General features: G+C 33.2%; 1 protein-coding gene across 1 annotated transcript; it reads right to left on the bottom strand.

The window, feature by feature from the left end:
- Positions 1-59,471: 59,471 nt before the first annotated feature.
- Positions 59,472-118,467, bottom strand: LOC127724965 (uncharacterized). The gene is made up of 25 exons (XM_052231965.1): positions 118,383-118,467; positions 115,092-115,580; positions 107,869-108,044; positions 100,397-100,540; positions 98,845-99,014; positions 97,921-98,107; positions 96,204-96,325; positions 93,736-93,844; positions 93,125-93,322; positions 91,485-91,532; positions 90,087-90,272; positions 89,445-89,603; positions 86,946-87,152; positions 81,426-81,532; positions 76,964-77,093; positions 73,951-74,141; positions 72,953-73,046; positions 70,356-70,566; positions 68,939-69,114; positions 68,575-68,727; positions 67,672-67,820; positions 65,644-65,792; positions 64,690-64,787; positions 61,837-61,975; positions 59,472-59,720 (listed from the first exon to the last, which is right to left on the bottom strand). Exons 1-25 carry the CDS (start codon positions 118,438-118,440, stop codon positions 59,641-59,643), a joined length of 3,930 nt encoding a protein of 1,309 aa, XP_052087925.1. The 5' UTR covers positions 118,441-118,467; the 3' UTR covers positions 59,472-59,640.
- Positions 118,468-123,927: the final 5,460 nt, after the last annotated feature.

A 123,927-nucleotide genomic window follows, 5' to 3' on the forward strand; every position in this document is an offset into this window, starting at 1 on the left:
GAACTTTTAAATGATGTTGAACATTATGTTAACACGAGAATATATACCTTTCAGCGAAACAGTCGAGACACTACTTTAGCTCGGCAAATATATGGGTACAGTATTTATCAATGTATCAAAGTCAGGTTATTTATGAAACGTTCGAGTATACGGGGTCAAAATTTGGATACCTCCTTTTACTCGCAAATATGAGTCATAAAATCCGAAAAGAAAGCTTAAACTTCGTTATTGGGATAAACAATAAAATTGAGAATGGAAATGGGGAATGTGTCAAAGAGACAACAACCCGACCAAAGAGCAGAAAACAGCCCAAGGCATGCACTAATGGGTCTTCAACTCAGCGAGAAAATCCCGCACCCAGAGGCGGGCTTCAGCTGGCCCCTTAAACAAACATGTGTACTAGTTCAGTGAAAAATTGTTATTCGGAGTCGAAAGGTTGGTAAACGAGTTATTTATCCGTCTTATCTAATTAATCAATATAGGAACTGCTACTCGAGTGTAATTTTCTAGAAGATATTGCAGGATTACTTGTTCCTAACAGAATAATATTTTTGCCATATAGCGATCTGATTCTGTTATTACACACTATTGATACAGGTTGTTTTCATTTGCCAATTGTAGACTGATTCTTTACCGGACGTCTGCTGTCCATACAAAGCATGATAGGTTGAAAGTGATATATATAGAGGTTGAAAGTGATATATATAGAGGTTGAAAGTGATATATATAGAGGTTGAAAGTGATATATATATATAAGCGTTTTAACCCATTTAAAAAAAAAAATAACTTGATATCAAATTTTTTTTTAACTTAACAAAAGTTTAAAGATTTGAAAACCTTAAGATTACATGTATTACGCACAGATAAATTTGGTATTTAAAGTAGCTCTATATTGTCAACAAAAACTGATGTCCATCCTAAGGGAAGCAACTCTAAATATGGATCTCTAATTACAGGGCTAATTACAGAATTAGCACTATATATTATATAGACTTTTTCAGCATAGGTTGACACTAGTTTTTACAGCTCATCATTTATTTTAGATCACGCAGAAAGAAATTTAAGTAACAACATTAAAATGTACTTTTGTCCCTTTTTCCTGCTCTGTGGTAAAATGGAAATTGCTATGCTTAAGGTAATGTTAAGCTTTTCGACCCCTGTCGTCCTGTTATCTGTAGAAATCACCACACAAAAAATGCCTGCACGTGCTTGTTACCATGCATATAGTACATTATTGTGCTAATCGGACTTCAAAACCCTAGTAAAAAGAAGTTAAGTTTTTAACTGGGATGCTTAGTCTTCAGAAACCGAAATTGAACAAAGTGAAGTTATTATAGTTAACATATATGTTTTCGTGCCTTAGTTGTCAAATAAAATGTAACAGAAACAATAGTTAACAAATACAATTGTATTTATAGAATAAGAGTCGTGCACAGTTCAGTTATATCTGTATCCGTATAGAAATAATCGTGCCAAAGAACTATAAAATTATTATTAATCTGACCTTTCAGAGTCAGAAGTTTCACTGTTGCTGGAGAAAACTTAGTAACAAACAAAACAAAGAGTGAATGTTGATGTTTGTGTTGTCTATTGTCAAGACAATAACTGTATAATTGATTACTATATAGGTTTCTAATTAGTATATAACATATGTTGTAGAAATAGATTTCTCTATTATGTTTAAATTATTTATCAAAAATGCTATCTGATTACGTGAATATGTGAGAAACAAATAACACACAAAGTTCTCCATTACTATGTCGTCCTGTCAACGTACATTTGTTCCGCCTAACAGAAGTTCCACTGGAAACTTTGTTATAAACAATGTCATAATATCTGTTCCTGTTGGAACAAATATTCTATACCATTTATTCCGTTAGGAACATTTACTGTAATATTTATTCCAGTGGAAATAATATTCCAGAATATTGTTTCCATTTGGAACTTATATTATGAAGGAACTTCTATTCCGTGACAGTCCTTGCCATGCTCACCAACTTATAGAAAGGTATATCTTTTATTCGAAAAATTCGTAACAGAAGTTATTTTGTTGTTTGTTATTATATACGATTTTTAAAAAAAGTCGACAGTGAAGAAGTCATAACGTTTGCGTTGGTTTCCTCAGTTTCTAACTATAATTTCTTCATTGTCATTGACAGTGGCAACCAGTCTGTACATCTTTTACATTCTTATCGCTATTTAAGTATAGTACCACGCGAAATCCAAATTTTGTGAAACACTTCATGAAAGGCTACAAATGTTTATTTTTGGTAATAAGTTGCAATATGTGTGTAGATGAAAGGAATGATTAATAGTTTACTGTCTTACAAAGGACAGAAATTGGCATATATTTTACAATCGATTCTATCGGATATTATTGGAGTCAGTATCTCCCTCAAAATCAGCTTTATAATGCAAATCTATTATTAATTTCAACATCATTTAATATCCTAAATAAGATATCAAATAATTTCATGTGAAGGCTTTCCACCCACGAATCACATTTTGCATGATTCTCATATCAAATTGAGAATGGAAATGGGGAATATGTCAAAGAGACAACAACCCAACCAAAGAGCAGACAACACCGAAGGCCACCAATGGGTCTTCAATGCAGCGAGAAAATCCTGCACCCGGAGGTGGTCCTCAGATGGCCCCTAAATAAAATTGTGTACTAGTTCAATGAAAATGGACGTCACACTTAACTCCAAAACATATAAATGAACTAAAATTAAAAAACATACAAGACTAACAAAGGCCAGAGGCTCCTGACTTGGGACAGGCGCAAAAATGCGGCGGGGTTAAACATGTTTTGTGAGATCTCAACCCTCCCCCTATACCTCTAGCCAATGTAGAATAAAGAAACATATAGCGATACGCACAGTAAAATTCAGTTTAAAAGAAGTCCGAGTCCGATGTCAGAATAGGTAACAAAAGAAACTAAGCAAAATGACAATGATACATAAATGAACAAAGGACTACTAGCATATAGAATGGTACTGTATACAATGATACATAAATGAACAAAGGACTACTAGCATATAGAATGGTACTGTATACAATGATACATAAATGAACAAAGGACTACTAGCATATAGAATGGTACTGTATACAATGATACATAAATGAACAAAGGACTACTAGCATATAGAATGGTACTGTATACAATGATACATAAATGAACAAAGGACTACTAACATATAGAATGGTACTGTATACAATGATACATAAATGAACAAAGGACTATACTAGCATTTAGAATGGTACTGTATATACTAACATAACATTAATGTTTTTTTCTCCAATTATTACTCATTTTCAATTATTTACCAGTATTACCATGCTTTTCTTTTTGTTTTTATGTTCTTTTTTCAAACTTCTGATATTAAATACTACTGTTCAATTACAAGTCAGGTGTCGGAGTTCAGCTCATCTACTGATTGGAAATTTAATTGAGATAATAAAATATAAAGCAGTAACCTTACTCTTATCATAATGATAGATTAACAACTAATATATAGACATGATGAGTACAAACAAGATACTGTTTCAAAGGATTTTATATATATCGCGAAAGGAGAAGATATAATTTACTTCCGTGTAAATCATTAGATGCAGTTTGGAGCTCGCACCTGCCGTTGTAAATTATACTTGAACCGTATCAGTATTGAAAGAGTACAACAATACGCAAATTTTACAATATTCGAAGACTTAGACAAAAAAGATGTGCTGAAGATTTTTTTTTTATAAAAAATATCAATTCCTTTTCAAGCCTTTTATACTATTCATTAGTATGATTAATTAGTATTAGCAAAGTCGTCTATTCAAGCGGATTTTATGAATACCAGTTTGTTAACGTGCAACTTGAACTTTCGACGGCTGGAAAATTGACAGTGCACGTGCATCAGATATAATGCACGAGCGTTCAAAATTTTATGCATCAGTTATACTTCACGCTTGACATTAAACAATGTAAAAAATAATTTATAAAGACTAAAAGCGTGCACATTTTAAATCTTCCAACTGCTGGAATTAAGAACTGAAATTACAGAGAATAAAACAGTATTCACGTGCATTTCAATTATTTTACATATGACCTCGAGTGATTCAGACAGATGTGTACCGATTTTGACCAAAGCTAACACAATGCTCATTCCGGGAGCACCCCGATTATAAGACAAATCAAAACGTCTCCTATTTCGAGATGTGAATTAATACAACCAGTAATTGTTTATACTTCAGTTATAGGTAAAGATAGGTCGAAGGTTATTCCATTTCTTTACCCACCTATCTATTGATCTATCTATTATAGAAGAGAAGAAAACCCCGCAGAAATGTCATTAAATTTAATGTTCGATATCAATTTTTATTTCGACTTATGATAATTCAAATTTAATGATGACAACCCATTACACAAGAAATAAAACTTCCTCCATTTTAGAGATTTATGTCTTTGATAAATGTAATTAAAATATATTCTGTCAGTCAACCTGACACAAATAGCAGGTAAAATGTGACAAATCAAGACATTGTTTGTTTTTCATGGAGATTTTGAAATTCTACAGTCTACGTTTAAATGTATTTATGACCCATGCTACATTAAGACTCAGTCTACGTTTAAATATGACCCATGTTACATTAAGACTCGCCCTTAGTTTAGTATCAACAACTGAAATAAATTTTACCATTGAAATTGAGAACTCGACATTCAAAATAGCAGGTATAAAAAAGAAGGATTAATAACAAAAATAAAGTTACATCAATAGAATTGAGAATGGAAATTGGGAATGTGTCAAAGAGACACAACCCGACCAAAGAGCAGAAAACAGTTCACGTATATATAAACACTACAAAATAAAAATAATAGAAGAAGTATATTTCCATATATTAACGTTTATTTGTTCCACCTTAAAGACATTTCTCTTAAAACTTTGTTATTAACATGTAGTTTCTTTTGTACACCCTGTCCCTCATGCACTATGTTCAGTTAACTGCGAACTTCGAAATCAGCGTCCATGGCAAACCCTAATTTAGCGTACTAGTATATTTTAAAAAAGTTGTCTCAATAAAACATGTGTACTCAGGATCTAAACTGGTTTTAGTTTCTGCATGGTAGGTCTGATAAACCTTCTTTTTGTTCTTTCAAACTGGTTCCGAAGCAGTATGAAACCAAAACTGGGTTTACATTTGTTTCTTGAAAACATATAGATTAAAATTTCAACCTTTTAAACTTATCAAACCTCCTCGTTGGTTTTACGCCACTTTCATCTACCGTAACTATATCATGGCGACCAGTTTTTATCGATGGAAGCAGCCGGGTCTTCTTTAATAAAAGGCCCTTAACAAATAATTCACGTTAATCCCTTTTTACATGAAATATAGCGCTTTGATTGCTTCTTCATTTTTGTTATTTGTCTGAAACAGTATTAGCTTTGAATAATTTATCAGATGTTTAACCTAGATTAATTAGGGAGTTTTAAGGACATCTAAATATAGACATTTCACATCTCTATATTTATATCAGTATATTACATAACCATTTATAAATTACTTTTTTAAAAATAGAGTTGACGCAATTTTTGAACTTCTCGAATAAATATTAGTAAAATATTTTTTTAAATAATAATAATAACATTGTTTGGATATTACACGTATATGTGTGAGCAAATAAAGTTACTTTACAAAAAAGCCATAGTATAACTTTTGATGGACATGGCCATCATGTTCGCAACGCTATAAGTCCAATATCCTGCAATTTAAAAAAAAACAAAAAAACAAACAAAAACACAAAAACATATTCTGAAGTGGAGTCTAACCAAAGCATATGCTGCTTTTTGGTAATATATTATACGTTCACAACAGATTGCCTTTTAGGTAACTTATGCTTTGTTCACATCAGTTCATTACATATTGCCTTTTCATGTCAATTATTCTACGTTTAACACAAATTGTCATTTTAGATAAATTATAGCACGTTCATCAAGATTTTATAGCACGTTTTTTATTATCAATATTTGACTTTATATGTGACTTTCTTCTGAAAACTTTTTTACTAGTGCGAGGAATTTGATAAGACGCCCTTTTTCTCGCTCTGTTTCAAGGCTACTTACATGTCCGAAATCATTTATCAGATTGATATTGACTGCTGTAGAAAACGACGGATTTATACAAATATTGTTTATTTTTAAAACCTCGAAATATGTTTTAAATAAGAATTTTATTAATCTAATCAAGAACCCATAAAGGGCATCATTTACAACAATATTAAGCACAATATGATTGGAAAAAAGAAAAACTATATCCTAATATAATACTATCATATATTGGACAGGATCAGAGCCTAACACATCATGTGTCTTACATAACATTAACAATAATTGCATAATAATTTTATATATTTTGTATCCACCTGGATCTTATTTCTAAACACTTAATTATATAATTGCCTAGGCACATAAGAGTTGGTAAATGCTCATTTGTGAACAGCCAGAAATATTTTTTATCCTTGGGTAATTCTTTAAAATTATTACAAAAACTGTTTACTTTATCCCATAATAATTTTCTCTGTTCGTTATATAAAGGACAACTTACTGTGAAATGGGTCTCATCTTCAATAGAATTTGATCCATGTGATAGGCAGTGATGACATAGACGCTGACTTCTCTCTATGTATTTTTTACTATACCTATCTTTCTCAATTTTAAGATCATGTGCACTTATTCTCAATTTACATATAGCTCTTCTTATATTAAAATCTTTAATTGATAAATAAGCCTCCTTTACGAAGTCAGTCTTGAGGTTGAAATAATTTTCTAATTTACTATTACCTTGTGATAAGGTATCAGATCTTTTGACCCCCCAAAATGTTTTAAAACTGTTACAAAGTTTACATTTTACAAATTTAATTAATCTATTGAGCTTTGTATTCAAATTTTGTATATCAAGTGATTGAAGGACATATCTCATAGATGAATACCAACAATTAATGTTTCCTGCATCTAAAATTTTATTACAAACATAAGCATCATAAAGTAACCCATCGTCCAATTTGTTATAATATAAATATAAAAGATGTGTTTACCCTTTCTATTTTTAGACTATACAATACAACATGTCAGGACATGTAGGTGTCTATCAAAATAACTTTGATGTAATATGTCATGTGTTTTGATTAAAATAAAATATAGGTCACACAACCATTTATAAAAAAAATCTGAAAAAATAATAGATATGGATCTCACAAGTACAGAGTCATTACAACATAAAAATGTCTACTATGTAAATGTATCAAATGTCAATGAAAAAGGAAATATTTAATTATCCCCAGAAAAGGTTTTATCTTCCCTATAATACACATATATGTATGTATGAATATATTTTTATTGTGGTATATTGTACTATAACTAAAGGTCATTTCTCTTTTTATTTTCTTAACTTCAGATAGGTAATAATTAATAGTCTGTATCACCTTTGATCTAATTTGCTCAGTTTTATTCGATACAATTTAAAGATTAAATTCAAAACCTTTTGTTAATTTAAACTGTTATTAATTTTTCGTCTGCAAGCTGACGGAACTGAACTATTCATAGAGATTTCCATGCACATTATTCTCGAGTCATTATCATCCACGACATTCTGATAATTATTTGAATAAGATAAAACTGTGGCATTACTGTCATACATCCGTCCATCTGCTAAATACGAACATTAAGTTTTGATATTGTTCCTTCTCAAACGTTTAATGACATATGGCAGTCAAATTTGGTATGGATGTGTAATGTAGTTTGACCCGTTATCTTTAATTACGATCTCTATATTATCGTCTTATTGCGAGTCTCAATGTGTGACAATTAGGGAACAAAACCGTCCACGACGTGTGGTAATTACCATGCAACACATGGACAAATACAGTAATGGTTCATATATTCTACCATTACTAAATGTACCAAGAAAGATAACTCTAATAACATTTGTCATAACTTTTCAGATCTCTCAAATGAGACAAATTTGTTTAGTTATTTACTAATGAAAATTTGTCTGTCCTAAAATATTTAGGGAAATATGGTTTTAAATGCCTAGATGTTAGACGAAACGTAAATTTAAAGACGTAATAACGATGATTATTGTAACGATCTATGGTTCTGGTCCTACTTGGAATAAAAATATACATGATTTATATAAGACGAAGAAATATATGTAGCTTTATAACTATATGAACATTAATACTTCATTTCAATGTAAAAAAAAATTTTGTAACAAATCATAGTGTATTGTTTTGTGTGTATAAATGTCATACTGCCCATCAAGTGCCCTTAATTGGAACACTACATATTCTTATTTTCTTAATAACATTTTACTGCACTCGGCAAATGGTTTCTCTTCAGTGTTCGAGACTAAAACTTTGATTGATTGTTGGTGTTTTAACGCCACGTTTAAGCGCCACATTTGGGCTATTTCGTGGCGGTCAGTTTTTATTGGTGGAGGAAGCCGGAGTGCCCGGAGAAAACCAACGACCTTCGATAGGAAAACTGACAATCCTAGTCAATTAAGATTGGAGTCGAGTGCAACCGCACGAGCGGGGTTCGAACTCACAACCTCAGTGTTGACTGGCTAGTGATTACTGTAGTAGAACTAATTAGACCACTTGGCCACCGAGGCCCCCCTAAAACTTTGAAGAGTTGATATAACCAGTTTAGCTATACCCGGACAAGGAATCAGAAAATTTCACCATAGTTACATGAGAAATTGTAAACGATTAAATTCTGTTGTTAGATTTGATCGTAAATGTCTAAATGTTTTACATACGATATGAAGAAGAAGAAGAAGAAGAAGAAGAAGAAGAAGAAGAAGAAGAAGCTTTATTTCCATCAAATGGGCTCACAAGGGGCATAATATAATATCATTATAATATTATTTTTACAAATGGCTACTTCCGTGAACATATTGAAAATGTGATATATACATATTTACAGATATGAAAAAAAAATCACCTTTCAATGCATAAGAGAAGAAGATACAGTGTGTGGTCCTGTTCTAATGTTTTCATCAGATGTATCAATAATTGTAATGACATTTCCAAACTTACTTACTCTAATTAAACCTCTGATTTATAGCCTCATTACGACTAACCAATCATTTTACATTTTAATTACCCTTGGTCATGCGTACTGACACCTTTACGACTCGGTCATTACGGCCATAATTAGACGGACCATTAACACGCTACAGACATTAACTGTATCAGCAGGAATAGGTCTATGGACGCTATGCTTCATTTCTGTTGACAGTTGTGGTATATGGTTAGTGGTAATTACACGTGGCGTTCTGGAAACTGTCATTGATAATACACTGGCTATTTTATGATTTAAATCGATTGTGTCACAATTAATGCTGGACGATGAAGAAGTGGTGTTTTAACTTTGCTGATACAAAACTGAAAATAGAATTGAAGCCACTGAACGTTGCATATATACATTATATTTTTTTCAAATTTTACTTTATCTTTATTAAGATTATTGTTTATGTTTCGTTTATAAGTTTTTTAGTTCTATCATTTTATAAGTTTTCAAATAAGTAAAACTTACATCATGGCTGATATGACATGTAGAAAAATCCGTCTGTTCGGAACAAATTTTAACTTAAGTAGTTTTATGCATATCAGCCCTGACTCCTAGACTAATTGGTTGACTATAGTAAAGAAATATGCTCATCTGAACTTCTCCCGTCCGAATGCTCGTAGACTAATTCGTTGACTATAGTATAGAAATATGCTCACCTGAATTTCTCCTGTCTGATGTAACAGATTCAAAACACTCCCCAGAGGTGGATATTTTTGGAAGGGGGGGGGCTCCCTTCTGGAGCTTCATATATGATACATGCATAGATTTTTTACAACTATCTCTCCAAATGTTGGTGTGTGATGGCCCCCCTTTTTCAAAATCATGGATCCGCACCTGCTTCCGAAACATTGTCAAGCGCGTTTTTAATCTTAAGTTATACAAAACTATACTGATAAAAAAAATCAGATGTTGCTAAACAACGCTGAAATGATTAGGTCTTTATTGCATTTTTTAAAATAACATGACCAAAGTAATTGCGAAATTCGTCAAAAAACAGTCAAAATCTCGTAACTAAATCTCTTAACTAAACATCCTGCCTCAACTATTCAGATATGAATTAAAGAATTTTTCGAAGACAACTGTCAGAATATTAGGCAAATCAAAAGACCACAAGCCTTAAAAATAAATGATTATATGGGTAATGGAGGTTGATAACCAATACACGATACAGTGGATGAAATATTTTTAAGTTAGTTTCCACACAAGAACGCATACCATTTCTAAACTATTAAACAAGGGATTGTAATGAAACTGTATGGTTTTGCATCTAAGGTCAGAAAATTCATGCAGGTTACGAATCCACGTTGATTACATGAACTGTACAGCCTTTCTGGAGCCACGCTTTTCTCCCGGTTTCTAAAGCTAACCAAATAAATTGTATATTCTCCTACACTATACGAATATTGTATACTTCTTAATAGATTCCAAATGTTTGTCTCTTTTGTAAATATGTTCACGGAAGTAGCCATTATATCTATGGAACAACTTATTATTATTATTATTAATTTTATTATTATTTTTATCATTATTATTATTATTATAATTATTATTAAAATGGTTATATTTATTGTTATTTTGGTGTATCTTTTTCGTTTTTTGGGGTTTCTGTACCTATCTTGTGAGGCACCGTACGAAGAATAGCACTTACAAACCATTAAGTTGAAAGATGAGTAAATAAAATTGGGAAACAATAAACTTAACGTCTCTCCTAAGAAACAAGGTACTTGTAACACTTGTCCTTTATAAGACAGGTCAACGGGGAAAGTCAAGATCTGCCAGTGGTCGCTTTGATATTTTCTTTACAATAGAAACAGTATATATTAAACACAAATGGTTATAAAATAAGGTTTATAGTCACGAAAATAATTATTTTTCTCAGACATAAAGGTCCACTTCATTTACATAGACATTGTAAATTTCATATGTCCAGTTGAAAAGAAGGACATGGGATAATTTTCTATAACGATTTTATTAGTATTTCCAATTTAAAATTGAGTATTTTTAATATAACGACTGAATATACAATGTTAAGAATTATTTCCAGACATGGTTTATGGGTTGTTCTATGCAGTTGTGATCAGAGATGTAAAGAAAGTAGTGTTAATGGACATGCCTTTAACGGAATACATAATAACTCATTGTATTGTGCAGAAAATATATTGAAACTTTTTCACAATAAAACTTTTAATGAAAATCATGTCTAGTAAACATGGTGCGAAATAATCACTTTAAGGTATTTCAAGTACATCTTTGAAATAAAGGCAAATGAAATATTCAATTAATTCTATGAATTAATTATTATGGTTGAATGGCCTTGGCATTAGCACATACTCAGTCTTATAAAACTATTTTCCCCATGTTCTCTGAATATGTGGAATGATTTGGATAGCTATACTCAAACCATGCCGTCTCTGTCCTACATAAAAATAAGTTGAATAAGGAAATCAAGAAACCTCCCGGTCACCATACTATAGGTAACCTTATTATAAATGTCTATCGGTAGCTTCGTAATGAAGTAAATAACCTTAACAATCAAACTTTTCAGTCCATTCTATCTGTGAAATCGCAATATGCTTGTGGGAACAACATTGTAATTTTCACTCTTTTTATTAGAGGGCAGATACAACTTTTCCATAAGCTAAGGAAATATCACAATCTCCTTTTTATTGAAACAGTCCTGTTTGGCTCAATGAACTTGTCTCCAGAGGATGATATAGACATAACTGCTGCTGTTTCTCGATATATTGATAGTACTAAAAGATTTTACTAGTATTTGTTATCAAATGTTTATATGTACATGCATATATACAACCCCTAACAGGAGGGATTGTGCCTGATATTCATATGACGAAGACATAATCTTTCAATCAGTTTAATTGAGGTCTGGAGCTGGCATGTCAGTAACTGCTAGTAGTCTGTTGTTATTTATGTATTATTGTCATTTTGTTTATTTTCTTTTGTTTCCTATTCTGACATCGGACTCGGACTTCTCTTAAACTGAGTTTTACTGTGCGTACTTTGTACGTTTGTTTTTTCTACATTGGCTAGAGGTATAGGGGGAGGGTTGAAATCTCAAAAACATGTTTAACCCGCCGCATTTTTGCGCCTGTCCCAAGTCAGGAGCCTCTGGCCTTTGTTAGTCTTGTATCATTTTTAATTTTAGTTTCTTGTGTATAATTTGGAGTTTATTATGACGTCCATTATCACTGAACTAGTATACATATTTGTTTAGAGGCCAGCTGAAGGACGCCTCCGGGTGCGGGAGTTTCTCGCTGCATTGAAGACCCATTGGTGGCCTTCGGCTGCTGTCCGCTCTATGGTCGGGTTGTTGTCTCTTTGACACATTCCCCATTTCCATTCTCAATTTTATTTATTTGTTGATTGTTATCAGAGCACTTGTGCTAAGTTATTTTGACGAAAATACTGACCAACGCTTCTTTGCACCATTTTGGTATTTTTTCCTTTCTCGTTCTTTTCGTTTCCTTTCTATTTTCCTTTTTTTTTATTGTTGCTTGCTTTACACTTGGACGTAAATTCCTTTAAATTTTAATATAAATATAATATTGCTATCCTGAATATACAAAATATTTATTTTATAGTTGTGGTGGGTGAAATAACCTACTTATCATTTATTCTGTTTTTTTTCATTAACCATATATATCTGGTATATTAAAATTACTCACCACATTATAGATGCATTAAGTTTTTATTATTATTCAACTATTTAATATTATCCTCATCATGTATGTAAATGTTTTGAGTCTTGAATAATTGAAATATCTAGAAGTTAATCTGAATCCATAATTGGTGGATAGACCAATGCTTTGTAAACTATTTGTACATATGATGTCTTGTCTATATATTCCATCTTGTTTTTTGAAAGGATGTATTTAGGCTTTGTTTGTTATCCAACCCCTTTGATAATTACTATCAATAAACAAATTGTGTGTTTTTATTCAGAAAACTTTTATTCTCACATGTTTTTTTTTATATAATTATCCTTTGGAATCACTTGTAATATGATGGAAGTATCATGCCTGACAAGAGCCCATGATTGGTTCATAAAAAATTCTAATGTCTAAATGTTTAATTCACTAAACAGAATTTAGAATGGAAACAGGAAATGTGTCAAAAAGACAACAACCCGACCAAAGGAGCAGAAAACAGCCGAAGGTCATAACGGGTCTTCAACGCAGCGAGAAAATCCCGCACCAGAAGGCAGGCTTCAGCTGGCCCCTAAACAATAATGTATACTAATTTCAGCGAAATGGACGCCACACTTATGTCATAGTGCTGAATTTGGGAAAATTGTGCATCTTTATTTGGAACTATTTAAAAGTATTTTTCTTAATTCGACAATTTCTGGATTTTCACTGATAAACTTCTTGGTCACAAATAGCCTTTACTCTCAAATCGTACTTTCTTGTTTATTACCTGTTGATACTGATTGTAATGTTTTTTGTTATTTAATGTTATTCAGGGTTATATCTGGTCTATATACCAGCTTTGATAAGTGTTTGGTATTACTATAAATTTTCACTTCTTTGTACTATGAACATCAAAATTATTCATTTTGTAAAAATATTTCCTTTCTCTATTTGAACTGTACACGTATACCTAACAACAAAATTATTTTTATTTACCTGTGTTAAAAGTAATTGCAAATGGCTGATATTTTAAGTATATTGTTTTTCTTAAATTGTTAAACATTTCACAGCGGTATAAAATGCTACTTTAATTATTCTTCCCTTAGTTTATTTTTTTTTGTATTTGCATTGTATCATAGATCAAATTTATTTGTTCAGTGATGTACACTGTTGTTAATATGTCTTCTGATTGAGTTAAGCCATTTCAATTGATATGTTATAGTGTGTTTTTTCTATGTTGTGATGTTACACTATTGTTTCAGATAAGGGTGAAGGTTTGGTACCATTAAAACCTTTAAACCCGCTGCAATTGTTTGCACCTGTCCTAAGTCAGGAGTCTGATGTTCAGTAGTTGTCGTTTGTTGATGTGGTTCATAAGTGTTTCTCGTTTCTCGTTTTTTTATATAGATTAGACCGTTGGTTTTCCCGTTTGAATGGTTTTACACTAGTAATTTTTTGGGCCCTTTATAGATTGCTGTTCGGTGTGAGCCAAGACTCCTGTTGAAGACCGTACTTTGACCTATAATGGTTTACTTTTATAAATTTTGACTTGGATGGAGAGTTGTCTCATTGGCACTCATACCACTTCTTCTTATATCTATTTACTCTATGTTCAACAAATTGTTATTTTATCGAAATCATTTGATTTGCATTATTTGTCTGTCATTTTAATTGTAATCACTTTCAAATTGGATAAGAATCCTTTTAAAACGTTTTATTACATATAACCTAATTATAAGCTTTTTTATTGTCAAATTATTTCTATTCATTATGTAAGAATTATTTAGTACAAACATATATATGTCTTTCATCTAGCAAAATTCTTGATTTAAATATGTTTTCTGAAGTTTTGACTTCAGTGAGAGTCAGGCAGTCGTACTGACAACATCCGCCCAATATGCAAAATTACATAAGTTCCATCCTGAAATCATTAAATTGTTAACTATATATATATATATATATACTGCATAAGACTTGTATCTAACTCTACCAGTAGAGTTAAAGCGAGTATTCTCAGGCAAGTGACTAGGTCTAAGCTATTGTCTATCGTTGTCATTCGATCGCCAACCTCTGCAACCGTTCGTGTTGCATCTCGTTATCATTCCAGTAGGCAGTCTCCTGGTTACACTAAACTCCGGAACATACAAATGAACAAAAATAAAAAAAAAAAAAAAAAAAATAAAAAAACAGACAAGGCTGACAAAGGCTAGAGGTTCCTGACAGGCGCAAAAAATTTGGCGGGGTTATACATGTTTTGTGAGATCTCAACCATCCCCCTATACCTCTAGCCAATATGGAATAAACAAACACACAACAATGCGCACATTAAAACTCAATTTGAAAGAAGTCCGTGTCCGATGTTAAAATAGGCAACAGTAGAAATTAAGCATAATGACAACGATCAACATAAATTAACAAAGCTAAAAAAATCCAGCTAAGGGGTTATATCGAAGAATTTAAATAATGAATACAGATTCAAACGAAATATTATTTCAAAATTCCGCTTTTATTAATATTTGAAACAAAAATAATCGAATTTTAATTCTTTGTCTAAATCGTAGCTAATGCCCCTTTAAAGAAGATCTTTATTCATATCAATTCGTTTCTTGTAATAGCATTACCCCTTTTAGGATGAATCAGGCCAAGTTTGATAAAAAAAGACCCCGTGGCTTATGGCACAGTTGGACTATAAAACAAAGCATTTATATAATTTGCATTTGGTATTAGGCATTGAATAATGTGAATAAATCCCCAAAAAATGTGACTTCTGTTTATACACCACCATTGTATGTAATCAAACTTGAGACAGATGTCTCCATACCACGTGCTCTATACATGGAATTTTTATCTAAATATATTAATATGAGGTAGGTTAACACCTTTTGATGAGATAACATCTATAATATCTCTGGAAGGTATTACAACCTCCGATGATATGTGCTGTATCAATCGTTTTATCTGCATAAATGTCCCATAATTTGGCTTGTAGCAAATGTGATCAGCTGTGATTTATTAACATTCATTTATTTAATTAATTTTTTGTTTTTCATCAATGTATAATTATATGATACTTTTGGCGTTTTTAAAATTAGATTAAATGATAAAAACAATATTCAACTTTCAAAGTGAGAGTCAGATCCAGTTTCAAGATAGTCAAAATCATAATTGTCAGAAGCACAAAAAATGATGAATTACAATTCAAAAAAAGAAAATGATAATGCGGTTTTCATTGTATTTTTGTTTTGTCTTTTTACAACTTTCAGTGCAAGTTATTGTGGTTTTATAAAAGAAATATAAAAGTGAGTGTAGTTTGGTTAACGTCCGATGGCAGATATTTCATGCACTATCAGGACGAGCAATATATATTTACCATTGTTATATCGGATTTATAGAAATATAATTTAGTGATTTTCAATATAGTTGTTTTACATTTGTCATTTCGGGGCCTTTTATAGCTGACTATGTGATATGGGTTTTGCTCATTGTTGAAGGCCGTACGGTGACCTATAGCTGTTATCTTCGTTGTCAATTGATCTGTGGTGGAGAGTTGTCTCATTGACAATTATACCACATCTTCTTATTTATAAACACAAATATGGAAAAATACTATTTAATCAATAATAATTAAGCCGAAATATTTGTCTGTACGATTTATTTTATATTTTCTACATTTGTATCGTTACACAAATCTCTCTCTCTCTCTCTCTCTCTCTCTCTCTCTCTCTCTCTCTCTCTCGGAGTTCTCTACCTTGTGTATTCCGATGATTATCTAATCTAATGTAAAATTTGATTTATGTTTCACCAACATGTTCATATACCTTTATGAATATCCAGTATCCTACATTGCAATTTCATATTCCTTTAAATATATCCTGTATCCTACATTACAATTTCATATAACCTTTATATATATCCTGTATCCTACATTGCAATTTCATATTCCTTTAAATATATCCTGTATCCTACATTACAATTTCATATACCTTTATAAATATCCAGTATCCTACATTGCAATTTCATATTCCTTTAAATATATCCTGTATCCTACATTACAATTTCATATAACCTTTATATATATCCTGTATCCTACATTGCAATTTCACATACCTTTATAAATATCCAGTATCCTACATTACAATTTCATATACCTTTATAAATATCCAGTATCCTACATTGCAATTTCATATACCTTTAAATATATCCTGTATCCTACATTACAATTTCATATAACCTTTATATATATCCTATATCCTACATTGCAATTTCACATACCTTTATAAATATCCAGTATCCTACATTACAATTTCATATACCTTTATAAATATCCTGTATCCTACATTGCAATTTCATATACCTTTATAAATATCCGGTATTCTACATTACAATTGCATATACCTTTATATATATCCAGTATCCTACATTGCAATTTTATATACCTTTGTGCCTCATGTGGAGCAGAATCTGCTTACCCTTCCGGAGCACCTGAGATCACCCCCAGTTTTTGGTGGGGTTCGTGTTGCTTAGTCTTCTTTAGTTTTCTATGTTGTGTCATCTGTACTATTATTTGTCTGTTTGTCTTTTTATTTTTGGCAATGGCGTTGTCAGTTTGTTTTCGATCTACGAGTTTGACTGTCCCTCTGGTATCTCTCGTCCCTCTTTTGTAAATATCCATTTTCTATAAAAATGAGTAGCGATATTAAAGTATGTCATTTAAAACCAAAAGAAAAAGCAATATTGACCATAAATATCAAAATATAATAAAACATTTTTTCCGAACATGCTTTTTCAAGATTGTATGTCATCCACAGTTGACCGGACAATGGATGGAGTATTAATGGACATTCCTTTAATTACAGTGTTATTAAAGGAATGTCCATTATTATACGTTACAGCGGATTGAATACATTATATAAACTTACTGCATTATTCACAATGAGAGCCGTGATCAGTAAATGTGACCTCTTTATACACAAGTATAAATAAACCATAGATGTTTGAAATACCTGCACTAATTGGCTGATCAGTGAACACCGTCTTAACGAAACCTTAATTTTAGCAACAACAACAACAAAAAATGGATCAAGAAATCTATCTTACCCCATGGTAACACATAAAGTTCAAAACTAAACGAAATCATCTGCAGACACAACAAGTAATTTGCAATTGTATTTAAACATACTTAATCTGATAGTAAATGACTTCCAAATACTTTTAAGTCTTGATTAAAAAATCCAAGTATTTTTTTACTATTCCATTGGGCAGTACGATACTATAGCAGTGTAGCTGATATTTTACTATTCCATTGGGCAGTACGATACTATAGCAGTGTAGCTGATATTTTACTATTTCATTGGGCAGTACGATACTATAGCAGTGTAGATGATATTTTACTATTCCATTGGGCCGTACGATACTATAGCAGTGTAGCTGATATTTTACTATTCCATTGGGCAGTACGATACTATAGCAGTGTAGCTGATATTTTACTATTCCATTGGGCAGTACGAAACTATAGCAGTGTAGCTGATATTTTACTATTCCATTTGGAGGTACGATTCTATAGAGTGTAGCTGATATTTTCCCAGAATTTTTTTACTATTCCATTGGACAGTACAATACTATAGCAGTGTAGCTGATATTTTACTATTCCATTGGGCAGTACGATACTACAGCAGTGTAGCTGATATTTTACTATTCCATTGGGCAGTACGATACTATAGCAGTGTAGCTGATATTTTACTACTCCATTGGGCAGTACGATACTACAGCAGTGTAGCTGATATTTTACTATTCCATTGGGCAGTACGATACTATAGCAGTGTAGCTGATATTTTACTATTCCATTTGGCAGTAGGATTCTATAGAGTGTAGCTGATATTTTCCCAGAATTTGTTTACTACTCCATTGGACAGTACGATACTATAGCAGTGTAGCTGATATTTTACTATTCGATAGGGCAGTACGATACTACAGCAGTGTAGATGATATTTTACTATTCCATTGGGCAGTACGATACTATAGCAGTGTAGCTGATATTTTACTACTCCATTGGGCAGTACGATACTACCACAGTGCAGTTAATATTTTACTATTCAATTGGGCAGTACGAGACTACAACAGTGTAGCTGATATTTTACTATTCCATTGGGCAGTTCGATACTATAGCAGTGTAGCTGATATTTTTCCTATTCCATTGGGCAGTACGATACTATAGCAGTGTAGCTGATATTTTACTATTCCATTGGGCAGTACGATACTACAGGGCAGTACGATACTACAGCAGTGTAGCTGATATTTTACTATTCCATTGGGCAGTACGATACTACAGCAGTGTAGCTGATATTTTACTATTCCATTGGGCAGTACGATACTACAGCAGTGTAGCTGATATTTTACTATTCCATTGGGCAGTACGATACTACAGCAGTGTAGCTGATATTTTATTATTCCATTGGGCAGTACGATACTACAGCAGTGTAGCTTATATTTTACTATCCATTGGGCAGTACGATACTATAGCAGTGTAGCTGATATTTTCCCACGGTATCGTTCGTTTGACATACCAAGTTAATGATTTTTATTTTGTTAAGTTCTACACGCGAGTGTTTTTATCGTTTCTAATTGAGAAAATTAAACGCAGTATTTAATTTTTAGAAGTAAATAACGGTTTACTATTGTTGTTCTATTGTTAATAAAACCTAAACAAATCAATGAAATACGCCTTTATTTGTCAAACTGAGGAAAAATATCAATCAACAAAACCTCAGAAACAAGTAAGTTGTAAGCTTTTTATAGAAATAGTTTTAATAGTTATTTTAAACTTATCGATTTGAAAATTACTTTTCCCAGCCTCTACTTCGTTAGAAATACTGTGACAAAATATTGAGGTTCAATTTAACATTCTGCTGTTCTTTTTGAATATTGTTTTCCTTTTTTACCTCTTATTTAATTAAAAAATCTAGCTATACATATAAATGTTTGGAGAATATATTCAAATGCATCATTTTATTTGTATAAGTACATAATCAACTGCTATCGGACGAATAGACCTTATCACTATTTGGGAATCTGCGACACTTGACCCGAGAATCTGCGACACTTGAACTATTGACGTCATACAACAATCACTTTTCCTCTGTGGCGTCAGACATTTTTTATTGTGACCTCAAAATGTTACGGGAACTGTTGGGATGTCCAGTAATGGCGGACAAATAGCGATAAGGTGTATTGTATCTCCGTTGCTGATAGTCTATTAACAGCTACTTGATGGATTGTACCTCGGTGATTCATAGGCCACCAGTAGCTACTGGACAGATTGTACCTCATTATAGCTGACAGTCCATCTGTAGCGCCTGGACGGTTTGTACCTCTTTAGCTGATAGTCCACCAGTAGCTACTGGACAGATTGTACCTCGTTAGCTGATAGTCCACCAGCAGCTACTTGACGGATTGTACTTTGTTAGCTGATAATCCATCAGCAATATCTTGACGGATTGTACCTCGTTAGCTGCTGATCCTCTCTTGACGGATTGTACTTTGTTAGCTGATAATCCATCAGCAGTCACTTGACGGATTGTACCTGGTTAGCTGATAATCCACCAGCATCTATTTTGTTAGCTAATAATCCATCAGCAGTCCCTTGACGGATTGTACCTCGTTAGCTGATAATCCATCAGCAGTCACTTGATGGATTGTACCTGGTTAGCTAATAATCCACCAATAGTTCCTTGACGGATTTTACTTCGTTAGCTGATAGTCCACCACCAACGATGCCGATACGTTGATAGTAATATAAAAAATGAACAGATTTTCTTTTGCATAACACTTTTTCTTTAAAAGAAAAAACCTTCCAGAGCATCCACCACAGCGCACATGTTCATCTAGAAAAGTAAAATTGATAATTTATGCTTTTTAAATGTTTACTTTAACGTTTCATACGGTTAATGTTGATATTATTACTATAACTCAACAAAAGAATAAAAGGAATTACCAAAACATATTGCACAGTACACCAGACCACCCTATCCACCAACAACCGACTTCTATGGGCAAATCGAAGTACAAACAAAGAGTAATAGCAATGAACAACACATCATCCATATTTACAGGTATATTGTTAATATTCAATTGCATACATATTGTAAAAGATCTGTAATATATATTTATATATATATAACACCAAGTTTTAAGGCAAGTGGTCTTTTTACAATGTGCTTGCAAGTGTGTGACTTTTTAAATAGATGTAATACATTTTATGGGGGCGGGATCAATATACCATTATTTATACAGCAGACCGTACTGGTTACCGGAATTTTGGATACACCAAACCAGGTACTTCATATCTGAGAAACAGGCAATATATGCCTTCAATTTTAGAATTCATTCAAATATTTTTGTATCATTCAAAGTTATCAGTCAATATGTGTTCTGCAAGGATCACCAGCCCTTCACCGTTCATCTGATACCTTAATAACTTAAATATATTCTACATAGTTTTATATTTACACCTTTGCGTCAAAATGTTCTTTTTTTACCGAGCCCGATTTGGTGGTGTGACATCTTACAAAGTCTATAAAAATTTATTTTTGCAAAGAATTCCGCTCAAGCCGGTGCTAAGGGCCGTCTTAAACTTGCAGCGAGGTGAGAGTTTTTTGCTTTGTGTTGAAGGCCTCACTTTGACTTTGAGATGAAGAAAAGCAATAAGAGCACTGTTCCTTTGCTTTTTGTATGTCTGTTGCTGTGCATGTACTGTTGGTGAAGGTGTTTTTGACTTGAAGGCGAGGTGTGTCTCGATCTTATGTTTTTGTTTACTGTACTGTTGGTGATGGTGTTTTTGACTTGAGGGAGAGGTGTGTCTCGATCTTATGTTTTTGTTTACTGAACTGTTGATGAAAGCGTTTTTGACTTGAAGGAGAGGTGTGTCTTGATCTCATGTTTTGGTTGACTGTACTGTTGATGAAAGTGTTTTTGACTTGAAGGAGAGGTGTGTCTCGATCTTATGTTTTGGTTTAATGTATTGTTGATGAAGGTGTTTTTGACTTGAAGGTGAGGTGTGTCTCGATCTTATATTTTGGTTTACTGTACTGTTAATAAAGGTGTTTTTGACTTGAAGGAGAGGTGTGTCTCGATCTTATGTTTTGGTCTACTGTACTGTTGATCAAGGTGTTTTTGACTTGAAGGACAGGTGTGTCTCGATCTTATGTTTTTGTTTACTGTACTGTTGGTGAAGGTGTTTTTGACTTGAAGGAGAGGTGTGTCTCGATCTTATGTTTTGGTTTACTGTACTGTTGATGAAAGTGTTTTTGACTTGAAGGAGAGGTGTGTCTCGATCTTATGTTTTTGTTTACTGTACTGTTGATGAAGGTGTTTTTGACTTGAAGGAGAGGTGTGTCTCGATCTTATGTTTTGGTTTAATGTACTGTTGATGAAAGTGTTTTTGACTTGAAAGAGAGGTGTGTCTCGATCTTATGTTTTGGTTTACTGTACTGTTGATGAAAGTGTTTTTGACTTGAAGGAGAGGTGTGTCTCGATCTTATGTTTTTGTTTACTGTACTGTTGGTGAAAGTGTTTTGACTTGAAGGAGAGGTGTGTCTTGATCTTATGTTTTGGTTTAATGCACTGTTGGTGAAAGTGTTTTTGACTTGAAGGAGAGGTGTGTCTCGATCTTATGTTTTTGTTTACTGTACTGTTGGTGAAGGTGTTTTTGACTTGAAGGAGAGGTGTATCTCGATCTTATGTGTTTACTGTACTGTTGATGAAAGTGTTTTTGACTTGAAGGAGAGGTGTCTCGATCTTATGTTTTTGTTTACTGTACTGTTGATGAAAGTGTTTTTGACTTGAAGGAGAGGTGTGTCTCGATCTTATGTTTTTGTTTACTGCACTGTTGATGAACGTGTTTTTGATTTGAAGGAGAGGTGTGTCTCGATCTTATGTTTTTGTTTACTGTACTGTTGGTGAAGGTGTTTTTGACTTGAAGGAGAGGTGTGTCTCGATCTTATGTTTTGGTTTACTGTACTGTTGATAAAAGTGTTTTTGACTTGAAGGAGAGGTGTGTCTCGATCTTATGTTTTTGTTTACTGTATTGTTGATGAAAGTGCTTTTGACTTGAAGGAGAGGTGTGTCTCGATCTTATGTTTTTGTTTACTGTACTGTTGATGAAAGTGTTTTTGACTTGAAGGAGAGGTGTGTCTCGGACTTATGTTTTTGTTTACTGTACTGTTGGTGAAGGTGTTTTTGACTTGAAGGAGAGGTGTGTCTCGATCTTATGTTTTTGTTCACTGTACTGTTGATGAAAGTGTTTTTGACTTGAAGGAGAGGTGTGTCTCGATCTTATGTTTTTGTTTACTGTACTGTTGATGAAGGTGTTTTTGACTTGAAGGAGAGGTGTGTCTCGATCTTATGTTTTGGTTTACTGTACTGTTGATGAAGGTGTTTTTGACTTGAAGGAGAGGTGTGTCTCGATCTTATGTTTTTGTTTACTGTACTGTTGGTGAAAGTGTTTTTGACTTAAAGAAGAGGTGTGTCTCGATCTTATGTTTTTGTTTACTGTACTGTTGATGAAGTGTTTTTGACTTGAAGAAGAGGTGTGTCGCGATCTTATGTTTTTATTTTGGTTTACTGTACTGTTGATGAAGGTGTTTTTGACTTGAAGGAGAGGTGTGTCTCGATCTTATGTTTTGGTTTACTGTACTGTTGATGAAAGTGTTTTTGACTTGAAGGAGAGGTGTGTCTAGATCTTATGTTTTTGTTTACTGTACTGTTGATGAAGGTGTTTTTGACTTGAAGGAGAGGTGTGTCTCGATCTTATGTTTTGGTTTACTGTACTGTTGATGAAAGTGTTTTTGACTTGAAGGAGAGGTGTGTCTCGATCTTATGTTTTGGTTTGCTGTACTGTTGATGAAAGTGTTTTTGACTTGAAAGAGAGGTGTGTCTCGATCTTATGTTTTTGTTTACTGTACTGTTGGTGAAAGTGTTTTTGACTTGAAGGAGAGGTGTGTCTCGATCTTATGTTTTTGTTTGCTGTACTGTTGGTGAAAGTGTTTTTGACTTGAAGGAGAGGTGTGTCTCGATCTTATGTTTTTGTTTACTGTACTGTTGATGAAGGTGTTTTTGACTTGAAGAAGAGGTGTGTCTCGATCTTATTTTTTATTTTGGTTTACTGTACTGTTGATGAAGGTGTCTTTGACTTGAAGGAGAGGTGTGACTCGATCTTATGTTTTTGTTTACTGTACTGTTGGTGAAGGTTTTTTTGACTTGAAGAAGAGGTTGTGGTTGATCTTATGTTTTTATTTTGGTTTACTGCACTATTGATGAAGGTGTTTTTGAAGGATAGGTGTGTCTCGATAATATATTGTCAAAGCGATATTTTGATGTTACTTTTATCTTTTAAATTACCAAATGTGTTTTTAAGACTTTTTACATTAGTATATTTTTGACTTTCTCTTTGTTTATTTAACTTCTTCTAGTTTTACAAAAATATCGAAAAAGAAAAAGAAAATGGATAACAGTTTGAAAGAGGAAATCCAAAATACAGAATACACTCTGGTCATGTTTTCCCACGAATTGAACACATACTAATTGATTTTATTTTCACATTGGTGTTTAGCATTGAATGTATGTCCACAAGATACTTACTGTCAAATTAAACGCTGTGTGTAATGGGTGTCGGGTAGTAAATATGGGGTGATGTAGGTTAGAGCGGGTCATCCTTTGTATAAACTCAAATCAACGAGTCGATAAAACCCATTTTATTTGTCAATTATCACAAAAGACCATTTTGTTACCTGTCAGACAATAATTACCAGTACAAAAATCAAAGAAGAAGTTAACATTCTTTCGTGTAGATTTGCTTTTCAATTTTTTTAAACGACAAATGCCATTGTAAATTGTGTTTTCACCTTTCTACACGCTAATGATTATAATATATATAACGATTAAAGGTTACCACCTCTATTTCACGTGGAAACAGCGATTTTATAATTTGTCTTCAAAGATCAATTTCTACATCAGGAAAATTAATCAAAAAGTATTTGTAAGAAAGCGTTATACTGTTGTTATTTTGGTTTCATTTTGAAATATATTTATGAGGTAATCGCAATGTCACAGTACATTCCCAATATTTCAGTTGAATGATGTGAATACCAAATTAATTTTGTAAGTTGTTCTTTTAAGCGCGTTGAGGTATCAAAAAACGGGAGACAAGATACGAAAGGGGATGAAAACATAATTAGAAAGAAAGACAGACCATCAAAATTCCACAAAACACTTCACAAAGACTAAAGATTGGTTTATTTACCAGTTGGAATTAGGCTTTGAACTAGCTTTCAGTAACGACGAGTATTCTAAGATCGCCTCATAGATATTTTTAACCCCGCCATATCCTTTATGTACATGCCCGACTCCTAAATCAAAAGCCTGTAATTCAGTATTGCGGATGAACCCAGGTACTCCGGAAAGGTAATCAGTTCTTACCCCACTAGTGTCACCATCGTGTTACGGATGAACTCAGCGGGAACTCTGGAAGGGTAATCAGTTCTTACTCCAATAGTGGCACCATCGCACTTGTGGCACCATCGTGTTATGGATAAACTCAGGTACTCCGGAAGGATAATCAGTTCTTACTCCACTAGTGGCATCATCATGTTACGGATGAACCCAGGTACTCCGGAAGGGTAATCAGTTCTTACTCCACTAGTGGCACCATCATGTTATGGATAAACTCAGATACTACGGAAGGGTAATCAGTTTCACTCCACTAGTGGCACCATTGTGTTATGGATGAACTCAAGTACTCCGGAAGGGTAATCAGTTCTTACTCCACTAGTGGCACCATTGTGTTAACTTATGGATGAACCCAGGTACTCCGGAAGGGTAATAAGAAATTACTCCACTAGTGGCACCATCGTGTTATGGATGAACTCAGGTACTCCGGAAGGGTAATCAGTTCTTACTCCACTAGTGGCACCATTGTGTTATGGATGAACTCAGGTACTACGTAAGGGTAATCAGTTCTTACTCCACTAGTGGCACCATTGTGTTATGGATGAACTCAGGTACTACGTAAGGGTAATCAGTTCTTACTCCACTAGTGGCACCATCGTTTTACGGATGAACTCAGCGGGTACTCCGGAAGGGTAATAAGTTCTTACTCCACTAGTGGCACCATTGCACTTGTGGCACCATCGTGTTATGGATGAACTCAGGTACTCCGGAAGGGTAATCAGTTCTTACTCCACTAGTGGCATAATCGTGTTACGGATGAACCCAGGTACTCCGGAAGGGTAATCAGTTCTTACTCCACTAGTGGCACCATTGTGTTATGGATGAACCTAGGTACTCCGGAAGGGTAATCATTTCTTACTCCACTAGTGGCACCATTGTGCTATGTATGAACTCAGGTACACCGGAATTGTAATCATTTCTTACTCCACTAGTAGCACCATTGTGTTAAGGATGAACTCAGATACTCCGGAAGGGTAAGCAGTTCTTGCTCCTCTAGTGGCACCATCGTGTTACGGATGAACCCAGGTACTCCGGAAGGGTAATAGTTCTTACTCCACTAGTGGCACCATTATGTTGTGGATGAACTCAGGTACTCCGGAAGGATAATCAGTTCTTACTCCACTCGTGGCACCATCGTGTTTCTCATAAATCAAAGAAAATAAGTCTTTAGCTTGCTGAAAATGGTAACGTACTAACTAATCATTAAGTTAATAAAAGTAGATTATTATCAGAGTATGACGATTGCTTGTGTTCGAACTAAAAACTAATTTTGATGTTTTCAGATTTCTCTCAAATAATATTCTTGTAAAGTGGTAAATCTTTTAACAGAAAATCCAGCCTTTATGAAATACCGAAAAACTATTCATGATATTATGACTCACTTTTTTTGCATTCTTTTTCACAAAGAACCTCAATCAGGAACAACTTTAAAACTTTTTAAGGCCGACAATGTGTGAGAATAAAAAAAAATCAAAAACCTATTTGTATTTTTCTGGGGATCCTCAAATAGATTTTAATAAAATTTTAATTCACTGTACTGCCATACATTGACCCAGAGTAAAAGCTGAAAAGAATGGAGAATATCAAATAAAGCAAAATCATCTTTTTCAAACGGTTTTCTGTAATCCTAAAAGGTTAACGGTATGGGTGCTTATTTATATCGAATTAAAACATCTCACAGATGTTGAAGGTAAACAGATTAAAATGTGGCCATTGAGACACTTGACCCAAGGGTTTAAGGTCAGAAATGACCAAGTAACTGTCCAATCTTCACACGTGTAACGTTATTTCTTTTCCATTAGTTTTGTTCTGTTTATCCGGTGATTGATATTCCGTATGGCAACAGTATCTGTTTAAATCACTTTCCCAGTTCTGAACAATGCACCTTTTAAAGTCCTATTCATTTCAGTGTAAATGGACACTCGGTACAAGAACGTACTCTGTGTACACACTTGTTACATATAGCTACAGGATAAATTTGCTTTGGATATTCACAGGATTTTTTTTATGAACTATTAGAAGATATCATCATCAGCATCATTATCATGCAGCGAAGTTTTTTTTTCTGTTTAATTTTTTTAAATTCAGATTTCAAGTCGCATCTGCAGCTTCTTGTTGAATTTCTGGTTCTAATTTAGCATTTTATATTGCCACAGTCAAGATGCATCAGTCACAACACAAAATATGTTGTTTGCCTCATTACTACAGTTTTATGTCTTTCTTTTCTTAATTCGAAATTGATACTTTTCGGACACTTTGTTTTTTATCTTATTCTGAACTGTCCATCTACGCACTATTTCTCAAGATCGTTAAGATAACAATCTACTGTCTCGATGGCCAATCTATAGAAGGTTTAAATGTATAAATGTTGATAAATTTGGGCACTCACAGTATAAAAATGTACAGCATTTTGAAATATAGAACTAAATATAAAAACATTTACAAATGTCTTTTACTAAAAAGCAAAAACCAAATTTATATAGGTTGGTGTACATTTGACGTCAGTATAATACAATTTTCGGGCAAAAGGTGCAGAAAATACCGTGCGAAAATCAAAACCCATAAGGGGAAGAAAATAGAAAGGTGCAGAAGATACCATGCGAAAATTTAAACCCATAAGTGGGAGAAAATAGAAAGGCGCAGAAGATACCATGCGAAAATCTAAACCCCTTAAGTGGAAGAAATAAAAAGGCGCAGAAGATACCATGCGAAAATCTAAACCCATAAGTGGGAAGAAAATAGAAAGGCGCAGAAGATACCATGCGAAAATCTAAACCCATAAGTGGGAAGAAAATAGAAAGGTGCAGAAGATACCATGCGAAAATCTAAACCCATAAGTGGGAAGAAAATAGAAAGGTGCAGAAGATACCGTGCGAAAATCAAAACCCATAAGGGGAAGAAAATAGAAAGGTGCAGAAGATACCATGCAAAAATCAAAACCCATAAGGGGAAGAAAATAGAAAGGTGCAGAAGATACCGTGCAAAAATCTAAACCCATAAGAGGAAGAAAAAAGAAAGGTGCAGAAGATGCCGTGCGAAAATCAAAACCCATAAAGTGGAAGAAAATAGAAAGGTGCAGAAGATACAATGCGAAAATCTAAACCCATAAGGGGAAGAAAATAGAAAGGTGCAGAAGATACCATGCGAAAATCAAAACCCATAAGTGGGAAGAAAATAGAAAGGTGCAGAAGATACCGTGCGAAAATCAAAACCCATAAGTGGAAGAAAATAGAAAGGTGCAGAAGATACCGTGCGAAAATCAAAACCCATAAGTGGGAAAAAAATAGAAAGGTGCAGAAGATACCATGCGAAAATCTAAACCCATAAGGGGAAGAAAATAGAAAGGTGCAGAAGATACCGTGCGAAAATCAAAACCCATAAGGGCAAGAAAATAGAAAGGTGCAGAAGATACCATGCGAAAATCTAAACCAATTAAGGGGAAGAAAATAGAAAGGTGCAGAAGACACCATGCGAAAATCTAAACCAATTAAGGGGAAGAAAATAGAAAGGTGCAGAAGATACCGTGCGAAAATCAAAACCAATAAGTGGAAGAAAATAGAAAGGTGCAGAAGATACCGTGCGAAAATCAAAACCCATAAGTGGGAGAAAATAGAAAGGTGCAGTAGATACCATGCGAAAATCTAAACCCATAAGGGGAAGAAAATAGAAAGGTGCAGAAGATACCATGCGAAAATCAAAACCCATAAGTGGAAGAAAATAGAAAGGTGCAGAAGATACCATGCGAAAATCTAAACCCTTAAGGGGAAGAAAATAGAAAGGTGCAGAAGATACCGTGCAAAAATCTAAACCCATAAGTGGAAGAAAATAGAAAGGTGCAGAAGATACCATGCGAAAATCAAAACCCATAAGTGGGAGAAAGATCGACCCCCCTTAAGAAGAAAAAAAACTCACAAAAACACACACAAAATAACTGAACAAACAACAATTCACAAACCCCACCCATACCGATATGAAAAACAACCAACAAGCATAATACATGAATAACTAGGTGCTTCTGTGGAGTATACAGGTCCTGCTTAGAAACATTACGTTTTAATTGTTGTAAATTTGCATTAGATGGTAAGTAATATATAATATATTCATTTTGAAAGTTTACTTTTATAATTTTTTTGGCTTGTGAAGTTTGATTTTTCTCAGTTGATTTCAAACGTTAAATATATAAATGAACGGAAAATACAATAATTCTTCTTCGGTCCTTATAAAATTCTTGAATCTGGATCTGTTTTCCTTTTTTTTTGTTATTTGTATTTCCAGAATCTGCACCCCAAGATTTCTGGGAATAAAAGAGTTCCCTGCATTTGTATTGCTTTAAAATGAGATGTGGTATTATTGGCAATGAAACAAATACCCACCAGAGATCATTGGCAATGAAACAAATACCCACCAGAGATCAAAGATCGAGGATACAAACAACTATCATAGATCACCGTATGGCCTTCAACATGAGCAAAACCCATACCATATAGTAAGCTATAAAAGGCTCCAGCCTGACAAAAGGGTAAACAATTCAAAAGTGAAAACAAACGGCCCGGTTTACTAAAACCAATGACTTGGTCTGAATTATAGGACCTGGCTTGAAACAGGCACATAAAGAACATGGAAGGGGTTAAACCAGTTTTTAAACGCATTTTATTTTAATATTTCGGAATCCTATTTTCGTCAAATTGTTTATTTTTCCCACAAAAACTAACTGACAGTTGAACAGAACAAATTAACCCTCTCATCATAAATGCCAGAGGTTATTTTTTCTTTGCATGTCACTATGGGTTAATTGATGAATAGAAAACCACATTTAGAGATGGACAATGGTTTATAATTACTTTACCTGGTCAAACCAGGTCAGACATTGTGTGCACCGTATCAAAGAGTCTGTAAAAAGTATTTTAATTGTCAAAGTGACTGGATATCGTTTGTCAATCAGATGTGTAGCACTTCATTCTTTAATAACCTCATTCTATAATAACTACCGAAGCAAAATTTTCAAGAAGTCATTTCAACCCAACAATTGAATGCATACTAATAGCAATTGTGATCCTGTTTTGATTTAACTAAAGTGGCATAATAAACGTGCTTCAAAAAGTTTCGTTTTTTAACATTGCATCTATTTATTATGGTGATTTTAAACGATTGTTTTTGGAAGAAATTGTCTTGAAAATTGTATCTTATACAACATATAAAGTAAAATAATGGAAAACAAACAAATACAATGACGAGAATATTCAAAGAAAAAATATATGGTTTCATTGTTGCATTTTTTAAAAACTAAACGTAATGGCACTTTCTCTACATGTGGGGCAGGATATGTTTACTATTACAGAGCACTAGAGATCGCCCCCGGTCTTTTGGTAAGTATCGTGTTGATCAGTCTTTTGGTAGGTATCGTGTTGATCAGTCTTTTGGTAGGTATCGTGTTGATCAGTCTTTTGGTGGGTATCGTGTTGATCAGTCTTTTGGTAGGTATCGTGTTGATCAGTCTTTAGGTAGGTCTCGTGTTGATCAGTCTTTAGGTAGGTAGGTATCGTGTTGATCAGTCTTTAGGTAGGTCTCGTGTTGATCAGTCGTTAGATAAGTATCGTGATGATCAGTCTTTAGGTAGGTATCGTGTTGATCAGTCGTTAGGTAAGTATCGTGTTGATCAGTCTTTAGGTAGGTATCGTGTTGATCAGTCTTTAGTTTCCCATATTTCGTTTTGTTGACTGTTGTTTGTTTGTTTGTCGTTTTTCGCTTTTTTGCCATAATATATCGTCGAAGTTTTCTTCCAGAGTACCCGTGTCTTAAGTTTTCAGTGTAGTGTGTTGTGGACTTTTCTTTTTCGTATTTTTGTTTATTTTGTTATTGTGTTTTTATCATTTAAAAAAAAATATTATCTCCTTTTTTTCTTCGCCCACCTTTTTGTTATAAAGAACGATATCTTAGTTTTTGATAATGGTAATTTTATTTCATTATATTTTCTGAATTGAATTTTATTGTACAGTATTGTCTTATATGAACATTTTGTTATTTCGACGACTATGATTAAAAGGCAAATGTTCGTCGCATTTTAATGTGTCTGTCCAAGCCAGGAACCTTGTCAGTGGGATTTTGTTCTTTTCGTATTTTTTGTTAATTAAAGAATTATGTTTTTTTATTGACCAATTACATTTGCGGAGAATTTTCTTGTTGTTGATGACCGGATGTTAAACTCTTATAGACGACATTTACGTATATAATTGTGTAGACTATCGACTCTCTCATCAACGTATTCCATACACCGTTTATTTTTTTCATTGAAAAAGCAAAAAAAAAAAAAAAATATGATAGATAAAAATATAAAAATAGGGACACCATTAAAAATGGGTACTTTTTTTAAAATCTCAGAACAAGCTCGAGAGTATTCTTGTCCTCAAACTCCCCTGGCATGAACTTTGCCATTTACAATGAACTGGAAAGTGAAATATCAAAACCATCATCTCTTTGTCTACGGAAATTTAATTTACTTCCTTTATTGGAATACAATGCAACAATAAAGTAGTGACAGATAGAGCAGGGTCAAGTCGGGTCGACATTTCACCAATGTGAACATTTTCTATTGTAAACGTAAACGGTAATGGGATTGCTCATTCAAATGACAAATTGTAACTCTTTATACATTTTAATTTGATAGAAACATCTTAAAATTTCAATTTGTATTCATTTATGATTTACCAGGGCGTAGTAATATGTGGCTTCTAACTTCAATAAAACTTTTACTTTTTAATGAACAAACGCGTAGTTAATGAAAATTCAAAAAAGTATTGACAACGTTTATTATAATAAGATTTTTATGGATGTGAAATTGTGGTATTTTGATTTTATTACATGATGTATTTAATCAGTGAAATTTTAACGCTTTGACATTAATTTGATCTACTCTATTGTCAAAATATAAAGTTTATTTTAGTGTTCTACCATAAATTTAAAATCCTTTTTAGTACATTTTTTTGTAGTTTTTAATTAAATTCGGAAATTTTTCATTCCATAAAATTGGTGACATGTTTAAATTTGACAGCCATGATAGTAGTTACTAATATTCAAATGATGATAACAATTCTTATTATATAAAATATACTGACGGACTTTAAAAACGCAACGCTAGATTTTTTTTTCAATTGTCATTTTCAAATATGCAATTCTTGTAAAATAAATGTATAAACATAAATTTCATTCATTAATTCATTGTCTAAAAAAAGTTTGCAGTTCGATTTTAATTGATTACGTCAAGATTAATGTGTTCAAATCATGTGTTATGCACTGAAATCCTGATTTCCCCCCTTATCAATGGATGTGTCATTGTTGAAGGCAATGACTGTCTGTAACCAACACCTAAATGATCGACAGAATACTCAACCTTTTTTGTTTGGCATGTTTTGAGTTCTGTTTTGTTTCTTTTGATTTGGGCTCTGTCCCATCCATTACAGTGCATTTTGGCAATTCTGACGTGAAATTAGCAAGAAACAGCACGTTCACGTACCAGCTTGCAATACTCTTACGGCCCGATTCAGATTTTCATCGCTTAGTCTCGACAATATGGAAATGCACGGTTTTTACTGGTTTAAGTGTGTGTATGGATTGAAAGAATTGTTTCACGAAGAAAAAAAAAATCTTAAAAAAAAAAATAATCTATGGGTTTCAAATGTCGCTTTTAGAAATTCGTGTGACTTCAATAATCCGATATGTTTCTCAGGTAAATCAAGGATTGAATATTTAAAACAGAAAGAAGTATGATATAGTAGTTATATGATGATCAATCAAGGTTTGGTGAAAAAAAATCCCAAAAATATAGTGATGCGTTTTTAAAGTCCGTCAGTATATAACTTCGATTAAGGAAAAAGATTTAATATGCAGATATTGATGCACGATATTTATTTGTCATATAAATAATTCGTTTTATTGATTTTCCGTGTAGTGCATTTACATCTTATTCGTTTTTATCTTTACTTTTTGTAACATAAATATATGAGCTGTGCAGTTTGACAACAGTGAAATGATTTATGTATAATTTTGTACAGAAGTCTTTGTAAGAAATTTGCATGATTTTACTATGATATTATAGTAAAACTTAATTTAAGGTCACGCCGTCTAATTTTCAGATCGTAAGGTCATGATTTAATAATTTCTATATCAATTTCCTATTTCTATCGTTATGTAAGATTCAATGTTGTTATTAAAGAATTTATTTCCAGGAAATTGGAAAGTCCAAAAACAAAAAAACAAAAAAACAACAATACCCTCTTTAAAATAAGAATCATTTCTTTCGAAAAAGAGATTTCGGTAATAAGCTGTAATGTGTCAGCGTCCAGTTGTAGTTAACTAACGTCCAGTTGTAGGTAACTAACGTTCAGTTGTAGTTAACTAACGTCCAGTTGTAGGTAACTAACGTCCAGTTGTAGTTCACTAACGTCCAGTTGTAGGTAACTAACGTCCAGTTGCAGTTAACTAACGTCTAGTTGTAGGTAACTAACGTCCAGTTGTAGGTAACTAACGTCCAGTTGTAGGTAACTAACGTCTAGTTGTAGGTAACTAACGTCCAGTTGTAGGTAACTAACGTCCAGTTGTAGTTAACTAACGTCCAGTTGTAGGTAACTAACGTCTAGTTGTAGGTAACTAACGTCTAGTTGTAGGTAACTAACGTCCAGTTGTAGTTAACTAACGTCCAGTTGTAGGTAACAAACGTCCAGTTGTAGGTAACTAACGTCCAGTTGTAGTTAACTAACGTCCAGTTGTAGGTAACTAACATCCAGTTGTAGGTAACTATGGTATTTCGTAGTCATAGTCGTCGTCCGTGTCACACTTTATGTTAATCTGCATCTCCTATAAAACTGCTTGTCAGAAAATCAACCGAACTTGCACAGATTATTCTATAAAAAATGAAGCTTTGCCAATATCAAAACATGAAGTAAGACATTTCTGCTTAATATATTATATTGGATGTTGCAGGTGACTAACGTGCGTTCCTTTGCGTTATAACTCAAATATTTGTTTTATCTGTTTTAGCTGTTATAAATGATTAAAATTTATCACCCTTTGTACATGTACTTATTGCAAAGTAAAATGCTTGGGACATAGGGTCATTTGAGCGCCGACATTATAGGACATTTTTGCGCCGGCATATTCACCTTACCTGGATTTTCAAATAAGACGTTTGACCAAAATTTCCTGTGATACTTTTGATATGAATTAGGAAAATATTTTTAAAAAGTAAGAAAAAAGAGTAAGTTTTTAAAATGAATATATTTTATTTGATTTTACACCCGATTAATTCGACCGGTTCTGGCTAGTTAATTGTAGTATCTCTTCTTACCAATCAATTCTATTGAATGAATGAATGAATGAATATTTTCTTGCAGAAGCAAACATAATGCTATAGCAAAATAACATAATATATAATGACAATATTATTATAATTCATTGGCTATGCAAGTTTTCTTTGTTCTGATATTGATAAAGTGAAATGTCCCCTTGGCACTTGAGATCTTAATACTAATACACGTACATGTTAAAATGGATATAATTTTGACGGAGACGAATAAATTAAAAAAACAAGGAGAAGGAACAGAATCTCCTGGACTTGCATTCGCGGTACTGCCAGCAGGAAATAACGAGGGAATCTTTTTGTCAGAAGCGTTTTTTACAATTAAAAGATGTTTTAAACTTTGTGCGTTATAAACTCCGCTGGTGAACGGAAGAAGTACTCCTTCATCATTCTTATTTTTTTTTTCGCTCAAATGTCCTATGCTTATTTTTTATTTACGCTCGAATGTCCTTAAATTTCGTCGCTCAGATGTCCTATACTTTTGCGCCCAAACGTCCCTTTTTTATCGCTCAGATGTCCATTCTCGAATGCTTGAGTGTTTAGCACATATCAGGCATAATAATGAGCAGGAGAATACATGTATATATATATTACAAAGAAAATTGAGTAAATTGAAGTTATACAGAAGAAAATAAAAAATCAACCATGTTAATCTAGCCGAATTCAAATACACTTCCAAAGTAAGCGCTAGTTTGTGTAAGATTGGTTAGATCCAAACAAGCAAAGGTTTTGAAATACATGTATAAGATGAAGATTTTTTATTATTATAATTATGTTCTCTACATTCAAACTTCTACCAAAGCATCTTAAATAGCTACCTCACTAGATTGAAATTTAAAACCCCATGATTTTTTTTTATCAAAGAATCTTTATCATATTTTTCACCAAAACAATGCAAATATGTAATAAAAAATATACCTTGATGTGCTACTTTAAGAGATAAACGGGGTCGAAATTTTAGACACTTACTCAAAATTTCGTTTTTTGGAACATTTCTATCCTTTGGATAGACATACCTATTTTTGTTTGTTTCATAAGATAAACACAATACTCAATAGGATTTTTGTAAAAACATTTGGAAAATCTCTTTTACATAAGTATGCTCTAAATTTTTATAACAATTCTTTGGAAAGAATTAACTTTTTATCAAAGTTTCAGGATTTTAGGAAAAAAACGGAATTTGTTGCTGTATACTTATCTAATTTTAAAAAATCTCATCGGTAACTTTTTCATAAAAATTGGTACAAATAATCTTCATACGTAATCAATCCTACTGTCATTTTAAGAAAGAGGGGTCCATGAACTCGTTTTCAAGTTATATCGTGTTGCTGATGTTAGTACAAACCGGTAATAAGTCTAATTCGGTAGTCACATTCGAGGAAAAGGAGGACAGAATTGTGGTTACGATAATTGAAACATATCCGTCGTCATTTGTGAGATAGATATTTTATAAAGGTCAACCAACTCGTGATGGCGTCCGTAAATTTTTCGAAAGGATGACTTCAACTTCAACGTTTGTAACTCTTGGATCAATAGCTTCCTTGTTAGCAGCAACCCTCTATCAAGGAAATCATGATAGGAAATGCAAGATCTGGAATATCGTATTGACTGGGAGATATATACTCCATATGCAGATGCTGCTGGAATGTGTTACATAGATTGGAAAGTTCACAATTGGGAGCCGAAATCATCTCTTTTGTCGTAAAGTTTTGTTCCCAACCAACCCTCATTGTCAATTTCTAGATGTAAGTCAAGATATTCGGCATACGTACCTGTATCTGTTGTATCCTTTATTTCAAGTTCGAAATAGATAGATAGATGTGTCCAACATAGCCACCAAACTTTGAATTATTTAATGAGAGGACATCATCTATATAGCGGAACGGTAAATTAAAGGATAATGCTAGCTTCTTTTCATTCTTGTAAAGAGGTTCCTGTGTAAAGTTGACAAGAAGGGGAGCATCATTGGTCCCCATGGGAATGCCGATTGTGTTGAATATCACGTCCCAAAACGTAACACGATGTTGTCAATCAAGAAATCAAGCATCTTGAGAATGTCAGTTTCAGTGAATTTTTTGTTTGAATTAGAATGATTTTTACAAAGTACGATTTATACCCCCTAAGACAGATACAACAACATATTTGTCATGTAGGTAGGACAGGTGTTAAGTAACATTTGGGTTTTTGAAGATCGATGTAGCAAGTGTTTTCATAGACCAATTCATTTTTTTAATCCTAATCTGTATCAAAAACCTCACAGCCTTAACCCATTCGGATAGAGTATCTACGTCTTCCTTTTTGCGTTTAGCCCATTGCCTGGCATAATCCTCGACTGAATCCATCAGAATTTTAAAGCTCATGATATATCGGGCCTTTGAATAACACATTTCGCAGAGAAGTGTAACTTACATGTAACAATATACCAGTTATTCACGGATTACGTTCATTGAAAAAATTAGACACGAATATTAGCCTGGTATTTTTTTATGACATCAGCAAACTAACTTCATGTGTGTATATTATTCTGCAACTGACAGAAAAAAGCAACATGGCAGTGCACAAACGAAGCGGCCATCAGTTACCTGGAATAATAGGTGACCATAATGGCAGTGCACAAACGAAGCGGCCACCAGTAACCTGGAATAATATATAAAGGTGACCATATTATAATAAACTAATTACCGTTCATGGTGTCCTCATGCGCATTATTGTTTCAATTTTTGCGAAAATTAGACGCAAGCGGTATTCTCTGTTGTGCCTACTCGATCGCGTAATTCTATCCCCACCTGACATTATTGGGAGTAAGAAAAATATTTGTTTCTTCCAAGACTAGATATTTTAAAGGCAATATTTCTGCTTTTGTAGTTTTTAAGTTATGTCTAAATAAATTCGATTAACTAGTAGTAAAAACAGCTGCGCCATGAGCGCATGATACGCCCGTCGTCTTGTGTGTGAATTTTTATGCAATAAGCATAAATAGTTTCTGACATACGGCGTGACATGCGAAAACCCCCTTTTTTTTTTACAAAAAACTCAATATCTCTAAAATAAAATTTTGAATCAAAACCAAAAAGTATACAGATCTTAAGATTAATATAACTAAGAAGTGTGTAAAATTTTAAGTAATAATCATAAATCAATTTTGAGATACGGCGCAACATGTGAAAACCCCCCTTTAAAAAAAAAATAAAACAATATCTCAAAAATAAAATTTTGAATCAAAACCAAAAAGTATACAGATCTTTAGATTAATATAACTAAGAAGTATGTAAAATTTTAAGCAATAATTATAAATCGTTTTTGAGATACGGCGCGACATGTGAAAAACCCCTCCCCCTTTTTTTTACAAAATACTCAATAACTCAAAAATAAAATTTTGAATCATCACCAAAAAGTATACAGATCTTAAGGTTAATATAATTAAGAAGTGTGTAAAATTTTAAGCAATAATCATAAACTGTTTTTGAGATACGGCGCGACATGTGAAAAACCCCTCCCCCTTTTTTAACAAAATACTCAATATCTCTAAAATAAAATTTTGAATCATCACCAAAAAGTATACAGATCTTAAGATTAATATAACTAAGAAGTGTGTAAAGTTTAAAGCAATAATCATAAATTGTTTTTGAGATACGGCGCGACCTGTGAAAAAAAAAACCACACACCTGTTTTAGTTACTAAGTCCCGTAACTCAAAAAGTTTTAATCTAATTTTCACCAAAAAGTATACAGATCGTTTGACCATCATAAGAAACAAATATGTTAAGTTTCATGAAATTTGGATAAGTCATTCTCAAGTTACGGTGCGACATGTTTACGCCGGACAGACAGACGGACGGACGGACGGACCGACGGACAGACAGACGGACGGACGCCGGACATTTGTATACCATAATACGTCCCGTCAAAAATTTGACGGGCGTATAAAAACCTTACCACCGATTAAAGCACACAACAAACTTTTTGGGGGTACTTTACAGGAACAAAGGTAATTAAATTGGCGGAAATTTTCAAAATCCCATTACAATGATAATATTTTACGGTGTATTAAGCAAAAAGAGAACAGAAAAGATAAAATATAATTTGATTTCCTTGCGGACTACACCTCTAATGCATCTATACAATGTATTAAACATTTGCTGATAGACATGTTTTATCTAATATTAATGATAAGTGAAGCATAATATATGAAATCTCATTATAAATATTGAATGCAATAAAACAAATAAGATAAAAGGAAAATATCCAACCGGAATAAACATTAGTCATATCTGCATAAATTTCACTATCGATTTTACATTAGACAGGTACAACATGTCATGATAATTCAATTTTCAATTTTCATACAACATAATAAAATAAGTCTTAACCCATAAATTATTTAATTATTTTTCCAGACACAAAATTAGCAAATTTGCTTGTCAAAAGTGAAACATTGTCTGCAAACTGTTTGATATTAGTAGTAGTGTATGGTAGTAAAATAGTGGTAAAATAAAACACATAATTTCAGGCCAGCTGCCTTTTTTGAAACATATGTAACACGAACGATATTACCATCATGAGATATGTTCGATATCAAAACTTGTGAAAACCACCGAAATCAATCACTTGGGAGCAAAAACAATCTATGTAAAACTGCTTGATCTTTGCCCAAGGATATTGTAGTTCAATTTGATACAAAAAAATAAATAGCAATGTAAAAACTTAAAAAATACTGTACATGGAGCAATCAAGCTATGGGACACGGCAAAAATATATTGCCAACTAACATCACAGCTAAAAGAAAAATGGCGAAAGATATAAACACCCGTCCTTCACATAAGAATGCGCTAACCCACCTCCCCGGCTGTAAACTCACCATTCATCATATTAACTATTTGTAACTTATGATTTATCTTACCTTACAGAAAAAGAGAGGCCGAATGTACCAAAGGGATATCAAAACTCATAAGTCGATAACAAACTGACAACGCCATGGAAAAAAAAAAAAAAAAAAAACGACGAGAAAATGCAAAGCACAAAAAAATAAAGACTGAGCAACACGACCTTAGACAAAAACTGGGGGTGATCTCAGGTGGTATGAGACACATAAACATTTAAGTCGATCAAATTCTGAATTAAGGTAGACTCCAAATTAACGAGAAAACTAATGGCATAAATTATAGCAATACAATTAACGAAAAACATACATGTATATGAAAGACTAGAACCACCCTATCGTAGTGGAACCAGCTCAATAACAAACCGTAAAAATCATTTGCACATGGTTTAACTCAATAGATTGGTACGAAGCATAGAAGAAACTACATAAAAGCAATAGACATAAAGACCCGAGATAAAAAAATACTCGCAGTTACTGAAAGCTCGTTCAAAGCCAATTACAACTAATAAATGAATCATGTTCTCCCAGACTAAAGTATCAACCAGTACACACCCAACAGATTTAATGTAAAGAGGTCATAAACAGTCTGGTTGATTGATTGATTGATTGGTGTTTAACGCCACTGCCAGCACTATTGTGCTATTTCATGGCGGTCAGTTTTTATTGGTGGAGAAAGCCGGAGTGTCCGGGGAGAACCACCGAAAACTGACAAACCTAGTCAATTAAGATTGGAGACGAGCACAACTGGCATGTGCGGGATTCGAACTCACAACCTCAGTGTTCACTGGCTAGTGATACAGTAGTTCGACTACTTAGATCACTCGGCCACCGAGGCCCCCCAAACAGTCTGAGAAACGCATGCCCTTTTGTTCATTTTCTCTACCTTTAATTCTTATCCCATATGTGTCATTTTTCTTTTCATTTATAATAAAGATAATATATTCCGACAAAATTGACAGAAGTTGCCAATAAACGAAGTAAAATACCACCATAAATAATAAAGTAAATCATATAATTAGAAAAGAAGATAATTTCAATTTATATATCACTTGAGACACATTTATCGGCTCAATTATTGTTTAGATACTTCGATTGATTTTGAGGTAAATTGCACACACTAGAATAGATCAGATTATTTCTTACTAGTGTAGTGGACAAATACTGTGCTACTTTGTTATTGTATACATATAAATATACACAGATAATAAATAAAGTGCAGCCTATGTTTTTACATGAAAATAAATGTATGTAATTGTGTCAAACAGAAATATAAGCGTGACAAGCGTTACAATTTACAGATTATTAAATTTTTAACAAAAGAAGATAGTCTAGTAGATATATTTTCTTGATAAATTGAGAGTTGAATTTACTCTATAGTATTGAATTTCATAATCATTATTTTAATTGGAGTGTCTGTTTCTTGAAGTACGAACCCTAAATTATAAGAAAGTAAATTTTGGTCAAGTAAGCATTGTGTTCAGAAAGTATACAATTATTCACAGTCTCTCACGTATTAAGTTTCAACTCACTATATTTAATTCAACAACATTGTGGAAAAGTGTTACAACAGACAATGTAGAGGGCCATTGAAAGACTAACAAATTATTCAGTGTAATATTTCCACAGTCACAATATGCTTGTCACTCTTTTTCTTCGTTTTATTCACTTATTAAAGATGACGCGTTTAGATTTGATAGGCACTTATAACCGCTCTAGAATTTTCTGTAGATTTGATAGGGACTTCTGACCACTCTAGAATTCTCTGTAGATTTGTTAGGGACTTCTGACCACTCTAGAATTTTCTGTAGATTTGATAGGCACTTGTAACCGCTCTAGAATTCTCTGTAGATTTGATAGGGACTTCTGACCACTCTAGAATTCTCTGTAGATTTGATAGTGACTTGTGACCGCTCTAGAATTTTCTGTAGATTTGATAGTGACTTCTTACCACTATAGAAAGCTCTGTAGATTTGATAGTGATTTGTGACCGCTCTAGAATTCTCTGTAGATTTGATAGTGACTTGTGACCGCTCTAGAATTTTCTGTAGATTTGATAGTGACTTCTTACCACTATAGAAAGCTCTGTAGATTTGATTAGGACTTGTGACCTCTCCAGAATTTTCTGTAGATTTGATAGTGACTTCTTACCACTATAGAAAGCTCTGTAGATTTGATAGTGATTTGTGACCGCTCTAGAATTCTCTGTAGATTTGATAGTGACTTGTGACCGCTCTAGAATTTTCTGTAGATTTGATAGTGACTTCTTACCACTATAGAAAGCTCTGTAGATTTGATTAGGACTTGTGACCTCTCCAGAATTCTCTGTTGATTTGATAGTGACTTGTGAGAGCTCTAGAATTCTCTGTAGATTTGACAGGGACTTGTGACCGCTCTAGAATTCTCTGTAGATTTGATAGGGACTTGTGACCGCTCTAGAATTCTCTGTTGATTTGATAGGGACTTGTGACCGCTCTAGAATTCTCTGTTGATTTGATAGGGACTTGTGACCGCTCTAGAATTCTCTGTAGATTTGATAGGGACTTGTGACCGCTCTAGAATTCTCTGTTGATTTGATAGGGACTTGTGCCCGCTCTAGAATTCTCTGTAGATTTGACGGGGACTTGTGACCGCTCTAGAATTCTCTATAGATTTGGTAGTGACTTGTGACCGCTCTAGAATTCTCTGTAGATTTGATAGGGACTTGTGACCGCTCTAGAATTTTTTGTAGATTTGACAGGGACTTGTGACCGCTCTAGAATTCTCTGTAGATTTGATAGGGACTTGTGCCCGCTCTAGAATTCTCTGTAGATTTGACGGGGACTTGTGACCGCTCTAGAATTCTCTGTAGATTTGGTAGTGACTTGTGACCGCTCTAGAATTCTCTGTAGATTTGATAGGGACTTGTGCCCGCTCTAGAATTCTCTGTAGATTTGATAGGGACTTGTGCCCGCTCTAGAATTCTCTGTAGATTTGACGGGGACTTGTGACCGCTCTAGAATTCTCTGTAGATTTGATAGGGACTTGTGACCGCTCTAGAATTCTCTGTTGATTTGATAGGGACTTGTGACCGCTCTAGAATTCTCTGTTGATTTGATAGGGACTTGTGACCGCTCTAGAATTCTCTGTAGATTTGATAGGGACTTGTGACCGCTCTAGAATTTTTTGTAGATTTGACAGGGACTTGTGACCGCTCTAGAATTCTCTGTAGATTTGATAGGGACTTGTGCCCGCTCTAGAATTCTCTGTAGATTTGACGGGGACTTGTGACCGCTCTAGAATTCTCTGTAGATTTGATAGGGACTTGTGACCGCTCTAGAATTCTCTGTAGATTTGATAGGGACTTGTGACCGCTCTAGAATTCTCTGTTGATTTGATAGGGACTTGTGACCGCTCTTGAATTCTCTGTAGATTTGATAGGGACTTGTGACCGCTCTAGAATTCTCTGTAGATTTGATAGGGACTTGTGCCCGCTCTAGAATTCTCTGTAGATTTGACGGGAACTTGTGACCGCTCTAGAATTCTCTGTAGATTTGATAGTGACTTGTGACCGCTCTAGAATTCTCTGTTGATTTGATAGGGACTTGTGACCGCTCTAGAATTCTCTGTTGATTTGATAGGGACTTGTGACCGCTCTAGAATTCTCTGTAGATTTGATAGGGACTTGTGACCGCTCTAGAATTCTCTGTTGATTTGATAGGGACTTGTGACCGCTCTAGAATTCTCTGTAGATTTGACGGGGACTTTTGACTGCTCTAGAATTCTCTGTTGATTTGATAGGGACTTGTGACCGCTCTAGAATTCTCTGTAGATTTGACGGGGACTTGTGACCGCTCTAGAATTATCTGTAGATTTGACAGGGACTTGTGACCGGTTTAGAATTCTCTGTAGATTTGGTAGGGACTTGTGACCGCTCTAGAATTCTCTGTAGATTTGGTAAGGACTTGTGACCGCTTTAGAATTTTCTGTAGATATGGTAGGGACTTGCGACCGCTTTATATTTCCCTAAGAATCAGATCTTCGTGCAGGTCTATTCGTGGAATAGGTCTTTTAATCAATGTAAGTTTTTTTTTTTTTGGATATGAATAAAAAGTCAAAAGAGAAGAGCACGTATAACGATAAAAGCAAAATGTATTTACTATTTAAAGATACGGAGATGTGTTAGGATTGTCAATGAGACAACAATCCACCAAAGTTCAAATGAAGTGGAGGCAACCTGACTGCCTTCAACAATAAGAAAAATCCATACCATATAGTCGGCTATAATAGGCCCTCACAAGAAAAATACGAAAAAACTAAATTGAGAAAACTAACGGTCTAATTTATAACAAAACATTTTACGAAAAACAAATATGACAGACATGAACCAACGACTTACGTTATAAATTTTGATTTATTTTCCTGATTTTTTAAAAAGAAAGTTATACCACAAAAGTGTTTTTACCGAATATCTATGGTTTATAATTTATCTCCAAGTATGCAAACGGACCATTATCGTTTAAAGAAACAATTGTCTCCTATACCCATAATATATTATTTGTTTGAAAATATAGTTTATGACAATTTCTATACGCATATCTACCAATCATATTTGTTGATCTATATCCCATGTCAAATGTGTACATTCTGATACGTTTTAATGTAGCATGGAACAATTTTGATAAATGTTACTCTAGCATGGTTATACATTTATGAATTATAACGAATTCCAGCCACACAAACACAAAAGATTTTAACAGTTAATTTATTATCTAACTCAATGTTTCGTCAATATGATATTTGATCAAATATACTATAATAATAGTTTATGAAATGGTAATACAGCCTTAAAATCTTAAGAGGAAAATAAAATGAAAACAATATTGTTTATAAAAAAAATCACAAAACATTAAATTATCAAAGAAATAAATTAAACAAAAGTTAATACAGATATATCAATATACATCTGATGAACGAAATATTTAAAAATAGGCTGAGAAATAGGTGAAATTCAGATTAAATTTAAAAAATAACTGTATATCATGCTATTGAACATATCATTATTAGGTCAGTGTGCTTTGGATTTTTTTTCCTGAGAGATTGTTTACATACGAGTATAAAAATAATTAATGAAATTAATGAAATGATCTTTTATTCTACATAAATTTGTATAAAACAAGTGACAAAATAAAAAAAGAATAAACAATGTTATTCCGTAGAAGGACACAGCTTTTTCCTCACATAATTTGAATACCTTTACTTATAGATTGGTTGGTGTCTTAATTCCAACTGTAAGATCATTATCCAGCATTTGTCAATTTCAAAGATCAAAATGTTAAAAAGATGAAAATATCGTATGCTGTATGAGCATAAGTGTTTCTTTCCCATGGTATATATGTAATTAAAGAGAGACATAGTGATAATAAAAGTACTTCTTCAAAAGATGGAAAAGATCAAAGATTTCTACTTTATAACGGGGATAATAAAAATAAAGAAGAAATTATTTAATAAAAAGCTTATCAAAAGTCCAGATATATAGCATTTCTTTATCATCCGATTATTATTATTAAGCGAATCAGAATGCATTAAACAACAAAAGACTGATTTCGTTAGTGTGAATTTTCTGCGCAATAAAAATTCACAAACTTCACAGGTTCAGATACAACATGTACTCGTATAAAAGAACAAGTAATAAAAAACATATCTCGGATTTCTTTTCAACCGTTTCAATTTATACAAGAGATTTAATGTTACATAAATAGCAATCTTGTTTCATTAAAGCAAATTTCATGCAAAATATTTTAGTTACGAATAGTATTTAAAATTTCAATCAATGATTTTTCATCAAATGTCTTCATTTTCTTATTTTCAAAATTCAGGGATGCGTAATAAATACAGTTAGTATTTTTTTTACATTTTAACGGTGTCTAGCTGAAGGATTGTGCTTTTATTTCCATTTTCAAATTATCAATTGTTTTGAACAAAGAACACGAAAATGTAGTAACTTTTAGAAACCAAAGCCAAAAATAAATAGAAAACGATTGAAATAGTACATGTTTATAAAATAAGTACGTTTACAACGGAAATACATCGTGAGTCATGTGACAAGTTTATATTTATGGTAGTTTTTTTCATAGTCGAATTACTCATTGCTAAAAACCCACTGATACCGGAAATAGAAGCCTGATTTAGTAGTAATAACATGCATATAACATCAATGTTAAATTTAAGCCAAGTACTAAGTTTATATATTCACAAATATTTTGAGAAGAAAAAGACATTATCTACTCAGTTTAAAAGAAAAACGAGCACGAAAGTAGGCATTCGGGATCAATATATCTGGCTTTTTTCATTTAACTTTAGTATCGTACAATAATACATATTCATTAAAAAAAACACAACATAAACCCCACATCACTAAATTGTTCAAATTTCATATGAAAACTTAGAAGATGTGGTTTATTTGACAATGAGACAACCCTCCAACAGAGACCACTTTATTTAGAAGGTTAGCAACTACAGCCTTCAACAAAAAGGACTCGCAAAGCAAGCTATAAAATGCACCGACATGACAAATGTAAAACAACTCAAACTAGAAAAAATAACGGCCTCATTTATGTACAAAACAATAAACGAAAACAAATATTATATTCCACAACAAACGACAACCACTAAAAAACAGACTCCTGACTTGGGAAAGACAAATACAGAATGTGGCGGGGTTTGTTTGCGGGTGCGACAACCCTCCCCTTACCTTAGACAGTGGTGTAACAGCACACCATAAGAACAAAATATAAAAATCAGTTGAAAAAAGTAAAATAACAAATAAATATAATAAATAATCGTTATTGCAAAATTATACCCATAAGGGTCAAGTAATACAAACAAACAATTATACATTTTAAATACAATGCAATACAATGTAATACAATACAATATAATAGATATATTTTAAGAGTTCAATTATGAATTTATGTATAAAACACAATCATAAGCTTGTCTGACATGGGTCTGACCCCCTCAGTTCTAAAGACTGCTTAATAAAGACTCCAATATGACAAACAAGTTCAGGGATGGGGTTAAGAATGTGTTTTATTTTATCAAATACATCAAGATGTTGAAATAATGGTACATGGTCTTTTAGATAAGCAAAAAAATTAGAACGCAATGATATGTTAATGTCACAATACAAAAAGAAATGAAATTCGTCATCTAGGACTCCACATTTTTTACATAATCTTTGTGCTCTTTGAATGTTTCTGTACCTTCCCAATTCAATGCCTAGGGAATGATCACTAAGTCTAAATTTTGAGAGAAACTGCCTATGTATAAAATTATTGCAATTTAAATATTCCTCAGACTGACAATTAGTTTTTAATTTCCCATAGAGACAAAGTTTGAATGAGGAATCCAATTTTGAAAGTTTATTTAAAGTAGTTTTTTCATATTCCTCTGAAACACACTTTTTAATTTTACATTTTAACACGTTTTTTTATTGTTTAAAAGGAACATTAATATTAGAGTAATTTTCTGGGTTTATTTTCATATCTTTAAAAATTTTATCTGCAAATGAGTACCAAGAATAAATTCCTGCGGAATGTAAATTTATGTTTGTTTGTAGAGATTCTTTAACCAGGGGATTAATATCATTACAGTTTATTCTATAAAAATACATGAGTGTTTGAGTTTTTATATAAGAGTCCAAAGAAAATCTACCTAATTCTGATCTAGCACCTATGTTAGTGGCTGTCTTTTTCAGTCCTAATACTGCTTTACAAAATTTAGAATGAACCTTCTCAAAGGAATATTTTTCTGCTAATGCAAGAGTATCACAAAAAGTATTATTTGCAGCAGCTCTATTACAAAAAAACAAATGTAGATGCCCTAAAAGCTGATTGAAAATTATCCATAAACCAAATTTCAGAGTTGTATGTCAAAATAGGTCTTATAAGAGTATCAAATAATTTACATGACAAATTAGTGGGAACAAAATTAAAATTGGACATATATTTTCTCAATAAAAATAAAACTTCAATACCTTTTTCAGACAGCTCTTCAGTAGTTTTTGTAAAATTTCCCCTATATATAGTTAATTATATTCCCTAGAAATTTAAATTCCTTAACTTCAGTCAAAAATTTATCATTGAACAAGAGGGGTGGGACAAAAATACCGAACACCAGAGAAAATTCATAAACGGGAAGTCCCTTATCAAATTGCAAAATCAAAAGCTCAAACACATCAAACGATTGGAAAACAACTGTCATATATTGAAAAGGACTTCATATTCACATTCTTTTCTGATACTTGTAGTATTGTTGTTCAATAAAGGCCTTTAGAATTTAATGACAGGGAACACATATAGTCGTTTAATATCATTTTATGCTTGTTTTGTTTTTAATATGCAATGTTTTGAATTTTATATATTATATGACGTCACTAAAAGTTAACTGGTAACTACCTTAAATTGAAAATATTATACACAATGGAATAAATAACATCTATGTGTGGTTTGATCCCTTAGAAATAACAAAAATTACAGAAACAAAATGTGTACAAATTATACGTTCACTACGCGTGTAACTGTTTAGAAAAAGATATCATTCGTCGATTTATATTTTAAAAAAAAATCTGTTTAACGAATTCAATACATCTTTCGTGGATAAGCAAAACGAATTTGAAGAAAATATAAGCAAAAGCAACACGATCTCCACATACACTGGAGGTGAAATCAATTGCTCCGAAAGAGTGAGCAGTTACTGATCTAGTAGTGACTCCTGGGGATATCCAATGTTAGAATGTTGCCTATGTCTTTTTAGTGGCCCTATTCTAGCAGTTTCTGATCTAGTAGTGACTCCTGGGGATATCCAATGTTAGAAGGTTGCCTATGTCTTTTTAGTGGTCCTATTCTAGCATTTGAAAAATATTGAAATCTGAAGCTCCTATGATGTCCATTGTCATATACAGTCAATATAAATAAGAAGATGTGGTATGAGTGCCAATGAGACAACTATCCATCCAAGTCACAATGTGTAAAAAGTAAACAATTATAGGTCAAAGTACGGCCTTCAACGCGGACCTGCTTAAGAGACCACCTGTATTAAGCAAAAAGCTGTGTTATAAGACCATTAATTCTAGGTCCCTCTGTAGTGAATTTCATATGGATTGAACCTGTATTAAAAGACCACCTGTCTTATAAGACCCTTTTTTTGCTCTCCTTTAAGTAGTCTTTTAAAACAGGTTTCACTGTATGACTTTGTTAGAAAAAAATTAGTAACTTAAACAAGCTACCATTGTGTATTGTTACTCTTGATCAAGTATAACATATGCTAGATTGAATTCTACTTCACGATAGTAACATTTGCACGTAACACTTTTTGATGAAATGTATAAATGCAGCATCATCAAAATCGTTTAAGCAATATTTGTTTATGCGCCTTTTCTGTGTGTTTAAAAAGTACTATATTTCAATGAATATTTTTTATTTACTCAATTAAACATTGACGATTCTCAATATAAAAAAAAATGAACGGTTAACAATAACTTTCTATCACAAATACTAACTTACCTAATGTATCTAATAAGCTTCGGTTTCATGGCATGATGGCTGATACATACATGGAAGGAGACGCTTTCCCTGTCGATGCAATCGGTCTCTCTTTTTAGAAGGGGTTCAATTTAAAAATAAGGAGGTGCCTTGATTTGTTTCTCCCTCATCGATTAACGAGATTTGAACATCTATAAACTACTGTCGCCTTAACCATGTCAATATATGTCTTACAAGAAAAGATATCTGTTTGTTTGAATTAATCTCATATTCAGACGAAAAATGTGGCCACACTCGAAAAAAACCTGATCAACTCACTTGTTAATCAGATTCCCAACGACACTACTTTTGATTAGTTGATTTTAATTTACTTCTTGTTTATTAAGAATAAATGTATTAACGTTAACCTTATGAGTTTTGTACCGATTGCTTGAAATAATATACCCTCTACTACTATTTTGAAAAAAAAATCCGCAAGTCTTTCTCATGATTTGAAATGGATAGGATCATATATGTTTGTTATTTCGTTTCCACTTAATTTATTTTTTGAATGGATCGGTTTTGCGCCTGGTTGATTTTTATCTAAATAGATTTGCAGGATTTCCGTGTTTGTTACACAATTTTCAGCCGGTAGATTATTCTTGTTTTCCTTTGTTTTGATGTAATCAGCCAATTGTCGATAGACATGACTTTTATTTTGATTTATGGCGTTTTTGTAATGGTACATCGTTTTTTTTTAAATTCCCATTCTAACCAGTCGAACAATAATGCGTACAATCATAGAAAGAAAGACAACTGGTGGATTATTTTGAAGTACATCACCAATAAACATAAAAATATCTCCTAGTTATGAAAAAACAAACACAAAAAAAGCACCAGTAGCAAAAATGAAATAATAAATAAAGCATCGGAACGAGAGATGCATATACCAGGAGAAAGAAGAAATAAAGTAAGAATAGAAAGATATAAATAAAAAAAAAAAAACACTTTTTCACAAGTATTTTGTGTTTTTCCATTATATTTTAGAAATGAAAAATTATTTTCTAGCATTTATCTTCATTCTTCCAGACATTTTATCATGAGGATATTTCCCTGGGCCCTTTTTACAATGTAAATATTTCCAAAGGACATAACTCGATAAAGAATGAGGATAAAAACTTTATAAAACAGCTTATACTGTGTTTTCACGAAAAAAAAACAACACAATGGACAACAAGTATTTCATTATTAGCGTGCAGTTTTCATTAACAAATCATAATTTCATCGTAAAAATATACTATCATATTCACTAAATTTCAACAACAAAAAACTACAGCCAACGATTCACAGTACACATAAGATTCTATAAAAAACTAAAGTTTTTAATGTTTTAAGAGAGTACTCTCAGATCTGTTTAGTGTCTTTTTGTTGTGGGATGTATAAGTACTCTGCCTCGTTCGTTCTGTGTTTTTACATACAAGTGAGAGGTTTAGCTAGCTATAAAACCAGGTTTAATCACCATTCTCTACTTGAGGAAATGCCTGTTACAAGTCAGTAATATGACTGTTGTTTTTCATTCGTTTGATGTGTATGAGCTTTTGATTTTGCCATTAGATAAAGGACTTTCCGTTTTGGGTTTTCTTTGGAGTTCGGTATTTTTGCTGTTTTACTTTTTGTTAGGTGTATTTCTGCTTTATATCGATCTGATAAGTAATGCCTTCTTCAACTGATTTTCATCGTTTGTTCTTATGTTGTACTGTTACACCACTGTCCCAGGTGAGGGGGACGTTTGGCACCTTTAAACTAGTTTAACCCCGCCACATTATGTATGTGCATGTCCCAAGTCAGGAGCCTGTAATTCAATGGTTGTCGTTTGTTGCTGTATATCATATTTGTTTTTCGTTCATTATTTTGTACATAAATCATGCCGTTATTTTTTTGTTTGAATTGTTTTACATTTGTCATTTCGGTGCCTTTTATAACTGAATATGCGGTATGGGTTTTCCTCATGGTTGAAGACCGTACGGTGACCTATAGTTGTTAATTTCGATGTCATTTGGTCTCTTGTGGAGAGTTGTCTCAATCATACCACATCTTCTTATATGTTATCTGTAAGACACTTTCATAATTAAAATTGTATTATCTCCTGCATTTCCTGCATGCATTCTGTCACAGAGAATATGTAAAATGGAAAACGATGTTCGTATCATTCCTCTTCTGGTCACCTATAAAATATTTACTTTATTAATTCAATTGATTTTTTTTTTAATGTTGAGCACATTTACATAATTCAATAATCAAAACTTACAAAAAAAATATACCTCACTTTAAGATCTTTTTTTAATGAACCGTTAAGGATATCATCCCGTGGAAATTTAATTTGTTGTATTTTGATAAGATCCAGAAAACACGTTTGTTGCATTTAGATTCATTAGAAAAAAAAAGGATACTCGGTGAGAGTACATGAATCAACAATATCGCTAGCAAGTATTACTTTCTAGTTTCAACAATAATATTGTGTGTAGAACAAAACGTTCAAGAAATTTTAATTGTCAAAACGACGTATTCGGTCTGATTTAAATGTTTAGATTTTTGCAAATATAATACGATACCGAGGTGAAGATTTTTTAATGAATTCAAATTGTTAAATGTTGTGCATGACTTATTTTGTTCTTTTCGTCTTGACAGAAACACGTAACATACATTTAGGGTAACGTAACATACATAAAGGGTAACGTAACATACAGACCCATTGGTGGCCTTCGGCTGTTATCTGCTCTTTGGTCGGGTTGTTGTCTCTTTAGCATATTCCCCATTTCCATCCTCAATTTTATTTAGGCGACAGTAGTACACCGATCTTGTAACCTCGTAAATGGATTACGGAGAAAACAATTAGGTAACGAACTGAGGGAATCTCATAAACTCAAAAAGCGTCAAGACCGGGTGCGTCGACAGAATATTAGTCTCCTTCTCGTACATCGCCCGTCACACACATCCACGCTAGTTAAAATATCACAATCGGTACTATACTATACTGGTATCTAAAGATCTGAAGCCGCCAAAAAAATGCCCGTGTTGAGTTGAGACACCAACACATCGTATCGGTCTACCAATTCGTGATGGTGACAGAAAAACTTAAGTAATATCGATTTCAGTCGTTCTTCATAACTATGTTGGAGCAGTTTTTGTGTACACAGCACACCCTTGTTAACGAAGTCCATATAGTGTGAACTTGCATGAGCGTAACGTAATAACTGGAATATGAATTAATACGACGATAGGTATGCTACTATTGAGAAATGGGAAGTTGACAATTGGAAAGTTGAAATCATCACGTGTGTCATAGATTCTAACTTGAAGTCGTCTATCTGAAACAAGATCGATGAAAAAATCAACATATGAAGCAGAAATAAACTTTAAAATGTGTGTAATCTGACGTTATAAAATTGATACCATTAATGTTATTACACGATTTAATATTTTACTTGCTGTTTCGTCAGTGTAATCTATTATCAAATATATTATGAAATGTAATATTATATAATAACCTTTAAATTCTATAGGAAAATAAGGACGATATCGTTTTGAACACGAATTATTGTTTTTTTTTCATAGAAACATATAGAAAAGATCTGATAAAATGTTCGCTATATTCAGACTATTTAGATAGTTTTAAGCCAGCAATAGAACCAATAAATATTTGTACAGGGTGTCTTGAATATTTTTTTCGAGAAATTTTTGTTAGACAAGTGTACAAGTTATTTTAAAGAAAGTTTTATTTTCTACATATTAGTATATATACTATGAAACATGTGGATAATTAAAATAGTTTGAAAAAAATTTTCATTTCTTTTGAAAGGGAGAGCAAATGTTTTCTCATATAGTCATACATTACATTTTCCTGAAAACCCCAAGGCCATCATTTCCAACGACAAGCTCGATGTTAAACATTTTACCTATTTCGAAGATTACAATTTTTTATACAAAGATAAAAAATAGTATGTTGATGTGAAGAAGGGTGGGTGCATTTATTTCCCATAGTACATCATCTTCGCTAGCCAAAGGTTACGATTCACTTCCCTCCTCATAGAAACATAGTGATCTTAAATTGAAGTACTTTTTCAAAAAATAGAAAAAGATTAACGATTTTCATTTTATAACGAGGATAATTTAAATTAAGAAGAAATTAGTTAATTAAAACTTATCAAAAGTTCAAATGGATAACATTTCTTTATCTTCTTATTATAATTATTAGAGAATTAGAATGCATTAAACAACCAAAAACTTCTTTCGTTTATATCATTTTTCTGCGCAATAACAGTTCTAAAGCTTCGTGCACTCCTACAACAAAAAAACGTATAGATAAAAAAGAAATCCCGTCTTTTTGTTAACCATTCCGAATTTTTCATGCCATTTACTTTCAGTCGTACAATAAAAACACATTTCATGCAATACATTTGAGTTCAGAATGTCATTTAAAATTTCTTTTTTCTACCACTAGTCTCCCTATTTTTAAAATACTGGGATTGGAATTTATATGTAGCCTTGAAAGACATATATTAGAACCGTCGTGATTATTTTTAATTTCATTTTTTTGTTTATCGCTTGTGTTCAATAAACTAACGAGAATGTGGTTGCCTTTATTAAACAAAGCCCAAAATGAACTGGAATGATCGAAAAGGTAGACGTTTATAAAATAAGTACGTTTACAACGGTATCAAATCGTGAGTATGTTAATATATGTAAATCTTAAATGGGAAAATGGGAAAAGATCTTTAAACAATCCTATAGTTAAAAATGCAAAATGTCAATATGTTTGCAAGTTTAATATATAAAACTTCTTTAAAAATGTTGTTAGAAAGTTCTTAAATCTGAAATTATGAGGAAAGATTCATAAAACAATTTCATATAATTTGTTTGCTATATATCTCTGAAGTTTAAATGATCTTGATTGGAGTTTGTAGGAGGAGTCTTTTTTAAACTTTGCAGAAAATGACAGGCAATATTCCTCAAACAACTCCATAACTGCAGGTGAATAATTATAATGTGTGCTTGCAATCTATCGGTGAAATGTCTGAGATCTATGTTGAAAACTCTATGAGGAACTGATTAGGGCTATTCCATTAAAATGTGTGTGGGAGGGTAGGAAAGGACTTTCAAAATATCCCTACAACCAAGAACCATTTTTTAGATAATTTTGCATCATGGTAATAGATACATACTGAAAAAAGACCCATGACCCACATTCAATAATTAAACTTCCCTTCCTACCCTCCCACATACATTTTAATGGAATAGCCCTTACACAAAACTGGTTCTGTCTTCTGTAATAACATAAAGGGTAACAATTTCACAGCAGCAGATCCACATGTGACAATAAATGTCTCTTCAGTGGTGCTAGAAGCTAAAATATTTGATTTATAAAATAAAAATTTGTTAAGGAATTAGAGCATATAAACTAAAAAAGACGGGTGGTGTATGCAAAGCAGAAGACGCTTACCCTATCAACTTACCAGGGCTCGTTAATTTTGCGATTCCCTCAATTTTGCTTTCTTAAATGTAATTATATTTTATGAATGGATTTAAGAGATTTTAATATATCGCTAAACTCTATTGACTCTAATTTATAAAGGTAGTTTTTTCTCCATTTATCGACTGTATATCAATGTGCACGAGTGTGGTGTTTTATCGACTGTATATCAATGTGGACGAGTGTGGTGTTTTATCGACTGTATATCAATGTGTACCAGTGTGGTGTTTTATCGACTGTATATCAATGTGCGCGAGTGTGGTGTTTTGATTCCTATTACTATTTGATATCGACTGCTCTATCGTGGTAATGGTTATAGTGTTTTTATTCCAAATAATATCTTATTTCGACTGTTCCCACGTGTTTATGATTGTGGTGTTTTGATTTCGAATACTATCCCCCAGTTTTTGGTGGGGTTCGTGTTGCTCAGTCTTTGGATTTCTATGTTGTTTTGTGTGTTGTTGTTCGTCTGTTTGTCTTTTTCTTTTTTGGCCATGGCCTTGTCAGTTTTTTTTCGACTTGTGATATTGAATGTCCATTAAGTATTATCGCCTGTCTTTTACTTCGACTGTTCTGTCGTGTTTATAATTTTTGTGTTTTGATTTCGAATAATATCGTACTTCGATTGTCCTCACGTGTTTATGATTGTTGTGTTTTGTTTTCCAATACTTTCTTACTTTGACTGTTCTACCGTGTTTATGATTATGGTGTTTTGATTCCAAATAATATTTTACTTCGACTGTTCCCACGTGTTTAAGACTGTGGTGTTTAGATTCCTAATACTATCTTGCTTCAACTGTTCCCACGTGTTTATGATTACTGTGTTTTGATTTCGAATAATATGGTACTTCGACTGTTCTAACATGTTTATGATTATGGTGTTTTGATTTCTAATACTATCTTACTTCGACTGTTCTCATGTGTGTATGACTGTTGTGTTTAGATTTCTAATACTATCTTACTTCGACTGTTCTCATGTGTTTATAATTGTGGTGTTTTGATTCCTAATACTTTCTTACTTCGTCTGTTCTCACATATTTATGATTATGGTGTTTTAATTTTGAATTATATCTTACTTCGACTGTTCTCACGTGTTTATGATTATGGTGTTGTGGTTCCTAATACTATCGAACTTCGTCTGTTCTCACGGGTTTATGATTGTAGTGTTTGGATTTCTAATACAATCTCATTTGACTGTTCTCACGTGTTTATGATTATGGTGTTTTGAATAATATCGTACTTCGATTGTTCTCACTTGTTTATGATTTTGGTGTTTTGATTCCAAATTATATCTCACTTCGACTGTTCTCACGTGTTTATGATTGTGGTGTTTTGACTCCTTATAATATCTTACTTCGACTGTTCTCACGTGTTTCGATTCCAAATACTATCTTATATCGATTGTTTTCTCGTGATAATGATTGTGGTGTTTAAATTCTAAATACTGTCTTATATCGATTGTTCATCCGTTTTAATGACTGTGGTGTATCGATCCTAATGCTATCTTACATCGATTGTTCTTCTGTTTTTATGATTGTTGTGTTTCGGATCACAATGCTATGTTCTTCTGTTTTTATGATTGTTGTGTTTCGGATCACAATACTATCTTACATCAATTTTTCTTCTGTTTCATGATTGTTGTGTTTCGAATCACAATACTATCTTACATACATTGGTCTGTTTTATGATTGTTGTGTTTCGGATCACAATACTATCTTACATCAATTGTTCTTCTGTTTTTTTATTGTTGTGTTTCGAATCACAATACTATCTTACATACATTGTTCTGTTTTATGATTGTTGTGTTTCGGATCACAATACTATCTTACATCAATTGTTCTTCTGTTTTATGATTGTTGTGTTTCGAATCACAATACAATATTACAACAATTGTTCTTCTGTTTTTTTTATTGTTGTGTTTCGAATCACAATATTATCTTACATGGTTGTGTTGTTTGATATCTTAATACTATATTAAACCGATTGTTTTTCCTTGTTTTATGATTGTAATGGTTCGTTCCTGGTACTATCTTACATCGATTGTTCTCCCTTGTTTATTATTATGGTGTTTTTATTCTTAAAACTATAAGTGTTTTGATTTTAAATACTATTTTACTCCTTCCCGTGTATATGATTTTGGTGTTTCTATTCCTTAGACTTTATTACTTTGATTATTCTCCCGTGTTTATGATTGTGGTGTTTCTTTTCTTTACACTTAATTTCTTTGATTATTCTCCCGTGTTTATGATTGTGTTGTTTCTATTCCTTATACTTAATTACTTTGATTATTCTCCCGTGTTTATGATTGTGGTGTTTCTATTCATCATACTTTATTACTTTGATTATTCTCCCGTTTTTATGATTGTGTTGTTTCTATTCCTTATACTTTATTACTTTGATTATTCTCCCGTTTTTATGATTGTGTTGTTTCTATTCCTTATACTTTATTACTTTGATTATTCTCCCGTTTTTATGATTGTGGTGTTTCTATTCATCATACTTTATTACTTTGATTATTCTCCCGTGTTTATGATTGTGGTGTTTCTATTCCTTATACTTTATTACTTTTACTGTTCTCACGTGTTTATGATTAGGGTCAAATTGAACTTGGGGCCTCGGTGGCCGAGTTGTCTTAGTAATCAATAGGGGGCTCGGTGGCCGAGTGGTCTAAGTAGTCGAACTACTGTATCACTAGCCAGTCAACACTGCAGGTAGTGAGTTCGAATCCAACACGTGGCAGGTGCGCTCGACTTCAATCTTAATTGACTAGGATTTTCAGTTTTCCTGCGAAGGACGATGGACGATGGTTCTCTCCGACTTCCTCCACGAAAAAAAACAACAAAAAAAATAAAACGACCGCCACGAAAAAGCCAATAGTGCTGAAAGGGGCGTTAAACACAAATCAATCAATTAATAAAATTGATTTTGGCGTGAATACGGATTCAAATGAGATAGAATTATCGACCTTCTAGTACAATTTCATAATTTTTGCAGTTGGAATTTGGTCAAAATGTTTCATTTCATTCATACCAATACTGGCTGCTGGACGATTGATACCCTCTGCAATAGATAGGTAATGATACCAGCAGTATCACAGTGTTTCTGAAATAACTTTGAAAGTATGCGCTCGAGACCAAAAGTTTGGAAAACAAAAATATAAAACGCTGAGAAGAAATACAAGTATGGCCTCAATAAAAACGCCAATCACCGTCTAAGGCCTTTTTGGCTGAGGGAGTTGTATACATCTGAATGTACATTGAATAAACTTCAACGAGACAACCCAGCAACGCACAAAGAAAAGATAAGATAAAAGCTCAGCTAAAAGCTCTCTGTAGTCACGGGATGATCTTATCAAAATGTATATGTACCAACATTTTTTTAAACTTTATTAAGAAATTAATTGTCCTGGTTATTAGTTGGATTCTTGTCGCTCACTATTAAGTTTCTTAGGGAGCTACCATTTGATTTTTATGGGGGTGGGGGGTTGGGGGCTAGGATGAAATTTAAAAAAAATAGACAGGACAGGAGTTTTGAGTAAAAAAAAAGGCAGGATGAGACACTTGCAAAAAAAAAAGTCAGGACGACAATTTAGGTAAAAATAAGTCAGGATAAGCCAAAAAAAAAAGGCAGGACCGAATAGAGTGAAAAATAAAAAGGCAGGACAGAGATTACAGCTAAAAAAAATGCAGGACAAAATTTTTCATCCTAGCCCCCCATAAAAATCAAATGGTAGCTCCCTTAGTTGTGTTTTGTATGATGTTGTTCGTCTTTTGGTGGTTCTTCGTTTACTGCCATGATATTGTCATTTTGTTTTCGACTTTTGAGTTTGCATATCCCTTTGGTATCTTTTGCCTCTCTGTAACGAGATACAATGCCGCAGATACAAAACAAACACAACTAGCTACTAGTATTAGATCAGTATACATCAACCAATTATCTACAATAAAACCAAAGAGTCACGTCGACTCCATCAGTCACAACGACTCCATCTCAGAGTAGAGGATTAAATCAAAAGTTTTTTAGGGCAACTACTTATGGTGGCCGGTTAAGGCCATTTCACGTTTTTGCGTTTGGTCATATCCACAAGGAATGATTATTTTATAAGATGTATTTGTTTTAAGGTTGCACCAAAAAGGTAATTTTTTGCAGTTTCTGTTAATTCTTTGTTATATTATTTCTTTATTGAAAAAAAATGCTTGCATTTTATAGAATTTTTTTTTAAGGAAATAGATATGTGTATTATATTTTATTTCAATACACAGGAAAACTTGCCACAGATGATTCTCATATGATGCCCTTTTTATATGATTCTCATGTGATAGCAAACATAAATATCATATGAGAGCATTTTCATATGATTCTCATTCGAGAATCATATAATTTTCCTTTGAACACTTACATATGATTCTCATGATGCCCTTTTTATACGATTCCCATATGATCGCTATCGTATGAGAATCAAATGTGACAACTTTCCTTGTGTTGTATAGTCTATGTTTGGTGTTGCATCTTAATATTATTTAGGAAAATGATAATATTTTTTGTTGTCAGTATGATATTTCTGTGTAGAATCCTGCATGTGCAAATGATTGTGATGCACATAAAAATCATCCAAAAATACTAAATTTTGCTTCAAATTTGTTATTTTGCATACATCAATATGTATTTCAGAGTTAAGCATTTGAGCTGAATCAGTTCACCCTGGTTTTTGGTTGGATTCTTGTTGTTCTTAATTTTTTCTGTGTAACATTTGTAAAATGTTGGTTTTCTGCTCTTTTTCTTTTACTCATGATGTTGTCAGTGTGTCATCGACTTATGTAATTCGATTCGCATTTACTTCTGCCCCCTCATATTTCCTTTCTTTTATATTAATAGGAAGTGCGATCACAAATATATGTTGCAGTATCATACATTATTCTTATGAAAAATTTATTTCTGTGGTGTTACTTTATTTTTATTTATATTAGAAAGAAACACATTTATAGTTCTTAATTGCCATTACAGTATCCAATATAATACATAAATCTAAAATAAATCTGACACCATAGAATTGATTCAATGACATATTCTTCTAACGCTGGTAATTGTGGTTCAGATCCTCATAGTAAATTTAAATGGTTTCCAGAATGACACCAAATGCCAAATTCATTGTCAGCATCCATACCATTGAGTTTAGACTACAACTTCCACCTACAAAAGTACAAAGTAAACAGTAATCAGTATACAGATTTTAATCGGGTGAACTTCCATGATAGTTGATACTTTCAATATCTTAAAGCCTACATTCAAAAGTTGTAAACAATAAATAAATGTACCGAACAAATTTCACTTCAGGCACAGAGAGCTCCATAATCCCTACAATGTACAATTTCTATCCAAATATTATGATACATTTTATACTTTGCTTAAGTTACACTTAAAATTGCATTTTACAGACACAAACGAAGGTTCTTAGATGCATTGTGTTCATAAAAGGCTCAGACTTACTATTTATTTGTAGCCTCTTTTTAACAAATGACACAAATGAGAATAACATTTTAGGGAGCTACCATTTGATTTTTAGGGGGGGGGGGGGGGGGGGGGTTGGAGAGGATGAAATTTGAAAAAAAAGGCAGGACAGGAGTTTTGAGTAAAAAAAAAGGCAGGATGAGCAACTTGGCAAAAAAAAAGGCAGGATGACAATTTATGTAAAAAAGTCAGGATAAACTAATAAAAAAAAAGGCAGGACCGAATAGAGTGAAAAATAAAAAGGCAGGACAGAGATTACAACTAAAAAAAAATGCAGGACAAAATTTTCATCCTAGTTTTTTTTTATTTGAAATTCATGAGGTCAGGTCCAGACCAAAAGTTTGTAATCGCAAAAAATTTAAACTTCAGAGAGGTCAAAAGCCGGAAGAAAAAGGGAGATTTGCAACGTTCATATTTTGTTATTTTATGGATAAAATGAACTCGATGCGTATGCCTTTACAAAATATTTACATAACTAATTTTGTTGCTTGGAAAACAGATAGAAAGCATGGAAACACTTTTTTAAACAGAGATTTACATATCAAATGTAAAAAAAAAAATCTGTAATGCGAATAAACAGGCTGAAATGTGTCGCCTGTTTACTGACAATTGATTTTATGTTGAAAGTCAAAGAAAAGATAAAGTTTTTACAACAACTATCACATAAAACTGACATTTTTAAAGATATTTGACATTGAGGTCAAGGTCAGATAAATCCTGTCAGACAGACATATGTTCACCTTACAATCATTCCATGCACCAAATATAATTGACCTATTGCTTATGGTAATTGAAAAACTGACCAAAACACAAAAAACTTAACATTGACCAATGAACCATTAAAATGAGGTCAAGGTCAAGTAATACCTGCCAGACAGACATGTACACATTATAATCATTACATACACCAAATATAGTTGACCTACTGCTTATAGTATTTGAAAAACTGACCAAAACACAAAAACTTAACATTGACCAATGAACCATGAAAATGAGATCAAGGTCAAATAATACCTACCAGACGACAGATATGTACACATTACAATTACACCAAATATGGTTGACCTACTGCTTATTGTATTTGAAAAACTGAACAAAACACAAAAACTTAACATTGACAATTGTACCATGTAAATGAGGTCAAGGTCAGATGACACCTGTTACTCAAAAGTGAGAAATTCACATGACAAAAAAACATTATTTTTTTTCAAGCAGTCGCTGAACCATAAAAATGAGGTCAAGGACACTAGACAGCGTACAAGATATGAAGCATCGGGTCGTCTACCTTCTGAAATATAAAGCTTTATGCAAAAAGTTTACATCGCTGTCGCCGCAGGGTACCGTTAACATAAATGTATTATGTTTTCGATAAAATTGAAATTTTTTCCCTGTGTTAACCTGAGTTATCTCGAAAACCGGGTTATTGTTCTGTATATTTCGGATCTGTATATTTTTATTTGACAATTTCGATCTGAACAAAATTTGTATTAAACAACGTATGACTGACATCTCAACACGAATTGAATTTGTTAGATGTAACCTTAGGATTCATCAATAAATGATTGAATGGGTAGGGTGGGGCTATTGCATGGCAGCAAATTTTAATTATAAAAGGCTAGTGTTGTCCGATATATCTTATACAACAAAAAGGGATAGCTTTCTAATTAAATGCCTTCCAACCCCCTTAAAAATAATTTTGGAATATTCCTTTAGTTTATAATACTAGTAAAGAAATTCATTATAAAGATGTTCAATTTTAGAACAAACTTTTAAATAAAAAAGATATAACCAAACTTACTAGGTCCATCAGAGAAACTAGTTCCTGCTGCTGTTTGCAAACTGATAAATTGATCATGTGAAAGCTGGGAACGTTGTTCTGAAGTAGTTGCCTCTGCCTGTGCAGGACTGAAATTCTGTAGCTGTTCACCCGTAAACGACTTCAAAATAAATGATGTATATTAACAGGACTGATTTTGTCTCAAAAGTTATCATATAGATCATGCAGATAACAACCCACTGTCCTTTATTTCATAGAAAATAGAATGCATTGATTAATTATCTAGAATTAAAAAAACATTAATCTATCTTTCTACTAAGAATTTTTAACACAAAAATAGAACACAGATATTTTGCGCTGTCTGGTGATTCTTTCTTTATTTTTTTTGTCTTTTTTTGTAGTCTCCATCTAGGATACAAATAGGCATCAATTATTTGTACACCTACAGCTATTCCTGTAAATGAAGACCCCATTTTGCTGTCATACATCAATTCATGTCAGTAAAATGTGCAATATTAAAATAATTATAAGTATATGCGTGGGAATATTCCAGACTCTCTAATGAAAAGCCCTTGCAGCTACCGTTCCTGAAAAATACCGTTTGACTGCATGTGATGTATTCAAATATATGACTAAAAGACGTAATCTAGGATTATGGAGACGGAGAAGTGACTTCTTTCATGAGATTTAAGGGTAGTGGTCAATTTCTTAGGGAAGTGTATTTCAATAACCGTTTCGGTTGAGTCTTGTTTTAATGTTTATCTGAGACATATGTATTAAGGAAAATGTTCTATATTCAGTGGAAAATTACGTCCAATTAATTATTGTGGACATTTGTTCAAATATTAGTTTTCAATTGGAATTGAAATATTTGCCATACAAATGGCTCTATACTTTGAACTCGGTTCAAATCATCACTTTCATTTAAAAGTGCCTGTATGAGGACATGGATATGACATGATAGTCCAAATAAGTTTTCCAAAAGAGGTACTCATTTCTATTTTTAAGAAGATACTTGCAGATTACTACAAAAATAAGGAGATGTGGTATGATTCCCATTGAGACAGCCGTAACATCAGAGATTAAATAACGTATGTAAGCAACTAAAAGTCACTGTACGGCCTGCAACAATTAGCAAATCCCATACCGTGTACCGTATAGCAAGCTAATAAAGGCCCCGACATTACAAACTATAAGACAATTCAAAAGAGAAATTATACACAAAACAATACACTAAAAACAAAGACGATACACAGCGACCAACGACTATATCTGAATTACAGGTTCCTGACATGGCGTAGGCGCAAACAGAATGTGATTGGATAAATCATGTTTGCGAGCGCCCCAACCCCTAGTGGTGTAAACAGCACAAAATAAGAGCAAACTGTAAAACCCAATTCCAAAGCCTGGGTGCATCAAATTGACACAAAGCACAAAAAAACAACTTACAAAAAGACTTATAAACACACAGTTCCAATCTAAGAGTACTCGCAGTTAATTAAAGCTGGGTCAAAGCCAATAACAAACTAATGAATAAATCAAGTTCACAGACTTAACATCTATTAGTACTTAACTATGGATTTAGTGTAAAGACGTTTTAAGTTGTATCGACAGGATAAAATTGAGAATGGAAATGGGGAATGTGTCAAAGAGATATGCAGGACTTAATGCAGGTATTTCATTCACACTAAGTGCACCTATAATAAGAACATATAAAGGCCACCAATGGGTCTTCAATGCAGCGAGAAACTCCCGCACCCGGAGGCGTCCTTCAGCTGGCCCCTAAACAAGTATGTATATTAGTACAGTGGTAATGGACGTCATACTAAACTCCAAATTATACACAAAAAACTAAAATTAAAAATGATACAAGACTAACAAAGGCCAGAGGCTCCTGACTTGGGACAGGCGCAAAAATGCGGCGGGGTTAAACATGTTTTTTGAGATCTCAACCCTCCCCCTATATCTCTAGCCAATGTAGAAAAAACAAACGTACAACAGTGCGCACAGTAAAACTCAGTTTAAGAGAAGTCCGAGTCCGATGTCAGAAAAGGAAACAAAAGAAAATAAACAAAATGACAATAATACATAAATAACAACAGACTACTAGCAGTTACTGACATGCCAGCTCCAGACCTCAATTAAACTGATTGAAAGATTATGTCTTCATCATATGAATATCAGGCACAATCCCTCCTGTTAGGGGTTTAGTATTATACCGTCATAAAATATATGAGAAGAACATAACCCGTGTCATGCCAACAACTGGTTTTAGAATAAATATGTTTAATTCCGATGCAAAGACCCTATAAGTGAATCAATATTAAAGCCAAAATATGCAATGTATGACCGTGAGTTTTCATAACTGTAAAGGAATAGTTATTTAGTTATGTGTTAATTTATGAATAACAAAAACAATGGTAGTACATATAAAACAATATTTAAACACTTTATTCCAGAGTTAAATTGATAATTAACGCTTTAAAATAAGTATATTCAAATGATATAAATTTAGTCAGTAAAGTCTTCTATAAATGGCCCTTGGATGACATACTGGGAAGGAATTTAAAAGCGAAAATCGGGGTTCAATTTTTTTTTTAACGTTCAATTATTTCCCTAACATGGGACTGTTGTGTAAAAGCACTACATAAGAACACACTGTGAAAAATAAATGTATTAAAAAGGGCTTGACTCATTTGATCGTTACTAATCACAAAAACAATTATTAAAAAAAATTTCTGCCGTTATTGAAATCTAGTTCAAAGGCCAATTTCAATTAATAGATATCCTTTCTTTTTCCAGACAAAAATATCAATCAGTTATACATATTATCTACATTCTCCTACTTCGAAACAATCCATATAATATGATTACCTTCATGGCTTCAACTGGAAAATAACTGATCATATTCGGATCAATGCTGTCAATCTGTCCAGGACTTAATGCAGGTATTTCATTCACACTAAGTGCACCTACAATAAGAACATATATAGTTTAATGTCAACTTTTTCTGATTAATTTTAAGTCGTAAAATTGATTAATTTGGGTGAAATTAAACCTCATAAATATTACCAAAATATTGATAAAGTTTGAATTGTCATGTTTTGTGTATATACACATGAAATGCTAGCTACTTCAAAGTACCATCTATTACTCTCCAACATGTTTATCATATAAAAACAAAGATACTAGGCTTATAATTTGTACGAGTTTCATCTACATAATAGTCACACTCGAATCAAACAGTTGGAAAGACAAATTAAATACGAAGTTGGAGAGCATTAAAAACCAAAAATTCCCCCAAAATGTGTCAAATAAGGTCAAAGGCAATCTATACCTGGAGGTAAAAAACATAATTGATTCTAATGATTCAACATTTTATAAACAGTAAATTTACAGAAAAAAGAGCATATCAATGGCATATCATGTCAATACAAAAGTGCCGACTACTGGGATGGCGGTAGCAGTGGCATCAACCCAGTGTATGTAAAATCTCATCAAAGATACGAAGCTTATAATTTTGTAATTCTATAACATCGTAAATATGCGTTTAAAAACCTTTGCAGAGGACTTATTTAGTATATTTGCATGCATTGGTTCAAAATAATTTCATTAACAACTGTTTTAGGATAACATAACTATAGTAGAAAATGCATGCTACTTATGAAATATTTCAGAGACAAACACATTTTTTAAAACCCAAATGATATCATTAGAATCAAAATTGAAATAGAAAAAAGTTCTGCATGATTTGCCCATGATCATAGAAACTAAAAATCAAAATCTCTCTGTATTTAGTTCTTCGTCATTACTAAGAAAGTTACAAACCTACTAAAATTCCGGCTGTTGTAACTGTCGACTCGTCCCACAGTGAAATGTCATTCCCAAATGCGTCTGAATGTTTAGCTAATGCAGCAAAAGCTTGCAGTTGACTTGTACTGCAATGTGTCAAACCACCTACAGTTTCTGCAGAATCCCTGTCAAAATGTATGTCTTTTGATATATTCATTACTCTAACATACAATGAGAAGTATACAAATTCAATCACTGGCTTACCAATTTGTTAATGAAGAAACTAAAGAAACACCTAATGGGACTTAACAAATATTAAGTTAAAGACACATATGAGCATGCCCTGAAGATAAAAGACAATAAACTGTCTACAAAACACCACACAGGAACAGTCTACAAAATATAACACAGAAAACTTTAAATTACGCTAAACAAACCATCAACAACTACAAGATGACCTGAACTACTCGGGAAGGGCAGATGAGTATACAGTTCCTGCTCCATTAGTGACAGTTGTAGTGTAACTCATGACAAGCTGATGATTATCGCAAACCATGATGTCATTAATCATGGAAATTTCACTGTAAGAAGTTAAAATTTTGTTATTTCATTTTGTTTACCCGTGTATTTATAGTTTACTAAATGTGTACTGTATCGAGAAAGTGTATACTATATACTGTATGTTCTATCAACTACAAACTCTTTTTTGTTGGCGTCTTTGTCAAATTAACTATCAACTACAACAACTTTTTTTGTTGGCGTCTTTCTTAAGATTTATTTCACTAAAGACTGAGCAACACGAACCCCACCAATAACTGGGGTGATCTCAGGTACTCCGGAAGGGTAAGCATCTCCTGCTCCACACGTGCCACCAGTCGTGTTGCTCATGTTAGTACAAACCTAATTCGGTAGGTCACATTCGGGAAAAGGGGACGGGATTGTAGTTACGACATTATGAACATATCCGCTATCATCTGTAAAACGGATATTCTGTAAAGGTCAATCAACTCGTGATGGCGTCCGTAAAATTTACGCAGGGGTGATTCCAACTTCACCACTTGGAACTCTTGGTTTAATAGCTTAAATAGCTTGAAACTCTTGGATTGAAAGGTGTATATCCATGCTAAGGAAGCTAATAAGTATAGAATGAACATACACTAGCGTAAAGTATCAATTTAGTACGTAAACGCCATAGGATATTACTACTAAGAAATAGGAAGTTGTTGACAATTGATCAGTTGAAATCGATATGTTTGTAATACTAGTAGATATAGTTTCAAGTCGCATCTGTGTCAATATTGAGGAAAAGATCAAAATATGAAGCAGACTTTCTAGTTTTAGTAGTATCTTAAATCTCAAGTTCATTAGAATATGTATGAGATGCAAGCTCTCACTGCAATGTGGGTTTTTGTGTGAATCATCAATTAAATAAGATGAAATTAAAACACTCTGCAAACTGTTTCTTTTTTTGTCTTTGGAAAGGGTGTGTATAATTTCTGTTTCATAGGAGTACAAAAACAAGTCGGTTAGTAGAGGCACACATTGGAATACAGACTGCTGTATGATGGAAAAGAAAGGATATAAGGCACATGACACAAAATCCATACATGGACAGCAAACAACACAAAAAGCAAATGAACAGCAACATTCATTTCTGTTTTTTTTTATCTTAAAGTCACAGTGAGCCCTTCAGTGAAACTCTCATCTCACTGCAAGTTTAAGACGGCCCTTAGCACCGGTTTGAGCGGAATTCTTTGCAAACTCACGATCACACCACAGCTGTGAATAGAGGAACCAAGCCAATGAGTAATATCAATAAAATAAATCTGGCAAAGAAATCAAACATGTATGTTGAAATATAAATCCACCAAAATCAACAAATATGTTGTCGATCAAAAAGAAGATTTCCCAGTCTTAATTTGCTGTGAATTCAAAGCTCTTTAGTTAGACATTCCAAATAATGTTTTTTTTTAGCATTTTTTTCTTAAACTGATCTAATTGTACATCTATTCATTAGAGCTGTATTCCTACTCAATGGATCCAATATAAAAAAAAATAGTTTACATATATACAGCTGGCGAGATGGTGTCTATTTCAGTTGAAAGCATTCCACAAATAAAGTTTCCTAATGCTGTCAATTCTGTACTGGATAAATTACTTGCGGGTAGCCCGTTCTTCACTTTTGTCATAAACACTGTATATGCAGATCTTTTCTAAAATTATCAATGAAAATCATTATAAAAAAAAACAAATTGTAATATGATTGATGTTGTGTTTTGTAGTATGTTCCCTAAATGGATTTGGTTCCTTTGGATCATAAAGCTCCTCACGTATTTCGGTCCTTGGTTTAAAATTTATAATTTAAAGTGTTATTTTTCATTTTTATCCGATTAAAGTGAACTCAGAGGGATGTATAAGTACCGAAACACTGAAGAGCTATATGACAAAAGGGACCTACAAATACTAGCAAAGTACATCTTAGGTCAACTTTGATTGAGGAAGTTGGAAGCTAAGTTTCTAAACAATTTCTTAAATACTAAACGGAAAATTAAAGAAAGGTTTGTTATAAATCATGTCAGTACCGAAGAACTGACTTCTAAGCTGATGATACCTTTGAGGATGTCATAGTCAACCTGCAGCGATATAGTGTTATAAAAAATGGGATAAACACTTCATTAACTTTATACGTCTGACACGCTTTTCTAGATTTACCTTCATCAGTAACACTCAAAGCCGAATATTTGAAATCCAAGGATGTATAATTACCAAATCACATGAAGAACTACATAGCCAAATGTGACATAAAAATAACAGCCATATCATATCATATTCCATATCAGCCGTAACATGATCATAAACAATGTTCTTTGTTTACTAACAAGGTACGATATTCAAACGATAAAAAATCTACAAATAAAAGGAAAAAATCTACTGTTAATTGGTCATTTATGCCAAATCTATATTTACTTGTTCATCTGTCCATCCGTGCAGCTGACCTAGAGAGCTTACACTGTTTATATCCATATTAAGTGTATTCATATCTAACACATTTAATCCCTGTACCATACTTCCCGCTGTTCCAATTGTCTCTGAAGTCCAGTTGCCTGGTATGCCATATATCTATAAAATGATTAAAACAAATCTTAAAATGTACAATATTTATTCTGGTTAAAATATAAGTTAGGAAAGACACCTTTTATACTCTTTCTCTATCCATCTAAAAAAATGCAAATGTAAATTTATACAATGATCAAATGGAAATTATCTCTCCAACATTTCTTTTCAACTTTGAGTGTTTTAAATTCTGACATACAAACGGTGTTAAATTTACCGATATCATTTTTTGAGCTAATGCTTCTTTCTGATCAGCTGACCATTGTGTGACCTCCCCTAAAGTTAACAAACAATCCTGAAATTCACTGTCATTTACAGCAATAAGGTTTGCCTCTGACACTGCAGGCAATCCAACGGAACCCAGCGACTTCAAATCATCACATGTCAAAGTATCTGTAAAATACAAAATGAACAAATATTGAATAGTCTTACATAGGGTGTTTTGCTTTCTAAAAACCTTTCTGAGTTTTGTTGTCAGAACATGAACATTTAAAACGCCAAAAAATATTTTTAAACGCACTATTTTTTTTACTTTGATAACTAATTTTATGTTTTGACCCATTTACCGACTTATGAGTTTGGATATCTGGTTAGTTTATTCCGCTTCTCTTTTGTAGACAAAACTGATTTTTCGTTGATCTGAATAGGTCCTAAACTTATACAGGTTTTAGATTACTTTGACCTAGTAGTATGCAGGGTTTGAAATTAGCAGGGGCCCACTCGCCGATGGCCCCTAAAATTTGGTGTGGGCTACTTAAATTTCTGCTTTTCTTGTATAGGACTATATATGATGGCTACAAAATTTAAGCTGTGGGCTACAATGCCAAAATTTTAACTTCAATCCCTGGTATGTATGATAAATGAAACATCAATATCTTGAAATATTCTGTAACACCCTGCATAAGTGTTTACGCTATATTTTATCTATCTATAAAACCAGGTTTAATACACAATTTCCTACATTAGGAAATGTTTGTACCAAGTCAGGAATATGACAGTTGTTTTCCATTCATTCCATGTGTTTGAGCTTTTGCTTTTGCCATTTGATAAAGGACTTTCCGTTTTGAATTTCCCTTGAAGTTCGGTATTTTTGTCATTTTACTTTTTACCACGTTTGAAACATTTCTTGTTCTGTATCTATCCTTATCAAATTTTGGAAAAATATCATAATACACTATTGCGATTGTTAATTTTAATTTTTAAGCAAATAAAAAGTTTTCAACCATAGCATTCATTTGAGAAGTCTGTGATAGTAAATATTTGACATAACCAAATTATCAAACATTACAGCGGAGAAAAAATAATTTGGTCTACTGAAAACAATCTTATTTCATTTCATACAAAATCCTAGAAAAAACTTTTCTTCGAATGGCGAAACGTTTTATTTTAGTATTATTAATTTGAATAACGATTGTAACAAAGAGGTTTTGGAAGCAAAATTGAAAGACGTGAAAGGTGAACATTTAAAAAGCCTCGTTAATTGTATTTAATGGAATGGAATTTATTGAAACATATGCGGTTTCCAAATTCTTAAGTCTAAATTATGAGACGCTCTGTAATTATTTTGTTCAGTATTCAGAAAATCTAAAATATGAAACCCAATTTGCTTCCAATATTCCTTAATATATACTTACAACCTGATGTGTCTCGTTTCTTACGACTGCTTACACCAGACAATTTGATTTGAATAATCTTTTTGAATACTTGGAGAGTTCCCTCTTGTTGGATAATTCTTTCTTTATCCGAAAAGTCACTTTTGAACCCTTTCAATCGTCTAGCCTCCTGTAAACTGTCTCTGTCTTTAAAGGCTTGGACAACAGCACTTTCCGCTAGTGCAAATGCTTTCTATAATAGAAAGTGTAAGTTTTCAAAGAGACTGTAAGATGGGACGTCTTTTGTTCTGTGATAAGTGATACGTTTTCAAAAAGATGTCAGCGGGTACCTTAAATCTAATCTTGTAAAACTCGAATTAAACAGGGAATCAATTTTTCTGCTGGGCTAATGTCCAAAAACTTGACCTTGATTCTTGTTCAAAGATAACATGATTAAAACCTAGTACGACATACTCGTGTTGCGTTTTCGGAATAATCAGTGGCGCCCTAATCAAAACAGTCGGGGGTCACATTTATAACTAACATGAAGAGCATTAAAACCAAATAGTCTAAAACGTATGCCTAATCTGACCTAAGCAGTCTATGACTAGGGGTAGATAAACTTTAGTGTTCCAATTGATATTAATATTTAAGTAACAGCAAATGACCAAATGAAAAAATATTTCTTTATCTATGAAAACCCTTACAATGCGGGTATATTCAAAGTATAAGAGCCACATTATAAACAGGGATGTGTGATTTTTACACAAAAACTGCTACAACAAAGGTATGAAGAAAAAGGGTTGAAATCGACACTACATAGTTTTACGGTCACAATCACAAATTGTTGACCAATACAATATCTAAATTTAGTAGCTACATGACTGTTTCGCTAGTTTCGTGATAGTATGCTCGCCTCAAGTGTCGGAAGTCAAGGGTTTGATCCCAAGCCGTGTCAAACCAAATACTTTAAGATTGGTATTTGCTGTTCCCCGCTAATTCACCTGTCATTTATAAGTAAAATTAAAAAAAACTGGTCGGCTCAGAATAAGGCCAGAATAATAAGGTGTCCAGGTAGGGTGACATGTTTTTGTGGATTGTTACCCTTGTGAACTAGCATGTAAAACATTCAGCTCAGATGATCGGTCCAAAACAAAGAAGGTTCTTATTCATATTGCATTAAAAAATGAAAATAACTCCTTTTTAATGCTATGCATTTGAAGCACTTTTCTGGATATATCTTTACCAAGAACGCTCAAAGTTGAATATTTGAAAGCCAAATACGTTATAGAACTTCAACAGGTAAATATCTATATAACCAAAACATTCACGAGCTAAATATGCATTGCACTAGCCATTGAACGATAAACAGTCATTCATCCATCCATCACTAGCGACTGGTTTTCGCAGTCTTAAACCTGTAGATAAAAGTATAGTTGTATGATCTGTAATTTTAACGATCGTGACATTTTGACTGATTGCACATAAACATAGATGACGATTCGTGCATATCAGGAGATGTATCCGGTCTCGCTCTATTTGGAGTTCATGCGATTCCCTCAGTTGTGAGAATTTCTTCTCAATCAATTTACAAGAATTAAACAGCAGTAAACTACTGTTGCCTCAATTCATCTCATCAAAGAATAATGAGAAATTATATAATTTTAAGGAAAGTGGATGAAAAATGGGGAGCAAGAAGGTGAACTGTGGTTTGTTTTTATCAATAGTACCGCTTAAGTCTACGCTATGGGCCGTCTTGACCTTGTTGTAGGGTATGAATGATTCGTTCATTGTCGAAGACCCTACATCAACTGTCAAGATGAAGAACAGGAATAAAAGCCCTGTTCATTGATAATTTTCTATGTTTTCTATGTATTGTGTACGATTTTGTCCCATGTACATTTACTCCATATCCTTTCATTTTCTAAACGATTGGCCTAACACGTATATATAATGTAGGGAAAACACTGCAGAGATTGAACTAAAAATAAAGTTCCAACTGTTTTGATTTGTATATGGTAAATTGATTTGCGAAATTTGAACATCGTTGTTTTCTGTTTAGTCTTATAAGGCGACATTTACCCTATTATCATTTTGACTGTCCCGCTACGAACTTTTTACTTTGATGTTCATGAATGGTATTAAGCATTTAGCTTCTGAAAGATTTGGTATGGATGGTTTCTATAAAAATCTGTTCTCGAAATTAAATGCGCCCCCTAGCAGTGCTTCATCTTTGCATGTATATCCAGAAAACCTTGTCGATTGCATAAAATTGATGAAGTATTAATTTTAATTTTTTATTGACTGATGTATTTGGCTGCTTTAATAGAGGTTTTGTGTGTTAGACGTATCTAATAAAGATTATTCGGGATATAGAATTGCATACATACTGAAATTGATATCATACGTTTGTAAACACATTTGCTGTACCTGCAATATTTCATTATAACTAAAATGTCATCTTGAATTTTCAAAGCAGAAAGGAAGAAAGATCTAGTTGCCAAGTCAATGCTTCATTAAATAAAAAAAAAAACTTGTTCAAGAATATCTCCATCCTATTTAAAGAAAATCAAACTATCTATCTTATCATACAAAAGTTTAAATGTTTTCTTCTTCTAATAATAAATATTAAACTATACCACTGGTATCTCATCTAAATCGTCAGGGGAAAAATCAGCTATCAGCGTTTTAAGGGTCATCAGGTCAACATCTGTCATAGCATTCAGAGAATTTCTGAAAAAAAATATTCAGTTTCAATATTATCTTAAGTGGTATATTAAGTGCCTTCAAAAATGAGAGAAAACAGTTTATATAACTGTTTATAAGAAGGCCTTTTAATTTGCATATATTTTTCTTCATTTATAATTACGTTTCAACCATCAATTTTGACCACACTAACATTTTGAAAACGGTTAATTAATATTCATAAAATATTACTTAAAGTTGTTAGTTTTTGATGGAACATGTGAATAAATTGTAAGATGTCGTTATGTTAACACGAAACTTTCTGCATCATAGGAATTTATAGGTTAATTGTTTTCTTTCTCATTGTTCAATATAAATTCCTTTTATAGTTTTGTTAAAATCTTCTTATGTATTGTGCTTAAACTATTTTTATTAGTAATAGTATTGCAATATAAACAACATTGACTTGCAACTTCTTCTGCATTTTGCACTATCATTTCATTGGATATAAAATGTTTTTCAAACTGGGTAGTTTTTTTACCGTTGAGTGTTTGACTAACGCATTTGTCTTTCTATAATTCTACTTATCAAAGTAATAATGTGTAATTTTGTTTTCAAATGAATTTAAATGAATATGATTTTTTTTTTTGTAGTATTTATATACATAATTTTTGTAATTTTCTTATAGATGATATATGCAATATGTGCTACAATAATTAATGTGTGTCATGCCTTTAAACGAAAATGATTTTAACATCGTTATGGCAGAAGAATGTACTAAGAACAAATCAAACATTATGAAAAATGCTATATATTCAAATTTTGAAGTTATTCCAGAAACAGTATTTTGTATTTATCAATCAACGTTTATCTTTTGAGATCATATTCATTATTTAACAATCTATGTTTTATTCACAATAGTGTAAGTACATTCAAATACCTATGCACTTACACAATTCCCCTTTGTAAAGCTAAGTCAATAATTTTTTTCCTTTTCTGGAGTCCCCATTGACACTTAACGGCAAGTGCAGCAGCATTCTGTGCTAACGCATCATCTTCAAGTTGATCAAATTTGGATAAAGGAAGAGCACATATTAGAGCTCCGCAATCCGTTATGTTGTCAATGGATAAAGATGAAGCATCCTAAAATAACAAAATCACTTTATAGATAACAGCACAACTCTATACTTTACACTTACTCACAGGTTTATCAGTTTAATGTACCATGAATAATTACAACTATTGTGATATAAACAAGAAATGATTATAACAGGATGCTGTTACGAAGTCTCCCAAACAAAGTTCCTATAATTACTGTCATTCCCATTGTTGGCGGACATTGGGCAAACTCCAGTAAAAATTGGTTTGGTCCAGTAAAGTAATATGCGTAAGTGACCCCTCGGGACTGACCATATATATCATTCAAATCTTCGTCACATGACGAACAGGAATATATATGGTTTAGGGGTGGGGATCTCGACCATTTACAAGATATTTGAACATATTAAAATGACAGGGGGTGGGGATGACCCCTTGGGTCTTACCCTGTATATCATTCAAATCATCTTGGCATGACAAACCAGAATATATATGGTTTAGGGGTGGGGATCTTCACCACTTAAAAGATATCAGAACTTTCTAAAATAGCAGGAGGTGGGGTGATCCTTAAGGACTGACCCTATATATCATTCAAATCTGCTTGACATGACGAATAGGAATATATATGGTTTAGGGGTGGGATCTCCACCATTTACAAGATATTAGAACTTTCTCAAATGGCATGGGGTGGGGGTGATCTCTGGGGACTAACCCTCTATTTCATTTGATGTGCTGAATCATAACAAACCAGAATATATATGATTTAGGGATGGATGGGGATCTCGACCACTTACACGATATTAGAACTCTCTCAAATTGCAGGGGGTGGGGGTGACCCCTGGGGACTTACCCTTTATTTCATTTGATGTGCTTTACCATGACAAACCAGAATATGTATGGTTTAGGGATGGGGATCTTGATCTCTTACAAGATATTAGAACTTTGTCAAATGGCAGGGGGTGGGGGATTACTAACGGTTTTCAAGTTATAATCATTTGAAAATAAAAATAAAAAATAGAATCCCATTGGGTTCTATAGTAAACCCCTCCCTTCTTTTGGCCCCTCAAAGTACCCCTTTTTAGGCCCTACTGATTGCAGTGATTTCCTAGGTGTATTTGGCTAAATCTTCAGGATTTTGGGTCCTCAATGCTCAACATTGTACTTTATTTGGAATTTTTAACTTTTTTGATTCCAGCGTCACTGGCGAAATCTTTTGTAGATGAAAAGCGTGTCTAGCGCACTCAATTTTAAGCCTGGTATCTAGGATAAGTTTATATAGAACATCAAATTAATTTCGAAATCTTTCAATTTTATTATTTTTCAAACTAACAGCTTTCGTGGTGGTATCTTTAATTTCTAACAAACAGAAGATCAATAGATGCTATTTGTCAGATGTCTTCGTGTGTTTTTACCATTTTCTTCGGAAAATGCCTGTACCAACTTAGAAATATAAGTTGTTTTAAGTCTATCTGTTGGTTTCTATAATCGACCGTTTGATTTTGTCAATTTTTTTATGGCCTTCATCACCTTTTTGTATTTTATGCCATGGAGTTCGGTAATTTTGTTATATAACATTTTTTGTAGACAGTAAGATACAGAGGAAGGAAAGACAAACATCAGTCTTCAAAACACTACACAGAAAATTAATAAAGAGAGAGAGCAACACGAAAAAACAAAAAACGGGAAGCGGTATGTAGATCCTTTTCTAGTAGGGATAACCGGCGTGTTGTTCATGACTAGTTAAAAAATTTGATGATAAATTTCATTTGTTGAAGTCAAAATCGAAGCGAAAGGTCAATATGCTGGCTACATCAAATGGAACATATCCGTGGTCGTCTGTTACAGATATTCGACAACTAACCACTAAATCATAATGACGTCCGAAGAACCTTCAAAAGAAAAAAAATAATTTAACCATCAAATATGATAAAACAACATGTAATGAATTTCATACTTCCTAAGCGCTTTTCTGGATTTACCTTCATCAGAAACGCTCAAAGCCGAATATTTGAAAGCCAAGGATGTATAAGAACCAACTATCTTTCTAGCAAGGACATCATGATAGATATACACTTTCGTATGCATTCACCCCCCATATTTATTCATACATTGATGACATAAATGAATAGTATAGTTGTATCCATCTCATTCTGACTGAACTGATTTTTCTTCCTTTTTTGTGAGGGTATTTACATTGCACTGGCCTAAGCTAACATGAATGTTGAGTATAAATTGTAGGTGTGCAACTTTAAGCGTTCATGATAAAGGTAAATCCGGAAAAGCGCTTCAGATGTATGGAATTTATAAAGTGTTGATTTGATTTTTTACTTAGTCGATACCATTTCTGGCGGACTATCAGCCCCAGAGAGTATCATCAGCTCAGTAGACAATATTTCGGTACTGGCATGATTTATAACAAACCTTTCTTAAATTGACCGTTTAAAAAATGAGTAATTAGTAAGAAACTAAGGTTTCAACTCCGTCAGGCAAAATTGAACTTAGATAGATTTGGCTACTATTTTTATGTCCTTTTTGGTTATATTACTCTTCAAATATTTCTGTTCTTATACATCCTTGGCTTTCAAATATTCAGCTTTGAGTTTTCCAGATGAAGGAAAATCCAGAAAAGTGCTGCGGACGCATGGGATTTATAACGTGTTGTTTTATTGTTTTTCTGTCATTAAACGTGTGGTGGGCAATGATAAATAAGAAAATGTTGCATGGTAATTGCCTATGCGAAAACTATCCACCCTAAAACCCAAAAGAAAACATAGAGACACCTTTATTATACAGTCTCTTATATTAACAGTTTTGATTTGTTTCACATTTCCTGATAATCTTGAAATTAGACATCCACAATTACATACCATGCATTTAGTACAGAAATGAGCTTTCTGCAAAACCTTTCCCATAGGAACTTGTGATACGTCTATTTGACCAATGACACTGCAAATGTCATCACGATGATTTACTCCATATTTTTCCAATTCTTCTTCTCTGTAAAAAAAATATAAGCTTATTGTAACTTAGTTATTAATTTAAAGGGCATGCAATCAAATAATTGATTGATTGATTGTTGGTTGCTTAACGTCCAGTGGCAAATATTTCATGCATATTCAGGACGAGAACAAGTTAACAATAAATACAATAGGTAGGTTCTGTAATAGGGGCTTCCGGGATTAAGGTCGCAGAAATTTAGACTGCCACGGGAAATGAGGGTATATTGGATAGGGACAGAAATTTAGCCTTGCAACAGGTCACCTACGGACCCCTCAAAGAGTTGTTGCAAGGGTTCTTAACGTGCAAAGAGCGTGGCACTCTCTTTACACGAGGCATCGGATTTAACGTCCCCATTCTGACCGGACGTGGCTGCAAATTTGTACATCCCGCACAGCCAAACGGACGCCCCACTTTAGCAAGGGTTTTACTGCCGGTCGGAGGAAGACCAATAGTGACCATACTTCTATGCCCCAGTCACCCTTGGGGGCTGCAATCAAATATCATACTAATCTATACCTATGAGTGCGTTTATGGTTGAACCTCCTTGAACTACAAAAATGTTGAAAAAGCACTGAAAACAAGAAATGATTGTAACAGGATGCTGTTACGAAGTCTCCCAAACGAGGCTCCCATAATTCGTAATTCCCAGGGTCGCCTGACATTGGGCAAAGTCCAGTGAAAATTGGTTTGGTCCAGTATATTTATATGCATTAGTGATGCCTGGGGACTAACCCTGTATATCATTCAAATCATCTTGACATGACAAACCAGAATATATATGGTTTAGGGGTGGGGATCTCGACCATTTACAAGATATTAGAACTTTCTCAAATGGCAGGGGGTCATGATGACCCCTGGTGACTAACCCTGTATATCATTCAAACCATCTTCGCATGACAAACCAGAATATATATGGGTTTGGGGTGGGGATCTTGACCACTAACAAGATATTAGAACTTTCTTAAATGGCAGGGGGTGGGGGTGACCCCTGGGGACTAACCCTGTATTTCATTTGATGTGCTTCATCATGACAAACCAGAAAATATATGGTTTAGGGGTGGGGATCTCGACCATTTACAAGATATTAGAACTTTCTCAAATGGCAGGGGGTCGGGATGACCCCTGGGGACTAACCCTGTATATCATTCAAACCATCTTAGCATGACAAACCAGAATATATATGGTTTAGGGGTGGGGATCTTGACCACTTACAAGATATTAGAACTTTCTTAAATGGCAGGGGGTGGGGGTGACCCCTGGGGACTAACCCTGTATATCATTCAAATCATCTTGACAAGACAAACCAGAATATATATGGTTTAGGGGTGGGGATCTCGACCATTTACAAGATATTAGAACTTTCTCAAATGGCAGGGGGTCATGATGACCCCTGGGGACTAACCCTGTATATCATTCAAGCCATCTTAGCATGACAAACCAGAATATATATGGTTTAGGGGTGGGGATCTCGACCATTTACAAAGATATTAGAACTTTCTCAAATGGCAGGGGGTCGGGATGACCCCTGGGGACTAACCCTGTATATCATTCAAACCATCTTAGCATGACAAACCAGAATATATATGGTTAAGGGGTGGGGATCTTGACCACTTACAAGGTATTAGAACTTTCTTAAATGGCAGGGGGTGGGGGTGATCCCTTGGAACTAACCCTGTATTTCATTTAATGTGCTTTATCATTTAGAACATTTTCAATTAAAAAGATTGTGTCTATCACTAACGGTTTTCAAGTTATAATCATTTGAAAATTTAAAAAAATAAAATCCCATAGGGTTCTATAGTAAAACCCTCCTTTCTTTTTGCCCCTCAAAGTACCCCTTTATAAACCCCATTGCACAAACAAAACCCTGATTGCACCACTAGACATGTTAGTCTAACATATTGTGAAACCCTAAGTTAATCTGACAAGCGGTTTTGGAGAACGGGTGCGGACAAGTTCAAATTTAAAAGCGGCGGAAGAGGAAGAGGAAGAAGAATAATAATAATAATAAGAACTGAGCAAAAACAATAAGTCTTCCCAAACTTCGTTTGGGAGACTTAATTAATGTAGAGTGAATTCAAAAAAAGATTGACGTGCAAAGAAGCTACAGATAATTTTATAAGCTTTTATAGATATGATTATTGATCTGCATGTTAGAAAAAATTGTCATTTTAAATATTTTAGAATAAAACAACACTTGTTCCGACCTTTCTTTTTTACGACACAAAATAATGAAATTTTGTCATGACAATTCATGTGAAACAAAATCTGGAAGTAGACTTCGTATTTATTTTGTTGTAAAATTAATATGTGTTGTCAAAATCTTACTCTACTCTATATTACGACATAGAACTCCTATATAACTTAATATGAAATAAACATCGCTGTTTTACTTTGAATTAAGACAATTTCTCTTGCAAACGTTTTCATACCTGGCGGATTTTATTGATGTTCTGGAGAACGGAAATACGATATGGCCTATGCCTCGTCCACAAATTTTTAGTAAAATTGCTTGCAGTAAGTTATATTCTTCATTGTTATATACAAATCTGTATGGATGCTGAATGGCGCCCATACAAAGCAGTCCCGAACAGTGAAAATATTGCGAAAAATTGACAAAAATATTATGAATGTTGAAAACGCCAAATATTAAGTCTTGTTGTTTATTTTGACGGGAAAAACAAAAACATATAAATAGGGCAATTTCCTGGGGTTCCTGGCTTTACTCTTTTATAAGGTAGTTTTGATGATAAAAAATATCTTTTTCTGCAATTTTGAAATTTCTGTAGGCCAAAGGAACCTGTATACATGTAGTGTATATTAAATAATCATTTAAACAGGATTGTAAAGTATTTGTAAATCTTATTGATATCTTTACAAAAATAAATCGTAAATTATGAATACGATTTTCGGGCTGAAATTGCCTCCTCGTTTAAAAGAGAGGCGAAAGACACTAAAGGAACTTCAAACTCATAACAATATTTTAGTGTTTCTCTTTTTGTCGAGGTTAACTTAGAATCAATTGATAACAGTTGAAAACAATCGGTATTAAGCTGCTAGACTCGATAAAAGAAACCTAAAAAAAGTCTTAGCAATAGTAGTTACCATGAACATTTTGTCCTTACGAAACAAATTTCAACATTCTACTTATCGGTACATCAAGTAAATTTCTGCCTTGTATCGATCTTATGAGTTATCCTTTTTCAACTGATATTTATAATTTGTTCTTACGTTGTGCTGTAACAACACTGTCCCAGGCTAGGGGAGGGTTGGCTGCTCAAAAACATGTTTAACCCCGCCACATTTGTTATGTGCCTTTCCAAAGTCAGGAGCCTGTAGTTCAATGGTTGTCGTTGGTTCATGTCTGTCACATTTGTTTTTCGTAAGATTGTTTTGTTATAAATTTGGGCTGTGAGTTTTCTCATTTGGATTGTTTTATATTTTTCATTTCCGAGCCTTTTATAGCCGACTATATTGTATTGGTTTTTCTCATTGTTGAAGGCAGTAGGGTTGCCTATATTAAATTGCTTACATCCACTTCATTTAAACTTTGCCAGAAACAAGAGTAAAAATTGTTAAAACAGTTATTGTTTTTTTAAACCTTTAAATAGCAAAATTCTATTGAATTTGATCGTTCGAAAATTACAAAATCTTCAAACAATTTGGCTTACAGACATAAATAAAAATGATATTTTTTTTTCTACGAAACGTTTTACAGTCGCTCTCTGAAAAAGTGTATGTCATTATCTACGTTCTATCTTTGTATCAATTTACATTATCTGTAAGCATTAGCTTATACTAGGATGGTTGTTCAGATCATATCTTCTAAAATATTGCCGTTTGTATATGAAGACAACGGACATATAGCTAAGTGCAGTATATAGCTTATCACTGAAACATAACTCCATTATTCAATCCATTTTTTTCCGATCAAATTTTTCCCATCCTACCAAGATTTTATCTAAATATTGTCACGAGTCATTCTAAAAACTGCTCAGTACATAGTTTTTAGAAGCATTTCATGTATGATGATTATGATCTTTTGAGATTTGAATTTTTTAATCTTTAAAAAAATGTAATTCCTAAATTTAGTGCTTGGTTTACTTTTTCAATTTTCTTAGATGCTGCTGCATCATTCTCATAACCAAATGTAAACAACATAAATGCTTGGTCACTGTTTCAATAACTGCTAGAATGAAACGCAAAGATGACCTCCATCACATTTGTAAAAGTTGTCTCCCATATTCAAGGTCTACCCCCATAAGGCGCGACAGTAATATACCGATGTTAAAATCATATCATGTAATGTTTATCTGTTTATGATAATACTTTTGATTAAATAGTATTTGTGGGTCCATATTTTGAATATCTTCTGATGTCACTGTAGTCGAATTCACTTCTTGAACAGATAAAAACTTCTGCAGTATAATTTTTTTCTGAAATAAAAGATATCATAATGTAAAGTAAAATACAAATTAATGCAAACTTTTTTCAAACTCCTTGACCTAGAAAATAACAGTAATATGTCAACTATTCTCTATGACAAAGGCAAAACCTAACCTTTTCAGATTACTGGTGTCACCCATCTTTATCTTTATTTTGGTTTATTTTGGTTTGGTGTTGTAATCAGTCTCCTTTTTTAAGCCAGTGTTGTTAATTTTATTGGTTCTGGACCTTTTTCTCGTTCGTAAAACATTCGAATGAAAAGTGATTTTTTTTTAATTCTCTATTTAAGATATATATTCTTATAGTAAATTTTTGGATTATACTCGACTAATGATAACATTTATTTAGTAGACAAGTCCTATGATATAACTCAAACACGATTTCACAAATGAATAAAATTGAAACTGGGTCTCTGTCTTTTTATCTATCATGTCCAAGGGTTAAAAGTCAAAACTGAAAACGTTCATTATCTATAATTATTCAGTAGCACTGCATGTATAGGGCCAGCACTCTATAATAATACTTTTGGGACATCTAAGCTTCCTGCAGGTTTTTTTGTGAGGTTAATGCTGCTTAATCTTGTTCTTTTGGTCACACAAATAACAGGAAATGTTGTATATACAGAAGGGAGCCCCCCCCCCCCCCCCCCCCCCATAAAAATCAAATGGCAGCTCCCTAATTAGGAACACAACATTATACTTAAAAAAAAGAAAAACCATCCACATTCAACATACGATGTTCCATGGCTATAAGATGTGTCATACTCTTATGGGCTAAATCTAGAATACTATTATACATTATGAAACTATAAACAACGACAAGTACTGGCGACGTTAGTGATTTAAGTAAGGTATATTAATATGTTGTGTGGTAAAAAAAAGAGCGGCAAAGGATACCAAAGAGACATTTAAACTCACAAGTCGAAAATTAACTGACAACCCTATGTCTAAGAGAATTAAAAGACAAACAAACAACAGTACACCAAACACAACATAGAAAATAAAGACTAAGCAACACGAACCCGGCCAAAAAATGGGGGTGATCTCAGGTGCTCCGGAAGGGTAAGCAGATCCTGCTCCACATATGTGGCACCTGTCGTGTTGCACATGTTAGTACAAACCCGGTGACAAGTTTAATTCGGTAGCTCAATTCACTCATTTTTATCTCCAACTTATGAATAACGAAAGGTAAACAGGACAGGCAATGCAAAACATTAAAACAAGAATACATAGAGCAGGACACAATGCTCCACTCCCACTTTCACATTTCAATGTTGAGCGGACTGTAGACTCTGGGTCAAAACACTTATTTGGCATAAATATAAAAAAGATATGTCATATAAGCCTTTAGTTTTTATGTGTTTTGTATACTGTTGTCTTTTTGTCTTATTTTTTGTTTTTATTTTGTCCGTTGCATTTAGAGTTTGCTTTCGACTTATGAGTTGAACATCTCTTTAATATCGTTTGCATCTCCTTTAAAACAGCACATTACATAATGAACATGTGTACTAAGTTTCGTGTTGATTTGACAATGAACTACTTTTAACGAAAACTTTAACCTGATAAGGGACAGACAGACTGACGGAAAGACCATAAAATATGATGCCCCTCTACTATTGTAGGCGGGGCAAATAGCCACACAACTCATGATTATGAGAAAAGACGAAACACACATAAAAGTAGACAATATCACAAAATACCGTTACAACGAATGCTTGAAGCTATTTAAAACACACACACTATACCTAACCCTTACCGTGCAGGGGCCGTGTTATTACGGCCTCTACACAAAATGCCATTATTTGGCTCCAATGGATCTCCATACTTTTAGAATTCAACTGCATGTTTTTATTTTCGAAATTGATGTAGGTTATTTATTTTTACAGTTCTTTGGTTTAATGTGCAGTTTGAGCCTAAATACAAACTTCGAAAATTGAAATCGGATAAAATGGTTTTGCTAGAGGGGTGGGTTCCATTCGGTGTCTGACACACGTAATACAGAGGCCTAAAACTTTCAAAAAAATGTTAACCCGCGGTCATATAAGTACAGATCGTGTTTATTATTGAAATACGCTTATGGAACGACTGTGCCGGTTGCAGGACTAGGTGAAGCTAAAAATCATAAAAAAATCAGAAAATTCTGGACTTCCGATTGAAATGACCTTCTTTAGACAGCCTACCCAGATCTGTTTCAATCCGACCGAAACACTGTTGTGGTAAATGTGAACAATGGTTCACTCTAAATGCAGACTTTATTGGTATACATCTATCAGTACCCCCTCAGTCTTCCAGGTCAAGAAAGGACAAAAAAAGCCAATCCTGCCACTTTTCACACCAGATGACCAACTTTAGGGTAACATATAGCCCCTTGATTCCCTACCTTTTCACCCAATACACCCCGCCCCTTGATCCCTTATCTTAGCTTTGTTGGCATCAATAAGCACAGGCATCAGGGTATGTATAGCTCGTTTGCATATATTTGCAAATATTAAAACGAACATTTTCTGAAACAATTCAGCATGGTAAAAGTTAATATACAAAAGGGCTAAGTGACATTCCCATGATTTGTTGACCATATTTTTTTCTGGAATTGTGTTTATTATAATATTCTTTTATGATTTACTTCTACCCAATTTTCACTCGGATTTTTATGGAAAAAACATAGAAAGGCTGAACATTTCCGACTACACAGTCGAAACAGGCCCAAAAACCCTTATGTTTTTGGGTAATCACATTAAACCGAGCGCTGTTGATGAATCTTGTGAAGACGAAACGCTTATCTGGCGTTCTAAATTATAAGCCTAGTATCTTTGATGAGTTACTTCATACGATAATCTACATTCTTTCGAATTCAAACAACATTGGAGATTATATATTTCTTATTACTTGATAAGAATGTTGAATTGCATGAAAAGTGATACATGTATTATAAATAGTGCTTCAACTGTCACCAATGTGCTTATTTGGAGTTCATGACAGGTATCAAATGTTTTAATTAACAAGTATTTCTGTGTTGACAAGAAATATCAATGCAACAATCGATTACTTTTTTTTCTATTTGCAAAATTCATAATTATTTGGTGCTCTTAGGTTTTTATATTTTAGTTTTATTTTATGCAGAGATGGCCTTAACCGTATTTGGCACAATTAATCGGAATTTATGTTTGTTTTCAATGTCCTTTACCTTCGTATTTGTGTTGGCTTCCAATTTTTTTTTATTTATGTGGCACTGATGAGTTTTATATAGAAGAGACGCGTGTCTGGCGTAACAATATAGACCTGTGAGTTCTTTTCTTTTAAAGTTATACTAAAAAGAGTATTTTTACTCTTAAGATTGTTTGTGAAAAGAGCCTCTGGTATCTTTAATGAGTATTTACAACCAGGTGGTCGATGCCACTGCTGGTGGACGTTTCGTCCCTTAGGATATCACAAGTCCAGAGATCAACACTTCTGTGTTGACATGAAATATCCATTACACGGCAAATTTCTGTAAATACCCTTTTTACATGTTTTTGAATTATTCAAAACACTAAGATGTTTCTACCCAAAGGTAAAGATGGTATAAACCGTGTTTGGCACAACTTTTCGATTTTTTTAAATGTTCAATTTTCACCAACTTGTTTGACCCTCCGTTGTTTTTTCCAGCACGAGTGTTGAGTTTAATGTGGACGAAGCGCCCGTAAGTTGTAATATATTAGGATAAAGGACTTTCCGTGTTGAATTTTTCTAGGAGTTCAGTATTGATATTTTACTTTTTTTCTTACACCTTATATCTTTGTATTTTAAGTGCCAATCTGCCTAAGAATCAGGCAGTGGTGAAAACATGACAAACAAAAACCCACTCAAGTTTACATTTTTTAAGTACAACATGTATAATGGTGCATGAATGTAACATTCGTTTCCTTTTCCAGTAGTTCAAGATATAATTTGGTTGAAATGCACTAGATATGTCTCGCCTATTTGTTATTTTAATAATGCAAATGTTGAAAATAAAATAGCAATACTTTGACATGTAAGTTATGCAAATATTCAAAGACAATGAACCATGAATGAAGGTACAGGTCCATGGAAATGAGATGTTCCAATGCTAATACAACTGCATACCAAATTAAATAACATTAACAAGTCCTTCCCTTTAAACAAACCTAAACACAAACATTAACTTGTAAACTATGTAAAATTTTCAAAGTCAGTGAACCATAATGAGGGGATGGGGTTATACAATCTCCGTTGAAATGAAACTTGCAAATGCCAATACATTTGCATACCAAATATCATTGACTTAACATAAGTGCTTCATCATAAACTGACCTAATCACAAACTGATACATGTAAACTAAGCGAAAGTTTCAAAATCAATAGACCATGACTGAGGGGTAAGGACCAAAAATTGTCCATGGAAATGAGATGTGCTAATGCGTATACAACTGCATACCAATTATCATTGACCTACCACTAACGGTTCCCCTTAAACTGACCTAATCACAAACTAATACATGAAAACTAATCAAAAGTTTCGAAATCAATAGACCATGACTGAGGTGGCGTGCCAAATAATCTCCAGGGAAATGAGATATGCCAATGCTTATACAACTGCATACCAAATATCATTGACCTAACACTAGTGGTTCCCCATAAACTGACCTTACCACAAACAAATACATGTAAACTAAGCAAAATTTCAAAGTCAATAGACCATGACTGAGGGGGCGGGGCCAAATAATCTCCTTGGTCATAAGATGTGCCAATATTTTTACAATTGCATACCAAATATCATTGACCTACCGCTAGTCGTTCACCATAAACTAGACCTAATCACAAACTAATACATTGTTGACGCCTAACCCTAAACCTAAACCTAACCCTAAGCCGACACCGGAAACAGCATACCTATGTCTCGCTTTTTGACTCCGTCAAGGCGAGACAAAAATCAAGGTGAGCTAACTTAGTAATTTGCTATCATTCTAACCAAAAGTTATCTAGAGATTTCTCGAATTACCAAACACACAGAAACGAAAGACATGCCAATTCTTATTTGGGATGAGGGTAACTTCAAAATAGGATGGTTAGGTAGGTGGGTTTTTCTTGGCCATGTTTTGATATTTATCTAAATTGCCTGATTCTTACAAAGACTGGCACTTATCTGTAAAGTTTTTCTCTTGAATCCTCATATTTGAATTCATTTGTGTATTCTTCTGTTGTATACATTGGTTTCATTGTGTTGAGGGGTTATTGTCATATTGATGTAAACCTTTAAACCAATTAGAATCAAGGGAAAGTTTTATTGTCCTAGTACATAATTCTCTTCATTCAAGCTATGCACAGGATGCACAGGATTACAGAAATAAAGCAGACAAGGTATGAGACAAACCACTTAACTCTGTCAATATTTATTATATTTTACCTGATTTCCAGTGATGCATTTTGATACAAGGAAGGAATCTGCTACTGCATAAATCTGTGAATCAGATACGTTTTTCAGATGACGTAAAGGCATTCCGCTGAGGATATTAGATTCCTGTAATGCTCTGTATACCCCTGTTGTCCAGTTTAGATTGTCAGTAGTTGGTGGTCCTATTGTTCTTGTCAACGCTCCATAAAGATAATTAGCCTACAATTTTGAATATACCTACATTGAAACTAAGTATGTTAGACTTTGTTTAAAATGATAAAGTTAATAAGAGGATAACAAATCAGCCTTACTAAGATATAATACAGTTAGAGTTGCGAAACCATATGATTTCAAGAAACGTACAATTATATTTATGAACTAAATATTTACTACGTACAATAATGGTTATTAGTCTATGGTTTTAATGTTGAAAACGATGAAACATTTTCTATCGTAAAATGAATAGATTCGGATATATGTAATTAACGGTGTAAAAACAAGCAAACAAATTCATCGCATGTTCTTTGAGGTCGGTAAACTACTTTCGCCTTATTCATGTTACTTTAACCATGAATGTAAATTTTAATGTTACTGAAACTTATAAAGTCATTTCAAAATACTGATTTATCGAATTTTAAAATTACATTTTTATATTTTATACAAATAAACTCATCATAGATACCAGGATTAAATTTTGACACGCGTTTCGTCTACAAAAGACTGATTAGTGACGCTCGAATAAAAAGCTAAAAGGTCCAAATAAAATACGAAGTAAAAGAGCATGGAGGACCTCAAATTTATCGTAAAGAAAGTTTTAGTACAGAAAATGTCCTATTACATACTAATTTTAGAATGGTGTAATATATATATATATATATATGTTTTAATTCATGATACCAATTTGACTGCACCAGATGCGCATTTTGACAATTAAGGTCAGTGATGCTCAAAGCTTAAATATATGATAATTATGCCCCACCAAGGGGCATTATGTTTTTTGGTCTGTGCGTGCGTTCGTCCGTCCGTCCGTCTGTCCCGCTTCAGGTTAAAGTTTTTGGTCAAGGTAGTTTTTGATGATGTTAAAGTCGAACCAACTTGAAACTTAGTACACATGTTCCCTATGATATGATCTTTCTAATTTACATGCAAAATTGGAGTTTTGACATGTATATCTATTATATAGTCATTTTTTATAAATTTACTGTTTGCAAAAGTATGAATTATTCTTATTACTAGGGATTTTCTTATCCCAGGCATATAACCTTAGCCGTATTTGGCACAACTTTTTTGAACTTTTGGTTCTCAATGCTCTTCAACTTTGTACTTGTTTTGGCTTTCGAACTTTTTTTATCTGAGCGTCACTGATGGGTCTTATGTAGACAAAACGCGCGTCTGGTGTATTAAATTATAAGCCTGGTACCTTTTGATAGCTATTATTTGTGTGTGTCTCTGTCCTGTATGTTCTCCCATTTATTTGTATTGTAGTCCTGTCATGTAATCTTGTCATTTTAATGTTATTTTTAACATTGCCATAAAAGCGGGAGGTTTGGTTAGCCACAAAACCAGGTTCAACCCACCATTTTTTCTTAAAATGTCCTGTACCAAGTCAGGAAAATGGCCATTGTTATATTATAGTTCGTTTCTGTGTGTGCTGCATTTTAGTGTTGAGTTTCTGTTGTGTCATTGTTCTCCTCTTATATTGGGTGTTTCCCTCAGTTTTAATTTGTAACCCGGATTTGTTTTTTTCTCAATCGATTTATGAATTTCGAATAGTGGTATACTACTGTTGCCTTTATTTGACCCCAATTTCACGGTCCACTGAACAAAGAAAATGATAGTGCTAGTGGGCATCCATGTACTATGGACACATTCTTGTTCAAAACCTACTTTAAAGGCTGATAAAACAAAAAGTAACATAAAGTATAGAGAAATCCGGTCAAGAAATCAGAGCTTTGCGCGGGTGAGATTTATTCTTCAATTTTACATATGATTTCCAAATCTATATAATAGCAAATTGCAATCAAACAATATCCGTTTTTGTCATGCCAGTACCAAAGTATCGGGCTGGTGATACTAGGGATAAACAGTCCATTACCAGAGGTATCGACTCACAGGTCGTTAAACCATTAACGGTACCAATTTTACTGTACCAAATGGGCAGTAAGAGTTTATTTCTGTTAACTATAGCATACAATGGAGAGAGTCTGCTGTTGTCTCATTGGCAATCATACCACATCTTATTTCTATAAATAAACATAGCAAATGATATATTTGATAAATTAGAGTGTCACACCTCGTCAAATTTCTCAAATTTATTGGAGCCTACTTATTGCAAATTAATAAGCAGAATTGGTTGTCATTGTTTTTTGTATAAAATGCAGCTTTTTAAAATTTTGTATTTTAGTCTTAAAATCTGACTAAATGAACAATTCATATAAAGAAACTCTTATCTGTTTCAGAGTTCTTGGCTGATTAGATCTACATAAGTATTTTCCAAATATCTAAACTCACTTTTTTACAGTCTACTTTGAATGTCAATGGTTCTCCTGACTGTAACTGATCAGCTATTTCTTGTCCCATATCTACACTTTTACGCAACACAGCTGATGGTATAAATTTACCTAATGGTGTTTTTGCAAGTGCAGCAATTATGTTACTATCTCCTTTCACCTAAAATTAGACCAAAAAAAGGTAAAGCTATGACACCACTTGCCTTAGGACAGTGAAACTATTTTAGCTTTTACCCAAGAAATTCAACAAATGTTGAATGGACCCAAACAAACGTGAATATCTATTTCGTTAGCAGTACCTATTAACAGTAACTCCTGATAACATTTAATCAACATCTGACCTCACATGAAAGCTGCAAAAATCAAATTTAAAACAGAAATGCTTCAACCGGTTTTTATTGATTATACTTTATCAATATACCTGTGAAGACTTTACTGTTGAAATAAAACATGTAAATGATTTAAAATCAAGGTGAGACTTGCACTATACTAACGAAACATGTTCTCGAAAAATGTTCATTTTTTGTTTCGTTGTCTTTAATGTTTCTCTTATTTCTTTAGTTTTCAAAATAATTTACTATACCAGATGAAGGTTAACATAACATAAAAAACATGAGTATCTTTGTTTTTAAATTTCAAATACCTTTCCTATAAGCTTTCTTATCATAGATTCTGGCGCCTGTAAGTTCCTTGATTCAAATTCAGATGTAAAATTATTAATAACATCCATTGTCAGCTGATTGGTTTGAATTTTTGCTATATCACGTGCACGGAGGCATACTTTGATGCTTGGTGGTAACGCTAACAATTCCGAAGAACTCAGATCGCCCTTGAATTAAAAAGAAATATAAAAAGTGTTTTGAATAAATTATGACATACAATCATGACAAACATATATACAGAGGAAAGGTATTTATATCAAAGCATGTATTTCTTTCTCCAAATGTATTCGTCACTGGTTCAATGATAAATTTGATACCAAACTAGTATTCAATGAATGAGTAGTTTAACATAAGGTTTGTTCTAGATTTAAACGCATGGGCGGAAGGGACCTCTACCACCCATAATTTAAATGTTCATTTCACTTATAATTCTTAAAATTTCTTAAGATAATGCAACCATCACAATTTGTTTATTTCATTGCCTCTCATACTCCCATGCATTTTAATCTGGTCCTTACTTGGTAGACAAAATATGTCTGACTTTGCCAGAATATCAAAGAAAATAACAAAATTATTTAGACAGTTCGGAAACTCGAAATTCATGAGTGGTTTTTTTTAAGAACAAAAGTAGAAATTTGATGTATTTATCATACAAAAGGCAATGACATTCACATGCATATTGCTATTTAGATATGTGGACCTTATCATCTCACTTTAAACAGTGATGGAAGTAGAACTCGTAATGAAGAGAGCAAATATTCTTTTTTCAACAAATTAAATGTAAATAAATATAAGGAAATATTGGGTATATGACAATAAGACAGCAATCCAACAATTGAAAATAGAAGAAATAGATAGAAATATTTATATCTTCAGCAATATCAAAATATTTATACGCAATATATATCCGACCTTTTGGTGAACTAAGTGTTATTTATGGGTTTGTACGTACATGAGGAACACGACGGGAGCCACATGTGGAGCAGGATCTGCTTACCCTTCCGGAGCACCTGAGATCACCCCCAGTTTTTGGTGGGGTTCGTGTTGCACAGTCTTTGGTTTTCTATGTTGTTTTGTATGTGTACTGTTGTTTGTCTGTTTGTCTTTTTCTTTTTTAGCCATGGAATTGTCAGTTTATTTTCGACTTCTGAGTTTGAATGTCTCTTTGGTATCCTTTGCCTACCTCTAGTAAGCAATATTATTTAATTTAAAGATTTAAATTTCATAATTAGTAAATGTCCTGTATGAATTTTCCTTAAGTAAAAACTAAACAAATTATGTAATGAAAGAATGTTTTGTGTTCATGAATTTCAACGAATGAATGCCTGAAAAGTAACATAAACAATTTTGTATATGAAAGACATAACAGAATTACTCACATTTGGTTTGGAAACATATGTTATGTATTTTTTCAGCACTGTTCTTGCCTGTTATAATTTAATCGATACGAATATAAAAATTACAACAATTATAAAGTGTTAATCCTTTTCAGCAATAACGAGTTACTACGTTTGATAAATTACAAAAAAAAATTACTACATAGTCATATAAGAACCTTGAAAAGGCATATTCAAAGTTATACTTTACAATAAGAGTCTCTCTCATTAGCTCCAAAAAATTAACCATAAACTACGTAAGATTAATTGCTTTTGACCGATACGCTGTGTTGGTGTCTCAACTCAGCTCTAGTAACATGTTTTCGAGACCTTTAATCTCTACATACCATTATAGACGTCTAATCTGTAATTTTACCATTGTGTCATATTCCCAATTGGGACATTTTTGCTGAGTATGAATTCGCATGTAAAGTAGGAGATGCTTACCCTGTCGACGCATCTGATCTCGCTCCTTTTGGGGTTAGTGCGATTCCTTCAGTTTCTGTTTATTACTTGGATTTGTCTCTTCCCAATCGATTTACGAGTTTTGATCATCGATAAACTACTGTCGCCATAATTTTTGACCAAAGTCTATTTCTCCGATTTCAGAGTACGTAGAAAATTGACCCAGTCACCCTAAATTTCGCTACAGGAAATCCAAAACCCTAATCTTTCATGAAAATGGCAGGTGACTTGTACCATGAAAGGAGCTAAATATGTTGAAAAAATATGAAAAATAGATATCCGTGATAAATGTAAGAAACATTATAAAATGCAAATACAACCTTTTTACTTAAAAACCGACCAGATGTTTAGGGATTCTCTGAATCAACTCCGAGGAAGTCAGTTGTATTCAACTTATTCATGGGTAGCGCATTGAGTAACTGAACATTATCAAAATACTAAAGTGATTGAACTGAATACGTCTTTGCATACGAGTATTTGTGACGTCAAATAGTTCTTTAATATTCTACTTTTGAGAGAATTTGGTATTTAAAAGTGCACACAAAATGCATTTGCTAATAAACATAAAGAAAGTTTATGCATGTAAGAGGATTCATGAAACTTAGACGAATTCTTAATTCATAACTCCCTTGTACTTTTTGTACTTTTCGGTTTATAAGCTGGTCATTTCTTTTATAAAACAAAGCAGGGTTAATATTGATATTACATTAACATGATCTCAACCTGAATATGCATTTAATTTGCCGCTGGACATTAAACGGCCATCCATCATAATCATCATCATAATTTTTTAATAAGTTTTGGATTTTCAAATATATATCTCGAGCAAAACTGAAGAGACATTTATTGTCGAAATGCGCATCTGGTGCAGTTAAATTGGTACTGTTAATGTTTTTTTTTATATCTTATGGTACTTTTACTAATTTACACATTGTCGAGGGCTCTGATAACTCAATGTTTTTCATTCTTGTAAAAATCCAAATAAAGCGCCCAAGTATCTTATTCTGAATGACGGCAAACAAATGGTTTTAATTCAAATCTTTCAACTGAGTAAGCATTAAAATATTAAGATGTAATGTCAAGTATTAACATAAGCAATTATCCTAAATTACTAACATTCATCCGTTAAATAATGTTGAAGAAAGATGTATACAATATTAGTTACCATTATAACTTACCACTTGGCAGGAGAACATGACATCGTCCAGAGAACCCTCTACAATAGCTTCACCAAGGGGTCCATTTGGTAAACTCCCAATTTGTCTCGGTGACAAAGTACCAAGTAGTTTTTTCAGGCATAGAATTTTATCTTTTGTGTAAACTGTCAGATCTTTATAATTGTCAAGTCTTTGTAAAACTGATTTAAGTTTCCTTGCCTAAGTAAAGAATAAGCAAATTATTTCATCAAATGTCAGAAGATCATTCAATCACAAAGCAAGAAAAAAACCATTCCGACTGTACTATTCAGGGAATGAGAAAAAAAAAATATCGAAATCATTTTGAAATGTTCAGAATTTTACTACCAAACAGGATATCTAAAAATTGAAAGCTATGTTTATTCTCAATTACACCATTAGAGATATTATATATCTTGATCTAAAATTATCTGTATTATTGAGACTCATATAGTGTTTACTGAAATTGTTACAAATGCTATAAAAACTTATAATTCATGCCAATCACTTTACACTGTTTCCTACTGAATTATTTTCGGGTAAAATCAGTATGAATGATTGTTAATTATTCATTGCATCAACAACCATTATATAGGAAGATATATATTTTTTACCTGATTGATATCATTAATTTGACCACCAATGTCACATATAGCTTCTTCTAGTGCAGTTGTATTAAGACCATTCATCATTTGCTTGTCATTCATGATCAGCGAAGAATACCTGTTATAGAGGGTTTTTTATCAATCAAAAACCTTTTGATTAGTCTCAGGCAAAGTGCTGAAGGCACAAACCTTTGCAAAGGTAAGGGAAACATCGGCTTAAAAACAAAATATCATATCCCGTATTCAGCGAAAATACATGTTGTTTTGCCTCGTTAATGAAAAAAATGTGTGTACCTCACTATTTCATAACATTACTTTTGACACTGCAAAATATATCAATTTTCCTTCATCTTTTCAAAAAAGTAAAAAAAAAACATAAATAGATTTAGAGTCTAGACCTTGAAGAAAATTATTTGTCAGAAACATGTAGCTTAAAAGAAAAATATCACTGGCGAAATATATAAAATACCAAACATCTGGTTTGATTATATAACTGGCGAAATATATAACATACCAAACATCTGGATTGAATATATCATTGGTGACATACATAATATATGTCACCAATGATATATTCAATCCATATATAATAAACCAAACATCTGGTTCGAAAAACATCACTGGTGAAATATATAACATACCAAACATCTGGATTGATTATATTATTGGCAAAACATATAAAATACCAAACATCTGGTTCGAAAACATCACTGGCGAAATATATAAAATACTAAACATCTGGTTTGAATATATCATTGGCGAAATATCTAAAACACCAAACAACTGGTTTGAAAGGTAGTTGCATCCTCTTTAATTTATTTACACTTTATACTTTACATGTTTTTCTTTAGTCATCAAGATGGATCAGTAATTTATCTAGATGTTTAGCTTACTTTACATGTTTATCTTTTGTCATCAAGATGGATCAGTTATTTATCTAGATGTTAAGCTTACTTTACATGTTTTTCTTTAGTCATCAAGATGGATCAGTAATTTATCTAGATGTTTAGCTTACTTTACATGTTTTTCTTTAGTCATCAAGATGGATCAGTAATTTATCTAGATGTTTAGTTTACTTTACATGTTTTTCTTTAGACATCAAGATGGATCCGTTATTTATCTAGATGTTTAGTTTACTTTACATGTTTTTCTTTAGACATCAAGATGGATCAGTAATTTATCTAGATGTTTAGCTTACTTTACATGTTTATCTTTTGTCATCAAGATGGATCAGTTATTTATCTAGATGTTTAGTTTACTTTACATGTTTTTCTTTAGACATCAAGATGGATCAGTAATTTATCTAGATGTTTAGCTTACTTTACATGTTTATCTTTTGTCATCAAGATGGATCAGTTATTTATCTAGATGTTAAGCTTACTTTACATGTTTTTCTTTAGTCATCAAGATGGATCAGTAATTTATCTAGATGTTTAGCTTACTTTACATGTTTTTCTTTAGTCATCAAGATGGATCAGTAATTTATCTAGATGTTTAGTTTACTTTACATGTTTTTCTTTAGACATCAAGATGGATCCGTTATTTATCTAGATGTTTAGTTTACTTTACATGTTTTTCTTTAGACATCAAGATGGGTCCGTTATTTATCTAGATGTTTAGCTTACTTTACATGTTTTTCTTTAGTCATCAAGATGAATCAGATATTTATCTAGATGTTAAGCTTACTTTACATGTTTTCTTTAATCATTAAGATGGATCAGTTATTTATCTAGATGTTTAGTTTACTTTACATGTTTTTCTGTAGTCATCAAGATGGATCAGTTTTTTATCTAGATGTTAAGCTTACTTTACATGTTTATCTTTTGTCATCAAGATGGATCAGTAATTTATCTAGATGTTTAGTTTACTTTACATGTTTTTCTTTAATCATCAAGATGGATCAGTTATTTATCTAGATGTTAAGCTTACTTTACATGTTTATCTTTTGTCATCAAGATGGATCAGTTATTTATCTAGATGTTTAGTTAACTTTACATGTTTTTCTTTAATCATCAAGATGGATCAGTTATTTATCTAGATGTTTAACTTACTTTACATGTTTTTTTTTAGTCATCAAGATGGATCCGTTATTTATCTAGATGTTAAGCTTACTTTACATGTTTATCTTTTGTCATCAAGATGGATCCGTTATTTATCTAGATGTTTAGTTTACTTTACATGTTTTTCTTTAGTCATCAAGATGGATCCGTTATTTATCTAGATGTTTAGTTTACTTTACATGTTTTTCTTCAGTCATCAAGATGGATCAGTTATTTATCTAGATGTTTAGTTTACTTTACATGTTTTTCTTTAGTCATCAAGATGGATCAGTTATTTATCTAGATGTTAAGCTTACTTTACATGTTTTTCTTCAGTCATCAAGATGAATCAGTTATTTATCTAGATGTTTAGCTTACTTTACATATTTTTTTAAGTCATGAAGATGGATCAGTTATTTATCTTGATGTTAAGCTTACTTTACAATTTCGTCTTTTGTCATCAATGATGGATCAGCTTTCTCTGTCTTCAAGATTCTTCTCATTTTTGCTTTATCTCTAGCGGAAACTTTTGCTGTGCTGCTGTCGAAACTATTTAAAATCTAAAATTAACCACAGTTCTAGTAAATAGTAAGAGTGTTTTAAACACAAAAGTATATATAAATAAGAGTTTCTAAAAAAAAAAAGTAATAGAAATTATCAATGTAGAAATTAAACAGAATCGCATTATGGACATATTCATACTAGTAATTAATCTATAATACAAAGATTACAAAAATAGAACACCATTTACTTCTGAATCTTAATTGAACATAAGAAATTAGTTCTTCGTTTATTTGTTCGATTATCACCCTTTCAGAATGTTGGAACGAGATTATATTTCTATAATGCACATACTAAGGTAGTTTTCGACAACTGTGTAAAGTTCCATCAACATTCGTGCAGCCAGCAATGAGCGATTGTGAAGACAAGGCACATTAACATACATGGTGTATTCCTTTATAACCAACACAATAATTTGGCTGTGGGGGTATACAAATAATTAAAAACTTCATTGTAAAAGAATGGAGTTCATGAGTCATCGTCTAGTCCTGGACTATTGATAATGACATTTGACATTAGAACTTGATAAGAAAAAAACTAATAAAAATCCTTAACCAAAACTATTTTGAATATATTACTCCACTGCAACGAAAATATAAACTCTACTAAAAAGTAAAATAACAAAAATACCGAACTCCAAGGAAAATTCAAAACGGAAAGTCCCTTATCAAATGGCAAAATCAAAAGCTCAAACACATCAAACGAATGGAAAACAACTGTCATATTCCTGACTTGGTACAGGCATTTCCTTATGCAGAAAATGCTGAGTTAAACCTGGTTTAATAGCTAGCTAAACCTCTCACTTGTATGACAGTCGCATAAAATTCTATTATATTGACAACAATGTGTGAGACGTAATAGGTGAAAATGTCAAAAATTGGGGTACAGCAGTCAACATTGTGTTATCATCTTAATCACTATAAAACAAACAATCATTTCAACAAAGAAGAACAAAATGGCATATAACCACTCTATAAAGAATTTACTGCACTTCAGAATCTTTCACAATGAAAATATTTAAATACTATTGAGTTTAACACAATTTAATTATATATAAACACTACTTAATCTAATTGAACTAAATCAACATACACTTATGTTTAGTTTTAATTTATTGAATTTCCCTCAATATAAATATCCGAAAACTAGCTGGAGATAAAAAGTAGACGAAATTCTAACGCTTGGACAGATAGTGTCGAGTTCGATTTTGACGTTTCAGTAAAAAAAGAATTTAATAGTGTAAAGTATTATTTAATAAAATATTCCTTTAAGATCATGAAAACCTCTTGCACGTTTTTTAACGGTGCGTTTTGCAACGTCAGTTCAAAAGATTGTTTTAATATAAATAAATTACTTGAACAAATGCCATTCAAAATATTCGAAACGAATAAATTATGACGTTGGGTACTCGTCAATATGACAGTAATCTCACGACCAGTAAAAAAAGTAAAGACATCATAAGGGGAACACACCGTCTTCAACAATAGACAAGTGTCTATACATTATATCGACAGTAAAACGCATCGAGCATAGACGAATAATCATCATAAATATTAATTGCTGCTCTGTGTGGTTTTTACTTTATTTTCTTTACCTCAGCATCAGTGACATATTTTTCCAGTTGTTTAAGATTTCCCCCACAAGACTGTAATAACCGAACGGCTGTTGATTTTTCTTGAGGGTCTTGGCTTTGTTTTAATATGTTGCTCAGTTTTTTACGGACTACATGTCGTAACCGTTTACTTTCAATAACTTTACAGCCATCGGATGCATTTTTCAACCTACAAAGAAGAATTTAAATGACGACAGTCCTTTTTTATCCACAACCCATACTCTTAGTGGCGAAATAGTGTGTCCTTTTATCCCAAGACGACTCATGTTAAGTAATCATAGGGTCACCGACTTAAACTTTGCTGTATAAACCAATCTGTAGTTGGTAGTGAAAAACGTCAAAAATCGACGTTATACGGCTTTTAACGCGACGATGTTACGGTGATTTGGACATTTTGTGGTATTTTTTTTTTACCTAAAACACCCTTTGAACAATCTATACCGTTAAGACGAAGTCGGTGACGCTTTTTTTAATTAACATCATTAAAACGGAAAAGCACAAAATACTTTACATGCTTAAGACTAAGCAACGTTTATCCCACTATAAAAAGCACAATTTGTTTAAACTAATTTGAGCACCACTTTGATTGGTTTTAACTGTGTGTTATATATCTATAACATAATAGAATCAAATATTTCATGCTGATTTCTTTGCAAAGTAACTTTGCAATAATGCCGATACTTTCAATAGTCTTCCTTCATAGATGTACCTAAAATGAAGAGCATTTCCAAAGAATTCAAAATATTGCATTGTGACCGATATTACATTCCATATTTTCTCCTTTAAGTTTGGTACTCATTAAAAAGGTCTGAGTAAAACATTTCTTGGATCAAACAAGATAAAGGAGAAAAATGGCACTGCGTCCTTACTGCAAGCATCAGATTCTACTTAAAGAATAAAGTTTACATTTGAAACATGATGTCGTCGGGGAAAAACTTGAGAAATTCTGTGTCTGCCTGCAAGACATTCATGTAGTTCATTCCATTCTGCTGCCAAACATTATTACTCCATGTGCTAAAGTCTCCATCACGATCAATCAAAAAGTTTCTAACTAAATCCAATGACGGGCGAAAATTCTGAAAAATATTGTGAAAAAAAATTCAGCTGTGCATATTTAAATATTAGATGACTTTTGTATAATGCGTTATTTATAAGACAAGTAAAAAATGAAACTTGAAAATTCTACATAGTACATATAAATATGTTCCTGAACAACCTTTCCTTTATCAATTAGTTATATTTTGTAATCTAAAGGTGTATTGTCTAGATAATTGTATATGAAAATAAGAAGATGTGGTATGAATGCCAATGAGACAACGATGCACCAAAGTTCGAATGAAGTGGATGTAAGCAATATATCAGCGAAAATTAGCTATTATAAAAGTATAATTATTCTAAACACTAAAGTTTTCGACGCCAGTATCCAGCAAGATATTGTACAACTTTCTTGAATTTTTTTTTCAAATGCTCTTCATATTTTGATTTGACCTTTCAACTGTTTTGGTTCGAGTGCCAGTGATGAATCTTATAATCTAATAGGAAACGTGCGTTTGGCATAGCATATTTATAAGCCTGGTACATGTATCTTGGGTGATATTTTTTCAGTATGGAATCTATAAATTTACTACTGATCTGAATTGTTATTGGTACATGCTGATAGGTAACGGATTACACCAGCTGTATGAACTATCTTGCTCAACTTCAAGCAGCACCTAATTGAAACAATATTTGACAAAAAACTAACTTAAAAAACCGAACATCAGCGCAATAAGGCAATTGGATGTGACGGAAATAGTTTTTCTTGAATTTTACTACTGTATGACACTACTTTACTTCCACCTTCAATATTGACATGCTGTCTATAACATTTAGGGAGCTACCATTTGATTTTTATGAGGGGCTAGGATGAAATTTGAAAAAAATAGGCAGGACAGGAGTTCTGAGTAAAAAAAAGGCAGGATGAGCAACTTGGCAAAAAAAAAAGACAGGATGACAATTAAGGTAAAAAAAGTCAGGATAAACTAGTAAAAAAAAGGCAGGTCCGAATAGAGCGAAAAATAAAAAGGCAGGACAGAGATTACGACTAAAAAAAAAAGCAGGAAAAAATTTTTCATCCTAGCCCCCCCCCCCCCCCCCCCCCCAAAAAAAATCTTATGGTAGCTCCCTGAGGCAAACCATTCCAATATGGTTGTACCGGCACGAAAAAAGAACTCATTTTGGCTGTCCTTAATATTAATTACATAATTTAAGTCACAAGAAGTTTGAAAAGTCCATAGATTAATATGATAATGTGTGAAAACCTTGATATGATGCAGTTAAATTGGAACCGATATATAGTTTCTTATTAACTTATACTTTCGTATGTTTGATGTCATGTTTTGATTATTTCACTTTTTTGTGTTGTGATCATATCCATTGATCTTATTTTTTTCTACCTGAAAACTTTTTCTATATATACCTTTTGATTTTGTTCGCAGAATGACATGTCATTTTCCTTTAAGAAGTATAGCTGTACCCGACAGTCTAAAAACATCAGTTGGTTGCAAATTTGTATCTTCGACGAAGACGACAAGGATTTCATCATATTCTGTAATGTTGTATTCTGTAAAATTGACACATGGTTCATAAGATATATGTGTACTCTGCAAACGTTTGTACATGTACTATTGGCTGCAAGGTATTTGCTACTTCTTTCTTTTTAAAATTTACGTGAGTTAAGTTAGTAAAGATGTTTTCCACTGAGTTTGTTTTTTGCTTTTAATCAGAACTAGGCTATCAAGAAATATTCCGACACACATTTTCATTTTTTATTCTAGGTGTGTAATCTGTCATTCTGAGTGTGTAATTTTTTATTATCATTGTGTGTTTTATTTATTCCCAGTGTGTATTTTTGAAATTTTAATTTCAGCGTGTGTTTTTTTAAAATCTCAATGTGCAATTAATCGATCTCAGTGTGTGTTTTTAATTTTTTATCTGAGTGTTTATATAGTTTTGCCGAGAACCAGGGCGGATTTAAGGGGAGGAGAGGGGGTTTGGGTGTCTTATGAAGCTTCATTTATGGTTAATCCAGACTTTTAACTGGTTCCACTATAAATTTTGTCTGGTTTGGGGGAACTTTCCTCCCCTTTTTTCAAAATCCTGGATCCGCATCTGAGAACGGCTTGTCATACTGAAGTTTAATTACTCTCCCCTTCCGTTCATTCACATGTTGCATAGCCATATCTTGACATACTTTTCATTTGGTTTGAAAAAGAAAAGACTCAATAGTTCAGAAGTATATATTAGTCACATCACACAACGGCCTGCACGGTCTTCAGTATTTAAATAAATACAATTTTTTAATTGAAGGCCGTCTTCAAAGGTCAATTTGTATGAAGATTTGCATGCGGTCTCATTTTTGGACTGAATACAATATTGGTTGTTCACGTGGTCGTTAAATTGTAGGCACAATTTGAAGAAATGACGAAGCAAAGAAAATGTTATATAACTGATAGAAAACGACAACTCTCAATGAAGTATTGGTATAATTACCCCCTAAATATCCACATTGATATGCAAATGAGGTAAAGGCAAAAATGATTTGAATTTTCACCTGTAAAGATCCTTGCTGAAATGAAAAAAATAGATAAACGGCTGTTGAACTCACGTTGCTTCACAGAGGAAGCCAATAATTTGTCCTCAGCTAATAGAGTTTCTACTGTATTTTCCCAATTTTAAACGGTACGATTGCACACAACAAAGCATAGAAACAAATTTCATTAATGCGTTCCATGACTGGGTTAAATGTATTGGCTCATACATCCTGTCATTTCGTCAAAAATACAGAAAAAACTCCAAAAGCAAATTCTTTCTCTATCCACCCGTATAGCAGACATAACTGTTAATATCCAAACGGGAATACTACCTATTGAATCACAGCTACACATCCGAGTATTATGTCTATTTAACAACATCTGCAACCAGCCTGAGGACGGTGTAGAAAATTCACTTGCAATACTCCTACTTCTTATATAAAACGACGGCTTGGCCGGCCAAAAGAGGGACGAAAGATACCAGAGGGACAGTCAAACTCATAGATCGAAAACAAACTGACAACAGGAGACAATATTGTACTTGAACGGCCCAATTAAGAAGACCATATGGACCTTAAATATCACGAAGACAATATATTGTTATTACAATAGGTCAATAGTACAGCTACATCCATTATATAAAGGGCTCAATTTCTTATCAGCTGAAAATTTGGGATCCGGAAAATATACATCCCCTATTGGATGGTTGGACGTCTGATGGATGCCTGAAAATTTCCAGATCCTTCAATGTAGGATTTTTTTTTATTAATTTCCGGTGATCACTTTTAAAGTGTTGAGATTACTTTTTTAATGATCTACTGACATTACTCGGAGTTATTTGTCATTACTGGACACCCCGATATTGTTTTCTACATTTGAGACAAGTTATACTGTTACAATGTGGATGCAGTTTATTCAAAGGAAATGTCGATTCGTGATTTACGTTGGATTTACCGTTTGATATACTTGAAAAGATATAACGGTATGGTCATTTTCACAACTTGTATTGTAATCATTGTTGCGATTATTGTGACAAGAATAACGGCGAGCCATCGGCAAAAGCCAGTTATAGTCTATTTTGGGAACCAAACAACGTTAAAAAGATTTAAATGGACCAGTTCCTGAAACCTACAAGCAAACAAATATTACTGGGGAATTATATGCTGCAGTTAGAGGTATAACAAGTGACATTATTTATTGGAAAAACAGCAATTGGAAACTTAAATCTTCCGGAAAAGTTGTGAAAAACAAGGAGCTCTGGTCCGAAATAGATCATCTGTTATCGGATATAAATGCGGGTACACGTTGCTCGTGATTCTGAAATTGGTCAGATTGAAGATGAAGAATGTCAAAACTTGCGTTGAACATGAAAACGTCGTCTGGAAACACCTTTCAACTAGGCTACCGTTAATGTATGTAACGACACTGAATGGAGCGACGAGGAAGGAGAAACTATCAAAATGAAAGTAGCAACCCCACGTCCAACTCTAACAATAAACTACACAAAACAAGTACTAAGACAAATTCCCCTCTTTCTGTACAATGTCAGCACTCAGGAGACTCTGAGGAAGTTAAATGATGCCATTAAGTGTCTTATTGACTCATCATACAGTCAGTTTCTAGAGATACAAGACAAATTTGCATCATAAAAAAACACGGTTAAAGCTCAAACCAATTCAGTTTTAACCTCCGTTGAAGAAGTGTTTACACAGGCACAGCTCATTCAATCGGAATTCGATTGCGATATACAGTACAAGAAGACATTTGTCAATAAAGCAAACAGCTTTTGGACAAAGTAAATGTCCAATCTAATAAGATAAAATCGTGAGGGTACACAAATTGCACCTATTTTGACAGTTTTTCCACCTACGTTTTTTTATGATCCAGACAAAAGTTTCCATTCTGTGTTTATTTTGTAGACCTATCCTATTTTACTATATAATTACACCAATATAATTTTAAATCCGTATTCTATCATACAAAAATGGACTTGAACTGACCTCCAAACGACCCTTGATTCTGTAATGAGGAGTACCCAAATTGCATCCAAGCTTAAATTCACATCCTTAAAAATTGAATAACAGATGTTTTGTTCTATTTCTTCAAATATTTAGAACAATTTGACATTAGTCCATGTTTAATATTCATTTTTTTAGAAATGGATGCTTGTAACATATCTTATTTGCTCATTTTTAAAAGATGATTTTTTTTGTGAACGTCGCATGACGACATTTCTGTAGATTTTACTTTTTCAGTGAATGGTTCATCAGTTGATATATACTGTGAACGTTTTGTGTATATCTAAACATGTTTACCTATGTTGAAAGACGTGTATAGTGTCAAATCATAAAATTACAAATGGTTTAGTCTCAAAGAAAACTTGTAAGATTTCCGCAGCTATTTTTGTTAAATAGGTGCAATTTGGGTACTCGGTGCAATTTGGGTACTGTGACGTTACAATGTCAACGTTATAACAGAGGCCGTGACAGAAACACCAAATCAAAAAAAGGAGGAAAAAGTATCTGCTACAAATAAATCTACCCCTGGATCCTTCAGTAACGTTGTTTGAAAAGTAATATCAAGCAGATTAAATAATCCAACTTCTCCATATAGGACGGACCTCGGAAAACACTATAATACGAAAAATCATACCTACATGGATAGACAAAGGTTACAACTAAACTCAGAATACTAGTACCCGGACCGTGAAGTAAACTCTAGTTATATATCCACATTTTCTACGTTCTAGTGACAAGAAAAACTGTTGGAAGTTCAACACTCAAAAGAATGTATCAAAGGAAAATGTCAACTGACCAAATTAACTAAGGTAAAGACTCGTGGAGGACGGATCAGAGACATTGAAGACCGCCTCATTCTGTTCATCTCAGAAGTCAAACCTGATTTTGTAGATATCATTGTTGTTCAATTGGGCACTAACAACGTATCAGATGGAGACTCTGTTCACGTTAGCATTGATGACTATAGAAATATATGCTAAACAGTTAGACAGAGCTTACCGCGAATTAAGCTGGTAATTTCTCAATCCTACGGAGGCCAACACATTATCAAGCTAACCGTACATTTTCTAATGTTAACAGCCGACTTTTATAATTAGAGGAACAGCAGGTGGAAATTCTAGACAATACTTTAGACTTTCTGTATGGAGACCACTGTAACCTTACGTTATTTGCAGACCATGTTCATACATATGTTCCTGGTGCCAAGGTCTTAAAAGCCATAACATCATCTCGTGCGTGAACATGTTGCCTAATTTGTCAGATTTGACATCAGAAATTCATGCAATCAAATTCTCATTAGGTGAGGTCAACAGGGAGATTTACGCTATTCCACACAATTTTATATTTCTAAACTGTTAACCACAATTAGACGATATGATTTAGAAAAGGAAGATATAGGGTCAATTTGAATACTTTTAGTTCATCAAAAACCTATTTTACTTGGGAACATGCATAGTCTTAGACCGCCCAATAGTAATGCAGAGTGGATTACAAAACTTGAAACAATGTTGACAAATGTTGATATTGAAGATAAAAGAAGAAATTATTTTGAGTGACTTTAATATTGATTTGGCGTCGTGCAAAATTCCAGCTAAATGGGCCCATTTGAAAAACATTTTAAACTTGTTTCAGATAGTCTCTCTGTTCCCACTGGAGTCGCAACATCTTTCACTTTGGTAGACCATATTTATAGTAATGAACCAGATGATATTCATTTTATTTCTATTCCAAAGTATTCTTTCAGTGACCACTATCCAGTATGCGTTTCTCACAAAAGAGGGTTAAAATCGAAAAAGAAAATGCACGAATGTATTACGTACAGGTCTACTAAATACTATAGATATTCAAATGAGAATGATTTTATCAATCACATTATGTGACATATCACAATGTTCATTTGATAGTGTACTAGAAATTTATGATTCCAAAGAAGTTTTGTCGTCATTTTTGAATATTTTTCTCATCATGCTTCAATCACAAAAAAGAGAGTAAAACTTTTATATCAAAATGAGTGGATGAATGATACAATTCGAGATAGCATGGAGAAAACGTGATTTTTATCAGAGATATTTATAATTATAGATTCTGTAGAAACAAAGAAACAAAGTAAAAAATCTCATTGAAAACTCATAGCAATATTAGTATACCAATGTTATAGAACACAAAAAGGGTAACAGTAGTAAATTATGAAAGCATTTGCATAATATCAGCAAAACCGACAGTCATACCGGCATTAAAATTATAAGAAATTGTAACAAATCATATTATAAATAGATCCAAAAAGAATTGCTGATGTATTAAAAGCTTATTTCACAGATATTACAGATAATCTTAATTATTAATATAAACCCAAACACAAACAACTGTCGGGTCGTATACCAGATAACGTTTACCACGTCGGAGTTATGACTGTTTTAAAGCTAAAAGCACAAGATGAATGAAAAGCAACAGTTCTTGATACCATTTAATAGTACAAGGTTTTTAAAGATGTCTTCTCATGCTATTTCACTTCCACTTTGTCATATATATTTTTAACCGAGACGTAAAAAAACAAAAACAAAAAAAGGATGCACCTCAATGATTTGTTTAAGAACCTGTATTGTTTTTGTTTTTTTTTTAATTTTTATAAATGATCTTCCTTCATTTAATCCTATTCATAACACCGATTTGCTTGTGGATGATAGCACCATATCTGTCATTTGAAAACAAGAGTTGCATCAGTAAAATATCTAACACGGTTTTACAAGATATTTTTCGCTGGTGTGATGACAATAAATGGCTGTAAATGTATCCAAGACGAAAGCTATGTGAACTGGCTTTAAACAGAAGCTTTCTGTTACATCAGATGAATACAATGATCTTGCCGAGAAAGGGCAGCAAATCAAAGGAAATACATTTGAAAAGGTTCAAGGTATTTTTGTTGATGCATCTCTCTTTTGGTCTTCTCGTATTGATCTTTTTGTAAAAAAAATCAAGTCTTCTTTAGCTTTACTAAAGAGAATAAAGAAATACCTGAATCACAAAGCGAGAAAACCGTTTTATAATGCTTACATTTTACCTCATTTAGATTATTGTTGTTCAATATGGGGAAACTGCAATGACTTTCTATTAGATAGTATATTAAAACTGCAAACGAGGGCAGCAAGAATAATTTTAGACGAACATAATTATAGCAAACCTTCTAGCAAATTATTTCACGAATGTGACATTGTGGCGATTACAATGAGAATACATTATCATAAATCATAACTAATGTATAAGGCAAAAAATAGTTAAGCTCCAGAATATTTATCGAGTCTTCTCATATCAGCTTTGAAACCAAAAATAAAATAGGAGATTTTCGTCATTTGATGACTTTATAATTTCATAGTTAAATACAAAGTTGTATAAGTCTAGTTTCTCGTACTGTGAATCAAAAGTTTGGAATGCTTTTCCTAGTACAATTAAAACATTAAACACAGTATTAGAATTTAAAAATAACTACAAATCTATGTACTTTTAACATTGCCTTGATATATGTACTTTAATGCCATAGAATAATCGTTTATCGAATTCAAATTATAATATCTATTTATCATTATTATTGAATTTGTATTGTAAACCTTTTTAATGTAATAATATTGTATAAAGTATTAAAGAGAGCCTCATTGAAAATTGGTGTAATCTAATTGAGTTACTCTTTCTATTATTATCATTATCATTGTTATTTATCAAAATCAATTGCTACTCTGATATTGATAAAGCGAGATTGCCAGAAAATTTAAATCTGCTCACAGTCTCATATATATATCCTTCAGAGCAAAAGGATCAGAATGTAAAAAGACGATCATATCGACCTGAAATGTTTGTTATGTGTAAAGGAAGAAGACAATATAGAACACTTTATTTAAAATGTGAAAGCTTCAGACAAGTGAGGAATACCATACTTAATTAAGTATTTAAAATATTAAAGACAACAATTACGCGATGGGAATTCAATTTGTTGAACTATTAACGAACGAAAAACTAAAGAACCGTTATCTTATCATGATTATAATAAAGGATCTTACGCCAATTGTGTGTGGGTAGGACTTCTTTGTATATATTCGACAACAGATGTCGAATAGTGGAGGGAGAAACAGCACTGTACATAAAGAGAGCACTTATTCTACAGTTTACACAAATGAAAATATGGTTCCTCTACAAAGGGGGTTTAAAGATAAGCTAGATTATTTTAGCTTATATGCCTCGAGGAATCGTTGGGCGTACAGTAGGCGATACCTAAAGGCATCATTGGGCAATCACCAGGCGATGCCTCACAAGGACACGTTGGGGATAAATGTGTTCAGTTCTATACTTACCTTAAATAAACGCAAGAATGGAATAAATGGCTTGATATCCTCTATTTCTGTAGACTCACTGGTAGCATTTGTTAAACCAAACAGACGATCTTGTTCCTTATTTGGTATATTTAAGAAGTAACGAACGAACTTCAAGGCATCTTCACATGCTATATGATCATCTAGTTTATTGAGTACTGTAATATAGAGAGATAGTCTTTTAATATTTAGTACTTTAATATACTAGAGAGATACTCTTTATTTAGTACTGTAATTAATAGATAGTATTTTTTATCAGAAATGGTTTGTACAGATTTAGTGATTACCACTTCTAGCAGAGACTTCCGCTCAAACTGGTGCTACGGATCGTCTTGAACTTACAAATAGGTGTTTGATTTTGTTCTGCAATAAAGGTACGGATCGTCTTAAACTTGCAGTGAAATGTTAGCTTTTGTTCTTTGATAAAGGTACGGGCCGTCTTGAAGTTATAGTGAGGTGTTAGCTATTGTTCTGAGATAAAGGTACGGACCGTATTAAAGTTATAGTGAGATGTTAGCTATTGTTCTGTGATAAAGGTACGGATCGTCTTGAACTTATAGGGAGGTGTTAGCTTTTGGTATGTAATAAAGGTTTTGCTGTAACGTCGAAATTAAAAAAGTAGCAAGATATGCGCTGTTCTCTAATCTTTTATTTTGGTTTTTGAGTGTGAAATAAATAATGGCTTCTATTCCATAACATTGTATTTTTAACAGATTTTTAGAGTATCGCCTCAAAGAAACTACATGTGTTGGAACGACACCAATAGCCCCGCTCGCAAAAAAAGGAGTAAAAAAAGTCCAAAGCTCTTAATTTAAACAAAATTCAACGGAGTAGAACCAAACGTTAACTCGATCTGTAGATAGTAGACTCACATACTAAAGATCAGCTCAATATGTGAAGGCGTTTAGAAAAAAAAGTCCGTATAACTGTTATCTCACGAAAATTGCAAATCCAAACCCTCTAATTTCGGCAAAATCAGCGGAGCAAAACCTAACGTAAACTCGATCTGTAACGCATCATAGTGGACTCAAATACTAAAAATCAGCTTAATATATAAAGGAGTTTAGAAAAACAAGTCCGTATAACTGTTATTTACACGATATTTTCAAAATCCAATGCCCCTATTTCGGAAAAAATCAGCGAAGCACAACCAAACGTAAACTCGATCTGTAACTCATCATAGTAGACTTAAATACTAAAATAAATGGAGAATGTGTCCCCATGGACACAGATGATGCCCCCGCTTGCATACAACATTTTAAAGGGACATACCTCAAGAACAATAAAAGTGACGCTACCCAAATTTGTACTGGATCTTAGTCTTGTGGTAATAAGTATTGTGTATAGGTTTCATGTTTAGTTGGGGCAAACTTAAGTAACAGAACGGAAACTAAAAATTTTGCATTTTTTCTATTTATAAAGGGGCATAACTCAATAATGGTTAAAGTGACACTACCCAAATTCAACTTGATCTGTGTTTTATCAGTGGAAGGCAAAATTAAACATTGCATTGTATAAAGCATTGATTGTAGTTGATTCAACTATAATCATGGACAAAGGAAGATAACTCTAATTTTAATAAACTGCTTCGCTGAGCGCAGCTGGATACGCCCGCAGAAGTCCAACCCTGAACAGTTGGGGCAAAAATGGACACAATATTCAAGCTTGATACAGGTCTGAATTTGGATTGTAATTAAATATTTGACATATTATAGGTTTCTGAATAAATGTAGTCAAAGAACTTGAAATTGGTTATGTGAATTGAATTTATATTCAATTAAAGAACCTTAGTGAGCGCGCTCACATACCTCACGTCCCCACATTGTCATTGGAGAAATAAAATAAGTGTAAGAAAAAAAAATTGTATCAGAAAAAAAAATTTAATCATAATTTCCTGTCAATATGCACATCTACTGTACATAGTATGTCCTTCTTATCTACACAGTTTCGTGAAATTATGTTGTGTGGTTTGAGAGGAGTTGCGATGACAAAAGGTTGCAGTAGTATATTGGGCAAATAAGTTCAAAGGGGCGTAACTCCTGGAAAAAAAATTGAATCGTAATTTCCTGTCGATATGCACATCTACGTAGTATGTCCTTATTATCTGAAAAGGTTTCATGAAATTCTGTTGTGTGGTTTGAGAGGAGTTGCGATGACAAAAGGTTGCAGTAGTATATTGGGCAAATAAGTTCAAAGGGGCGTAACTCCTGGAAAAAAATTGAATCGTAATTTCCTGTCGATATGCACATCTACGTAGTATGTCCTTATTATCTGAAAAATTTTCATGAAATTCTGTTGTGTGGTTTGAGAGGAGTTGCGATGACAAATAGGTTGCAGTAGTATATTGGGCAAATAAGTTCAAAGGGGCGTAACTCCTGGAAAAAAAATTGAATCGTAATTTCCTGTCGATATGCACATCTACGTAGTATGTCCTTATTATCTGAAAAGGTTTCATGAAATTCTGTTGTGTGGTTTGAGAGGAGTTGCGATGACAAAAGGTTGCAGTAGTATATTGGGCAAATAAGTTCAAAGGGGCGTAACTCCTGGAAAAAAATTGAATCGTAATTTCCTGTCGATATGCACATCTACGTAGTATGTCCTTATTATCTGAAAAATTTTCATGAAATTCTGTTGTGTGGTTTGAGAGGAGTTGCGATGACAAATAGGTTGCAGTAGTATATTGGGCAAATAAGTTCAAAGGGGCGTAACTCCTGGAAAAAAAATTGAATCGTAATTTCCTGTCGATATGCACATCTACGTAGTATGTCCTTATTATCTGAAAAGGTTTCATGAAATTCTGTTGTGTGGTTTGAGGGGAGTTGCGATGACATTAACTGTTGCAGTAGTACATTAAAGTAGATAAGTTCAAAGGGGCGTAACTCCTAGAAAAAGAATTGAATCGTAATTTCCTGTAAAAAACGGACTGACGGACTGACAGACTGACGGACTGACGGACGGACGGACGGGTCAAAAACATTATACCCTCCGCAACTCGTTGTGTGGGGTATAATTAAAGATTTCTTGCTGTTGTGCAATACACTGTGCTGTTGCGCAATACTTAGTAAATCTGTTGTCAGACTATAAACAAATAAAATTCAATTTCTTCTCAATGTCATATTTGAAATTTATGAAAATCAATAGGGAGATTACATCAATAGCTATAAATAATTCACCAAAGTTTCATGCAAACTGCATAAAGCATTTTTGTGTTATTGTCCAAAAAATTGAAAAAAAACCTTTTTTAATGAATAAAACCCCATAACTCAGAAATTTAAAATCTAAAATTTATAAAATTCTAAAGGGAGCTTACATCAACAGATATAAACAATTCACCAAAGTTTCATGAGAACTGCTGAAAGCATTTTTTAGTTATTGTTCGAAAACATGAAAATCCCCCTTTTTCATGAATAAAACCCTGTAACTCATAAACGTAAAATCTAAAATTTATAAAAATCGAAAGGGAGCTCATGTCAATAGATATAAACAATTCACAAAAATTTCTTGCAAGTTGGTGAAAGCTTTCTTGAGTTATTGTCGGAAAACTGGAAAATTCCCCCTTTTTTAATGAATAAAACCCCAAAACTCAGAAACGGTAAATCTGAAATTTATGAAAAACGAAAAGGAGCTCACGTCAATAGATATAAACAATTCACCAAAGTTTCATGCATATTATTTAAAGAGTTTTTGAGTTAAATTAAATGTCTGACATGTTGACGACGGACGGACAACGGTATACCATATGTCCCGTAAACGGGCGTATAAAAATTACTTGAACAATGACATCATTGATATTTTTAGAAAAAAAATGAAAATTTTAGCAATTTTTCCATTTGTAAAGGGGCATAACTCTAGAACAGTAAAAGTGACGCCACCAAAATTCAAACTTGATCTGTGTATTGTGGTAGTAAGCATTGTGTAAGTTTCATAACATTTGGTTGAGGCAAAATTAAGTTAGAGAACGGAAATGAAAAATTTTGCAATTTCTCCATTTATAAAGGGGCATAACTCTAGAACAGTAAAAGTGACGCCACCAAAATTCAAACTTGATCTGTGTTTTGTGGTAATAAGCATTGTGTATTGTGTATAAGTTTGATAACATTTGGTTGAGGCAAACTTAAGTTAGAGAACGGAAACCAATTTTGGGACGTACGAACAGACGGACAAGGGTAAAACTTAATGCCCCCTCCGCTTCGGCGGGGACATAAAAATTGCTCAATATGTAAAGGCGTTTAGAAAAAAGTCCGTATTTAACGGTTATTTTCAGAAAATTTTCAAAGTCCAAAACCCTTGAATTCGGCAAAAATCAGCGGAGCGGAACCAAACATAAACTCAATATGAAACTCATCATAGTAGACTCACATACTAAAAATCAGCTCAATGTGTGGAGGCGTTTAGAAAAAAATCCGTATAATTGTTCGTTGCAGAAAGACAGAATGACGGACAGGCATAAAACAATATGGTCCCGATCACTAAGTGGCGGGGCCATACAGATACTTTATTTTATTTGTTAAGACAAAAACAGACGTATAAGTGTGTTTTACTGTCTCAAATTGTTTTTATTTAAATTCTTTCATCAATTGAGTGTCATTGAGTGGTTGTCGTTTTTTGCTGTTTATCATATTTGCTTTTCGTTTATTGCTTGTACAGTTTGTTCTTGTATTGTTCTGTTGTACCATGCACTGTCTCATGTTTAGCGGACGGTTGTGCACCCGCTAAAATGTTTAACCCCGCCACATTATGTATGTGCTGTCTCAAGTCAGGAGCCTATGATTCAGTGGTTTTCGTTTGTTGCTGTAGATCATTTGTTTTTCGTTTATTGTTTTGTACATAAATCAGGCCGTTAGTTCTCTCATTTGAATTGTTTTACATTTGTCATTTCGGGTACAGTATAGCTTGCTGTGCAGTATGAATTTTGCTTATTGTTTAATAACATACGGTGACTTATAGTTACTTAAATCTACATCATTTTGTCTCTTGTGGAGAAATGTCTCATTGACAATCATGCCACCTATTCTCCTACTTTTATATCGACAAGGTTTTCAAAATGTCCATTTGCTGCATGTTTAAACATGAGCTAGGCTTTGAACTAGCTTTCAGTAACTGCAAAGATTCTTAGATCGGCCCTTTGTGTTTTGTTTTGCTTTTTTATGTTAATTTTACTCTTTTTTTTGTGCTTCGTGTCGATATGATGAGTAAAGCCATTTTCAACTGTGTTTTACTATTACACCACTATCCTAGATTAGGGGAGGGTTCAGCGCTCACAAACATGTTTAATCCGACAATTCCAAGTCAGGTGCCTCTATAATTCAGTGGTTGTTGTTGGTAGCTGTCTGTCATAAGTCAGGACGTTGGTCTTTTTGTTTGACTTGTTTCACATTTTGTCATGTCGGGACTTTTTATAGCTGACTTAACGTTTTTGTTCATTGTTGAAGGACGTACAGTGACATCTAGTTGCTTAAATTTACTTCATTTGGACGCTGCTGGGTAGTTGTCTCATTGGCAATCATACCACATCTCCTTATTTTATATAGGTATCTGAAAAAATTTGGATGTTTTCAACATTTAAAAATTGTAGGTACGTTTCGCGATTTTACACAACAGCAAATTGATAATTCCCGCCAATACAGGACTCTTTAGATGTTCCTGTAAAATTTAACAGCTGAAGAGAAAATGCTTTACGCCACATGGAAAAGGTGTTTTAACTGGTCCAGTTTCACAAAATGTATTATAGTCATTTTATTTCAATTCTGTAAATAATCAAAAATGTCTCAAAACACTAAACGGATTATGTATTGTCGCGTTTTATTTAAAAGCTGCTGCCAATCCTGTCTATTTCTATTCAGGTACGGCACTAGCTTTATTAAAAACCACACTATATAAACAGTGAGCAAGAGCTGTGTTAGCAATAACAGTCAAACAAAAAGCAGTTCGAACAAAACTCCAAAGAAAAATAAAGCAACAGAAACACCCAACCGCCCTAAAGAAGAAAAAAAACACACAAAAAAGTGATTTTCAAACAATATTACATTAACGCCATACCACGATAACTGCACGCTGTTAATTGTGTTCTATAAGTGTCAGACCACCAATGCACCCACTACAATTTAGAACGTATGTAAAAGTAGCCCTTCCCTGACAAAAAATAGTGCTTTTGATGGCATTGTTTACTTAAACTAACCAACAAATTTGTAGAAATGAAACTTTTGTTGAAAGAGAAATATATGTAGACCATTTTGAGCCAAAATTTACTTGTCTATGAGTTTGCATTAAACATTGAGGATTAATGCCCTCCATAGTGTATATAAATAAGATGTGGCATGAGTGCCAATGAAACAACTCTCCATCCAAGTCACAATGTATAAAAAGTTAACAATTATAGGTCAAAGTACGGCCTTCAACACGGAGCCTTGGCTCACACCGAACAGCAAGCTATAAAGGGCCCCAAAATGACTAGTGTAAAACAATTCAAACAGGAAAACCAACGGTCTAATCTATATAAAAAACTAGAAACGAGAAACACCCATGAACCACACCAACAAACGACAACCACTGAACAACAGGCTCAATATACTTATTTAAGATTTCCAGAAAGCCAGGCGTTATTTTTAGCAGTACATGTCTCCCGAACATTAGTATTTCCTTACGAGACTTTAGACATAGGTTAAAAATTGGCATGTAGAAAGATGATACATGTACAAATTACTACAATTCATGATATACCTGGTTTCTATGAAGTTGAACTTTGGTAAAATATTTAGAAAGCTGTGAAATTTGCAAAATTTGATTGAATAGATAGGGATTTTGAATTGGTGGTCTGACACCTCTATATGCATTGGAATAACAAAGAAATTTCATAGGCGCTTTAGGAATGGACCTCATTTTTTCTGTGTTTCAGTAGAAAAGGGCAGTATCCCAAACTCTGTCTCACCGACAAAATTTCAGACAAAAAATCATTCGGTCGGACAGAATTTTTTTGATTTTTTTTGTTGAAAATATAGTAGAAAAGATCAAATTTCTTTTTTCGGTCAGACAAACAGTTTGGCAGACTCAAAGGGTCCATGCCATAAGCCCATGTATATATGCTCCGTACCTCTACTAAGAGTAGAAATGGGGGTCCATGTCCTAAGCGTATCTATATTTTTCTAGTGCCTACTTGATAAACTGAAGGAAGAAAACTAAATTTCTACAATACAATGTCAACTTACCCCCGTTATTAGAAATCAGCATTCCAGTTTGCTCGAATTTGGACTGTAAGCGGTTAATAAATGGAAAGGAATACTTATAACGATAGTCTTTTGTCAAACAATGTGCACGTTTTAAACAAGTTTTCCTGCATGGTTCCGGACAAGTAAAATCTCTGCGAGGAAACAATCTTTTCAGTTTTTCATAATAATCTGAAGGGTAATCGGATGGGAGATTTTTGCATCTTGGATCTTTCCCTGCACATCTTTCAGATGGATTCTGTTGACAATTTGGGTTATCTGGTGGACATTTTCCTGGGGGACCTTGTTTACATTTAGGATCTCCTGGCGGACATTGTGTCGGAGGTTTGCCGTCTGTTGTGTTATTTCCTCCGTCTGATGTGTTATTTACTTTGCCCGATGTGTTGTTGTACTGTTCAGGAGGAAAGTTGGATGTAGAACTGTTATTTTCCTGAGCATGACAGATAACACACATCAGCACACAACATATAACTAAAATCAGAATAGTACTATTAAATGTATTGGCATCCAGTATAATACCATGACGTCATATATAATTACAACAACTATATTTATTCTGACAAAATTTCAGGACACTCAAGCTGTATTTAAGGTAGATCATAGGTATATTTTTCCCGAGATAGAATTTTCTTATACTTTGCCAAATTGAAGATTTTACTATACTCTTTTCAAAAATATAATAAAAAGGATGGGTCACCGTGCTATTTTTCAAGCTACGAGTCGTTGAAAATTGCCTAAATTTGGTTAGAATGATCATGAAAAAACACATTTTTGTGCATAAAAAGAAATCTATGAGATAGAATTTTGAAATAAATTGTGAGAAGATAGGTTTTAAAATATGTTTTAAGAAAATAAAAAGAAAAAATGGTGTCACCGAACTTGTTTTCTTGCTACAAGTAAAAATTAAAAATTTCCCTATCAGTCCAGTATACATTTTTCACTAAAAGAGTTATCTCCCCTAAAATTGCTTAGTTGAAAAACTTTATTCTAAAACACAAATGTTTGGTATTTGTATAAATATTTGGGATAATGCAATAAATCAGCAAGTTTTCGTCATATATATAAACTGTCTAATCAATAAAATTGCACATCTGTCTACAAATTTGCAGATTTGGGCAAATAACTAGACTGATAGTGTACTGCGATAGTACAATCCAAGATGGCGGTATACCATGAATCTATCTTAAAGATGCGAGAAACGTTAAATTTCGTTACACTGTGGTGATATTTATCTTTGATAAGAAATATCGAGTAATTTCAGATAAAAAAAAAGATCCGATTCTATGTTATATACATGTAAGAAGCAAGAATAATAATTACTTACATTGATTTTGTTTTCATTAATAAACATGATAAAAATTAAAATATATCTTAATAATTTAAAAATAAGAAGATGTGGTATGATTGCAGATGAGACAACTCTCCACCAGAGACCAAATAACATAGAAGTTAACAACTTTTAATCTATAGGTCACTGTACGGCCTTTTCCAATAAACAAACCCATGCCGCATAGTAAGCTATCAAAGGGCCCGAAATGACAAACATAAAACAGTTTAAACAAGAAAACTAACGGCCTGATTTATGTACAAAACAATGAACAACACTAAACAAAAAATGTGACATACAGCAACAAACGACAAACACTGAATAACAGGCTCTTGACTTAAGGGTTTATGGCAACCCCATATTTCTAGATCTATCTGAATTTTATCTCATTAAATGACGCTGAATAGCAAAAAATAACTTGACTTATTCCGACTACACTTATTGCAGACTGAGAAGTATGTTATGTGAAACAATACCTTTCTTAACACCCCCTTCCCCTCCCAGCTCCTCCTTTTGAAGCTAGGGAACACAAAGAGATACCGAAACCGGAAAGGACCCCAACTAAAAGAGAGGCAGAAGATTACAAAGGGATATTCAAACTCATAAGTCAAAGACAATCTGACAACGCCATGACAAAAAAACGAATAGAGAGCTGTGCCGTGAGCGCACGATACGCCCGTCGCTTTTTCATCTAATAAAGTTCCATAACTCCTCAATGTCATATCAGAAATATATAAAAGAAAAACTAAAGGGAGTTTATTTTAATAGATATAAACCAGTCACTAAAGTTTCAAGAAAACTGCTGTCAGAAGCATTTTTGAGTTATTGTCCGAAAAATAGAAAATACCACCTTTTTATGAATAAAATTCCATAACTAGGAAACGTAAAATCTAAATTAGAAAAAAAAACGAAAGGGAACTTACGTCAATAGATATAAACAATTCGTAGAAGTTTCATGAAATTTGGTTAAAGCATTTTGGAGTTATTGTCCAAAAGGTTGATGACTGACGTACAGACGGACGGACGGACAACAGTATACCATAATACGTCCCGTAAACGGGCGTATACAAATGACCAAAAGACAACAACCGTCTACAAAGCACATCATAAAAAAGAAAACACTGATCAATTGGAGGGACCCGCATAGTAAGGATTAATTAAAATTGTTTACGAAAACCCGTAAAAATAAAACAGAAAATAATAAAAGTTTATTTTTTTTTACGGGAAACAGTGTTAATTTCTCCAAGTACTGCATCTTATCATTCTTACAAAATATTCGAACCGGTAAGTCAAATATAAAGAAAAAAAATTCTAAGACAATATGGACTATTGCTCACTACTGATACCTTTACTACACATATTTGGTTAACAGGAAGTTGGCGATGGATGCGAGACGCTTCTCACGCCACGATAAAGCATTTTCACAGTTAAGCTTGATACCAAATTCTGAAGCCCTGATTCGTAGTTCTAGAGAAAAATGCGGCAAAAATTTCATACATGGTCAATCGGAAAAAACACGCTGCGAGTTCCGTTAAAAAAAAAACATCTTTTTGATTGGACGGACGGACGGACGTAAATCAGTATACCCCCAAAGAAAATGTAGTTTATAAATAGGCTGACGTCATAGCAATGGTTCAAGAGGACTGAAGCAAATGAAATAAATAACTCTGATGATAATCATGATAGTACCGTAAGAATCAGAATGATAACCAGTAGTAATGTGATATGTCATATTTGAATGTTTATATCGCTCATTTATCATAAAATCTTGGGCTTTGTCCAGATTTTCAAGTGTACTCTTACGCTTCAAAATTCGTTCCAATCACGAAAAAAAAAAAGATTTTTAATAATTTGCCAAATTCATATTTTTACCAAAAAGAAAATTGTGAAGATTATATATATTGAACACAAAACAAAAAGAAATAAGAAAGAAAATGTATACTTACAAGTTTTAAAAAATGTCTGTTTCATTTTTGCGTGTCTGCAAAATAGAGTATAGAACATGTCACATGTGTACAAAATCTGAATTAAAAAAAAAGTCCGTTACAAGATGCACATATATAGTTTTAACTTTTACAAACAATTTATTAGACTATTTTTATATTACCGACTTTTGACTCCGGATTATATAATTTGTCGACTGGTTACCTTGGACATCATGGTACCAAGTCAGGTAAGAGCAAGCTAAAGAAGTAAAACTAAGCTTTCAATCGGTACAATTTTGGGGGAAAATTTCCTGCTTAACATTTTTATTTCACTACAAAATCATCGGAAAACAGTAAACTTTACCCTCAAATTACACCGATTATATGTTTGAACTTTCTTATTTTGGTTGCTCTTACTTGACAGAGTACCATGATGTCCAAGGTAACCAGTCGACAAATTATATAATCCGGAGTCAAAAGTCGGTAATATGAAAATAGTCTATTTACATAATTTGTTTTATCAAAAACCAGCGAATACGCTATCGTTCAAAATGAATCATGCAATGAGGCATTTTAGTGGGATTTTTAGATATTAATTCATAAATAACTAAGAAAGAATTTTTGAAAAAAAATCGTATTTTTCTAAGCTTTCATACTATTCGTTAACGACACATCTTAAAATTGTTTTTGCTAAGGCACCGACCATTCATTATTTCAGAGTCCTCGAAAAGTGGTGGTCCGAATGGTTTGACCACCAAAATTTGCATTGAACAGACAACATTGTTGTATTTTGCAATAATAGCAGATTTTCTTCAAGGACCAACAAAAAAAATGATTTAGAGAACTCGGTTCTTTTTATGGGATCTTTTCGTCTTTGATATAAAAAAAAACTAGTCTCTGGAACTTGACTTTTTGTTTGTTACTCAATGTGGTATTCATTTATTCAACTAATGTTCAATGTAAACAAAGCACTAAGCCTGAAACATTACAAACATTCTTTTTTTTCAAGAAATTTGGATTTTACTATTTTATTTTTAATTTATCAAAAAAAACAACAAAAAAAACACCATGCCCCCGCTAAGGATGAAGGATACGTGCCTTATAGCTTTTGAATTTATTTAAATACCATCAAAGACTTCGATTAATCGATAATGAAAAATTCCTGGCTTATCCTAAGTATTCGAGAGCTGAACACAAAACGTTCAAAAGTCGATATTAAGATATCTATTAAATAGACAGCAAAGATGGTAGTTGGTAATACTAATAATACTAATTAATACTAACAATACTAATACTAATAATGCTAATTATACTAATAATACTAGTACTAATAATACTAATACTAATAATACTAGTACTAATAATACTAATACTACTAATAATACTAATACTAATACTAATACTAATAATACTAATACTAATACTAATACTAATAATACTAATACTAATACTAATAATACTAATTGCCAATATTGAATAGCTAACTCATTTCGGCAATACATTTTTTAAATAGTTAAGAAGTCAATGTAGCCTGTACTAAATTTTTGTGTATTTGTAATTGTATTATGCTCTTGGGATATACTGGTGGGTCCAATAAAATAAAGACTCCTATATATACTAAATCATAATGCAATTTCATTTGAGGTGACCATTGCAGCAACTGTGTCCTCAATCGGCAAATAGTTTCGGAGGCGCCTGAAACTGTTTCTGATTCTAAATACCGATGAAGACACATTTGCGCAATTCAAGTTCAAAATGTTTTATTTGGGCGTCAACAGCATGCTGTTAAAAAAGGCATTAAATGTGTGTTTTTTTTTTATTATTGCATTTAGGGATGAAAGTAGAGAGACATTTTCCTTATCTGCTTCAGTTTGTCGGTCCAGAGTTGTGAGATCTTAACTGTCAGATTTAAGAAAAATTTTCACAAGTCGCGCACTAACTCGAGTTTTACTTGAAACTCTTAGCTGTAAATAATTAAACGCCTCCGAAAGATTTTGAACAAATGTATTGTATATAGTATAATGATATATTTTTACATTTCTAACAATTATGTATGGATTGAAATTAAAAAAGTGACTGTGGCTGTTGTAATGAGCTGTTGTGATTAACAAAGGTCAGCTCCATTAATTTCGATTTTGAACTTTTTGCGATTCGTCATTCTCAAATCATTGCCCTGTAAGTTGTAACAGTCAGTTGTTCACTTGTATCGTATTTCCCCTCCAGGCTCCACAAATCACAACTCTTTATGATAGTTGTTTCGAATACTTTATTTGAATGAAGCTTCTCACATGGGACAGATAGTCACATAAATTATGAATTAACTGTTTATAAAACTCAATGCTCAATTTCGTACTAGTCTTTATTTGGCCTTTTTTACCTTTTTTATTCGAGCGTCATTATCCCCAAGGTTTTTGCCATTTTATTTTTGGAAAAAGCAACAGACTGTTTCACCTGTTAAACCAGTCTTTCAATTTAATATCTAGACCTTTAATATGTGATGGGGTGAACAGGGGGGTCACTGATTCCCACTTACCTCCCAACTTACTCCAAAACGACGTAAATCAGTCAAAAATATTTCCCAAGAAAATCCCTATTTTACTCCCCCTCTCCCCAATTTCCCTTTCCCCTGCCCCACCCCCATTCCCATGTTCCCTTACCCTCATAGTATATATGTGTACAGTAGTATATGAAAGTTTTACTTTTATTTGATGTTATTAATATTATCTTTTTCAAATATTTGATGTCTTGTCACAAGAGGGGGTGGACAGGATCGGACAGGGTGATCCCTGATTTCCCACTTCCCTACCCCAACTCCCGCGTCCCTTCCCTTCCACTCCCTATTCCTTTCCTCCATACTCCCACTTCCAGACGAAAATCGCTCAATTTTCCCCCAAGAATATGCCTAACTTCACTCACCCTATTCCCCCGGTTCTTGCTACCCTGACTCCCGCTTAAAATCCCTCATTCCTATGTTCCCTTACGCCTGTCTATCTGCTCTCTCAAGCATAGGTCCTGAACAGGCATGACATATTTGCCACTGGGAATTAAGCAAATAACACCCAAACAATTATGAATTACAGTACATGTATGGGATATGAGTGGAAAAAGGGGGGACAATTCGACATAGTTATTCTAAAATGAATTTGGACGGTATTTCGTGCTCAGCTGTCGTTCTGTTCTTATAAGGTTATGATAAAGAAGTTAGTGAATTTATCGAACGAATAAAATTAACGGACTTGAGGGTATTTAGACTACTGCCAGTACTGGTCGGGAGAGTGGTCCTTTGTAAGAAATATATGCAAGGTGCTTTATCGTAGTGCAAACCGGGAGTGCAAATAATTATGACGTCATGAAAGGCTATTTTAATTTTTTGTTGTGACGCGTCGCAGTAAGGCGTCACAGCAAAAAATAAAAATACTTTAAAAAGCCTTTCAAGAGATAGACGTCTAGCTTTATCGGTGACCTTTAAACACTTTCGTAAACACTTCCGTGTTACTCAGTACAGTGTAAGCAGAAACATTCCTTATGTCCCCCTTCTTACCCTTATAGTTGTTAACTTACAATTACACAGTAGTGTTTATATCCATTTACGCTGAAATAGTTTTACAAATATTCGGCGTCATGAGGTCTTGAAACACATGACGTCATGATAAAATAATAAAAAAACGACACAACGACGGAATGTTAGATATGAGGATCCGTGATTTATTTCGAGGAGTATAAAAGAGAGGCTAAAGATACAAACGGGACATTCAAAAGCATAAGTCGAAGAAGGGAGGGGATCTCAAGTGCTCCGGAAGAGTGAAAGCAGATCCTGCTCCACATGTGGCACCCGTCGTGTTGTTCATGTAAGCACAAACCCGGTGATGTATAATTTATCGGAGGATATGATATTTTTCATATATGAGGCCCCCCATATATACAAGTCTAAATTGAAAACAACGTTCAAACCTATGATTGCGTTGGATAAAAACCGAAATTTTATACGTGTGCATGTAAAACAAATGTCTTGGTAGAAGGGTCTAAATACAGCACAAACAACATTTTCCAAAAGACCAAAAAAGTGAAAAGTATATTTTAACAAAACGCATTTGACTAACAGGTCGAACAACTGATGTTCTTAAACCCTGCTGACTGCCATTGGCGATTGCCAAATAAATTGATCACCAGATGTAACATGGATCTTAATTATTAATTAAATACCAAACAAAAAACAAAAAAACTTGCGGAAAAGATGGCCGGTATATCGCAAACATGAGGTGCAAAAATTTGTACACCATTTTCGGATTTCGACAATTAATGTCTCTTCAGTGATGTTAGGGATCGAAACGGTATTTGGAAGGCCATATATTAATTTATCTCAATTTAGGATAGACTCTTGAATTTTAAAGAGTCGAAATAGGATGAACGGATCATATAAACCCGAAGGAAAATATAATACAAACCCAAACGAAAAAATATAAACAAGTCTAAATTGAAAACAACGTTCAAACCTATGATTGCGTTGGATAAAAACCGCAATTTTTATACGTGTGCATGTAAAACTAATTTCTTGGTAGAAGGGTCTAAATACAGCACAAACAACATTTTCCAAAGGACCAAAAAGTGAAAAGTATATTTTTACAAAACGCATTTGACTAACAGGTCAAACAACTGATGTTCTTAAACCCTGCTGACTGCCATTGGCGATTGCCAAATAAATTGATCACCAGATGCATGGAACATGGATCTTAATTATTAATTAAATACCAAACAGAAAACAATAAACTTGCGGAGAAGATGGTATACCGCAAACATGAGGTGCAAAATTTAGTACACCATATCCGGATTTCGACAATTAATGTCTCTTTAGTGATGTTAGGGATCGAAACGGTATTTGGAAGGGCATATAATTTACCTTAATTTAGGATAGACTCTTGAATTTTAAAGAGTCGAAATAGGATGAACGGATCATACAAAACCGAAGGAAAATATAATACAAGCCCAAACGAGTAGGGAATTAGGAGAAGGAAAGTGAAAGTTGGGGGTAGGAAAGTGGGTACCAGGGACCCCCTGTCCAGCCCCTCATAGTTCAGTCATATATGAAACAGTTACAGCAATTCAAATCCTTTATTGCTAACACTTCGAACGGACTGCAAAATAAAAACGGGAACCTTGCTTTGTATGCAAGTTTACTGGTCTACCAAAAGAACGAAGAGGGTGTATACTTTCTTAGTGTGTGCTGTTTGTGGACAAAGCATACTTGAAAATTTTGGACATTAGGGGTCTCTGAAAAAACTGTTTAAAAAAATATGCTTAGAGGACATCAGAAGGCATGATACTTCACTGCAATATAGTAGTACCGGTTCAAACAGTTTTTATTAAATTTTTTTTCAAGTTTTAGATGCTTTTTTAGACAGATGATTAACTGCGTAAGAAAAATATGCTGAAGGCTTTAAGTGCCAGTCTTTGTAAGAATCAGGCAATTTAGAAAAAAATCAAAACATGGCCGAAAAAAAACACCGACCTAACTATCCTATTTTGAAGTTACCCTCATCTTGAGTTAGAAATGGTAGGTCTGTCTTTT

Source organism: Mytilus californianus, unplaced genomic scaffold (genome assembly GCF_021869535.1).
Source record: "Mytilus californianus isolate M0D057914Y unplaced genomic scaffold, xbMytCali1.0.p SCAF_14, whole genome shotgun sequence".
In the NCBI taxonomy this organism is placed as follows: domain Eukaryota; kingdom Metazoa; phylum Mollusca; class Bivalvia; order Mytilida; family Mytilidae; genus Mytilus; species Mytilus californianus.

Excerpts from the sequence above, each read along its gene's own strand:
- LOC127724965 (XM_052231965.1), bottom strand. The coding sequence starts at position 118,440 with ATGTTCTATACTCTATTTTGCAGACACGCAAAAATGAAACAGACATTT. Across the intron at positions 90,273-91,484 it reads CATATGTTTCCAAACCAAAT|GGCGATCTGAGTTCTTCGGA; the intron begins GTGAGTAATTCT and ends TTTTAATTCAAG. Across the intron at positions 64,788-65,643 it reads AACAGCCGGAATTTTAGTAG|GTGCACTTAGTGTGAATGAA; the intron begins GTTTGTAACTTT and ends TTCTTATTGTAG.